General features: G+C 57.7%; 3 protein-coding genes, 2 long non-coding RNA genes and 1 other non-coding gene across 15 annotated transcripts; 5 read left to right on the top strand and 1 right to left on the bottom strand.

Annotated features, from left to right (window-relative positions):
• Positions 1-10,628: 10,628 nt before the first annotated feature.
• On the top strand, positions 10,629-68,603 carry PCSK6 (proprotein convertase subtilisin/kexin type 6). Of its 3 annotated transcripts, XM_054713168.1 has the most exons (22): positions 10,629-11,227; positions 24,819-24,923; positions 30,226-30,336; positions 31,880-32,023; positions 33,623-33,699; positions 35,955-36,043; positions 38,849-39,021; positions 43,665-43,877; positions 47,195-47,295; positions 48,418-48,521; positions 50,812-50,929; positions 53,255-53,443; positions 55,299-55,435; positions 59,368-59,547; positions 60,232-60,270; positions 62,739-62,841; positions 64,337-64,533; positions 65,329-65,416; positions 65,888-65,991; positions 66,746-66,875; positions 67,356-67,468; positions 67,551-68,603. In XM_054713168.1, exons 1-22 carry the CDS (start codon positions 10,949-10,951, stop codon positions 67,646-67,648), a joined length of 2,892 nt encoding a protein of 963 aa, XP_054569143.1. In that variant the 5' UTR covers positions 10,629-10,948; the 3' UTR covers positions 67,649-68,603. The 3 variants fall into 3 exon arrangements, with proteins under 3 accessions (XP_054569143.1, XP_054569145.1, XP_054569144.1); XM_054713170.1 differs by lacking the exon at positions 43,665-43,877 and having other exon boundaries at positions 10,630-11,227; XM_054713169.1 differs by lacking the exon at positions 60,232-60,270 and having other exon boundaries at positions 10,630-11,227.
• A 1,681-nt stretch (positions 68,604-70,284) lies between these two features.
• Positions 70,285-74,647, top strand: LOC129148321 (uncharacterized). Of its 7 annotated transcripts, none has more exons than XR_008555381.1 (5): positions 70,285-70,299; positions 70,368-70,655; positions 72,393-72,539; positions 73,808-73,965; positions 74,471-74,647. It is a non-coding gene; the product is annotated as an uncharacterized LOC129148321 (long non-coding RNA). The 7 variants fall into 7 exon arrangements; XR_008555384.1 differs by lacking the exons at positions 70,285-70,299; positions 70,368-70,655 and adding exons at positions 73,101-73,180; positions 73,449-73,588 and having other exon boundaries at positions 72,290-72,539; XR_008555382.1 differs by lacking the exons at positions 70,285-70,299; positions 70,368-70,655 and adding an exon at positions 70,861-70,938.
• On the top strand, positions 74,078-74,202 carry LOC114229988 (small nucleolar RNA SNORA54). The gene has a single exon (XR_003615829.2). It is a non-coding gene; the product is annotated as a small nucleolar RNA SNORA54 (small nucleolar RNA).
• A 1,710-nt stretch (positions 74,648-76,357) lies between the features above and the next one.
• Positions 76,358-79,391, top strand: LOC129148322 (uncharacterized). Its single transcript, XR_008555386.1, has 3 exons — positions 76,358-76,466; positions 77,632-77,761; positions 78,652-79,391. It is a non-coding gene; the product is annotated as an uncharacterized LOC129148322 (long non-coding RNA).
• Positions 79,392-81,041: 1,650 nt separating this feature from the next.
• SELENOS (selenoprotein S) lies at positions 81,042-87,811 on the top strand. Its single transcript, XM_054713320.1, has 6 exons — positions 81,042-81,165; positions 81,575-81,712; positions 84,003-84,109; positions 86,722-86,808; positions 86,926-87,001; positions 87,291-87,811. The coding sequence occupies exons 1-6, from the start codon at positions 81,090-81,092 to the stop codon at positions 87,368-87,370; spliced, it is 564 nt and encodes a 187-aa protein (XP_054569295.1). The 5' UTR covers positions 81,042-81,089; the 3' UTR covers positions 87,371-87,811.
• A 17,250-nt stretch (positions 87,812-105,061) lies between these two features.
• On the bottom strand, positions 105,062-114,384 carry SNRPA1 (small nuclear ribonucleoprotein polypeptide A'). 2 transcript variants are annotated; one of them, XM_054713253.1, is made up of 10 exons: positions 114,130-114,181; positions 112,559-112,731; positions 112,293-112,440; positions 111,545-111,623; positions 110,556-110,602; positions 109,881-109,983; positions 108,845-108,924; positions 108,368-108,443; positions 106,891-106,984; positions 105,062-105,434 (listed from the first exon to the last, which is right to left on the bottom strand). In XM_054713253.1, the coding sequence occupies exons 2-10, from the start codon at positions 112,695-112,697 to the stop codon at positions 105,376-105,378; spliced, it is 825 nt and encodes a 274-aa protein (XP_054569228.1). In that variant the 5' UTR covers positions 112,698-112,731; positions 114,130-114,181; the 3' UTR covers positions 105,062-105,375. The 2 variants fall into 2 exon arrangements, with proteins under 2 accessions (XP_054569228.1, XP_054569229.1); XM_054713254.1 differs by lacking the exon at positions 112,559-112,731 and having other exon boundaries at positions 114,130-114,384.
• Positions 114,385-125,379: the final 10,995 nt, after the last annotated feature.

Raw genomic sequence — 125,379 nt, 5'->3', positions numbered from 1 at the left:
TGTGTGTGTGTGTGTGTGTGTGTGTGTGTGTGTGTGTTTACAGAGAGCGGAAGGGAGAGGGAGAGACAGAGAGAGAGAAACATGGATGCGAGAGAGACACATCGATTGGTTGCCTCCCTCACGTGGCCCGACCAGGGCCAGGGATGGAGCCTGCAACCGAGGTGCATGCTTTTTTTCCCCCCAATTTTTAAAATAATATATATTTTTATTGATTTCAGAGAGGAAGGGAGAGGGAGAGAGAGAGAGAGAGAGAAATATCAACGATGAGAGAGAGAATCATGGATCGGCTGCCTCCTGCACACCTCCTGCTAGGGATCGAGCCCAGAACCCGGGCATGTGCCCTTGACCGGAATCGAACCCGGGACCCTTTAGTCTGCAGGCCAACGCTCTATCCACTGAGCCACACCAGCCAGGGCGAGGTACGTGCTCCTGATCGGAATCGAACCCAGGACCCTTCGGTCCACAGGCCAATGCTCTACCCACTGAACCAAACCGGCCTGGGCATCTTTTTAAAAATATTTTTAAAACTTTTTTAAAAAAAGACGCCTGTCCCACAGTCCCTGCCAACAGTCCCGCCTGCCGCCTGGGGGATGGCCTGTCCGGGCCCCAGGGTGACCCGGACGACCTTCACACCAGCGCGTGACTCTCCCAACTGGCAGAGCGGAGCCGCGCTGCCCTCCAGCACCTGCCCGGGCCGCCGCCTGGGATCCCGCCGGGGGCCCAGCAGCTGTGGCTCCGCGGCGGAGCGTCGACCTACGAACCACGAGGTCACCGCGCAGGAGACCAGAGCCCAGCCCCGCCGGGGGCCGCAGGACGCAGCTGCCCTGGTGACGCCGGCCCTGCCGGCTCGCCAGGAGCCACCTCCCAGGCCCAGCTGCAGGGCTGGGTTTCCTGCAAACCACGATGCTGGAGCGGGGCCGCCCACCCCGTGACCGACCCTGTTTACCCTTCTCACCGACCCCAGGGACGGCCGTGGGCCTCCCGCCCCTGCCCCTGCGGCCCCGAGGTCTGAGCTGCTGCGGTTCCCCTGACGATCCTCCCCCCTCCCCCCCGCCCGTCCCCCCAAGCCTTGAGCCATCTGCAGGGTTTGCTAACCTCTCCCGTAAACAGTTGTTTTCCCAGCGTTAAATATTAACAGAGAGCGGCCGGCACAGCGGCGCCCGGCCGCGCTTTAAATATTGAAGTCATCGCTAGGGATCGAGCCTGCAACCCAGGCATGTATCCTGACCGGAGGGTGGGGGGCCGGGGGGGAGAATATTGAAGTCATCGCCGTTCTGTCCCGACGCGACCCACCGGCAGCCCTGCTCCCGGATGCTCCGGCCTCCCTGGAGAACGCGCCGCGGGAAGCCGCAAACCTTCCACCCCTCCGCTGCCTCTGTGCCTCACCTTCTCCCCCCACCCCTCTCGCTCCCGCTCTCTTTCTCTCTCTGGCACGAATTTCCTGGTCCCAGACAGAGGACCCACTCTTCACCGTGGGTCTTAGCATCCTCAGCATGAGATTGTTTTTTTGATAATATGTTTGTTTGTTTAGAGGGAGAGGGACAGAGAGATGGAAACATCCATGATGAGAGAGGATCACTGATCGGCTGCCTCCTGCACGCCCCACACTGAGGATCGAGCCTGCAACCCGGGCATGTGCCCTGACCGGGAATGGAACCGGGACCCTTCAGTCCGCAGGCCGATGCTCTATCCACTGAGTCAAACCGGCTAGGGCTGATAGTATGTTTTTTTTATTGATTTTAGAGAGAGAAGGAAGGGAGAGGGACAGAGAGAGAGAGAGAGAAAAACGTCCATGATAAGAATCATGGATCGGCTGCCTCCTGCAGCCCCCTACGGAGGATCGAGCCCGCAACCCAGGCCTGTGCCCTTGGCCGGAATCGAACGTGACCTCCTGGTTCATAGGTCGACGCTCAACCACTGAGCCACACCGGCTGGCCTTGTTTCTAACCCTGCCTCGCAGGGGTGTACCGCGTCTCCTCAGACCCTGTCAGCAAAGCCTGTGGCTGGGCCCCAACACCCCGACAGCGTGCGATAGAGCCAGGGCCTGGCGTCAGGGGAGAGCGGGGAGGCATCCGGTATCGGGTGCGCGCAGGGTCTGCGGTGGGAGGGGCGGCCGTCCGGCCAGGCCAGCTGGGCACCGGGTCACTCATTCGCGGTCGGACGATCTGAGAAAACTGCTCACGCGCTGAAAAGCCAATGGATGGGTCCGCAGGGAGGAGAGAGGCCGAGCCCGCGGCTCAGAGCGTTGTCAGAGGCTGGCGTCCTGGGTCGGGGGGGCCATCCCAGGGGCACGGGCTGCGAGCTGGCCGGCTGGGAGGGGTCAGGGGAGCGTGACCCTGGCAGGACCGATGGGAAAGCTGCTTAGGACCCATCGGCCTCCCCGGCCCGGAGAAGGCACAGAGCAATGACAGCCTCCGGCCCCAAATGAACTTTCTTTTTTTTTTTAAATATATTTTATTGATTTCTTTTACAGAGAGGAAGGGAGAGGGATAGAGAGTCAGAAACATCGATGAGAGAGAAACATCCATCAGCCGCCGCCTGCACACCCCCCACTGGGGATGTGCCCGCAACCAAGGCACATGCCCTTGACCGGAATCGAACCCGGGACCCTTCAGTCCGCAGGCCGACGCTCTATCCACTGAGCCACACCGGTTAGGTCCCGAACGAACTTTCTTAGAAAATCGGAACCGATTTCTCAAGGAAAACATGGCTTCCAACGTGGGCTGGTTTGCTCACAAGCTGCCCTTGTCAGAACGTGTTTCTGGCCCTGGCCAGTGTGGCTCAGTGGGTAGAGTGTCGGCCTGCGGACTGAAGGGTCCCAGGTTCGTATTCCCGGTCAGGGCACATGCCCGGGTTGCGGGCTCGATCCCCAGTAGGGGGCGTGCAGGAGGCAGCCGATCCGTGATCTTCTCTCCTCATGGATGTTTCCCTCTCCCTCTCCCTTCCTCTCTGAAATCAATCAAAATATATTACCAAAAAGAGAGAGAGAATTCAAGCCAAAGTCACTGCCACCGACGTCCTGTCAGGACGGGGCAGCCTGGGTGCACCCCACCCAGGAAGAATAACCTTCGTACGAATGATAATAACACGCCGCGCTTGGTCTCGTCCAAATATTTTGAATGCAGCCGAGGCTGAGGACAGGAACGCCTGCCTGGCGCTGTTTACCGGGAAACGCTGCGGCTTGTTTGTTATGTTAGGCCTTTGTATACAGAGACCGCTTTCCTCCCTCGCCACCCGGGGGCCCGTATTCCTGGCCGGTGGCTACAGCCAAGGTTTCACAGGAAGCAGCCGTTCTGATGGAAACGGTATGTTTTGGGGTTGGTTTATTTTTTTTTTTTAAACCCTTCGAACCAGCGGAAGGCGGAGGGCAGGCAGCTGCAGGTGTGGAGCGGGGTACGCGCCCCCCCCCCCCTCTCGCTCCCCGCGCTCCTGGCAGATAGTTCCGTGCTGGAAATTGCATCCCGCAGCTGGGAAACAGGAAATTGAAAAGGACCGAGTCCAGGGACGGTGGCATCTCCGAGCTTGCCCATCCCTGCATCCGAGGGGCCTCAGCAATACCCAGGGAACCAGAGTGTCTTTGTCACTGGAGGGTAGATCTGAAGAATTCTTTTTAAAAAAATATATATTTTATTGATTTTTTACAGAGAGGAAGGGAGAGGGATAGAGAGTTAGAAACATCGATGAGAGAGAAACATCAATCAGCCGCCTCCTGCACCACCCCCCCCACTGGGGATGTGCCCGCAACCGAGGTACATGCCCTTGACCGGAATCGAACCCGGGACCCTTGAGTCCGCAGGCTGACGCTCTATCCACTGAGCCAAACGGGCTAGGCAAGAATTTGGTTTTTGTTTTGTTTTCTATTTCTGGCTAATCCTCACCTGAGGGTATAGATAAATATATTAATGTATTTTTATTGATTTCAGAGAGGAAGGGAGAGAGAGAGAGAGAGAGAGAGAGAGAGAGAGAGAGAGAGAGAGAGAGAAACACTAATGATGAGAGACTCATGGACCAGCTGCCTCCTGCACGCCCCCTACTGGGAATGGAGCCTGCAACCCGGGCCTGTGCCCCGACCGGGAATCGAACCGTGACCTCCTGGTTCCTAGGTCGACGCTCCACCACGGAGCCACGCCGGCCGGGCGGTGCAGCAGTTTTGTTAGCAAACCTTTGGTTCCACATCCTGTTTAACGCCCTCCCTCCCGCTCTGTGTTCATTGGGAAGGTGGGCCCTGCTGTGACCCATCGCTGATGCCCTCTGAGACCCGGCCTGGCGCTGTGCCCTCTGTTCCCTGTGCCCCCTGCTCTGCACCCCTCCGATTCCTCTTGGTGTCTTGGTTGCCTGGAACCCCTTTCCTACCCTCCCCCCCCGGCCCGCCCCGTCCTGTGTGGGAGCCATTGTTTTGTTTTTCCGTTGGGTCCCTCTTTATTGGGACGTGGGAGGCAAAAGGAAGACCCATTTGCAAAATCCACCGCCTGAAACGGCCAGCCCGCCTGCCCCAGCCCGCCTGCCCCTCGTGGGATGAGCCCTTAAGCTTGGGCAGGATAAACGAGTAATTGGTTTTGCCTTCGCTCGGAGAGACGTCTGAGGGGGAGCCGTGGAACCTTTCAAGTTCTGAGCCGGTCGGTGCCGTGTGTCTGAGCCACACGAACTTCCCGTCCACTGCTCGCCGGGGTGGCGGGGGACATGGTCACTGGGGAGGGATCTGAGTGAGGCCAAATTTGCCGCAGCAATGTTCGTGACTCCAAACAGAATCCCGGCCCCACGGGGTGGCTTGGTGGTCGAGCATCAACCTAGGATCCAGGAGGTCAAGGTTCGATTCCCCGTCAGGGCACATGCCCGGTTGCAGGCTCCATCCCCAGGAGGGGGGCGTGCAGGAGGCACCCGGTCCATGATTCTCTCTCATCATTGGTGTTTCTCTCTCTCTCTCCCTCTCTCTTCCTCTCTGAAATCAATTTTTTAAAAATCTTATAAAATAAAAGCCTAATATGCAAATTGTCCCCTCAGGCCGTGGTTCAGCTGGGAGTTCGACCGCTCGCTATGACATGCATGACCACCAGGGGGCGGTGCGGAACATCGCGGTGTTGGCAACTAGCGCCTGCAGCCCCAATGGGCTCCAATGAGAGTGGGACCGCGGCGGGATGGTGGAGCCAGTGAGCTGGCAGCGCCAGGCCAAGGCAGGTGGAGCTGGGCCTGATCACATGCCCACCCCCATACTCCCATCACCCTGCAGACTGTGACCAGCAGTGGTGGGGGGGCGGGGGGCGGGGCTGCGGCCTGGCTCCCAGGCACTGAGGGAGAAAGGGCAAATAGCAATATTAAAATATTTCTTCTAATTATTTCCCTTTCAATGTGCACGAATTCGTGCACTGGGCCACTAGTGTGTGTGTGTGTGTGTGTGTGTGTGTGTGTGTGTATACACTGAGTGGCCAGATTATGATTATCTCTGAACACATAATAATCTGGCCACTCAGTGTATTGTCCTATAGAATAAAAGGCTAATATGCAAATTGTCCCCTCGACCAGGAGTTTGACCAGCAGGCAGGCCGGCCAACCGCCCATGTCCCCTCCCCCTGGCCAGGCTGGCCGGACCCCACCCATGCACGAATTCATGCACCGGGCCTCTAATATATATATTAGAGTGGCCAGGTTACTATGCGTTCAGAGATCATCATAATCTGTCCGCTCAGTGTGCATAAAATCAGGATGCTAACGACCAGAAAAGTCAAATGCAGAAAGCGTCCGAGGGGGTGACCCGGGCCTCCCCGTGGGAAAAGGGAATGGCCCGGGTGACTTTTGCTTTTCCTCACACGCCTTCTCCTGCCGCACACGCGCAGGAAAACATTCTGAAACGCTTTCCGTGGGTAAACGAAACGGCAGCTATGGGGACGCCTCCCTGCGCTGAGACCCGGCTCTGAAAACATGTGGATGGGGACGCTACGCGGACCCTCAAGGCACGAGGCTACCGAGCACCCGTCCTCCCTCTGTCACCGGGCCGCGGGAGTAACCCCAACGTTCAGGATGAGAATCAGGTCTGCCCTCCCCACACTGGGGATGGAGCCGGCAACCCGGGCCTGTGCCCTTGACCGGGTGGGAATCGAACCGTGACCTCCTGGTTCCTAGGTCGATGCTCTACCATGAAGCCACGCCGGCCGGGCACTGCTCTGACCTTTAAATCAAGTTTGCCATTTCGGGGTGAGGGCGGAACCCCACAGATCCCTTACCTGTTTCCCATGGAAAAGATTCTCACCCCAGCCGGAAATTCAGGTCATCTCGCTCACGCCCCGGGCTGTTTTCAGTGTCGTCAGCATCTCCACCGACATTCCGACATTCCGCATGCCACCAGGCTTGCATTGTTCTCCACTTTAATGACCATTTGGGTGCCTGTCCCCCTGGGGCTGTGGGTCGTGCCCCTCGCCCAGCCTCTGTGGGAAAAGCTCTCAGGGAATCAGGCTGGCCTGGAGGTCAGAGGGCACGGCCACATCGTCCACAGTGAGAAGCAGGCCCTGGCCAGTGTGGCTCAGTGGATAGTGCGTCGGCCTGTGGACCAGAGGGTTCCGGGGTTTGATTCCCGGTCAAGGGCATGTACCTCGGTGGAAGCTGGATCCCCAGTAGAAGGCCTGAGGGAGGCAGCCAATCCGTGGTCCTCTCTCATCATGGATGTTTCTCTCTCTCTCTCTCTCTCTCTCTCTCTCCCTCTTTCATCCTCTCTGAAATCAATTTTTTTTAAAAAGTGCCCTAACTGGTTTGGCTCAGTGGATAGAGCGTCGGCCTGTGGACTGAAGGGTCCTGGGTTCAATTCCGGACAAGGGCATATACCTGGGTTGCAGGCACATCCCCAGTGGGGAGTGTACAGGAGGCAGCTGATTGGTGTTTCTCTCTCATCGATGTTTCTAACTCTCTGTCCCTCTCCCTTCCTCTCTGTAAAAAATCAATAAAATATATTTTAAAATAAAAAAAGTGAAGCCGCATCACCGTCACACACATCACGCCCGGAGGGTGAGCTCAGATCGTGGCTGTGTGAGAATCACGGGGCCCAGATGGGCTATTCGTGCTCCATCGAACAGGCGTGCCGCCCGGCACCTGCTGATGTGACGCATCCCCACCGCTCCTCAGACACCGGGGGTGACCCCCCTGGCACAGTGTGGGCCACGCCCCGGGGGTTGGCAGGAGGCCCCTTGCCCGGTGGAGCTGGGAGGGCAGAATGTCACGCCAGACACACTGGGCTGGAAAAGTCTATATGATGGGCTGCCCGGCCAGGGTGGCTCAGGGGTTGAGCATCGACCTAGGAACCAGGAGGTCACGGTTCTATTCCCCGTCAGGGCACATGCCCAGGTTTCGGGCTCCATCCCCAGTGTGGGGCGTGCAGGAGGCAGCCGATCCATGATTCTCTCTCATCATGGATGTTTCTATCTCTCTCACCCTCTCCATTTCTCTCCAAAATCAATGAAAATATATTTTTAAAAAATGATGAGTTGGTAACAAAAGTTGTGCCATTTCAATAGCTCTTTGCCTTTTATTTGTTTATTTTATTATTATTTTTAAAATATATTTTATTGATTTTTAAAAAATATATTTTGTTGATTTTTCACAGAGAGGAAGGGAAAGGGATAGAGAGTTAGAAACATCGATGAGAGAGAAACATCCATCAGCTGCCTCTTGCACACCCCCCACCGGGGATGTGCCCGCAACCAAGGTACATGCCCCTTGACCGGAATCGAACCTGGGACCCTTCAGTCCACAGGCCGACGCTCTATCTACTGAGCCAAATCAGTTAGGGCAGCTCTTTGCCTTTTAAAAAAATATGTTTTTATTTATTTTTAGAGAGAAAGGAAGGGAAAGGGAGAGTGAGATAGAAACGTCAATGAGAGAGAAACATCACATCGATCGGCTGCCTCCTGCACGCCCCCCACTGGGGATCAAGCCCGCATCCCAGGCATGTGCCCTGACCGGGAATCGAACCGTGACCTCCTGGTTCCTAGGTCGACACTCAACCACTGAGCCACCCCGGCCGGGCCCGACCTCAGTCTTGGTTCCCGAGAACTCTCGTGCACCCACTTATACTATCTCGAGTTTTTGCCGCCAGCAGGGTGGAGAGCAGGCTGGAGGCTCAGCCCTCTTGGCCCCTAGCAAGATGGGGCTGTCTTTCTTGCTCGTCCTGCCCCTGCCCCCCCAACCCCCCCCCGCCCCCCCCCTATGGAGCCACACGCTGCTCCCAGACAGACCGGCCATTCCGGCCGGGCAGCTTAGCTTTCCCATGCCCTCCTCCCCGCATGCCTTTCTCCACTCTCCTCCTGCCTATCACCAAATTTCTGTTTGTGTTTCTTTGAGATGGGTACTCTAGGTATCCCGACTGCCGCGGCAAGGAGGAAATCAACGACTGTGCTTCTCTAGCACATGGGGCCGTGAGCCTCCCGGAAGCCAAGGCGAAAAGGGAAAGCAGCTGAGTGGCAAAGCTCTCACGCTTCGTTGGGAAGGGCAACTCAGGGTGTTGGAGTTTCAGCTTTTTTTTCGCTCCAACATTCCTTGTTTGACACTCTAGTTCCACGTGGGAGTTTGTGGAGGGAACACGGTGACACATAATTGCTAGATCCGCGATCCTTGTTTTACAGGAGCAGCGTTTCTCACAGGCTCTTTCTTAAGACTGTGATGATCTTCTAGATAGAAAGGGAGAGTCTCATCAGAGAGGCAAAGAGCGGGGGGGGGGAGGGGTGTGTGGCCTGGACGGGCTTGGAGCTGCTCCGTGCCCTCCCCGCCCCAGATGATCAAACATTCCCCAGATCCCTGGCTGGTTCAGCTCAGTGGATAGAGCGTTGGCCTGCAGACTGAAGGGTCCCGGGTTCAATTCCAGTTAAGGGCACGTGCCCGGGATGTGGGCTCCATCTCCAGTGGGAGGGTGTGCAGGAGGCAGCCAATCCATGATTATCTCTCATCATGGATGTTTCTCTTTCTCTCCCTTCTTCCTCTCTCAAATCAATAAAAAAAATATATATTTTTTTTAAAAGGGGGGGCGGGGAGAACGTGAGGGAAATCCACACGCAGGTTCCACGAGAGGCTCCGGTGAACAGCGACTTGGCTTGTCCCGGTAGGGCCTCCCACCACGCCTCCTCCTCTCCCACCTCCGTCGGGGTGACTCATGCCTGCAGAATGAGTCACGGGGTTACGAAACCAAAGGGCTCCTGACTGGGAGGCGGGCGAGGACCTGGGGGAGCCCCCTGCACGGGCCCCACCCTCTCCCAGGCCTCTCCCATCCCTCAGCGCCCACCCTCCCTCCCTGCCTAGCCCCAGACGCCAGCGAGTCCTATACAGCACCCCACGCAACAGGGGACACCCCTGGAAGTGGAGCCCGGACCGGCCAGCCCTCTCCTCCCACCTCCGGGCCTTCGGGGCCCAGTTTCTGTAGGAATTGGGAAAAATAAAGGCCGGCTTTCCACACGGGGCCAGGAGGGACCCGGATCTCGGGAGGCAGGCAGAGGAGACCCTGAAGCCATTTGCTTGTTTGCGTGTGTGACCATGTGCCCGGCCAGCGCGGCTCGGTGGATGAACGTCCACTGATGGACCAGGAGGTCCCGGGTTCGATTCCTAGTCAGGGCTCATGCCAAGGTTGCAGGGTTGATCCCCAGTGTGGGGCGTGCAGGAGGCAGCTGATCCATACTTCTCCCTCATCATGGATGTTTCTCTCTCTCCCTCTCCCTCTCCCTTCCTCTCTGAGATCAATAAGAATATATTTCAAACAAAACAAGAAAAAACCATTTCTGTAGTTCTCCAGGATGCACCGGACCCGTATCCCTTGGGTTCCAGGCTGCCCCGGCAGCAGCCACGGAACGATTCGCCCCACTTTCTGGCTTCTACGAGCCCCCACTCCACTAGGGAACCCCTAATGTGCCGCAGGCCCCGGGCTCGCTCCCAAAAACCAACATTCATTAACAGCTTATCACACGCATGGGCTCATGGCATTCTCTCAACAGCTCTCCGGGGGGGATCCCACCCATACCCAGGGGACAGCTTGGGGAGCCGGCCGCCCCCCTTCCAGAGGGGGCCCCAAGCTTCCCCAAACCACCAGGTGTCTCCCCGACGCCCCAGGAGCCCCGCTGATGGTCGGATGTCTTTGCCCCATTCAACCGCCCCTACAATCAGGTCTCCTTTTGGGGGGACAGTGCCATGACCCCGCCCTTCCTTGTGACTACTTTTTTATATCAATATCTCTTTATTGATTGATTTCAGACAGGAAGGGAGAGAGGGAGAGGGAGAGAGAAACATCCATGATGAGAGAGAATCATGGATCGGCTGCCTCCTGCGCGGACCCCTACTGGGGATCGCGCCCGCCACCTGGGCGTGTGCCCTTGACCGGAATCGAACCGGGACCTCCTGGTTCCTAGGTCGACGCTCGACCACGGAGCCAGAACCGAGACCCGGTGAAGTCCACGGCCGCCCGCAGGAAGGAGCCAGGCCACCTGTGCAGGAGTCCCAGGGCCCGGGCCAATGGGGACGCGGCAGCCGCCCACCAGGTGGGAGGGCGCGGCCCGCCCCCCGCGCTCCGGGAGCTGGCCTCACCGGGGATGCGCCCTGGGCCCGCCCTCCCGCCTCCCGCCTCCCAGGAGGTCACGCGAGGTCACGGCCTGCCCGGCGTCGGTGCCTGCGTCCCGGGAACCCGCAAAAAGTCGGCGAGAAGTTCCCGGCGAGGGGCGTTCCGGGTCCCTGGGGCTTGCAGCGGGCCCGGGCGCGGGCGGGCGCAGGGGCGCCACCGGGGCGCGCGGGCGGGAACGCGCCGCGGCCGCCTCCCCCTCCCCTGCCCTCGCTCCCGCCCGCTGCGGCGGTGGCGGCGGCGGCGGCGACGGCGGCGGCGGCGGCGGCGCTTCCCCAGCGCGCGGAGCGGCTTTAAAAGGCGGCACCCCACCCCCCGGGCGCACACTCGCCGCTCGGGCGCCCGCCGCGGAGCCCGCCTGCCGCTGCCATGCCTCCGCGCGCGCCGCCTGCGCCCGGGCCCCGCGCCGCCGCCACCGCCGCCGCCGCCGAGGACGCGGGGGACGCGGGGGACGCCGACCGGCCCGCGCCCCGGCCGCTGGCGCTGCGCCCCTGGAAGTGGCTGCTGCTGTTGGCGCTGCCCGCCGCCTGCTCCGCGCCGCCGCCGCCGCGCCCCGTCTACACCAACCACTGGGCAGTGCAAGTGCTGGGCGGCCCGGCCCAGGCGGACCGCGTGGCCCAGGCGCACGGCTACCTCAACTTGGGCCAGGTGAGTGCCAGGGGCCCCGCGCGCCCCAAACTTTCCTGGACACCTGCCCGGCGCGCCCCGAGTCGGGGCCGTGGAGGGCGCTCCGTGCCCACCGGGCTCTCCTGGGCCTGAGACCCCCACCCCCCCACCCCCGCCATCGACGGAGAGCCGGACCCTGAGTGCGCGCCAGGGCGGCGGGGCGATGGTTGGGTGAAGGGCGCACGGCGCGTGGCCGGGCCTCCCTGGGCCCCCTGCGCCCTCCGTGGGCCCGGCTCCTGGAGGGGGACCGCCCGGTGCCCGGGCCTGAGAGTCGCGGTGAGGGCGGCTTTCGGACGGCTCAGCACCCAGCAGCCCTGGGGGTGGCCGGAGGCGCGCAGGAGGAGGTGTTGGAGGGGGGATGTAGGGCGTGGGGTGGGGTCTTTGCTTGGTTTCCAGGCTTGTGCCAGGGCCCCGCGCACCGGCAGTGTGACCCCAGACCAGTCATTTCCCGGACTTCTGTAGGGACCGGGACCGGGACCGGGACCGGGACCGGGACCGGGGCCCGGTGCCAACAGTCAACAAGTTGTTGGACTGATCGCGGGGTGACTGGTAGCCAAGCGCCAAGCCGGGGATGAGCTGACCCCGGGAGCCAGCAGCCCTCCCGCCGCCGCCTGGGCTGGCACTCAGCTGGCACTTAGCCGCAGAGGCTGGCCGGTGTGGCTCAGTGGATAGAGCGCCGGCCTGCAGACTGGAGGGAGGGTCCCGGGTTCGAGTCCCGTCAAGGTGGCACCTACCTCGGTTGCATGCAGGAGGCAACCAATCATTGATGTTTCTCTCTCTCTCTCTCTCTCTCCCTCCCCCTCTTCCTTCCTCTCTATCTAAAAAAATAAAAAAATCAGTGAACCATATTCAAAAAAAAATGTGGGCCCTGGCTGTTTGGCTCAGTGGATAGAGCGCCGGCCTGCGGACTGAAGGGTCCCGGGTTCGATTTATTTATTTATTTATTTTAAAAATATATTTGTATTGATGTCAGAGAGGAAGAGGGAGAGAGAGGGGGAGAAATAGAAACATCGATGAGGAGAGGAATCACTGATCGGCTGCCTCCCGCACGCCCCACACTGGGGATCGAGCCCGCAACCCGGGCATGTGCCCCAACCGGGAATCGAACTGTGACCTCCTGGTTCCTAGGTCGGTGCTCCACCCCTGAGCCTCCCGGGCGGGTGGGTGGGCTGGGCCTGTTACTCTTTATTCAAAACCAGCCTTTGTCCCCCTCCCCCAGCAGCAGGTACACGGTGGAAAAGGCCCCGGGCGCCTGCAGCCTCCCCTCCCTCCTCAGTGAGAACTCTTCAAAAAGCCTCCTGTGCCTTCCCAGCCCTGGAGGTTTTGTGACTCATAAACTCGATGGAGATGGAGATATTCTTAGCTTTGATTTACGGGTCGCCCTCGCCCTCGGAGGGAGCAGAGGCCAGGGATGGAAGCGGTTTCTCGTCCGCACTGTGAGTGTGTGTTACCCCCCGACCGACCAGGACGACCCGGCTCTTTGTCTGCGGCCGGGGCCGCCCTCTCTGTCTGGTGTGAGGTCCCCTCCCTACAGCCTGGCTGGGCCATGAGCGCTCCCGGTACCTGCCCCGACCCGACGCTCAGCTCGGCCTCGGTCGTGGATCTGGGCTCGATCCTGAGTCCTGGCCTGGTTCCTTTTACGTTTCCTTCGTTCGGCTGGTACCCCGATCCTGTTGGGTGTCACGTGGGGTAGAGGTCATGGAGACAGATGGTTAGTCACCTTCCTCCAATCCTGGATGCCTTTGGGAGTCTGATAAAAGCTCTGGGTCTTCTCCGGTGACAGTGAGGCATCCTGCCCTGGCCGTTGTGGCTCATTGGTTAGACAGACATGGAAGGGTCCCGGGTTTGATTCCCCGTCAGGGCACAGGCCCAGGTTGAGGGCTTGATCCCCAGGAGGGGGCGTGCAGGAGTCAGCTGATCTGTGATTCTCTCTCATCATGGATGTTTCTCTCTCTCTCTCTCTCTCTCTCTCTCTCTGTCTCTCTCCCTCCCTCCCTCCCTCCCTCCCTCCCTCTCTCACCCTCTCACCCTCTCCCACCCTCTCTCTCTTCCACTCTGAAATCAAAGAAAAAAAAATAGGCATCAATAAACATATATTAAAAAATAGAAATCAGTGTATATAAAATTGGGACGTTGGCTCACATATTGAAGAGTCACAGGTTCAATTCCCGGTCAAGGGCACACCCGGTTGCAGGTTCGATCCCCACCTCCGTCAGGATACGTGTGTGAGGCCACCAGTTGATGTGTTTTTATCACATCGATGTCTCTCTCTCTCTCTCTCTCTCTCTCTCTCGCTCTCGCTCTCGCTCTCGCTCTCGCTCTCCCCTCTCCTCCCTCCCTCTCTCCTTTTCACTCTCTAAAAAGCAATGGGGGAAAATATCCTCAGGGATGATTAATTAAAAACATATATTCGGCGTCAGGGACGAGACCCGTTAGCCTCTTTTTGCTCCTCTATTCGCCATCCTACTCGAGGTCCCCCCTAACACCGGGCCTTAAAGAAGAGGAACAAGACTTGGGGAGAGTCAAATGTCACTGTGGACTGAGGACAAAACTAACTACATGGATCATGCGAAGAGAGGGGACCCGTCGCTTGGTTAACAATACCTTTACAGCCCTGACCGGTGTGGCTCAGTGGATAGAGCGTCGGCCTGCGGACTGAAAGGTCCCAGGTTCGATTCCGGTCAAGGGCATGTACCTTGGTTGCGGGCACATCCCCAGTGGGAGGCGTGCAGGAGGCAGCTGATCGATGTTTCTCTCTCATCGATGTTTCTAACTCTATCCCTCTCCCTTCCTCTCTGTAAAAAATCAACAAAATATATTTAAAAAAACAAACAAAAAAAAAACAATACCTTTACAACAGCCACACCTGAGAAGATAAGAAATTCAGGTCGTGGGCCTGTGCGGGAGGCAAGCAGTTGATGTGTCTCTCTCACATCGATGTTTCTCTCTCTCCTCCCCCCACCCCCTCCTTCCTCCCTTCCACTCTCTCTGAAAAAGCAGTGGAAAAATATCCTCAGGTGAGCATTAACCAAAAAATAAAATCAAAAGTACGCACGAGAGAGGACGGCCCGCTCCCTGGGAGTCCTTGGGCTTGGTGTGGCTTAAGGCAGGAATGCGGTTTCACACTCTGCGATTGGGAAAACGTCAGCATCCAGTGTTGGCCAGGGCGCAGAGTGGGTGCCACGGCTGGGAGTGCTTGGTGGCATCAGGACTTTTTTATTGTTTTTCATATATTTTTTTATTGATGTCAGAGAGGAAGGGAGAGGGAGAGAGAGAAACATCCATGATGAGAGAGGATCGTGGACCGGCTGCCTCCTGCACGCCCCACACTGGGGATGGAGCCCGCCATGCAAGCCGGGCATGAGCGGGAATGGAACCCGGGACCCTTCAGTCCTCGGGCCAACGCGCTGTCCACGGAGCCACACCGGCCAGGGCGGCATCCCGACGTGGGAGAGAGGAAGCTGGCCGGCCACCGGAGGCCGAGGCGGGCCAGCGAGATCACCTCCGGGAGAGACCTCCTCGCATCAGCGCCCGAGGAGACGGGTTTAGGAATGCCCAGGGGCGCTGTGCAGGTGGCGGGAGACCCGGTCTGACCCCCGTCAGGGGGAGGGGAGAGGGAATCGGCCCGCGGAGTGGCTCCCGGCGATGGGAAAGGAATGAAGCCGATATGGATCTGCCCAGCTATCTCGGACTCGGCGCTGAGCGAAAGGCAGGGGCAGGTGGAGGGCGTGTGCATGTGGGTTTTCATTTTATTTTTACTTATTTATTGAAAATATTTATTTATTTATTTATTTATTTTAAAATAAATATATATTTTATTGATTTTTTTACAGAGAGGGAGAGGGATAGAGAGTTAGAAACATCGATGAGAGAAAAACATCGATCAGCTGCCTCCTGCACGCCCCCTACTGGGTATGTGCCCGCAACCAAGGTACATGCCCTTGACCGGAATCGAACCTGGGACCCTTCAGTCCGCAGGCCGACGCTCTATCCACTGATCCATACCGTTTAGGGCTATTTAAAATATTTTTATTGATTTAGAGAGGAAGGGAGAGGGAGAGAGAGAGAGAAACATCCATGATGAGAGAGAATCGTGGATCAGCTGCCTCCTGCACGCCTTCTACTGGGGATGGAGCTGGCAACCCGGGCATGTGCCCTTGACTGGGAATCGAACCCCGACCTCCTGGTTCCTAGGTCGACGCTCAGCCCCTGAGCCACGCCGGCCGGGTTTGCTGTTGTTTGTATTTGAGTTGCTTTCGAAGACCCTGGAAGTTAGATGCCTCCTCGTCAAGTTATTCGTCGGTCTAATTCCGCTCTGAATTGCTCATGTATGTTCTTGGCCCATTTCTCAGCCGGGTTATCTCTTATCTCGGTAACTCGTGGGTGTTGCCTCTGTATGATGCATATTCCTCCCCGGGTGTCAGAGTATCGCAGATGTTTCTCCCGCCGGTCATGCTTCTCCGCTGTTGTTCATCCTCCCCCGAGGATATTTTTGCGTAGGTTTTTAGAGAGAGCGGAAGGGAGGGGAGAGACAGAGAGAGAGAGAAACATCATGTGAGAGAGACACATCGATGAGTTGCTTGCCGCACGTGCCCCGACCAGGCCCAGGGATGAAGTCTGTAACTGAGGTACGTGCCCTAGACCGGAATCGAACCCGGGACCCTTCAGCCCGTAGGCTGACGCCTTATCCACTGAGCCACAGCGGCCAGGGCTGTCGCTTTTCTCTGAACACAGGACCCGGGCACGGGGTGATCTGAGGTTCGTCCACGTGTCCGTTTGTTTGCGAGGCGTCGGGCTGGCCCCTCGGGGTGATACCGAGACGAACGAGGCAGGGAACCCACGACCGACGAGAACCCGAGTCCCTGTTGCAAACGGGATGGAGATGGGTCCCAGTCGCGTGAGGCTGAGGGGGGAGGTCGGGGCTGGCGTCACCTGGGAAGGTCCCGGAATGCGTGGCGACCAACGGCATGTGAGCCGGGCCTCAGGCTCTTCCACAGACGGAGGAATCAGAGGTGGGGAGATACTTGTTTCTTTCTCTTTTTTAAAAATGTATTTTTAGCCCTAACCGGTGTGGCTCAGTGGATAGAGCGTCGGCCTGCGGACTGAAGGGTCCCGGGTTCGATTCCGGTCAAGGGCATGTACCTTGGTTGCGGGCACATCCCCAGTAGGGAGTGTGCAGGAGGCAGCTGATCGATGTTTCTCTCTCATCGATGTTTCTAACTCTATATCCCTCTCCCTTCCTCTCTATAAAAAAAATCAATAAAATATATAAAAAATATACATTTAAATATATATGTGTGTGTGTCTATATATATATATATTTTTTTTTACTAGAGGCCCGGTGCATGAAATTTGTGCAAGGGGCTCGGCCCTCACAGCTGGGCTTCGTCTGGTAGGTTGTCCGGAAGGTCATTCGGCTGTCCGTTCAAATTAGCATATTATGCTTTTATTAGTATAGATTGATGTCAGAGAGGAAGGGAGAGAGAGAGAGAGAAACATCAATGATGAGAATCATGGATCGGCTGCCTCCTGCACGCCCCACACTGGGGATCGTGCCTGCCACCTGGGCCTGTGCCCTGACCGGGAATCGAACCCTGACTGCCTGGTTCCTAGGTCGACGCTCCACCACGGAGCCCCGCCGGCCGGGCTGCACTTCCCATCCTGATTCGCGCTGACCGAGAGCCCTGGCCGAGTTTCTGTTTTCCTGAGTCAGAAGTTCAGTGCCTCTGAGAACTGCCGAAACCCCTGTCTTCCAGCCAGCGTTTTTCTTTTCTGTTTTTTGTCTTGCTCCAAGCTGCTTTTACTTTCCAGCAATTGCTTCCTGTCCGGAGTCAGGCACTTGCGGAGCTTTGTTCTTGGTCGGTGCGGGTGGACGGCCCGCCAGCCCCAGCGCGTCCCCCTGGCGGGCAGCTGCCCGGCCTCCCCGGGGACGCCTTTCCGGGGAGATCTCTCCCCCCACAACCTCCCCCCCCACCTGAGGCCGAGGGACTTTGTGGATTGGAGCCACTGTTTTCCCCCGTGGTGTGTGTGTGGTCAGGACGCTTATGGGTACATTACACGGCAGGTCTCAGAGCAGGGCTGTGTTTCATTTGTTTATTTTAAAAAATATATATTTTACTGTTTGCAGAGAGGAAGGGAGAGGGAGAGAGAGAGAAACGTCCATGATGAGAGAGAACCATGGATCGGCTGCCTCCTGCACGCCCCACACTGGGGATCGAGCCTGCAACCCGGGCCTGTGCCCTTGACCGGGAATCGAACCCGGGACCCTTCAGTCCGCAGGCCGATGCTCTATCCACTGAGCCACACCAGCCAGGCCAAGTTCTTTGGCGTTTTCATAGGAGTTCGTTCCGGCCCAAACTGACCGTTGCTAGGAAGCAATCGCAGACGCCGCCGGGTTGTGTTTCCGCACGTACCGCGGGCACGGGGGTGATGCTCAGAGATCCGTAGGGCCCGGCTGGTGTGGCTCAATGGATTGGGCCAGGAGGTCTCGGGTTGGGTGCCCGGTCAGGGCACATGCCCGGGTTGCGGGCTCGATCCCCAGTAGCGGGGGTGCAGGGACCGGTGCTGTGCCTTCCCCGAGGGCGAGGCGGCCGTGGTGCTTTGATGCGAGAGTCCAACCAACAAGTGTTTCATAATCCAGTGTTGGGAGAGCCCTGGCCGGTGGCGCTCAGTGGTTAGAGCGGCGTCCCTGTCATCGAAGTGTTGTGGGTTTGATCCCTGGCCCTGGTGCAGGGCATGTTCAGGAGGCAGCCAGTAGATGTGTCTCTCTCACATCGATGTTTCTCTCTTCTTCTCTCTCTCTCTTCTCCCTTTCTCCCTCCCTCCCTTCCCTTCTCTCTAAAAATCAATGGGAAAATATCCTTGGGTGAGGATTCACAGCAGCCACCACAGATGTGGGGAGAAGGAGCGTCTGAGGGCTGCTGTGGGGCCAGGAGTGACGTGGGAGAAGCCTCCTCCTCTCCTCAGAGACATTGTCCCTTTATGCCCAGAGATGCGGGTCCGAGGCCCAGGGACATATTTAACGGGGCCGGTGATGTCACCCCAGAAATCCCCGTGGAATCTGGCCTCGGGGGCCCCGGCGTTTACAAGGTTGTTCTGGGCTCGGTCTGGCCTCGCGGAGGATTAGCGAGGCTCCGGGACCCCGTCGCGTGCTGGTGCTCCGAGGGCAGAGGGCTGAGCCCGGGGAGAAACACCCCATAAAGCTGGCGAGCGAGGGGCGGCCGGCCGAGGACGGGGGCGCCCCCAGCCGGCACGCGGCCTGGCCAGGGTGCTGGGGGGTGGGGGGACCTCGCCGGCTCCCTCTCTTCCCGGCTCTCACGCTGCACTGTATTTCTCGTTCCGGGTTCGAGTGATTGGCTCTTGAGAGAATTTTTCAGCTTCTCGGGAGTTGTTGAAGCGATGAGTGGGACCAGCAGCCGTTCTGTGCAGAGTCCTAGAATGAACTGATACATGAAAGAGGATTCCTTTTTTTTTTTTTTAAATATATTTTATTGATTTTTTACAGAGAGGAAGGGAGAGTCAGAAACATCTATGAGAGAGAAACATGGATCAGCTGCCTCCTGCACACCCCCCCACTGGGGATGTGCCCACAACCAAGGTACATGCCCTTGACCGGAATCGAACCTGGGACCCTTGAGTCCGCAGGCCGACGCTCTATCCACTGAGCCACACCGGTTAGGGCAGGATTCCTTTTTTTAAAAAATATATTTTATCGATTTTTTACAGAGAGGAAGGGAGAGTGATAGAGAGTTAGAAACATCGATGAGAGAGAAACATCGATCAGCTGCCTCCTGCACACCCCCTACTGGGGATGTACCCGCAACCATGGTACATGCCCTTGACCGGAATCGAACCCGGGACCCTTCAGTCCACAGGCCGACGCTCTATCCACTGAGCCACACAGGCTAGGGCCTGAATAGTGTCTTCTGAGAGTAAGGCGTCCCTCCCAGGAGCACCTTGCCTCCTGGTGAATTCGGGGCACGTAGGAGACGTGGGGGCAGGGGCAGGGGGGAAGAATGAGTGCATTATTCTACGAAGCTGCTCTTATTTATAGATTCGGGGAGTTCTATTAACATGAGCGCCCCGGGGGACATAAAGCTTGGAACACTTCACGCGTAATAGGAGTGAAGGGACATTAAGCTATAACGGGGAGCCGGTCCAGTGAGCCGGGAGCTTTGGGATCGGGAGGAAGATGGGGCATTTTCCTGAAAGCTGCCTCGAAGGGCATGCTCTCGTGGGAGAGTCCGAGGAAATAAGGACAGAAACATAAAACACTTCGCAACGAAAAGGAGGACGTGTACCAGGAGGTCGGGGTTCGATTCCCAGTCAGGGCACCTGCCCGGGTTGCGGGCTCGATCCCCAGTGTGGGGCGTGCAGGAGGCAGCCGATCCGTGGTTCTCTCTCATCACGGATGTTTCTCTCCCTCTCTCCCTCGCCCTTCCTCTCTGACATCAATCAAAAAAAATATATATATATTTTTAAAAAAAGGAGAGAGTGTTAGGATGACTCCCGGGGCAAGCAGAGCCAGCGATGATGGTAATTGCATTCGAGAGGCAGAGAAATGTCCCGGTTGTACAAGGAAGTCAAACCAATTAAATGCTTAATGGGCTGTAAGAGGAGCTGGCGAAATAAAAACGTGTTAGATACGATAAAATATGTAAATAGGCATACTCTGCCAGCTCTGTCCTGGCGGCCAGGACTCCCTGCCTAGAAGACCAGGGGTTCCTTAGGTAACACGTCGATCGGACGAGACACCCAAGTTAACAGCCCCTCCAAGGAGCAAAGCTGGATTCTTACGAACGGATTGATGAACGAGAGAGGATTTCCTCAAGGAAGGAATTTAAAAGCACGCTCAGAAGGGAACGCCGCAGCCCGGCCAGCCGGCGTGGCTCAGGGGTTGAGCGTCGACCTAGGAACCAGGAGGTCACGGTTCGATTCCCGGTCAGGGCACAGGCCCGGGTCGCGGGCTCGATCCCCACTAGGGGGCGTGCAGGAGGCAGCCGGTCCATGATTCTCTCTCATCATGGATGTTTCTCTCTCCCTTCCTCTCTGACATCAATAAACATCCTATTTAATGAAAGGCTAATATGCAGATTGTCCCCTCGGGGGTTCAACCGGGAGAGTGGGAGTTCGCTCGCTCGCTCGCTATGACGTGCGCTGACCAGCAGGGGGTGGCGCGGAACAGGGTGGGCCACCGGCAGGGGTGGTGGGGTGCTGAGGGAGGGAGCGAGGGAAGGAGGAGGCGGGGAGGCCGGGAGCCTGATCGGCCCTGACCGCAGGCCCGGCCTCGGACCCTGTCCGTGCACGGATTTCGTGCACCGGGCCTCTAGTTTAACAGGGAGAGGAAGGTCTCCCGGGGGAAGGTTGTGGAGTTCGCACACGTGGGCCCTTTGTGGACGTGAAAGGGAGCGGGTGAGGCCGGGTGTCTGAGTCCATTCCCTGCTCCAAAGCCAGCCCCCCCTTGGCTTCGGGGAAGAGAAAATGAACTTGACTATGTGGAAATGAAGGCCTTTTCAGGAACCCGCAGGAAGTCCAGCAGCTTAATTGCATGCTGGGGCGGGGGAGCGGGGGGATACGTGTTGCAGAAGGCAAATTTGGGAGGCCGGGAAATTGGGCAGGCATCTTACCGTGGGCCGGCATCATCATTATCGCCATCACAGCATGTTGCTCTGTGTCTGTGTGACCGAAGTGGAAAGCAGTTTTTCAATTTTTTTCATTAAATAAAAAAATTAAAGAAAATAACAACAAACTGCCCGTTCTCTCTCTCCCCTGCGCTCTCTGGACTTCCTTCGTTATAAATACCAGGTAGCCCCGCGCCGGCTAAATATAGGCTCCGTGGCCATCCGCCGTGTGTTTATAACCTTCCTGGGGCGGAAGTCAGCCGGGCGGGACGGAATTCATTTGGTGCGTAGGATTTTACGGGCCAATTAGTCGTGTTTCTCTTAAGCAGCCCCACGGGGACCCGTCACGTTATATAACTGAGCTCCGTCGCCAGCGACTTTTAAACAGGCGCTTCCCCCAAAAAGCTGCAGAAGCTCCGAGCAGACAGGGCTCAGCACAGCTGTGTCAGGCCCTGTTGGGGCAGGGGGGGCCCCCACTGGGTTACAGCATCACCCCGATAGGCCACGGATGCCAGTTCGATCCCCAGTCAGGTCACTTACAAGAATCAGCTGATGGATGCATGAATGAGTGGAACAACACCTCAGTGTTTCTCTCTCTTTCCCTTCCTCTCTCTCTCTGTAAAATCTTACCTTATAATAGACAAATATGCAAATTGACCGCACCTTCGCTACGCCCAAGCCACGCCCACCAACCAAGCCACGCCCATCAACCACGCCCACCAGGAAACTGTTGCAGGGATGCTGGGGTGTGGCGGAGCCCAAGGCCCAGAAAGCCGCCCAGGGCTTTCCGGGCCTTGGGCGCCAGCGGGGTGCCTGCGATCGGGTCACAGGGACGCTGGGTGCAGCCGAGCCCAAGGCCACCACCCAGGGCCAAGCTGGGACCCTGAAAGAAGGTAGAAGGCGGTGGCCACAGCCAAGGCCTGGGTCCCCGGTGCCGGCAGAAAACTGGTGCAGGCAGCCAGGTGAATGAAGGTCTATTGCACGAATCTTCGTGCAAACAGGCTACTAGTTATTAGATAAAATAAAAAAATTTTTAAAGAAAAAGGAGCCCGGCCAGTGTGGCTCAGTGGTTGAGCGCTGACCTAGGAATCAGGAGGTCACGGTTCAATTCCCAGTCAGGGCACAGGCCCGGGTTGCAGGCTCGATCCCCACTGGGGGGCGTGCAGGAGGCAGCCGATCAGTGATTCTCTGTCATCATGGATGTTGCTCTCTCTCCCTCTCCCTCTCCCTTCCTCTCTGAAATCAATAAAAATATATAGAAAGAATCTATCTAATAAAAGAGTAATATGCAAATTGACCATCACTCCAACACACAAGATGGCTGCCCCCATGTGGTCAAAGATGGCCGCGACAAGATGGCCAGCAGGGAAGGGCAGTTTGGGGTGACCAGGCCTGCAGGGGAGGGCAGTTAGGGGTGACCAGGCTGGCAGGGGAGGGCAGTTAGTGGCAAACAGGCTGGCAGGGGAGCAGTTTTAGGCATCAATCAGGCTGTCAGGGGAGTGGTTAGGGGGTGATCAGGCTGGCAAGCAGAAGCGGTTAGGGGCAATCAGGCTGGCAGGCGAGCAGTTGGGAGCCAGCAGTCCTGGATTCTGAGAGGGATGTCCGACTGACCGTTTAGGCCTGATCCCAGTGGGATCGGGCCTAAAGGGCAGTCGGACATCCCCCAAGGGGTCCCAGATTGGAGAGGGTGCAGGCTGGGCTGAGGGACACAACCCCCTCCCCCCTCCCCATGCACGAATTTCGTGCACTGGGCCTCTAGTAAAAATAAATAAAAGAATGAACCAATGAGTGCATGAATGAGTGGAACACCCCATCAGTGTTTCTCTCTCTCTCTCTCTCTCTCTCTCTCTCTCTCCCTTCCTCTCTCTCTCTAAAATTAATAAATAGGAAAAAAAAAAGTTTGTAAGAAGCAGAAAAAGAACAGCAGCCATCAGAAAGAACATCTGTTAGGGCCAAGGGCAGGCCGGGAGCCATGCAGCGAATATTCATTGCTGAGACCTTGACTTGGGACGGTTCCCAGCTGCTTATCGGCGGCTCCCGGGAGGCGGGCGGGCGGCTCTAACCCCGCTGGCCCGGGAGGGAGGTCGGGGTGGGACTCCTGTGGCCTGACCAAAGTATGTGCTTGGCCCCACGCCCCCTGCCCCCCTTACCCCCCCGCCCCCCAAGCTTGCTGACTCCAGAGCTTACAGAATTGCACCTGCGTCTGAGGTCACGTCCATGGGAGGCCTGAGCGGGCGGGGGACCTTTGGAACGATCGGATGTCATTGGGGTGGAATCTGCCGCTCCTCAGCGCCTTTGCTGCGAATCAAATGGGATCGGACCTTAGGGCTCTCCTCCTTCTCCACGCCTTGGGACCCGGAAAAATGCCCCGTCGTCTTTTTTTCTTCCTCAGGAAGGTGGGGCGGAGGGAGGGGGGAATGGGGGGGGGCACATCCATTGGTTGTTTCTATCTCTCCCTCTCACTTCCTCTCTGAAATCAATCAAAACACATCCACTGGCCCTGACCAGTTTGGCTCAGTGGATAGAGCGTCGGCCTGCCGACTGAAGGGTCCCGGGTTCGATTCTGGTCAAGGGCATGTACCTTGGTTGCGGGCACATCCCCAGTAGGAGGTGTGCAGGAGGCAGCTGATCGTTGTTTCTCTCTCATCCATGTTTCTAACTCTCTCTCCCTCTCCCTTCCTCTCTGTAAAAAATCGATAAAATATATTAAACAACAAAAAACATGCCCTAACCGGTTTGGCTCAGTGGATAGAGCATCGGCCTGCGGACTGAAAGGTCCCAGGTTCGATTCCGGTCAAGGGCATGTACCTTGGTTGCAGGTACATCCCCAGTGGGAGGTGTGCAGGAGGCAGCTGGTCGTTGTTTCTCTCTCATCGATGTTTCTGACTCTCTCTCCCTCTCCCTTCCTCTCTGTAAAAAATCAATAAAATATTAAAAAAACAAAAACAACAACAAAAAACACATCAACTGGTTGCTCACGCACATACCTACCCTGACCAGGGCCGGGGATCGAACCTGCAACCCAGGTACGTGCCCTTGCCCGGGAATCGAACCCACGACCCTTCCGTGCCAGGGCCGGCGCTCTAACCACTGGGCCACCGGCCAGGGGACACACGGACAGCTGTACAGGCCCTGCTGCCCCGCTCTGGATGGACCGTACAAAAGGGTGTGGAGTCCCCAAGGAGTCATCGCTCCCTCCCTCCCCCCTCTCCCAGCCACCCTGCCGGCCGGGCCCCTCCCCGATCGATGCCTTCGGCCTCAGACCTCACGCCTGACCCGCATGGGCAGGGAGGTCAGAGGACGCCGGCTGTCCTCGTGTTTGCAGGAAAAAAAAGAAAAAGAAGAAAACTGGCCAGAGAGACGCTCTTCCCGGGAACACCCCAGCCCGGGCCGCTCCCCCACCCGCCTTGGCACCTGCCCGTCCCTGGTGTGGTTCCACCGTTGTTTTTTTTTTTTTTAATATATTTTATTGATTTTTTACAGAGAGGAAAGGAGAGGGACAGAGAGCTAGAAACATCGATGAGAGAGAAACATCGACCAGCTGCCTCCTGCACACCCCCTACCGGAGATGTGCCTGCAACCAAGGTACATGCCCTGGACCGGAATCGAACCCGGGACCCTTGAGTCTGCAGGCCGACGCTCTATCCACTGAGCCAAACCGGTTTTGGCTCCACCGTTGTTTTGTTGGTTAGCGTGTTTGAGTATCTTTTTTATTGATGTCAGAGAGGAAGGGAGAGGGAGGGAGGGAGAGAGAAACATCCGTGATGAGAGGGAATCAGGGAGCGGCTGCCTCCTGCACGCCCCCTACTGCGGATCGAACCCTGACCTCCTGGTTCATGGGTTGATGCTCAAGCACTGAGCCACGCCGGCCGGCCTGCCGGGCGGGATGCGGGGTTTCTGAAACCGGTGGGAGGGCTGCGTTCACGAATGACGCCCTGTGGCTTGCCTTGCAGATCGGGAACCTGGAGAACTACTACCACTTCCACCACAGCAGGACCTTCAGGAGGGCCGCCGTGCGGAGCAGAGGCCGCCACACCTTCCTGCGCATGGACCCCCAGGTACAGCCGCGCCCTGGGCCGGGGGCTCCGCGGGTGTTGCTGGCTGTTTTTGTTTTTTTAATTTCTTTATTGATTAAGGTGTTACATATTTGTCCTCATCCCCCCATTCCCATCCCACACCCCTCCCCACGCATGCCCCAACCCCCTGTTGAACTTAACCGTTGGATAGGCTCATATGCATGCACACAAGTCCTTTGGTTGATCTCTCCCCCCTCCCCCCAACCTCCCCCTACCCTCCCCTATCCTCCCTCTGAGGCCCGATAGTCCGATCGATGCCTCCTTGTTTCTGGGTCTGTTCTTGTTCCTCAGTCTATGTTGTTCATCATTTCCCCTAGATGAGCGAGATCATGTGTCCCTAGAGATATACTTATAAGAACTGAATGTGAGACGAGCAATAATAGTTATGCTGACAGGCAGATGAATCAGTCTGTAGTGAGTTTCTTTCTGGACCAACAGTTCTTTTGAGACCCATTTTCAGTATCCACCAGTTCCTTATGTGTACATGTCAGCACTGACCCCTCAGCTCTGGATGGTGGACAAATGGTGGTAATGCAGGTCCGACTCCCTCTGGTTTGGTCTCGGCCGGACCCAGGGGCACGGCTTCACCCGGACTCAGGGGCACGTGGCCTAACCCAGACCCAGGGGCGCGTGGCCTCACCCGGACCCGGGATCCAGCTTCACCCAGACCCAGGGGCGCGAGGCCTCACCCGGATTCGGGATCCAGCTTCACCCAGACCCAGGGGCGTGTGGCCTCACCCGGACCCAGGGGCGCGCGGCCTCACCTGGACCCGGGTCCCAGCCTCACTCGGATCCAGGGGCACACGGCCTCACCCAGACCCGGGATCCAGCTTCACCCGGACCCAGGGGCTCAAGGCCTCACCCGGACCCAGGGACGCGTGGCCTCACCCGGATCCAGGGGCGCACGGCCTCACCCAGGCCCGGGACCCAGCCTCACCCGGATCCAGGGGCTCATTGCCTCACCCGGACCCGGGATCCAGCTTCACCCGGACCCAGGGGCGCGTGGCCTCACCGGGACCCAGGGGCGCGTGGCCTCTCCCAGACCCAGGGGTGCGTGGCCTCACCCGGACCTAGGGGCGCGTGGCCTCACCCGGACCCGGGACCCAGCCTCACCCGGATCCAGGGGCACACGGCCTCACCCGGACCCGGGATCCAGCTTCACCCGGACCCAGGGGCGCGTGGCCTCACCCGGGCCCGGGACCCAGCCTCACCCGGATCCAGGGGCACACGGCCTCACCCGGACCCGGGATCCAGCTTCACCCGGACCCAGGGGCGCGTGGCCTCACCCGGGCCCGGGACCCTGGCTGTTTTGTTTTTGTTTTTAAATATATTTTTATTGATTTCAGAGAGGAAGGGAGAGGGAGAGAGAGACAGGAACATCTGTGATGAGAGAGAATCACGCCCGGGTTACCGGCTCGATCCCCAGTGTGGGGCGTGCAGGAAGCAGCCGATCAAGGATTCTCTCTCATCGTGGATGTTTCTCTCTCTGTCCCTCTCCCTTCCTCTCTGAAATCAATTTAATAAAATATATTAAAAAATAAAGTAAAATACTGTATTCAGTTTGCGTGTGTGGGCAAAATAGAGCCAGCTGTGTCCCGGAAGGAAGGAGGTGAGAGTAAGGAAAGATTTCGTAGGCAAAGGCCGTGCCACTTAGGTTTTCTCCAATAGACATCCCTTTTCTACAGGACGAATTCTTCTTCTTCTTCCTCTTCTTCCTCTTCCTCTTCCGATTTCAGAGAGAGAGAGAGAGAAACATCGACGTGAGAGAGACACACTGATGGGTTGCCTCCGGTAGGTGCCCCGACTGGGGCCGGGGGACCGAGCCTGCAACCAAGGTACCTGCCCTTGACCGGAATCGAACCCAGGACCCTTCCGTCTGCGGGCCGGCGCTCTATCCACGGAGCCACACCGGCCAGGGCCGCCGAGCCTCTTCTGCACCCGCGTCTCATTTGGAGCGCTGAGTGGTTCACAGGGGTATGGAAGGGAAAAGGCCACGGAATATGATGGAGGGGCTTGGGGACGCCACGTGGCCCGCGTGCGGGAATGACCGAACTGGAAATGAATGCGATGGCGCCGAGGGTAACGGTCGGTCGGACGCAGGCAGCATTTCATCTTAATGAGCTGCCGGCCCCATTGTGTGCACCAAGTGCCTGGAAAAGGGATGGAATTTTCAGTGCCCCCCCCGCCCCCCCCCCTCCACCTCCCAGAAGTACTGATCGTACGTCCTTTCGCTAACGTAAGAGGAGGAGGAAGAGTTCAGACAGCCTTCGTCACCGGTCCTCCTTACACCCTTAATTACTTTCCCTTGTTTTTGCCAAAATGGTAAGACATAAAATCAGAGTTAAAAGGCCTTGCGCTAGCCGGTGTGGCTCAGTGGATAGAGCGTCGGCCTGCAGACGGATGGGTCCCAGGTTTGATTCCCGGTCAAGGGCACATGCCCGGGTTGCTGGCTCCCTCCCTACCAGGTGGAAGCCGATCAGTGATTCTCTTTCATCGTTGATGTTTCTATCTCTCCCTCTCCCTTCTTCTCTGAAATCAATAAAAATGTATTTAAAAATAAATAAATAAATAATGTAAAAGGCCAGTTTGCTACACGTACTTCCTTTTCTTAAATTCATGTTTAGAGAGAGGAAAGGAGAGGGAGAAAAAGAGAGAAACATCAGTGATGAGAGAGAATCATGGATCGGCAGCCTCCTGCACACCCCACACTATGGATGGAGCCCACAACCCGAGCATGTGCCGTGACCGGGAATCGAACCGTGACCTCCTGGTTCATAGGTTGAGGCTCAACCACTGAGCCACACCCACTGGGCTTGAAGTTCTTTCTTTGTGTGTGTGTTTTTTTTTAAATCCTGACCGGAGGATATTATTTTCATTGATTTTTAGAGAGAGTGGAAGAGAGGCAGAGAGAGAGAGAGAGAGAGTGAGAGAAACATTGATGTGCGAGAGACACATTGATGGGTTGCCTCATGCACGCACCCTGACCTGGGCCGGGAATCAGACCTGCAACCCAGGTACGTGCCCTTGAGGCAGGAATGGAACCCGGGACCCTTCCGTGCGTGGGCCAGGGCGCTAACCACTGCGCACACCGGCCCCTTCCTCGGGAGGACAGCTGGCCGCGCTGAGGGCCCAGGACCGGCCGCTGGGCTTGCTCCAGAGCCTGTCATTGAGGCAGACTGGAAGCATTTGTTTTCAGCTTGTCCCTGGGCCAAACGTCTGGAGAAGGGCGGACGTTACCCAGGCGCCGGCCAATGACGGTGAGGCCTCCCGCATTTTTCTGAAATTACTCGTTCTGATTCCCTTCCAAGCTGGCCTTCGGTCGGTCCGAGGCTGCTCTGCCTGTGTCCCCCAGCCCTCACATTTCAGGGTGATGATTCCGGCTCAGCCTGGGCCCGCCCTTGCAGCTCCCGGCCAGATGGATGACAGAAATAGAAAGATAAAGATGTTATTCGGCGGCTCCTCCGGGGCCGTGGGAGCCTCCAGCCCGAGGCTTCGTGTTAAATGTATTTTTATTGATGTCAGAGAAGAAGGGAGAGGCAGAGGGAGGGATAGAAACATCAGTGATGAGAGAGAATCGTGGATCAGCTGCCTCCTGCACACCCCCTATTGGGGATGGAGCCCGCAACCCAGGCATGTGCCCCTGTCCAGGAATGGAACCGGGACCTCCTGGTTCCTAGGTCGACACTCTAACCACTGAGCCATGCCGGCCGGGCTCAAGCCTTCATTTCAGCGATTTCCACTGAGCCTTTGTGTGTGTGTGTGTGTGTGTGTGTGTGTGTGTGTGTGAATCCTCACTCAAGGATATTTTCCCGTTGGTTTTTATTTTATTTTTATTTATTTTATTATTTTTTAAAAATATATTTTATTGATTTTTCACAGAGAGGAAGGAAGAGGGAGAGAGAGTTAGAAACATTGATGAGAGAGAAACATCGATGAGCTGCCTCCTGCACAACCCCTACTGGGGATGTGCCCGCAGTCAAGGTACATGCCCTTGACCGGAATTGAACCCGGGATCCTTCAGTCCGCAAACTGACGCTCTATCCACTGAGCCACACCGGTCAGGGCTCCATTGGTTTTTAGAGAGAGTGGAAGGGAGATGGGGAGAGACAGAGAGACACATTGATGTGAGAGAGACACATCTATTGGTTGCCTCCCACACATAGGCCCCGACCCGGACCAGGGCTTGAGCCTGCAACCCAGGTACATGCCCTTGACTGGAATCGAACCCGGGATCCTTCTGTCCATGGGCTGACGCTCTATCCACTGAGCCACACCGGCGAGGGCTCTTTTCGCGCTTTCCTTCTCCGGGGTTGCAACATGTTGGCTTCCAGGACTGGAGCGGCCGTGCTGTTCCGTAACAGGGGACTTTGCCCGCGGCGTTTCATTGGAGCTCGGGTTCCTCCTCGTAATAAGGCAACAGGCGAGCAGGTCTCCCCACGCACCGCCGCTGGGATGTTGCCGGGTGGTTCCGTGCGCTCGCCCCGTGGGACATGCCAAGGAACAAGGAGTTCTTGGCAAGTCCAGGCCGGGGGACAGAGAGTGACCGGGCCAATCGTGGGGTCGGCGCACCGGGTCCTGGGCTGGGGGCAGAGGGAGGATCTCAGAGCCTCCACGTACACAGACAAGTTGTCATTGTTCCAACCGTGGTGCCTTTGACGTGAAAATGTCTCCTTGGGCCCTGACCGCTGTGGCTCAGTGGACAGAGTGTCGGCCTGCGGACTGAGAGGTCCCGGGTTCGATTCCGGTCAAGGGCATGGACCTTGGTTGTGGGCACATCCCCAGTCGGGGGTGTGCAGGAGGCAGCTGATGGATGTTTCTCTCTCATCGATGTTTCTAACTCTATTCCTCTCCCTTCCTCTCTGTAAAAAACCAATAAAATATATATTTTTTAAAAACGTCTCCTTGGAACTTACCAGGGAAGACATCGAAGAGGACACAGATACTCATGAGAAGCACACCCTCCCGTAGCACCCATGCAGAAGCTGCACAACATCGGGAGATCACGTAAAATAAATCCTAAAGCTGCGCCCGGCCTGAGTGGCTCCGTGGTTGAGCATTGACCTAGGAACCAGGAGGTCACAGTTCGATTCCCGGTCAGGGCACAGGCCCGGGTTGTGGGCTTGATCCCCCCAGTAGGGGGCGTGCAGGAGGCCGCCGATCCATGGTTCTCTCTCCTCATGGATGTTTCTCTCTCTCCCCCCTTCTCCCTTCCTCTCTGCAATCCGTACACATATATCAAATAAATAAATAAGTATATATTGTCCCTGTGTTTTCCCCCCAACAGGTGAAATGGCTCCAACAGCAGGAGGTCAAACGCAGGGTGAAGAGGCAGGTGCGCAGCGACCCCCAGGCCCTTCACTTCAACGACCCCATTTGGTCCAGCATGTGGTACCTGGTGAGTGGGGGTTCGCGGGGGGCCCTGCTTCTGGGATGGGTTTTGTTTCCCCCAACGCTGAGTCCGCACGGTGACGCCAGACAGACGCCCTTCCTCTCGGGCGGAAAGCACTTCTTTCCACGCTGGGCTGGGCTGGGCGGCCCACGCTTTCCTGTGAATTATTTTCGTACTAGAACAGCGGTCAGCAACTGTTGGTCTGCGGACCCCTGGTGGTCCGTGAGGTCCGAAAGGTTGGCGACCGCCGTATTAGAGGCCCGGTGCATGGCGTTTGTGCACTCGGGGGTGGGGGAGGGGGGTCCCTCAGCCTGGCCTGCACCTTTTCTTTGCTTTCTTTTTAAAAAAAAATATAGCCGAAACCGGTTTGGCTCAGTGGGTAGAGCGTCGGCCTGCGGACTCAAGGGTCCCAGGTTCGATTCCGGTCAAGGGCATGTTCGATTTGGTTGCGGGCACATCCCCAGCGGCGGGTGTGCAAGAGGCAGCTGATCGATGTTTCTCTCTCATCGATGTTTCTAACTCTCTATCCTCTCTCTTCCTCTCTGTAAAAAATCAATAAAATATATTTAAAAAAAAATATAATATATATATATATTTTATTGATTTTTTTACAGAGAGGAAGGGAGAGGGAGAGAGAGTTAGAAACATCGATGACAGAGAATCATCCATCAGCTGCCTCCTGCACACCTCCTACTGGGGATGTGCCCGCAACCAAGGTACATGCCCTTGACCGGAATCGAACCTGGGACCCTTCAGTCCACAGGCCAACGCTCTATCCACTGAGCCAAACCGGTTAGGGCATGGCCTGCACCTTTTCACAGTCTGGGAGCCCTCGGGGATGTCCCACTGACGGCTTAGGCCCACTGCCCGCAGGGAACGGGCCTAAGCCGTCAGTCGGACATCCTTAGCGCTGCCACGGAGGCGGGAGAGGCTCCCACCACCGCCGCTGCGCTTGCCAGCCGTGAGCCTGGCTTCTGGCTGAGCGGCGCTCCCCCTGTGGGAGCCCACTGACCACCAGGGGCAGCTCCTGCGTTGAGCGTCTGCTCCCTGGTGGTCAGTGCGCATCATAGCGACCGGTTGTTCCGCTGTTCAGTCGATTTGCATATTACACTTTTATTATATAGGATATTAATTTTATTTTTATTTCAGAGAGGAAAGGAGAGGGAGAGAGAGAAACATCCATGGTGAGAGAGAATCATGGATCGGCTGCCTTCTGCACGCCCCCTACTTCGGATCGAGCCCACAACCCGGGCATGTGCCCTTGACTAGACTCGAACCCAGGACCCTTTGGTCCACAGTCAGACGCTCTGTCCACTGACCCAAACCAGCTAGGTGTGAATTCTCTCTTTTTTTAAAGAATATCCATAATCTTTTTTTTGTTTGTTTGTTTAATGTACTTTATTGATTTTTTACAGAGAGGAAGGGAGAGGGAAAGAGAGTTAGAAACATCGATGAGAGAGCGTTTCCTCTGATCTGCACGGGGTGCCCGTGCTGGGTCTGGCTCTGTGTCCGTCCTGGGTCAGGACTGTCCGTGTGTCTTTCCGCACAGCACTGCGGGGACAAGCACAGCCGCTGCCGCTCGGAAATGAACGTGCAGGCGGCGTGGAAGCGAGGCTACACGGGGAAGAACGTGGTGGTCACCATCTTGGATGACGGCATCGAGAGGAACCACCCGGACCTGGCCCCCAATTACGTGAGTCGAGCCGTGGCGTTGACGTGCGCGTCATCAAATCAGCACGGGGGACCCCTGCGTGGGAACTGCCCAGGTCCCCTTGTCCACGGATTCTCCCCCCAATAAATACTGTCATGGTATGAGTTTCTTTTTTTGTTGTTGTTCTTTTTTTTTTTTTTTTTTTTTCGTTTTTAAAGTCTATTGCTGACAAAGTATTTTTTATTTCTATTTTTTTAAATGTATTTATTGATTTCAGAGAGGAAGAGAGGAAGAGAGAGAGAGAGAGACATCAATGATGAGAGAGAATCATGGATCGGCTGCCTACTGTGTGCCCTTTACTAGGGTTGAGCCTGCAACCCGGGCCTATGCCCTGACTGGGAATCGAACTTTGACCCCCTGGTTCATAGGTTGATGCTCAACCACTGAGCCGTGTCGACCAGGACTGATAGCTCAATTTTGAAAGTGAAATGTACTTTCGTAAACACCGCCTTTATTATTACTCAAAGTATGTGTATACATTTTTTTTGTGGAAACCCTAAATAAAAATGATGCATTATAGATTTGTACATCTGAAACCTATGTAATTTTATTGACCAACTAGAGGCCCGGTGCACAAAATTCGTGCACTGCCGGGGGGGGGGGGCCGTCCCTCAGCCCGGCCTGCTCCCTCTCACAGTCCAGGACCCCTCGGGGGATGTCTGCCTGCCGGCTTAGGCCCAATCCCCCTAGGCCTAAGCCAGCAGTCAGACATCTCTCTCACAGTCTGGGACCCCTCACTCCTTACTGCCCGCCTGCAGCAGAGGCGAGAGAGGCTCCCGCCACCGCCGCTGCACTCGCCAGCCGTGAGCCCGGCTTCTGGCTGAGCGGCGCTCCCCCTGTGGGAGCACACTGACCACCAGGGGGCAGCTCCTGCATTGAGTATCTGCCCTCTGGTGGTCAGTGCACATCATAGCGACCGGTTGTTCTGGTTGTTCTGCTGTAACGGTCGCTTAGGCTTTTATTATATAGACTAGAGGCCTGGTGCATGAAATTTGTGCATGGGTGGGTGTGTGTGTGTCCCTCAGCCCAGCCTGCACCCTCTCCAATCTGGGACCCCTCGAGGGATGTCTGACTGCCGGTTTAGGCCCTAAACGGGCAGTCGGACATCCCTCTCACAATCCAGGACCGCTGGCTCCTAATCGCTCACCTGCCTGCCTGCCTGATTGCCCCTAACCACTTTTGCCTGCCGGCCTGATTGCCCCTTACTACTCCCCCCCCCCCCCCCGCTGGCCTGGTCGCCCCTCACTAACCCCCCTGCCGGCCTGGTTGCCCCACACAGCCTGCTTGTTCAGTTGTTGGGTCGCCCCTCACTAACCCCCTGCCGGCCTGGTCATAGGCAGCCGTCTTGTAAGGGCATGAGGGTTAATTTGCATATTAGCTCTTTATTATATAGGATGTCACCCCGATAAATTCAGTTAAAAAAAAATAGAAAGAAAGGAAACATAGATAAGGTGACAGTTAGAGGGACGGAGTACCAAGTACGTCGTTTCCTCTGTTTTCCAATGGAGGTGCAGTAATAACGTGGGCAGGGTTGCTACATCTGTGCCACACCTCTCCGCTCACTAAGGTTTAATCCCGTAGGATTCCTACGCAAGTTACGACGTCAACGGAAACGATTATGACCCGTCGCCACGCTATGACGCCAGCAACGAAAACAAGTACGTCTCTCGGACCCTCGTTCCTGCCGTCCCTGTCCCTTGAAATGGCCCATAGCAGGGCTCAGCCGGCCGGCGTGGCTCCGTGCTTGAGTGTCAACCTACAAGCCAGGAGGTCACGGTTCGATTCCCGGTCAGGGCACATGTCTGAGTTCCAGGCTCGATCCCCAGTAGGGGGCGTGCAGGAGGCAGCTATCCATGAGTCTCTCTCATCATTGGTGTTTCTCACTCTCTCTCTCTCCCTCTCCCTTCCTCTCTGAAATCAATAAGAAATATATTTAGCCCTAACCGGTGTGGCTCAGTGGCTAGAGCGTCGGCCTGCGGACTGAAGGGTCCCGGGTTCGATTCCGGTCAAGGGCACGTACCTTGGTTGCGGGCACATCCCCAGTGGGGGGCGTGCAGGAGGCAGCTGATGGATGTTTCTCTCCCATCGATGTTTCTAACTCTCTCTCCCTCTCCCTTCCTCTCTGTAAGAAATCAATAACATATATTTTTTAGAAAGAGAAATAGATTAAAAGAAAACACACAACATGGTTGTCGCCATCTCTGCTGACGAAGGGGGAGGCGTCAGGTGACTTGGGCGCCGTCCATGGCAGCCCCGGGGTCGGAGTCCAGCTGCTCCGACCTGCTCTGTGCGACGTCCTGCTTGTCCTCTCCCTGTCAGGGCGCCCCACGCCTGAGCCTCGTTTGCGTTCTTCCAAAAATGTTCACAGGGAAGGACAGAAGCCCTTTCTCTCTTCCCCGCTGCTGACCCGGCGGACGTGGGCCAGCGTGCGTCCTGCCCACGCTCCCATTTCCCTTTGCGGTGGATTCGATTCCGCGGGGCAGAGGCCGGTGCCCACCTGGCACCGAGCAGGGAGGTGTGGCAGCTCCGGGAACCCGCGGCGGCCCGGCCCGGGGACTGCCGTCCCTGCCTCACATCCCAAGGTGCCCTTTCCCGCGCCGCAGGGAGCCCGCCTGGGGTGCAGGGCGCCTCGATTCCCAGCCTCACACCCGTCCACAGGGCAGAGAGGCATGACCCAGACACCACCACGTAGTGAGTGACCTTGGCCGGGCGGGGTTCATCCGGGGCGCGACAGACCCTGAGCGGCGTGACCCCGTGCGCAGCCGGGCGTGGGGCGGAGGAGGGAGGACTTGGGTCCAGGGCGCGCAGGCCCCGGCTATTTTTAAAGGCGGCTTTACACGGGCATCCCTGCGTCTGGTCCCCTGGGGAACACTTCTCAAAGAGGCGCTGTTCTCGGAGGAGGAACGGAGCGGCCAGCACCGTGGCGGGTGGGGTCACGGCGGGGGGAGGGAGGGGGTAAGCAGTTTGTTTTTCCGGCGGTTTCTCCCTAGTTCCTCCGCGGGGGTGGGGCGCTCCACGGGGAGCGTTTTCCTTCAGCTCCTGCTTCAGTGGCGTGGGAATGGCAGGAGGGCCGTGTGGGGTGAGCGTGGGGGTGGCAGGTACAGCAGGCACGAGACATAAGTCCTCATTTGTGGTTAATTCTCACCCAAGGATATCTTTTCATTGATTTTTAGAGAGAGTGGAAAAGAGGGAGGAAGGAGAGAGGGAGAGAGAGAGAGAGAGAGAGAGACACCGATTGGTTGTCTCCTGCCCGGACCAGGGTCGGGGATCAAGCCTGCGGTCCTTCAGGCTGATGCTCTATCTACTGAGCCAAACCGGCTGGGTCCAGAAGTATTCTTTTTTTTTTTTCTTCTTAAATATATTTTTACTAGAGGCCCAGTGCATGAAATTTGTGCACTGGAGGGGGTTGTCCCTCAGCCCAGCCTGCACCCTCTCCAATCCGGGACCCCTCGGGGGATGTCCGACGGCCGGTTTGTTTAGGCCCGATGCCGGGGATCGGGCGTAAACGGGCCGTCGGACATCCCTCTCACAATCCTGGACCGCTGGCTCCTAATCGCTCACCTGCCTGCCTGCCTGCCTGGTTGCCCCTAACTGCCCACCCCTGCTGGCCTGGTCACTCCTAACTGCCCCTCTCCGATGTGGGATAAAGGAAGATTCGACGCCTGAGCCATTTCCCAGGTCACGGGCAGGCCTCCTCGCCGGCAGCTGTGGAAGGACAGGGCGCCCGGGGCTGTGCCAAGGCTGGTGTGACCTCCCTCCCGGGTTCATGGGGTCGGGAGAGGCGGGAAACGAGCTTCCATGTCCTTCCCAGACTGGGGGATGGTGACCGCTCCCTGCAGGAGGCCTGAGCAATGCCCCAAACTCCCCCAAATTGCCGGGCCGCGTCCTCACTGCGTCTCGCCTTTTGTTTCAGGCACGGCACGCGCTGCGCAGGCGAAGTGGCTGCCTCTGCCAACAACTCCTACTGCATCGTGGGCATCGCGTACAACGCGAAAATCGGAGGTAAGGCCCGGGGCGTGGGGCTGGGAGCTTCTGGGCCGGGCAGGGGGCCAGGGCGTCCCATTCTGGGGGGTCTCGGCAGCTGCACCTCTGTTGGCCTCGGCTGGCTGTGTCAGACCCCAGGGCCTGAAGCCTTGGGCAGGCTGACCACAGCCAGGCAGCCCCACACAGCCATGGGGGCCGGAGGGAGGGTTTTGCCTGGAACGTTATCATGGCTTTCATCAGAAAGGCACCTTTTTTAAATTTTATTTTTTTATACATATTTTTTTATTGATTTCAGAGAGGAAGGGAGAGGGGGAGAGAGATGGAAACATCCATGATGAGAGAGAATCATGGATGGGCTGCCTCCTGCACGCCCCCTACTGGGGATCGAGCCGCAGTGCAACCTGACCCGGAATCAAAGCACAACCTCCTGGTTCACAGGTCGAAGCTTCACTACCGAGCCCCTGCTGCCAGGCGAGGAGTGAACTGTTTTACTGTTGTTACTAGGGGCCGAGTGCACGGATTCGTGCACCTTGAAAGGAACTGTGGGCCGCGGGATTGCCGTGGGCACAGGAACGGGTCTCGGCCCATCCATTGTGCCCCACCCGGCCCCTCCTGCCACAGGCCCCGGTCCCCTGGCTGTCAGCGGCTGCGAGCAGTGGCTGCTGCCCCGATCGCCCCTCAGGAGCAGGGGGAGGTGGAGAAGCCCTCAGGGGCGATCGGGGCACCCGCTGACAGCCTCAAGCAAGCCAGGCTGGTGCCGGGTGCCGGCAGCGGGTGCGAGTGGGGCCGGCGCTGGCAGCGGGTGCGAGCACTGGGCGGGACCACGGCGCGCGGGAGCAAAGAATGTTCAGTAACCACCAGAGGCTCGCCCTGATGACAGCGACGGCGCCCCGCCTTGGTCTGGCGCCCCCGCTCACCCGCTCCACCATCCCGCTGCGGCCGACGCCCGCCATGTTCCGCACACGCCCCCTGGTGGTCTGCGCACGTCATAGCGACTGGTTGTTCGGTTGTTCTGCCATTCGGTCTATTTGCGTATTAGGGTTTTATGTATATAGATCGTTATTAATGTATTTATTTGTTTGTTAATCCTCACCCGAGGATAGTTTTCCATTGATCTTTAGAGAGTGGAAAGGAGAGGGAGAGACAGAGAGAGAGAAACATCAACGTGAGAGAGAGAGAGAGAGAGAGAGAGAGAGAGAGAGAGAGACATGGATTGGTGGCCTCCCACATGGGTCCAGACCAGGGCTGGGGATTGAACCTTCAACCGAGGTTTGTGCCCCAGACCGGAATCGAACCCGGGACCCTTCAGTCCTTAGGCCGATGCTCTACCCACTGAGCTAAACAGGCTAGGGCAGGAGTGGCCTGTTTTAAATAGAGTTTTCTTTTTTCATTCATTTAGGAACGGTAAGACCAGCAGGTCAGGAAACAAGGGCGTTGCACAGTTTGTTGCCCGGAGTTCTCCAGGCGGGGCCACACCACACACACACGCACACACACATGCATACACACACACACAGACACACACACACACACACACACACACAGGGAAACATAGGGACACAACTCATGGGCCTGACGTCTCACTGTGGTTTCTGCAGGAAGGAACAGGCCAGGCAGGTTCTGCAGGTTTAGGATGGGCCGGTTGGCCTCATGGTCTCGTGCCTGGCCGCGGGGTGACTAAGGGACTAGGACAGAGGGAGAGTGCCCTGGGTGTGAGTGTAGGAGCCCATAGAGCAGGTGGTTGGGCGTGGCCCCTAAAGGAACCCACGTGGGCAGGGGAGGTCTCTAGGAATTGGCCGATAGGAGGGGGGCGAGAAGGAAGGAGGTGCGGGGCAGGGGGGCGTGCCAGTCCCTCCAGACTCAGCCAGGCCCTAAGACGTCAAGGCATCCGAATACAGACGGGAAAAGACGCGGTTGCCCGAGTCCTTTGCCCAGATTATTCTTGTACCTGGTCCTTCAGGGTCAATGGGCCTTTCTCTCCCGTGTGCCTCCCATTCGAGTGTCCAGGGAGCGGTCGGCGTTTCCTGCTAATCTGGGAACAGCGGTTTCCGAGGGAAATATTTACCTTTTCTTCGCGGGTGACCTGGCAGCGTCGCTAAGCCCTAAATACCTCAGGCTTGCTTTCTCGTCCATCACTCACCCTTTCCCCAATCACCCCGCCCGCTCCGCCCCCCCCCCATGAAGGCATTGGGAGGGGTGTCGGGAAATGGGTCAGGTCCGGTGCTTTTACGTGCTCTGGACTGTCTTCTGGCATCTCGTTCTCCCTGTTCAAAAATAGGCAATCCCGTCCTGGCCGGTGTGGCTCAGTGGTTAGAGCGTCGGCCTGCGGACCCAAGGGTCCCAGGTTGGATTCTGGCCGGGGGCACGTGCCCGGGTTGCGGGCTCGATCCCCTTCAGTGCAGGGGGCAGCCAATCACGGGTTCTCATCATTGATGTTTCTATCTCTCTATCCCTCTCCCTTCCTCTCTGAAATCAACAAAAATATATTTTAAAAAATAATAATAGGCATTCCTGCCCAGCCGGCGTGGCTCGTTGGTTGAGCGTGGACCTAAGAACCAGGAGGCCACGGTTCCATTCCCGGTCAGGGCGCACGCCTGGGTTGTGGCCTCGATCCCCAGTAGGGGGGGTGCAGGAGGCAGCCGATCCATGATTCTCTCTCATCCTTGATGTTTCTGTCGGCCTCCCTCTCCTGCTCTGAAAGCAATAAGAATATATTAAAAAAAAAAAAAATGCACAAAACCAGAATGATGGCGGGCAAGCCCTCCAGCTGTTGGGGGCTCCCCCAGCGGGGACGCGCGCGCACCGAGCCCTCTGTGCTTCCAGGCATCCGCATGCTGGACGGGGACGTGACGGACGTGGTGGAGGCCAAGTCGCTGGGCGTCCGGCCCAACTACATCGACATTTACAGCGCGAGCTGGGGGCCGGACGACGACGGGAAGACGGTTGATGGGCCGGGCCGGCTGGCCAAGCAGGCCTTCGAGTACGGCATTAAAAAGGTGTGAGTAACCCAGGGCTGCCGGGCCGCGCTTGGGGGGCATGGGGGTCGCCCAAAAAGGGATTCAGCCCTGTGGCCGGTGTGGTTCAGTGGATAGAGCATCGGCCTACAGACTGAAGGGTCCCCGGATTGATTCCTGGTCAAGGGCACATGCCCGGGTTGTGGGCTCGATCCCCAGTAGGGGGCGTACAGGAGGCAGCCGATCAGTGCTTCTCTCTTATCATTGATGTTTCTCTCTCTCTCTCTCCTCTCTGAAATCAATCAATAAATATATACACTGAGTGGCCAGATTATGATGATCTCTGAACGCATAATAATCTGGCCACTCAGTGTCTATCCTATATAATAAAAGGCTAATATACAAATTGTCCCCTCGACCAGGAGTTTGACCAGCAGGCAGGCCGGCCAACTGCCCATGTCCCCTCCCCCTGGCCAGGCTGGCCGGACCCCCACCCATGCACGAATTCATGCACCGGGCCTCTAATACACACACACACACACACACACACACACACATACATACACACACACTGAGTGGCCAGATTATTATAGATCATAGTAATCTGGCCACTCAGTGTATACACTAGAGGCCTGGTGCACGAAATTCATGCACTCAGGGGGAGGGGTCCCTCAGCCCGGCCTGCACCCTCAGGTGGTCTGCAAGCCCTCGGGGGATGTCTGACTGATGGCTTAGGCCCACTGCCTACAGGTTATTTTGTTCAAAGAAACACCAATGATGAGAGAGAGAATCATGGATGGGCTGCCTCCTGCACGCCCCCTACCGGGGATGGAGCCCGCAACCCGGGCATGTGCCCTGACCGGGAATCAAACCCTGACCTCCTGGCTCCGAGATGGACGCTCCATCACTGAGCCACGCCAGCCGGGCAGGAAGTCCTGGTCTTGCTTTCTCCCCCTCCCTGCCAGCAGGCAGCGCGAGACGTGTAGAACTTGGGGGGTGGCACCTCTCCAGGGCCTAAACGGAGCAAACCTCTGGGTGCTGGGCCTGCAGGCTCGGGGGACGCAGAGGACGCTGCAGGCTCCTCCCGGGAGGTCCATCCCCGTCGCTCTGCGTCCCTGTGAGTCAGAAAGGCGGGGTGGGAGGGGGCGGGAAGGGAGGACTGGCGCTCGCCCAGCTATAACAAGCAGGGTGGCGAGGCGGGTTGCAGGGCGAGGACAGCTTCTTGGAGCCGACGTGGGGCTGTGGTCAGCGTCCAGTGGCCCTGGGTGGCCCAACAAGCCCCAGTGCCCGGTGACGCTGGCAGGGGTTCAGGCAGGAAACCAGGCATCCCAGGCAGCGTAATGCCTCCGACTTGTCCTGTTGGAGAGAAGAGAGAGGGGGTGGGGGGCAGGGTGGGGGACAGGGGGCAGGCCCTTTTATTCATTTACTTATTCATTCATTCATTCATTTTAAAATATATTTTATTGATTTCAGAGAGAGGAAGGGAGAGGGAGAGAGAAACACCCATGATGAGAGAGAATCAAGGGCACTTGCCCGGGTTGCAGGCTCGATCCCCAGTAGGGGGCGTGCAGGAGGCAGCCGATCCGTGATTCTCTCATCATTGATGTTTCTCTCTCTCTCTCTCCCTTCCTCTCTGAAATCAATCAGTAGATATATATACACTAGAGACCCGGCGCACGAAATTCATGCACTCAGGGGGGGGTCCCCTCAGCCCGGCCTGCACCCTCACGCGGTCCGCAAGCCCTCGGGGGATGTCTGACTGACGGCTTAGGCCCACTCCCTACAGGTTATTTTGTTCAAAGAAACACCAACGATGAGGGAGAGAGAGAATCATGGCTTGGCTGCCTCTGGCACACCCCCTACCGGGGATGGAGCCCGCAACCCGGGCATGTGCCCTGACCGGGAATCGAACCGTGACCTCTTGGTTCGTGGGTCAACGACACCCAACCACTGAGCCACGCCGGCCGGGGTGCTATTCATTTCCTTGCGTGTTGAGGGTGGAGTACTTATCTCTTAGAATGTCCCCAACCCAGGGCCCCTCCTTCCTGATCTCAGGCCTCCTCCCCCCGCCCCCGACTCCTTCACCGCCCGACCTGGTGCGGGTTGAGCCCTCGATGCTGGAACACCCCGGCATGACTGCACCAGCGGCTGCCCTCAAGGGCCATAAACACGTCTCATCGCCCCGGGACTCCGCGCCCGCCACCCTCTCCATCACCCGGGCGCCGGCTCGTGGTGACAGGCGGCACCTCCCCCAAACCGAGCTAACCCTAATCCGTAAATTGGAGCTGGCGCGGCCCCCGGGGGAGCCAGTGCTCGGGGTGGTGTTGATGCCGCCCCCCCCCCGTCCTCTCCGTGAGACGATGCCTGGCGATCTGAGATCTCAGGCCCTGGCCGTGGTGGCCCAGTGGTTAGCGCGCCGGCCCGCGCACCGAAAGGGTCCCGGGTTCGAGGCCCTGGCCTTGGGCATGTTACCTCGGCGGCGGGTTAGATCCCGCCGGCCCTGGACACACGCAAGGGATTTTCTTGTTTGGAGCTAAATAGAAAACGAACCCGGTCTCGTGCCGGATGGTCCCGTTACGCTTGGCCCGCGGACCCGTGGAACCTCCGATGGGCACCTTCCTCCTCGTGTTAGCTCGTCCTCGGAATTTCACGGGTGGCAAGCCCCGCGAATTTTACGGGAAACGGTGCCCACTTAGAGAATGTACTTATTTATTTTAATTATAAAATAATTTTTTAAAATATGTTTTTATTGATTCCGGAGAGGAAGGGGGAGAGAGAGAGAGAGAGAGAAACATCCACGATGAGAGAGGAAAATCATCATTCGTCCGCCTCCTGCACGCCCCCTCCTGGGGCTGGAGCCTGCAGCCCTGGCGCGTGCCCCGATGGGGACTCGAACCCTGACCTCCTGGTCCGTAGGCGGACGCTCAGCCCCTGAGCCTCGCGGGCCGGGCGGGTGGCAGGATCGCGCTGACAGTTTTCTCTCCAAGTTGGCCCGTCCCGGGGCCCGCCAGTAAGTACCCGTTTCCTGCCTCGTGTTTGGAAAGCAGGGTCTTTGGCAAGGACGCCGGAGCTACCAGCCCCGCGGGTCGGGTTTCCTGCGGAGACGGGGCTGGCTGCCCCTGCCCCCGCTCCCCCCCCCCGCAGGCCCCCCCCTTGCACCGACTGGGTCTCGGGGGAGCTGCTCTTTAGCCGCTGCCCGTGGCTGGCATGAGCCCTCGATTTTTTGGTGCCGAATCACCGGTCCTGTGGGCGTGGGTGAGACCAGGAGCCCGCCTGGACCTGCCGCCATCTCTCAGAGACTCGCTTTCATGGGCTTGTCCTTAACAACGGGCTCCAGCCCTGACCGGTGTGGCTCCGTGGATAGAGCGTCGGCCTGCGGACTGAAGAGTCCCAGGTTCGATTCCGGTCAAGGGCATGTGCCTTCGTTGTGGGCACATCCCCAGTGGGGCGTGTGCAGGAGGCAGCTGATGGATGTTTCTAACTCTCTCTCCCTCTCGGTAAAAAATCAATAAAATATATATTTTTTAAAATAAAATAAATAAATAAATAAATAGAAACGGGCTCTATGCAGGTGGGAAGCCACTGGCCTTGGCTGGCATCCGCACCCTGACCACGTCGGCGCTGATGGAAGTGCCGCCACGGGCACTCGGCACCCTCTGGACCCAGGGGTCCTGGTGACATCTCCCTTGTCAGGTGTAGCTCGCGCTCCAACAGTGTTCTTCTGGCCCGGCTGGCGTGGCTCCGTGGTTGAGCGTTGACCTATGAACCAGGAGGTCACGGTTCGATTCCCGGTCAGGGCACAGGCCCAGGGTTGTGGGCTCCATCCCCAGTGCGGGGTGTACAGGAGGCAGCCGATCCATGATTCTCTCTCATCATGGATATTTCTCTCTCTCTCTCTCTCCTCCCTCTCTCTCTCTCTCTCTCTCTCTCTCTTTCTCTCTTTCTAAAATCAATAAAAACATTCTTTTTTTAAAAAAAAGGAAGAACAGAGCAGTCCTTCTGAGTCTTGTCCTCAGTGCAACCCTGTGAATCCAGACAGAGCCCTCTGTGAAAACCAAACCACGTCCGCCCGGCCGGGTGGTTCAGTCGGTTGAGCTTCGTCCTGGGCACCGAAAGGTTGCCGGTTCAACCCCGGACAGGGCACATGCCTGGGTTGTGGGCTCGATCCCCAGCAGGGCATGTACAGAAGGCAACTGATCAATGTTTCTCTCTCACATTGTTGTCTCTCTCCTTCTTTCTCTCTCTCTTCCTCTCTCTAAGCATGTCCTCGGGGGAGAATTTTTAAAATATATATATTTTTTTATTGATTTCAGAGAGGAGGGGAGAGGGAGAGAGAGAGAAACATCAATGATGAGAGAGAATCAGGGATCGGCTGCCTCCTGCACGCCCCCTACTGGGGATGGAGCCCACAACCTGGGTGTGTGCCCTGATGGGGAATCGAACCCTGACCTTGTGGGTCATAGGTCCACACTCAACCACGGAGCCACGCCAGCCGGGTGTCGGGTGAGAATTAAAAAAAAAAAAAAAAAGTCAAGCCATGTCTCCCGTGGCTTCCAGAGGGTCCGAACACATCATCCCCGCCCCATTGCAGGGCCTGGGGAACGGGGCCCAGGCCTCCGTGCGAGGCCCGCCCTGCCCGGCTCCGGCGGCCGGCGGGCTGACGGGCGGCTGTGCCTCCCCTCCAGGGCCGGCAGGGCTTGGGCTCCATCTTCGTCTGGGCCTCGGGCAACGGCGGGCGAGAGGGGGACCACTGCTCCTGCGACGGCTACACCAACAGCATCTACACCATCTCCGTGAGCAGCACCACGGAGAACGGCTACAAGCCCTGGTACCTGGAGGAGTGCCCGTCCACGCTGGCCACCACCTACAGCAGCGGCGCCTTCTACGAGCGGAAGATCGTGAGCGCCCGGGGCGGGAGCTGGGGGCGGGGGGAGGGGAGGGAGGGGAGGGAGCCCCGGCCTTCCGGGGACCAGTTCCTTTTCCTCGGAACAAAAAGATGCGCCCTGGCCGGTGCGGCTCAGTGGATAGAGCGTCGGCCTGCAGACTGGAGGGTCTCAGGTTCGATTCTGGTCAAGGGCACCTGCCTGGGTTGCAGGTTCGATCCCTGGCCCAGGTCTGGGCACATGCAGGAGGCAACCAATCAGTGTGTCTCTCTCACATCCATGTTTCTCTCTCTCCCTTTCTTCTTCTTCTTCTTCTTCCTCTTCTTCCTCTTCTTCCTCTTCTCTCTCTCTCTTCCTCCTCCTCCTCTTTTTTTCCTCCCCTTCCTCCCTCCCTTCCACTCTCTCTAAATAATCAAAGGAGCCCTAGCTGGTTTGGCTCAGTGGATAAAGCGTCGGCCTGTGGACTGAAGGGTCCCTGGTTTGATTCCTAGTCAAGGGCACATGCCTGGGTTGCAGGCTCCATCCCCAGTGTGGGGCGTGCAGGAGGCAGCTGATCCATGATTCTCTCTCATCATTGATGTTTCTCTCTCTCCCTCTCCCTTCCTCTCTGAAATCAATACAAATATATATAGACTAGTAGCCCTGCGTACAAATCTGTGCGCCAGTAGCTCGCTGCCGCCCTCCTATAGCTCCCCCTCCCCCCGCTCCCCCCATAGCTTGCTGCCCTGCCCCCTCCTGTAGCTCTCCGCTGCCCGCTTGTAGCTCACTGCCCCACCCTCCTGCTGATCCGTGATCCAGTTGTTACGTGGTCAGTCGTTACGCTTCACGGCATAATGACCATTTGCATATTACGTCTTCATTATATAGGATTTTTTAAAAAGCTCTGTCCTTTAAAACAAAACTAAATATGAATCCATGGGAAAAGATCCTCGGGTGAGGATTCACAACAGCGACCAGAATAGCTGAGCCAGGCTCAGGCCGCTGTGTGCCAGGTCCCAGGGTGCCCCCCGCCCACCCGCGAACTCCCCGTGCGCCCTCAGACCCTTGGCAGCCTTCCCCAGATCCGGCCTGGCTCATTTTTGCACAAAATGCCCATGAAAACCCTCTCTGGCTTTCGAGGTCTAAAAATACCCTGTAAGAATGAGGTGCTTTCTCACCACGGCGTCTCCGTGTGGCTTTCTCCAATTCTGTGGTCACATGGCTTGGGAGCCAGCCGACCGAGCGGCACGGCCTCGGCGTGCAGCGCTGAGGAAGAGAGAGGGTCTTGGTTCTCTCCTGAAGGACGGTAGGCATCCAGCGGGTCCCCGGGGCATTCCCTTCCGAAGAACAGGACTTTTTCTGGACGCGGAGCTGGAGCGGCGGTGTGCGCCCGCCTCGCTCACGTCGGCGAGCATGAGTGTGATTTGTCTTTGACCGAGTCCGTGTTCGTCGGGTAGAGGGACGGAATTTGCGTTTCCTCCTTTCCCTCGTGTGTTACGACTTTAAAAAGAATGAGGAGCCCTGGCTTCTTGGCTCAGTGGATAGAGCATCTGCCCACGGACGGAAGGGTCCTGGGTTCGATTCCAGTCAAGGGCACATGCCCGGGTTGCAGGCTCGATCTCCGGCCCTGGTCGAAGCGTGCGCGGGAGGCAACGCATCGATGTGTCTCTCTCACATCCATGTTTCTCTCTCTGTGTCTCTCCCTCTCCCTTCCACTCTCTTAAAAGTCAATGGGAAAAACATCTTCGGGTGAGGATTAAAAGTCATGATAATTAGATAAATAAGGAGGGATGGGTGTTCAGTTGAAGCTAATGCAAAATTGCAGTGCACAGCCATCAGGTTGGGTTTTAGACATTTGAAAACACAAGATCATGTAGCCGGCCAGACGTGGCTTAATTTAAAAAAAAAAAAAAATCTTTTTATTGATTTCAAAGAGGAAGGGAGAAGGAGAGAGAGACATCAATGAGAGAGAACCACTGATCGGCTGCCTCCTGCACGCCCCCTACTGGGGATCACGCCCACAACCCGGGCCTGTGCCCTGACCGGGAGTCGGACTGTGACCTCCTGGATCATGGGCCGATGCTCAGCCACTGAGCCACGCCGCCCGGGCAATGCCTTTATTTTTTTTAAATCTTCCCATTCCTCCTGCCGCTCAGCCACGTCTTTACAAATGGCCCGCGAATTTATTTTTACATTTTTCGGGGGGGGGGGGGGGCCCACAGGCTCCCTCTCTTCCCCCTTTGCCTGCACGGACGGAAAGGCCGGTCCCCATGGCGGCCGCCAGCTTGGCAGCGGCCGGGCCGGCTCACGAAGGTATTAATTTAAGTTATTTTTCTTTCCCACTGGAGCACGCGCCCCTGGGACGGGCCGCCGGGTCCTGAATGGTTTCCTGTTCACGTAGGAGCCGAGCCCGTCGGCACCGGGACTGGCTGAGGTCTCGTTACACAGACGCCCGTCCCGGAACCTGATGTGGGGGCCGCGGGGGCTGCCTGGGGGAGGGGGAAGCGCGGCGGGGACTGTGTCCTTGGACACGTGGTGCCTGACCTCCTGGTTCCTAGGTGGACGCTCCACCCCTGAGCCACGCCGGCCGGGCCGGGGGGTTGGGGGGGGCTGCTCTTCGTGTCTCAGCACACGCGTGTCTTCCCTCTGCCCCGCCCCCGTCCTCACCCCGCGATGGGCTTATTTGTTCCTGTAGCGGGTCCATTTGTTACCTGTGAGAGCGAAGCCCTTCAGCACCGAGTTCCAGGCACGACGGACAGCTTGGTCGCCCAGAACGTGTCCAGCCCCCCGGCGTGGCTCCGTGGTTGAGCATCGACCTAGGAACCAGGAGGTCATGGGTTTGATTCCCGGTCAGGGCACAGGCCCAGGTTGCAGGCCCCATCCCCAGTAGGGGGTGTGCAGGAGGCAGCCGACCCATGATTCTCTCCCATCATTGATGTCTCTCTCTCTCTCTCTTCCTCTCCCTCTCCCTTTCTCTTTGAAATCAGTAAAAGATATATTTTAAAGAATGTGTCCAGATCGTGCCTCCTCCATCCCTGGGCCCCGGGACCACAGGTACTTAGGGCCAGCATCTTTTTTTTAAAATATATTTTTCTTGATTTCAGAGAGGAAGGGAGAGAGAGGGAGAGAGAAACATCAACGATGAGAGAGAATCATGGATCGGCTGCCTCCTGCACGCCCCCTACTGGGGATCGAGCCGCAGTGCAACCCGGGTATGTCCCCTGACCGGGAATTGAACCATGACCTCCTGGCTCATAGGTTGACGCTCAACCACGGAGCCACACTGGCTGGGCAGGACCAGCATCTTGAGTTCTCCTGAGAGCTGATCTCACCTCCTGCCTCCCTCCCGCCAGGTCACCACGGATCTGCGTCAGCGCTGCACCGACGGGCACACGGGTACCTCGGTCTCAGCCCCCATGGTGGCGGGGATCATCGCTCTGGCTTTAGAAGCAAAGTAAGTTCCCACTCACTTCCCCTTCTTTTTTTTTCTTTTTTAAGTTTTTATTGTCTACATTAATAAAAGAGCAAGATGCAAATTGACCGTACCTTCACGACACCCACCAGCCAATCAGGAGTGAGTATGCAAATTAACACAACAAAGATGGTGGGTTAATTTGCACATGCAGGCGTTCCACACCGCCCCAGCCACTCTGGGCCTCTGGGCAGCGTGGGAAGGCAGAAAGGCGGCTCTGGGCCTGAGCGAAGGCGGTGCCGGCAGCCAGGGGAAGGAAGGCCCGTTCTTGCACGAATCTCCGTGCATCATCGGGCCTCTAGTAGTATAATAACACACAACAGAAAATGTACCACGTGAGCCATTTTTAAGTATACAGTTCGTGCATTACATAGTCACCCACACCGCCATCCATCTCCAGGCTTTTTTAAAAAAATGAGTAACCAAAGAAGGTAAGGTTTTTTTTAAAATATATTTTTTATTGATTTCAGAGATGAAGAAGGGAGAGGGAGAGGGAGAGAAACATCAATGAGAGAATCATCGATCGGCTGCCTCCTGCACGCCCTCTTCTGGAGATCGAGCCACAATGCAACCCGGGCATGTGCCCTGACCGGGAATCGAACCGTGACGTCCTGGTTCATATTGTCTACGCTCAACCACTGAGTCATGCAGGCCGGGCAGTTCACACCCTCTTTGTAAAGAATGGTTTCTAGGGAGTAAGCCCTGAGATCAAATAGGGGGTATTTGATGCCCAGTCTGTGTGGCTCAGTGTTTGAGCATCGACCTATGAACCAGGAGGTCACGGTTCGATTCCTGGTCAAGGCACATGCCCAGGTTGCATTGTGGCTCAATCTCCAGAAGGGGGCGTGCAGGAGGCAGCCGATCGATGATTCTCTCTCCTCATGGATGTTTCTGTCTCTCTCTCCCTCTCCCTTCCTCTCTGAAATCAATAAAAATGCATTTTTTTTTAGAAAAAGAGGGTGTGAACGAACCCTCTGCCCGGGCACGGAGCCTCTGCAGCTTCCTGGCGTGCAGGCTGGGGGCTGGCCCCCTCCCCCGTGCCGCCGTCCGTCCGTCCGTCCGTCCGTCCGTGTGGCTGCAGCGTGTGTCCCTCTGTCCTTGCAGCGGCCAGCTCACCTGGCGGGACGTGCAGCACCTGCTGGTGAAGACTTCCCGGCCGGCCCACCTGAAGGCGAGCGACTGGAAGGTCAACGGCGCCGGCCACAAAGGTGCGGGCCCGGGGGGCGGGGTGGGGCCAGGCACCCCGTGCTGGTGGGCCCTGGGGGCGGGGGCCCTGGAGTCACAAGGGTGAAAAGTGTCCTGGAACCTCAATGTGGAAATCCCTACGGTCACTAGAGGTCAGGCTGCCCCAAACTTAGTGATTTTTAAAAAATATATATTTTATTGATTTCTTACAGAAAGGAAGGGAGAGGGATAGAGAGTTAGGAACATCGATGTGAGAGAAAAAAAAAAGAGTCCTAGCCAGTTTGGCCGAGTGGATAGAGCATGGGCCCTTGGACTGAAGGGTCCTGGGTTCCATCCCAATCAAGGGCACGTACCTCGGCTGCAGGTTCGATTCGCAGCCCTGGTTGGGGCGCTTGGGGGGGAGGCAACCGATGGATGTGTGTCTCTCTCTCCTCCCTTCCACTCTCTCTAAAAATCAATGGGAGGCTCTATCCACTGTGGCTCAGTGGATAGAGCATCGGCCTGCAGACTGAAGGGTCCTGGGTTCGATTCCGGTCAAGGTCATGTACCTTGGTTGTGGGCACATCCCCAGTAGGAGGTATGCAGGAGGCAGCTGATCGATGTTCCTCTCTCATCGATGTTTCTAACTCTCTATCCCTCTCCCTCTCCCTTCCTCTCTGTAAAAAATCAATAAAATATATTTTAAGAAGATTTACACCCAGCCGTTAGAGAAGACGGGTGCCCCCCCCCCCCGCCCCCTTTTCTGTAGCTCAGGTCCCACTATGTCAACACCGCGCCTGATACCACGACCTGGGAAACACAGGTCACGCCCTGTGACCCACGACCCAGGGGACATTCCTCTTCCTGTAAGGAGGCCATTGATCAGGCCCGGCGCGTCTCCGTCTTGCAGGAATGGGGGTGGCGGGCTGCGCCGTAACAAGAGCTGACCCACATTTCGATGTTGGCCTCGTGAACGAGGGAGAGAGATGGTATCTGCTGCCTCCGCCGGGCTTCGTAAATTAAACTTTGAAACCGTCTTGCACTGGCCAAGTTCAACGTCGGGCCGGGCCAGTTCACGTGTGCCCGCTGGCCTGTGCTGCCGCCGGCCCCCAACGGCCTGGCGTTCGGCCGGGGAGCTGAAGGGCAAAAGGGGAGAAGCCAGGGGTCAAGCCTGGGGCCTCCAGTGGTTTTTTTCCTCGGGTTTTATTTTATTTAAATACTAGAGGCCCGGTGCACGAAATTCGTGCAAGGGGAGGAGGGTTGGTTTCTCAGCCTGGCCTGTACCCTCTCCAATCCGGGAACCCCTCGGGGGATGTCCGGCAGTCAGACATCCCTCTCACAATCTGGGACCACTGGCTCCTAACCGCTCACCTGCCTGCCGGCCTGATCGCCCCTAACTGCTCCCCTGCTGGCCCGATTGCCCCCAACCGCCCTCCCCTGCCGGCCTGATCGCCCCTAACTGCTCCCCTGCTGGCCCAATCGCCCCTAACTGCCTCTGCTCCATGCCCCGCCACTGTGGCTTTGTCTGGAAGGAGGACCGGACGACTGGAAGATGTCCGGTCGACACGGTCTAATGAGCATATTACCCTTTTATTAGTGTAGATATTTTATTGATGTCAGAGAGGAAGGGAGAGGGAGAGAGAGATGGAAACATCCGTGATGAGAGAGAATCATGGACCGGCTGTCTCCTGCACACCCCACACTGGGGATCGAGCCTGCAACCCGGGCATGTGCCCTGACTGGGAACCGAACCAACCGTGACCTCCTGGGTCCTAGGTCGACGCTCAACCACTGAGCCATGCCAGCCGGGCGAGGAGTAGAATTTTTATTATTTTTACTTATTTTTGTTGTTAAAACTCACGTGAGGGTATATTCCCATTGATTTTCAGAGAAAGTGGAAGGGAGAGAGACACATCGATCAGTTGCCTCCCGCACACGCCAGGACCAGGGCTGGGTGGGGATCCAGCCTGCAACCGAGGGCCATGCCCTTGACCAGGAATCGAACCTGGGACCCTCCCGTCCGAAGGCCGGCGCTCTGTCCGCTGAGCCACACCGGCCGGGGCGGGAGTAGAGTTTTGAGACTGAGGAGCGCAGAGGGCCTTGGGAGTAATCCTCAGTAGGGTTTGTCCTGCCCTGTGGGGCTCCGGGAGACGGTCGGACGGTCGGTCGGACAGCAGGTCGGATGGTCGCATGCTTCCAGCCCTGAGCAGCCCAGGTGGTCTGTCCCGGGGCCATGGAGGTCAGGGGCCAGGGAGGTCAGGGGTCGGTGCCCTCCGTCGGCGGGAGTCGGGCCGGCGGGGATGGGCCCCCGGTCTGAAGGGCCTGTCTCTCCAGTCAGCCATCTGTACGGCTTCGGCCTGGTGGACGCGGAAGCCCTGGTCCTGGAGGCGAGGAAGTGGACGGCGGTGCCCGCGCAGCACACCTGCGTCGCCTTCGCGGACAAGAGGCCCAGGTGAGGCGCGGCCCCGGGGGTCCCCGGGCTCCTGGCCCCGACCCTGACGGTGCTGCCGGGCGCGCCAGGGAAGTGCACGCTCACACGTCGGCGGGCACGCGCTCGCTCTCTTTCCTGGACTGAGAAGCCGAGGAAGGAATGGTTTCTTTTGTTTTATTTTGGCTAATCCTCCCCCGAGGGTATTTTTCCCATTGATTTTTATTTTTTAATCTATCTTTTTAAATACATGTTATTGATTTTTTTACAGAGAGGAAGGGAGAGGGATAGAGAGCCAGAAACATCGATGAGAGAGAAACATCCATCAGCTGCCTCCTGCACACCTCCTACTGGGGATGTGCCCGCAACCAAGGTACATGCCTTTGACCGGAATCGAACCTGGGACCCTTCAGTCTGCAGGCCGACGCTCTATCCACTGAGCCACACCGTTTAGGGCCTCCCATTGATTTTTAGAGAGAGTGGAAGGGAGGAGAGAGAGACACACATCCATTGGTTGCCGTCCCCCCAAGCGCCCCAACCAGGGCTGCGAATCGAACCTGCAGCCGAGGTACGTGCCCTTGATTGGGATGGAACCCAGGACCCTTCAGTCCAAGGGCCCATGCTCTATCCACTCGGCCAAACTGGCTAGGTCTCTTTTTTTTTTTTTTTTTAAATGTATATTTGTATTGATTTCAGAGAGGAAGGGAGAGGGGAGAGATAGAAACATCCGTCATGAGAATGAATCATGGATCGGCTGCCTCCTGCACACCCCCTACTGGGGACCAAGCCCGCACCCGGGGCATGTGCCCTGACCGGGAATCGAACCGTGACCTCCTGGTTCCTAGGTCGACGTCAACCACTGAGCCACCCTGGCCTTGATCTTGATCTTGCTCTTGGACCCAGAGGTGTGCTAGGAGTTTGACAGCGTAGGGCTACTCCTGAGATGACGCCCACCTGTGAGACTGCACAGAGTCCCCTCCCCACAACTCACCCTCGGTGCCTTCTTAGTACAGGGTGGTGTGGGGAGGGCTTTACGGGGGGACCTACCTCCGTGGCCCCCAGGGCTGGATGGAACCTTCCAGGACCCTGCGGAGCTTTCCCTCGTGCCCTGCGCCCGCCACAGGGGGTGGGGGGGGGGGGAGGGCTGCGGACCGGTCGGGCGGACGGGAAACTTTGGGAGCCGGCCATGCAAGCAGTCAGCCTCCCCAGCCCACGCGTGCTGCACACACATCATGTGTTCATGTGTTCGCGTGTTTACGGCCTCGGGGGGGAATGACGTCGTTGTTTGTGACCGTGTCTGAGGGTTTCTTATGACTCAGGCCCCGCGGAGCCGAGTGATGTCATTCCTGGGGGACACTCAGCCTCGGCTTCTCACCTCCCTCCCGAGAGGAAGGTCCGGCATCGCGGGAACAGCGTTCCCCAAAACGGGCCCGGTGCCGGCCGAGCCTCGGGGACGTATCCATGGGCTGCTGGGCAGCCATAGGACCTTTCTGTCTTCATCTATTTTTAAGGATGTTTTTACTGATGTCAGAGAGGAAGGGAGAGGGAAATAGAGAAACATCCATGAGGAGAGAGAATCACGGATCGGCTGCCTCCTGCACGCCCCTCACTGGGGATGGAGCCTGCACCCCGGGCCTGTGCCCTGACCGGGAATCAAACTGTGATCTCCTGGTTCCTAGGTCGATGCTCAACCACTGAGCCACACTGGCCAGGCTCCATTCTTTTTTGTAAATTTTCGCCCTGACCGGTTTGGCTCAGTGGGTAGAACGTCGGCCTGCGGACTGAAAGGTCCCGGGTTCGATTCCGGTCAGGGGCATGTACCTTGGTTGCGGGCACATCCCCGGTGGGGGGTGTGCAGGAGGCAGCTGATCGATGTTTCTCTCACATCGATGTCTCTAACTCTTTATCCCTTTCCCTTCCTCTCTGTAAAAAATCAATAAAATATTAAAATAAAAAATTTTCGCCTAAGTTTCCATTCATCTTAGAGAAGAAGGGAGAGGGAGAGGGGGAGAGGGAGAGAAACATGGACCGGTTGCCTCCCAACTGGGGATCGAGCCTGCCACCGGGCGTGTGCCCTGACCGGGAATCAAACCCGTGGCCCTTCGGTGCACGGGACGATGCTCCAGCTGACTGAGCCACCCGGCCAGGGCGAGGCGCCGTCCTCTCAGCCTCTCTGAGCGGATCCTCTGGGCCGGCGGTCTCACTCCAGCAGGAACGTCTGGGAGTGTCTGTAAGGGAGGGCCGAAGCTGCTCTCCCCGGGGGGGCGGGAGGAGCCGGGTGGGGGACCCCGGAGGCCACACCTGGCGCTCACTGCCCCGTGGGTGACCTGGACCTCCCCCTGCCCCCAGGAGCATCCCCGTGGTGCAGACGCTGCGCACCACGGCCCTGACCACCGCCTGCGCCGACCACTCGGACCAGCGGGTGGGCTACCTGGAGCACGTGGTGGCCCGCATCTCCATCTCCCACCCGCGCCGCGGCGACCTGCAGATCCACCTCATTTCCCCCTCGGGGACCAAGTCCCAGCTGTTGGCCAAGAGGTAAGGCCAGCCTGGCCTCGTGTGGCCAGGCCGGGGGCAGAGGGCAGGGGGCAGAGGGCAGGGGGCAGGTGTCCGTGGCCGGCAGGGAACCACATGGGCATCATCGCAGCCTGGACTCCCACGCTGACTCCCCGGCTGCTTCCCCGGCAACCAGGCAGCCGAGCCACGACTCTCTCTCATCATTGTTCCTCTCCCACTCTCTCCCCTCTTCTTCTCTCTCTATTCCTCAGCTCGGGAAATGTGTTTGGTTTTTTTTTAAAGGAAATTACCTCTTAAAAAATTTTAAATATATTTGTATTGATTTCAGAGATGAAGGAAGAGGAGAGAGAGAGAGAGAGGAACATCCATGAGGAGAGGGAATCATGGATCGGCTGCCTCCCACACGCCCCCTACTGGGGATGGAGCCCACAACCCGGGCGTGTGCCCTGACCGGGAATCGGACCCGTGACCTCCTGGTTCATGGAACGATGCTCCATCCACCGAGCTGCCCCAGCTGGGCGAGCAGGCTCACGTTGAAGTGGGTGATTGTGGGTGGCCCGCGGGTGATGATGGTATAACTACCCCGATGGCCCTTGGCAGAAAGAAGGTCCCCCCGCCCCTGATGGATGAAAATGCCGGGCGCGATTCCCGGCACCGGCTCCCGGCTGCCCTTCCGTCCGCCCCACGCCGCCTGCCTGGCCTTCGAGGACCTTCCAGGGCTCCAGCGTGGGAGCCCCCGGATTCTTAGAGAGCGGGTCCCGGGGTCCCCGGATACCCCCCCCCCCCACCTTGTGCGAGGCTCTGCTGTCAACCCGCCCGAGGCCGCGTGGCAGCCATGGAGCCCTGGGCGGGGCCCCCCCCCCCCCCGCCCCCGGCCCCGAGGCAGATGGTGTGATTGTAGCTCTGACCTTGGCCTGGGCTCCGCGTCTTGCTTCGGTCGGCAGCTTTCTCTGTGTGCCAGGTTTTTTCTTTCCCAGGGAGTGAGTTTACACACCTCAGTGCCACAGCCCTTCAAAGACCGTTTGTTCTGTGCCCCGGGCCTTGGATTCCGCGTGGCGTCACGTGGGGAACCCGGCCCGCCCTTTGCCGTTTCTCAGAAGACAGCAGGGGTGCCCTCTGCCCTCGCTATTTGCTGGGCCAGGAAAGCTCCCCTGATAAGTGTTTTCCTACAGGAGATGGTTGGAGAAATCCCTGCCCGCCCGCACCACCCGAGAATCGAATCTCACGTCGTAGGAAACATTTTAAAAACTATGTATTTCTTTATTGATGTCAGAGAGGAAGGGAAAGGGAGAGAGATAGAAACATCAATGATGAGAGAGAATCATGGATCGGCTGCCTCCTGCACGCCCCACTGGGGATGGAGCCCACAACCTGGGCATGTGCCCTTGGCCGGAATCAGACCTGGGACCCTTCAGTCTGCAGGATGAAACTCTATCCACTGAGCCACACTGGCCAGGGCCATTTAAAAAAATATATGTATTTTTAGTCCTGGCTGGTTTGGCTCAGTGGATAGAGTGTCAGCCTGTGGACTGAAGGGTCCCAGGTTTGATTCCGGCCAAGGGCACATGCCCAGGGTTGTGGGCTCCATCCCCAGTAGAGGGCTTGCAGGAGGCAGCCGATCCGTGATTCTCTCTCCTCATTGATGTTCCTCTCTCTCTCCCTCTTCCTTCCTCTCTGAAATCAATAAAAATATTTTTAAAATAAAAAAAATAAAAAACAAGGGTGGGACAGCAGTCAGGGTCTTACCTGCCCCTTCGCCTCCGACAAAGACGAGGGCTGTCCTCACACCTGCTGCCCTGGTCCCCCATCCCCCACCCCTGCCCTTTTCCGGCCCCTCCCCTCCCCCCCGTGTCCTGACCGCGGTCTCCCCTCGCAGGCTGCTGGACCACTCCAACGAAGGCTTTTCCAACTGGGAGTTCATGACGGTGCACTGCTGGGGAGAGAAGGCCGAGGGGGAGTGGACGCTGGAGATCCAGGACATGCCGTCGCAGGTCCGCAACCCGGAGAAGCAAGGTCAGAGGCGCCACGCTCCTCTTTCGGCCCTTCTGTCGGCTCGAGCACTTTGCTTTCACTACGATGTCTCTAGCCCTTTTTATTTTTTTTAAACTAGAGGCCCGGTGCACGAAGATTCGTGCGAGAACGGGCCTTCCTTCCCCTGGCTGCCGGAGCCACCTTTTCGCTCTGGCCCGGAGCCGCCTTTCCGCCTTCCCGCGCTGCCCAGAGGCCCGGAGCAGCTGGGGCGGTGCTCCTGCCCGGCCACTCTGCGCCTGCGTATGCAAATCAACCTGCCATCTTTGTTGGGTTAATTTGCATACTCACTCCTGATTGGCTGGTGGGTGTCGCGAAGGTATGGTCAATTTGCATCTTACTCTTTTATTAGTGTAGATGAAGGTAAAAGGCACATGATACACACTTCACAAATTTTCATCATTTTTAAAAAATATGTTTTTATTGCCTTGGCTAGTTTGGCTCAATGGATAACGTGTCGGCCTGCCGACTGAAGGGTCCCGGGTTTGATTCCGATCCAGGGCATGTACCTCGGTTGCAGGCTCCTCCCTGGCCTGGGCCCTGGTCACGGTGCGAGCAGGAGGCAACCCATCGATGTGTCTGTCTCAGATGGATGTTTCTCTGTCTTTCCCTCTCGCTCCCACTCTCTCTAAGAATCCATGAGAAAATATCCTCGGGTGAGGATTAAAAGAATAAATAAACTCATTTAAAAACTTAAATAAATTAAAAATATGTTTTCACTGATTTCAGAGAGGAACGGAGAGGGAGAGGGAGAGAGAGAGAGAGAGAAGCATCAATGAGGAGAGAGAATCATGGATCAGCTGCCTCCTGCACGCCCCCCACTGGGGATGGAGCCCGCAACCCGGGTATGTGCCCTGACCGGGAATCGAACCATGACCTCCTGGGTCATAGGTTGACGCTCAGTCCCTGAGCCACACCGGCTGGGCTCCCCTCAAATCTCTACAACTTAATTGTTTTGTTTCGTTTTTAAGCCAACTCCGTTCCGCTGGCTGCAGGCCACCCCTCGGAGTGTTCTGTTCTCTGTTTAACTTACTCAATCTCTGACTGTTCGATTTCCAACAACAGCAAAGAAAAGCCAGCTCCATGCCAGTGGCAGCCGAGTAAAATGTTTCCAAATCTCAGATAAGACCTGGGGTTTATGAAGCAATCAAGGCGGCTGAGTGATAAGCGAGCTCCAGTAATACCACCTCTGGCACATTGGACTCGATCGGTTTATGGCCCTCGTTTTAAACCTTTTTTCAAAAAAACCGAGTAGTCTGGCCTGGCCGGTCTGGCTCAGTGGATAGAGCGTCCGCCTGCGGACTGAAGGGCCCCGGGTTCGATTCCAGTCCAGGGCACATACCTCAGTTGCAGGCTCCTCCCCAGACCAGGCCTTGGTCAGGGCTCATGCAGGAGGCAACCCATCGACGTGTTCCTCTCACATCGATGTTTCTCTCTGTCTTTCCCTCTCTCTTCCACTCTGAAAATCAAGAGAAAAATATCCTCGGGTGAGGATTAAAAAAAAAAAAGGCAGGAGAAATTAGCCTCTTCTGCGTGACTTGTTTTTCCCCCCTTTTTCCTTTTTTAAAAATATATTTTTATTAATTTCAGAGAGGGAGAGAGAGAGAAATATCAATGAGGAGAGAGAATCATTGATTGGCTGCCTCCTGCACGCCCCCCACTAGGGATGGAGCCCACAACCTTGGGCATGTGCCCTGAACAGGAATCGAACCCGGGACCCTTCAGTCCGCAGGCCTACACGCTATCCACTCAGCCAAACTGGGTTGGGCACGTACAGCTTTTAATTGATTTTAGAGAGGAGGGGACGGGGTGGGGGGGGGGGGGGAGGCGGGAGCATTGATTAGTTGTTCCACTTATTTATGCACTCAGTGTACGTGCCCTGACCCGGGATCGAGCCTGCAACCTTGGCGTTTAGGGACGATGCTCTGACCATCTGAGCTGCCCAGCCAGGGCTCTTGGCCTTCCTTCTACTTTTTGTGTATTTTTAATATGTTTTTATTGATTTCAGAGAGGAAGGGAGAGGGAGAGATAGAAACATCGATGAGAGAGAAACACCGATCGGCTGCCTCCTGCACGCCAGCTACTGGGGATCAAGCCTGCAACCCAGGCATGTGCCCTTGGCCGGAATCGAACCTGGGACCCTTCAGTCCACAGGCAGACGCTCTATCCACCGAGCCAAACCGACCAGGGCTCCATTGATTTTTAGAGGGAGGGAAGAGAGAGAGAGAGAAACATCGATGTGGAAGAAACACATGGGTGGGTTGCCTTGGAATGCACCCTGGTAGCTGCATTGACCCGAATCGAACCCGGGACCCCTCCATCCAAGGGCCCACGCTCTACCCACGGAGCCACACCGGCCAGGGCCGCATGGGGGGGTTTTAATTACGTGTTAAATTTATTGGGCAGAGGTTGGCATTTCTGTGTGTGTGTGTGTGTGTGTTTACACAGTCTGTCATAGCATGGCTTTATGGAAATGCAGTGCCCGGACCATAAAATCCACTCTTTCAAAGTGTGCTTGTGTATTTTTATGTTTTCATAAGTAGACGGAGCCATTTTTACCCCTTCCGCCCGCACCTCTGCGGTAAACTCGGCAGCTCAGGGTCACGGCACTGTGGCAAGGAAGAGCGTCCGCCGGGGCGTTCGCCTGAAACAGATCCCTGGATTCTTCTGGGCCTTTCTCTCTCTCCTTTTTTTTAAAGACGGCATTTAAAAAACACTTTTGTCAGCCCTGACCCAGCGATGTATTCCCATGGATGAGAGAGGAAGGGAGAGGGAGAGAAACATCGATTGGTCGTTTCACTTCGGGGTGCGTTCGTTGGTTGATTCCTGTGTGTGCCCTGACCGGGGATCAAACCCTAAATCTTGGTGTATCAGGACCATGCTTGAACCCCCTGACCTTTCCAGCCAGGTCCCATAGCTTTTTTAAATTAAACTGACATTTTCTAGAAAGATTTATGGATATGAAAAGTATATGCTGTGGGGTTTTTTCATGTATATACACTGAGTGGCCAGATTATTATGATCTCTGAACGCATAATAATCTGGCCACTCAGTGTGTATATACATACATATTAGAGGCCCGGTGCATGAATTCGTGCATGGGTGGGGTCCGGCCAGCCTGGCCAGGGGGAGGGGACATAGGCGGTTGGCCGGCCTGCCTGCTGGTCAAACTCCTGGTCGAGGGGACAATTTGCATATTAGCCTTTTATTATATAGGATATACACTGAGTGGCCAGATTATTATGTGTTCAGAGATGATAATAATGTGGCCACTCAGTGTGTGTGTGTGTGTGTGTGTGTGTGTGTGTCTAACCGAGACGATGGCTGTAACTACAGGTACGGTGGAAAGCACTGTGCAATATGCCTGAGTCATGTCATTACGCTGAACGCCTTAAGCGTGCTCAGTGCCATACGTCCATTAGGTCGCAATGAAACGGCGGAGAGTGAATTCCAGAAGCCAGCAGGAGGGGCTGGAGGGCAGGCAGGGGTTCAGGAGTGGAAAAGAGACTTCCTTTTTATTAAAAAAAAACAACAACACAACACAGCATAGCCTGGCCGGTGTGGCTCAATGGTTGAGCATTGACCTAGGAACAGAAGGTCACGGTTCGAGTCCCGGTCAGGGCACAGGCCTGGGTTGCAGGCTCGGTGCCCAGTAGGGGGCGTGCAGGAGGCAGCCGATGAGTGATTCTCTCTCCTCATGGATGTTTCTCTCTGTCCCTCTCTCTCCCTCTCCCATCGTCTCTGAAACCAACAATAAAAATACCTTTAGAATCACCCGTTGGGAGGCTGTATCCTAAGGAGTATTAGCTCAGGAGTGGTTTTTCTCAAAACTCAAAAGGCCTACACCCGCCCCGGCTGGCCCAGCGGGAGAGGGCGCCGTGGGCGGGTTCCTGACTCGGGGGCTTGGGGCCTTGCAGGGAAGCTGAAGGAGTGGAGCCTCGTCTTGTACGGCACGGCGGAGCACCCCTACCACACCTTCAGCGCCCACCAGTCCCGCTCCCGGATGCTGGAGCTGTCCACCCCCGGGCTGGAGCCGCCCAAGGCCGCCCGGCCGCCCGCCCCGGCCGAGGGCCCGGAGGACGAGGAGGACTATACAGGTAACGCGCCTGAATCCGGGGGGCACGCCCGCCTCTGGCAAGGACTGGTTTTCCACTGTTTTTTCCTTGTTTTGTTTTGTTTTGTTTTGTGCATCCTCCCCCGAGGATCTTTTCCCACTGATGTTTAGGGAGAGTGGGAGAGAGAGGGAGAGGCGGAGAGAAACATCGCTGGGAGAGAGACACATGGATGGCCTCCTGCACACGCCCCGACCAGGGCCCGGGCTGCCGAGGAGCCTGCAACTAAGGTACGTGCCCTTGACCGGAATCGAACCCGGGACCCTCTGGTCCACAGGCCAACGCTCTATCCACTGAGCCACACCAGTTAGGACTGGTTTTCCACTCTGAATTCGTGGGGCTTGCCTGGCTGGTGTGGCTCCATGATTGAGCGTCGACCTAGGAACCAGGAGGTCAAGGTTAGATTCCCGGTCAAGGGCACATGCCCGGGTTGCGGGCTCAGTCCCCAGTAGGGGGCGTGCAGGAGGCAGCCGATCCGTGGTTCTCTCTCCTCATGGATGTTTCTCTCTCTGTTTCCCTCTCCCTTCCTCTCTGACATCAGTTTTAAAAATATATTTAAAAACAAACACAAAAAAATCGTGGGGTTCTTCCTGGCTGACACGGGGGTTAGGACGGGGGCTGTTCCGCGTCCGGGAGCCGAGGTAACTCTGCTGATTTGCACCCACACAGCTCGGTCCTCCCCGGGCCCTCCTAGCGTGTCCCAGACCAGTAAGTATGCGCCCGGCTCGTAAGTATGTCCCCGCGCCCCAGCCGGGAAATCGAGGGTCCTCTCTGTGCCCAACCAGAACCGAACCCGCCCCGTGCATGGTGCCGGGGCCTCCTCCCGGGCCCCCACCTCTCGGCCTGACCCTCGCAAACCCACCCACTCTCCGTCCCCGTGGCCAGAGCGTGGCGAGGACCGGGGTCCTCAGGGGCCCAGGCGGGTCGGGTCGCGTGGCCACAGTGAGGAGGAGATGTTGGCCGGCCTCGAGGGCTGCGATAAAGACCCACGATGGGGTTTCAAGGCCCACGTAGCGGCGGCAGCGTCGCCCGGAAAGTAAAGGTGCCTCATTGTGGATACTTTTTTATTTCCCCAAGTATTTTCTAATTGATTTTTTAAAATATTTTATTGATTTTTTTTTTACTGAGAGGAAGAGAGAGTTAGAAACATCCATGAGAGAGAAACATCGATCAGCTGCCTCCTGCACACTCCCCACTGGGGATGTGCCCACAACCAAGGTACATGCCCTTGACTGGAATCGAACCTGGGACCTTTCAGTCCGCAGGCCGAAGCTCTATCCACTGAGCCAAACCGGTTTTGGCCTAATTGATTTTTTTAGAGCGAGAAGGAGGGAGAGAGAGAAGAGAAACATCAAGGTGAGAGCGAAACGTCCCTCGGCTGCCTCCTGCACGCCCCCTGCTGGGGATGGAGCCCGCAGGGCGAGGGCCTCAGACCCTGCCCATAGGATTAGCTGTTCCTTCCCCCAGAACCATCCCACGGCGATTGGCGAGAAACTCGGCGTTTCTGGTTGGGCATATTTCCCTGCGCTCGGCACTCCCAGCTGCTTGACGCGTGGAGGGTGCTCTCCGACACCCTTGATGCTTTGAGTTACGTAATCGCTGCAGAGATCGGGGGCGGGAGGTGACACAATGGAGCCTCCCCCTCCTCCCCCCGCATCCCGCATTGCATCTCGAGCATAAATGATGGGCGATTCCATTTAAATTCCCTTTAACATGGGCCGTGGAATTATGAATGGGCTAATCGGCTCAGTTTCCCCCCGGTGATTTACAAATCAGATTCAGTAATTATTCATAAATGAACGCGCTTTTTTTTTCCCCCATAAAATCTGCTACCACGCTACCCTTGTGCCCCCCGGGAATCTCACTGTAAGGGGAGTCTGCAGCCCGAGTCAGATCGGATGGGCATGGGCTTCACGTCGCAAATAGACTGGCGTTAGGGGAGGGTCAGAGGGTGAGGGGTGAGGGTCGGGGTGAGGGAGATGGGTGAGGGGGGGCTGCTGTGTCCTGTGCTGTGAGCTCTGGACGAGGAGGCTCAGCGCCCAGGTGACCCCGGACCACGTGGTGCAGTCAGCGCGTCCCCGGGGACAGACACCCCTTGGACAGGGGTTCGCCCCCTAGAAAGGGGGCCCCCAATGCCAACGTTGGAAACGTCCACAACATCAAACCCTCGGGGAGGGAAGCAGCATGGACCTGCCCCGCCGGGAGGGTCCGAGGCCCCTCGGGGAGGAGAGAGGCGGGCTTTGTGCGCCCGCAAAGCCCCATTGTGCACGGAGAATGGGCCCCTTGTCCTCCCTCCATCCCTCTGCTGCTGGCCGGGCTCCCGCCGCCTCCCGTAACGCAGACCTGACAGCAGGCGTGTTTTCTTTCTCTTCCTAAAGACGCCAACGCCCTCAGCACGGCCCCCGGGCCCTCCCCGGGCAGACAGGGCTTCCCCGGGCGCTTCTAGAGCCGGAGGCACAGCTCCGTGTGGACATGCCCCCCACCAGCCCCAGCGAGGGTGAGGCTCTGGACGAGGTGCAATAACCGGACAATCCAGGGGCCCGGGCTGCCGGCCACTCCCCGAGCCCGTTCGGCAGAGACAGGGTGGACTCCTACATGAGCGCTGATTCCAATCCTGGGAGCAGCAGGGCACCCACAGACATCTGCTCTGCCCCCACCAGAGGCCAGCTGCTGGTAGTGGGAGGAAGGACAAAGATTACAGGGGAAGTCGGCCAAAGGGTTATGCCACATGGGCAGTTTACAGGTCAGGGGGCTGGAGGTTTGCAGAGGCCTGTGGGTATGCAAAGGCTGGGGTCTTCAAAGGGCTGGTGATAGGCAAAGGGCTGGGGGTCTTCAAAGCAAAGCTGTTCATCTCCCCGTGATCACAGGGGCTCCCAGTGGGGAGGACGGGCTGCATTTCCAGGTGAGCTCCCAGGTCCCACGCGCAGCTCCCAGCCAGGTGAGAAGGTGCCTTTCTAATCGGAACAACGCGGTCAGGGTTCACAGAGCGTGACTCCTATTCCTTAGTTACAGCCGGTTCCTCAGCTCTCTCTCTCTGCCCCTCACAGCCCCAGCCCCGCAGGCCCTCCGCGCTCCTGGGGGAGCGTCTCCTGGGCCCGACCCAGGGCTCCCCCCGGGGGACGGCGCGGGCGGAGCCGGTGTGTCCGTGGGTGAAAGGCAGTGCTGGTCTCTTTCAGGCATGTGCCACCCGGAGTGTGGGGACAAGGGCTGTGACGGCCCCGGCGCTGACCAGTGCCTCAACTGCGTCCACTTCAGCCTGGGCAGCGCCAAGACTGGCAGGTGAGGCCGGGGCGCCCGTCTGCGGCGTGGGGAACCCTCGCACCACCCCGGGAACTGGTTCTGTTTTGTGTTGCTCCTTTCCTGAGGGTAATTTTCCATTGATTTTTAGAGAGAGTGGGAGGGAGAGAGAGGGAGACATTGATGTGAGAGAGACCGGGGCCAGGAATTGAACCTGAGGCCCTTCAGGGCTTGGACCGGCGCTCTAACCACTGAGCAACACTGGTCAGGGCAAAGGGGGTCTGTTTTGAGCTATGTTCTCGGCCCCCCTCACACACACAAAGCTGGCACCCTACTTAAAAATTCGAGTGAAAAAAATATGTAAGAAAAAAAATATGTGTGAGAAAAAAACACAAAAGTTGAATCTGAGAAAAGGGTAATATGCAAATTAACTGTCACTCTGACACAAAGATGGCGGCGCCCCTGGTGTCCCGCGCCCCGGCCGCAGAGGGAGGGAGGGCTGCAGACACCACGCAGGGCTGCTGGGCTGGGGGCCTGCTCTGAGCCGCCAGCGCGCGGCTCGGGGCACGCGCCCGGCCCAGCAGAAACAATATTGGGCACCAGTCTGTGAGAGGGGGCAGGCTGGGCTGAGGGACCCCCCGCCTCCCCAGTGCACAAATTTTGTGCACTGGGCCTCTAGTCCTACATAATAAAGAGGTAATATGCAAATTGACCCTCACAAGATGGCTGCCTACGACCAGGCCGGCAGGGGGTTAGTGAGGGGCGACCAGGTCAGTGGGTTGGGGGGAGTTGGGGGCGATGAGGCCAGCAGTGGGAGCAGTTGGGGGCAACCAGGCCAGCGGGGGGATTGCAGTTGGGGGAGACCAGGCTGGCAGGGCAGGCAGTGAGAGGTGACTAGGCTTGTGGGGGGGGCAGTTGTGGGTGACCAGGCCGGCGGGGGGAGGCGGGGGCAGTAAGGGCTGACCAGGCAGGCAGGCAGGTGAGCAATTAGGAGCCAGCGGTCCAGGATTGTGAGAGGGATGTCCCAATCCCGGGCCTAAACCAGCAGTCAGACATCCCCTAAGGGGTCCCAGATTGGAGAGGGTGCAGGCTGGGCTGAGGGACCCTCCCCCCTCCCCCCGTGCATGAATTTCATGCGCTCGGCCTCCAGTTTAAAAATAGAAAAGAATCCTGGTGATGCCTGGACAGTGTGACTCAGTGGTTGAGCATCGACCTATGAACCAGGAGGTCCCGGTTGGATTCCTGGTCAGGGCACATGCTCGGGTTGCAGGCTCCATCCACATCCAGTGGGGGGCGTGCAGGAGGCAGCCGATCCATGATTCTCGCTCATCATGGATGTTTCTCTCTCTTCTCTCTCTCTCTCTCTCTCCCTTCCTCTCTGAGATCAATACAAAATATATTATTTTAAAAAATAAAAAGGACAATGAGCGTTAACAGTTTAACCTTCTCCCCTGGGGCCTTTGCTTCCTGGGGGGCTGGGGTGGTGAGCGCGGGGCGTGGCTGAGGGAGACGGTGCCCTCTGCTCTGGCTCCGGCAGGAAGTGCGTGAGCGTGTGCCCCGTGGGCTACTTCGGGGACTCAGCAGCCAGGCGCTGCCGCCGGTGCCACAGGGGCTGTGAGACCTGCTCGGGCCGGAGCCCCACCCAGTGCCTGTCCTGCCGCCGCGGCTTCTTCCACCACCAGGAGACGAGCACCTGCGTGAACCCCTGTCCCGCCGGGTTCTACGCGGCGGAAAGTAAGTGCAGCCCTGGCCGGTGTGGCTCAGTGGTTAGGGTGCCGGCCTCTGAACCAGGAGGTCCCAGTTCGCTTCCCAGTCAGGGCACGTGCCCAGGTTGCAGGCTCCATCCCCATCCAGTAGGGGGCGTGCAGGAAGCAGCCGATCCATGATTCTCCCTTGTCATTAATGTTTCTCTCTCCCTTCGTCTCTGAAATCAATCTACATTAACCTTTTGCACTCGGATGTCGAGTGTGACTCGACACGGTTAGCATTAGAATAAAGGAATCGAGAAAAAAGCAAGCGAGTGCAAAGAGTTCATAAAAGAGTAAGATGCAAATTGACCATACCTTCCACGATGCCCACCGGCCAATCAGGAGTGGGTATGCAAATTAACCCAACAAAGATGGCGGGTTTATTTGCATACACAGGCGCCGAGCGGCTGGGGGCGGGGCGCAGGCATTCCACACCGCCCCACCCGCTCTGGGCCTCTGAGCAGCATGGGAAGGCGGAAAGGCAGCTCTGGCCAGAGCGAAGGCGGTGCCGGCAGCCAGGGGAAGGAAGGCCCATTCTGGCACGAATCTTCGTGCATCGGGCCTCTAGTAGAAATATATTTAAAAATAAAAGAATATTATTAAGTTAAAAAAAAAAGGGGGGGACATGTCGCTGGGCATAGAAATGACAAGTCGGCCGCCTCACCGGGCTGGGCGGGGGTCCCCTTTCTGGGGTGAATTTCCCACGCGGGCCAGGCCCACTGGCCGGGATTGGATCGCACTCATTCTCCTCCTCACGTCCCCCTCGTCTCCTTTTCTCCAGGCCAGAAAAAATGTCTGAAGTGCCACCCCAGCTGTAAGAAGTGCGTCGACGACCCCGAGAAGTGCACTGTCTGCAAGGAAGGGTTCAGGTGGGACCCTTTCTTCCCCCTCCACACGGGCCATGTGGTCTGCTTTTTTTGTTTGTTTTTTCCTTCTCGTTTTTGTAGTTGAATTGCCATGTTGTTGCCAATGTTGACTGAAAGCTAAATCCTCGGGGTAAAGGTTCAGCGTCTGTCCACATCAGACTCTGGTTTTCTCTCTTCTCTCAAGCTCCACACATGTCTGCTCTAAAAATATTTTACTGGGGCCCGGCCGGCGTGGCTCCGGGGTTCAGCATCGACCTAGGAACCAGGAGGTCACGGTTCGATTCCCGGTCAGGGCATGTGCCCGGGTTGCGGGCTCCATCCCCAGTGTGGGGGACATCAAGGAGGCAGCCCATCAATGATTCTCTCTCATCATGGATGTTTCTCTCTCTCCCTCTCCCTTTCTCTCAGTTCTCTCAGAAATTAATAAAAACATTTTTTTTAACTGCCTTTTTTTTTTTTTTTTCCCACCGACAGCCTTGCGCGGGGCAGCTGCATTCCCGACTGTGAGCCGGGCACCTACTTTGACTCGGAGCTGATCCGATGCGGGCAGTGCCACCCCACCTGCAGGACCTGCGTGGGTGAGTGCATCGCCCCACGGGCGTCGGGGTCGTGGAGCCGACAGTCCTGGAACCCGGGTTACCCAGGGGGTGGGTGGCTCCCCTCTCTTGGACCTAAGGAAGCCTTAGGACCTCCTGGGTGGCCGTGAGGTTGTGAGGTTTGTGTCATCAAATACCAAGATTGGGGGGAGGGGGTGTTTATAGGCATGAAGGGTGAATTGGGGAAGACGCAAAGGTTCTGGGGCCCGGCTGGTGTTGGTCAGTGGTTAGAGCATCGCCCTATGAACCAGGCGGTCCGGGTTCCTTTAGGGTCCAGCCCCACTTCAGGGGGCAAAGCCACATGGGGAGGCTCTCGCAAGAGCAGGGCCTGCTGGGAAAGGAAGCATTTGGAATCAGGGCCCATGAACATTTTTGTTTTTTATTTCCTTCTTTTAAATATATATAATTCTGTTTTCTTTTTTCTTTGTTTTTTTTTTTTTCCACATTGTTTTTCCTCTCTTTGGGGGCGGGAGGGGAGAATGACTGACCTTGCCCAGGGTGTGGGGAGAGCTTGGCTCAGGCCTCCATGTGTCCATCTGTGAAACGGGTGTGTGCTGCCCCCTAGTGGGTGAGGATGGGAAGGGCCCAGCAGGTGCACACGGTGGGCACCTGGGAACCTGGCTGGGTCTTGGCCTCCGGACGCTGGGCCAGGACCTCAGCTCTCAGGCTGCAGCGGGCCTGGGCGGGAGGTGGGGGCTGTCCCTGATGTGGCTCCTCCCCCCCACCCCTCCCACAGGCCCCAGCAGGGAGGAATGCATCCACTGCGCCAGCAACCTGCACTTCCGGGACTGGACATGTGTGCCCGCCTGTGGCGAGGGCTACTACCCCGAGGCGATGCCCGGCCTGCCCCACAGAGTCTGCCGGAGGTACGCGCCCGTCTGCCTGTCTTTTTAAAAATTTTTTTAATGTATTTTATTGATTTTTTACAGAGAGGAAGGGAGAGGGATAGAGAAACATCGATGCGAGAGAAACATCGATCAGCTGCCTCCTGCACACCCCCCCACTGGGGATGTGCCCGCAACCAGGGTACATGCCCTTGACCAGAACCGAACCTGGGACCCTTCAGTCCGCAGGCCGACACTCTATCCACTGAGCCAAACCGGTCAGGGCTGTCCGTCTTTTTTATTTATTTTTATTGATTTTTTTATTTCAGAGAGGGAGGGAGAGAGAAACATCAATGATGAGAGAGAATCATGATGGGCTGCCTCCTGCACGGCCCCCACTGGGGATGGAGCCCACACCCTGGGCATGTGCCCTGACCGGACTGGTTCTGGGACCTCCTGGAGCGGGGGGCCTGGACCCCCTCCAGCCGCGGGAACCCCTGTCCCCTTTGTGTCCCCCGACAGGTGCGACGAGAACTGCCTGAGCTGCGAGGGCTCCAGCCGGAACTGCAGCCGCTGCAAGGCGGGCCTCACGCAGCTGGGGACCTCGTGCATCGCCAACCACACCTGCAGCAACGGTGAGCGGGGCGGGGCCGGGCCTGCAGGGATGGGACCCCCAGGACCCCCCGAGTCTGACCGGCCCCCCTCCCCTCTCCCCAGCGGACGAGACCTTCTGCGAGATGGTGAAGTCCAACCGGCTGTGTGAGCGCAAGCTCTTCATCCAGTTCTGCTGCCGCACGTGCCTCCGGGCCGGGTAGGGGCGGAGGCCAGGCCGCTCCCGTCCGTCCGTCCGTCCGCCCGCCCCCCTCTGACAGCGTTACCTCCTGCGGGGCCAGGGCCTGTGGCGGCAGCCGCTGTGGGCGCCCGGCCCGGGGGGTGGCGGCCCCAGGGGGTCCCTACGGCGACGCCCCCTCCGGCGCACCCCAATGGGCACCCGGGCCCTGCCTGGGCACCCCCACGTTTACCGAATCTTCAGACCAAAGAGAACGGCGAGCCCGTGGCCTCCCCGTCACTGCTCGCCGGGCTTCGAGCTCCTCCAAGGTCAACCTCAGCCGCCACGGAGCCGCCGGGCCGGTTCGGGGACGGGGACTGTGTGACCGGGGGCGGGTGGGGGGTCTGTGTCTGCATCGCCCCGTCAGAGGCCGCAGACGCCCGAGGTCAGAGCCCGCGGCCCCGAGGGAAGGGGCTGTCATCCCGGAGCCCCCGCTCCGAGGGGAGCACGGCCGCCCGGCACCGTGTCCCGGGGTCTCCCCGCCGCCATGCCCGCCGCCGAGCAGCGTCCCGGCCGTCCCGCCGCGGGGAGCCCAGCCCGTGGACGGTGCGTCCACCGCGTGGAGTGGCCTCGGGGCCCGTGTCCCCCGGACTGTGCGCCAGGCGGCCCGCGGGACCCCTTGCTGCCAACCGGTGTGGGCGTGTCCGTCAGCCGCTCCGGCTCTCCCCGAGGGGGGTCCTGTGGACAGAGCCCCGATATTTCCCCGGAAATGCACCGGTCGGCTCTGGGACCCGGAGCAGCCTTTGCCTTAAATTCCTCTCGAGCTTGTACGGCTCCGTCGTGTCCGGCTCCCCCCATCGGACCTTCACGCATCTGACGGGTCCCGGGGCGCTGGGGGGCCCCCCCCGCAGGGGTGGATGGAACCCAGGACACCGAGGGAGACGCCCTCAGAGCAAATGCAGCGTTCACCCTAAGTTAATAAAATAAAAGAGTTAACAGCCCACAGCCACGGAGTCTGTTTCTTTCCTGGGCCCAGTGATTGCACGTGGGAGCGCCCGGCCGGTGTGGCTCAGTGGTTGAGCTTCGACCTATGAACCAGGAGGTCACAGTCCGATTCCTGGTCAGGGCACATGCCCGGGTTGGGGGACTTGCAGGAGGCATCCAATCCATGATTCTCTCCCATCATGGATGTTTCTTTTCTATCCCTCTCGCTCCCTGAAAATTTTTTAAAATATAGTTTTTAGAAACACAGTGGCGGCTGTGCCAGTTTGCAGGGCTGCGGGTGGGGCCGGCCTGTCAGGTGAGGGGCAGGGGCAGGAGGCCTGGGAGGAGGCACTTCAGGAGGCAGAGGAACTAGGGTCTCGGGAGGACCCTGTCCCGGGGCCGCCTGACCGTGGCTGCCGGTTCACAGGCTGAGGGCGAGGGTTCGAGTCCCTCCCGCAGGCCCCGGAGCCTCCAGTGGCTGGTAAGTTCGCCTCTGATTTTCAAGGGAACGTTCCTTTTATCTCTGTTCTTTGGAGCTTTGGCTGCAGCGGAGACCATTAAAACCACCCATGCCCTCCGGCCGGTGTGGCTTAGTGGTCGAGCTTCGACCTACGAATCAGGAGGTCATGTGGTTCCATTCCCGGTCGCGGCACATGCCGGGTTGTGGGCTCCATCCCAAGAGTGGGGCGTGCAGGGGGCAGCCGATTGATGTTTCATCATTGGTATTTCTCTCTTCCCCTCTGAGATCAATAACAGATTAAAAAACACACCTTTTTTAAAGCCCATCAAGCGAAATGGCAAGTAAAACGCGTTTTGTGATCTGAGCACGCCACCTTGTGGACATCTCTGGAATTGCGTGAGGTTTGTTTAAATTTCTTTTTAGGCGAACACAAAAAGCAAAACAAAAGTTACAAGTACAGAGACCTCTCTTCATGAGCAATCTGAAATCACCCTTGTGATACCCTGTGACGCCTCCAAATATTTTAAATTTTGTTCTCCCACATACTTCTGGGGCAATTTCCTATAAACCGGGGCGTCCTCCTGCACAACCACCAGAATCGGGAAGTTCACGCTGATGCGTCTGTGCCGCCCAGTCCTCTGGCGGGATTCAAATGTTGCCCTTTGTCCCAGGAATGCCCTTCGCAGGTGGCCAGAGACCCCCCCCCCCCCTCACCGGCTTACACCCCCTTCCCGTGAGAGGCGCACTCTGCATTGGGTCTTCGTCTCTCGCCAGTCCTCGTCCTCGAACCTTTTACAGACTCGAGTGCTTAACACTCTGCTGAACCAGCGGGTACAAATGTCCGCAATCAGGGACCCCCTAGGCTCCAGAGACGCCCCCCGGAAAGTAACCAGAACCGGGGACGTAGCCAAGGCCCCCAGGACCTCCGAACCGCAAGAGATCGGGAGCCTAGCTATTTCATTTTTTCGTGAGGGACGCCGAGTGACAAGCGCAAGTGTCGGCTGATCAATTAATGCCGTCCTGTCGGCGGGAGCAAGGCACGCTGGGAAGTGTACCTGGCAATGGTAGCGGTGCACACCAGGAAGGGTGTCGACGTGGGGGTGGTGCACGCTGGGAAGCGCGTCTAGCGACGATGCGGGCATGCCGGGAAGCGAGTCCTGCGTCAGTCGTGGGGCACGCCGGGAAATGCGTCAGCGTAGACTCTGGGCATGCCGGGAGGTGCGTCTCGCGTCGGTCGCATTGCATGCCGGGAGGTGCGTCTTGCGTCAGTAGTGGGGCACGCCGGGAAGTGTGTCAGCGTCGCCTCGTTGCATGCCGGGAGGTGCGTCTTGCATCTGTCGCGTGCCATGCTGGGAAGTGCGGCTTGCGTAGGTAGTGAGGTACGCCGGGAAGTGCGTCGGTTTGCGTAGCGGGACTTGACGGGAGGTGCGTCTTGGTGCCGCCGCGGGGCCCGCCGGGAAGTGTGTCTATGGCCCGCCCAGTGGTCTGTGTGGCGGGCGCCGCGGGCCGGGAGGAGGGAGGCGGCGGGATGGGGAAGCTGACGGCGGAGCCGATGGAGCCGGCGGCGCAGCACACAACGCCGTGCGGGACCGCGAGCTGGGCCGGCGGGGTGAGTGCGGGGAGGGCGGCCCGCCCCGGGGGCCCCGCAGGGGGCGGGCTCTGCCAGGCCGTCCCGCCCCGAGTGTGGCCGGCGGGGCGAGGGACCATCCCGCAGGCTCCCTGCCCGGCCGGCTCGGGGACGGGACTCGGACCGCTTCCCGCCCCGGACCCGTGGGCCCGTGTTAGGTTCGGCCTCGCGGGACCGTTTCTCGGTCTGATCCACTCGAGCGCCGAACCTGGACTCGGGGGCGGTCACCCCAGCGCCGAGCGAGCGGCTGGTTCTCAGGAAACAGGTTCGGGTGACGGCGTCAGAGTGCGGACGGGGCGCGTGCCGGTCCTTCTCTTCTCTTTAGAGAGAGGGAGGGAGGGAGGGAGGAAAGAGGGGGGCGGAGAGAAATATCAATGAGAGAGAGACATCCGTTAGTTGTGACCACAGCACAGGATCGAACCCCTGACCCTTCCTTGCCTGGGTCGGCGCTCTAACCACTGAGCACACTAGCCAAGGCCCGAGTACCTTTATTTTTATAAAATCAAGTTGTTTTTCCCCTTTTTTTCCTCTGGTTAATCCTCACCCGAGGATATATTTCCATTGATTCTCAGGGAGAGTGGGAGAGAGAGGGAGAGACAGGCGGAGAGAAACCTGGACGTGCCTGAGAGACACGGGGACTGGTTGCCTCCCACAGGGGGACTGAGCCTGCACCTGAGGTCCGTGCCTTTCACCGAATTGAACCCAGAACCATCCAGTCTGCAGGCCGAGGCTCTAGCCGCTGAGCCAAACCGGGGCTGAATTTAAGAATCTTAGAGAAAGATTCCGTTCAAGGCTAAGGTCCATTCTCCCGGTCCCGGCCCAGGGAGATCGCCGCCGTCTCTGAGTCTGTAGCGTGGACTTGGGCTGCACTTGAACCTTGGCTGGGCTCCCGTCTTACCTTCCAGCGTCCACGCCATCACCGCCCCCGAGTTAGGTCAGGGAGAACCTGGAGGAATTGTTCGCGGAGAGACTCACCATTGTGGGTTAACCTTTGGCCTCCTGTGTACCCAGTGACCTTGTGTCTGAACCCTTGACCTTCACTTCTCTATCGCAGCCGGGGAAGTGGGCTCAGGGGAGACCCAGGACATTATGGTCGCGTCCTGACGAGTCCCAGGAAGGCAAAGGGAGCTCCTGTCCCGGCCCCACAGGCTGGAAACAAATTCCCCGTAGGATCCCGTCCTGCCGCGTCTCTAGCTCAGGGCCCTGCTGAGAGCGGTCGGGGCACCTTCAAACAGCCTGACGAATGCCCTCGTCCCCATGGCCCTGGCCTCGTCGCTGTCACCATGTTCATCACCGTGTTCATGGCCACTGCTGACCTATAGCGTCATGGCAGCTGGGGCTTGGGCCTCTGTGCCAGTACCTGGCAGTGTTTGGCCTGGGTGCTCGGTAAGGAGTTTGTTTTTTTTTAATTGATTTTTAGAGAGAGAGAGAGAGAGAGAGAAATCAAAGATGAGAGAGAATCATGGATCAGCTTCCTCCTGCACCCCCCCCTACTGGGGATGGAGCCCACAACCTGGGCATGTGCCCTGACTGGGAATGGAACTGTGACCTCCTGGTTGAGAGGTCGATGCTCAACCACTGAGCCACACCGGCCGGGCCTAGGTAAACACTTCCTGAATGAATGCCAGCCTTAAGTCAAATGACCGGGAAGTTCTGCTGATGGGCCTCAGTGCCTCTCAGTCCTGTCAGTCCTCCGGTGGGCTTTCCTCTATGTCACAGGATATAAGATCCCTGTCATCGAGGATCCGGGTGCGACCTTAGACCAGTTCGATGCCATTGATTTTTCTGACAATGAAATCCGGAAACTGGACGGCTTCCCTCGCTGAGGAGACTGAAGACCCTCCTGGTGAACAACAACAGGATATGGTGAGTGTCTGCCGGGCAGCGATCTGTTTCCCGGTGTAAACGCTGTGCCCGCTGCCGGTTCCACCTGCACGTGTCCTCTTTAAAGAAGACATTGTTCTGGTTTTCAGTGATTTCAAAGAGGCAGGGAGAGAGAGAGAGATACAAGCATCAACGATGGAGAGAATCATTGATCGGCTGCACACCCCACACTGGGGATCGAGCCCACAACCCTGGCATATGTGGTTTCCGGGAATTAAACTGACCTCCTGGTTCATGGGTCAACACTCAACTATTGAGCCACACCCGCCAGGCAACTGTTGTCATTTTTTCTTTTTTTTTCCTAAACACATTTTTGTATTAATTTTTTTTTTTACAGAGAGGAAGGAAGAGGGATAGAGAGTTAGAAACATCCATGAGAGAGAAACATCCATCAGCTGCCTCCTGCACACCCCCTACTGGTTATGTGCCTGCAACCAAGGTACATGCCCTTGACTGGAATCCAACCCGGGACCCTTCAGTCCGCAGGCCGACGCGCTATCCACTGAGCCACACCGGTTAGGGCTGTTGTCATTTTTTCATGAGACAACCCGAGGGAAAGAGGAATGCCCGACTGAACAGCCGGCCATCGCATGTTTTCACAGCGCCTGCCGCACCCGGGTGAGGTAGCTGGTCTCGATTTATTTGCATCTCCTCCGAGTCCAGCGTGTGTGTGCACTCACCGTCAGCTTCTGATTTAAATGGGAAACATGCTGCTCTGTACGCAGCCGGAAAAGGGCGGGCTTCTCTCGCCTTCTCCAGTCCCTGGGGGAACAGTTGTCCGTCTGCACCCGCCCCGGACCTGCGGAGTCACCTGTATTTCTGTGCCGCCTGCGCAGAAGCCACGGTGGGAGGCACGTGGTTTGTCCTACACGGAGTCTCCCCTTTTCTTAGTTCCTTAGACAAAGGGTTGGGGTGCAGGAAGAGCCCCCGAGAGCCTCCAGGAAGCGTGGGTCCTAACACCAGGCCGCTCTGGCCCGCCACTGTGGCTCAGTGGTTGCGCATCAACCACTCCCTTCCCCTCTCCGAAATCAGTAAGAGAATATTTAAACAATAAAATAAAATGGTGCCACTCTGTGGCTCGGGGTGTCGGGAGAGCAACCTCCAAGTTGCAGAAGCTCAAGGGCATTCGTCCGCTTGTTCGCTAGAAGCCGACCAGGTGCCGGAGCGAGAGGACAGGACCAGGGGGTCCTCGCTCCGAGGCAGCCGGGGTGCGAAGCGTCTCAGCGGGGGGGTCTGCTCTCCTCTCACAGGGTGACCTGGACCCGCTGGCGTCGCTCAAGTCGCTGACCTACCTGAGGTAGGAGATGACCCGGTGACAGTGAGTCCCTTACAACAACTCCCTGCCCGGCCTCGATCTAAACAGCCAGTGAGGACAAAGGAATGCTGAATGGAACTTCAACTGGAAAAGGTTTAAAAAATTTTAAATATCTATATTACTTTTTCTTAAAAACTCACAAATCGTCTAATTTAGCTTCAGCCGCTGTAGAGAGGGAAGGGCACCTTTCACACACAGTCCTGCCCAGCACTGTTCGTGACCTGTGGCCCTGCTGTGGCTGACCGGTTCCATTCCAGTGCGACAGCAGCCCCACGGCCACCACACTGACTGACCGAGGGTGGCTGTCAGTTTCAGGTCTTGGAGACAAGCATGGGGGAGGAGAGGGGAGGGCAGATTTAAAAAAAATGTTGCAGCCCTGGCCGGTGTGGTTGAGTGGTTAGAGCGTCGGCCTATGAACCAAGAGGTCCCACTACCTTTCCTGGTCAGGGCTCATGTCCGGGTTGCAGGCTCCATCCCCATCTAGTAGGGGGCGTGCAGGAGGCAGCTGATGCAAGATTCTCATAATTCATGTTTCTCTTCCGCTTCAAAATCAATAAATACATAATGGTTTTTTAACTGCCATTTTTATTCCCCACAGACAGCCTAGCGCGGGGCAGCTGCATTCCCGATAGTGACCCGGGCACCTACGTCGACTCTCGGGGCTGATCCGAAGCGGGCAGTGCCACCCCACCTTCAGGACCCCCATCCCCGGTGTGCAGGTACAAGATACAGCCGATTCTCACCGTCGATGTCTATCCCTCTCCCGGAAATCAATAAAAATGTGTTATCTTCTTTTAGAGAGAAAAAAAAGTGGCGGCTGTGCCAGTTTGCAGGGCTGCGGGTGGGGCCTGCCTGTCAGGTGAGGGGCAGGGGCCGGAGGCCTGGGAGGTGCACTTCAGGAGGCAGAGGAACTAGGGTCTCGGGAGGACCCTGTCCCGGGGCCGCCTGACCGTGGCTGCCGGTTCACAGGCTGATGGCGAGGGTTCGAGTCCCTCCCGCAGGCCCCGGAGCCTCTGATTTTCAAGCAAACGTTCCTTTTGTCTCTGTTCTTTGGAGCTTTGGCTGCAGAGGAGACCATTAAAACCACCCACGCCCTCCGGCCGGTGCGGCTCAGTGGTCGAGCTTCGACCTAGGAACCGGGGGGTCGTGCGGTTCCATTCCCGGTCGCGGCACATGCCGGGTTGTGGGCTCCATGCCCAGAGTGGGGCGTGCAGGGGGCACCCGATGGACGTTTCTCTCATCATTGGTATTTCTCTCTCTTCCCCTCTCAGATCAATAACAGATTTAAACGAAAAAAAAACCCAAAAAACAAAATAAAAACACACAACCATTTTGAAAGCCCAGCAAGCGAAATGGCAAGTACTCATATGTTGACATATCTGCGATTTGATATGTATACTATTTTGTTGTATTGCCGACAAGCTCCAAAACTTCATGTCACGTTTTCTGAAGGCGTTAACATTGTAGATATTTTTACGCCTAAAAATGTCGAGTTTAGTGCCCAAAACAAGGGCACTTGCGGGAAGTTTGACTTCATTAATAGTAAGTCCATCGAGGGGGAAAAATGGGTATTATTAACAGTGATGCCTGGTAAAAAACCAGTTTTGGGCGATTATGTCGCCGTCTTGTGGACACATCTGGAATTGCATTGTCTTTTGAAACTTTTTTTTTTTTTAAGCCATCCCAAAGAAAAGCGACGAGTATAGCACAGAGATCGCTATTCATGGGCAATCTGAAATCACCCGTGTGATACCCTGTGACGCCTGCAAATATTTTAAATTTTGTTCTCCCACATACTTCAGGGGCAATTTCCTATAAACCAGGGCGTCCTCCTGCACAACCCTCAGAATCGGGAAGTTCACGCTGATGCGTCTGTGCCGCCCAGTCCTCTGGCGGGATTCAAATGTCGCCCTTTGTCCCAGGAATGCCCTTCGCAGGTGGCCAGAGACACCCCCCCCCTCTCACCGGCTTACACCCCCTTCCCGTGAGAGGCGCACTCTGCATTGGGTCTTCATCTCTCGCCAGTCCTCCTCCTCGAACCTTTTACAGACTCGAGTGCTTAACACTCTGCTGAACCAGCGGGTACAAATGTCCGGAATCAGGGACCCCCTAGGCTCCAGAGACGCCCCCCGGAAAGTAACCAGAACCGGGACGTAGCCAAGGCCCCCAGGACCTCAGAACCCCAAGAGAACGGGAGTCTTGCTCTTCCATTGTTGGGTCTGGAAGCCAAGGGGTCTCTGCGTAAGTGTGCTTGCTCTATTGACGATGCCGCCTGGGAGCACAAGGCATGCTGGGAAGTGTACCTGGCAATGGATGTCGCTGTGGGCGCTCTGCACGCCGGGAAATGTGTCGAAGTGGGCGCTTTGAGTAAGGGTAGGGTTTCTAGTGGCGGTTTCTGGAATGCCGGGAAGTGCGTCTCGCCCTCCTCGCGGGGCACGTCGGGAAGTGTGTCTATGGCCCGCCCAGTGGTCTGTTCGGCCGGCAAAACGGGAACGGAGGAGGGAGGCGGCGGGTTGGGGAAGCTGATGGCGGAGCCGATGGAGCCGGCGGCGCAGCACACAACGCCGTGCGGGACGGCGAGCTGGGCCTGCGGGGTGAGTGCGGAGAGGGCGGCCCGCCCCGGGGGCCCCGCAGTGGGCGGGCTGCGCCAGGCCGTCCCGGCCCGAGTCTGGCCGGCGGGGCGAGGGACCATCCCGCAGGCTCCCTGCCCGGCCGGCTCGGGGACGGGACTGGGACCGCTTCCCGACCCGGACCCGTGGGCCCGTGTTCGGTTCGGCCTCGCGGGACCGTTTCTCGGTCTGATCCGCTCGAGCGCCGAGCCTGGACCCGGGGGCGGTCACCCCAGCGCCGAGCGAGCGGCTGGTTCTCAGGAAACGCGTTCAGGTGACGGCGTCAGAGTGTGGACGGGCCGCGTGCGGGTCCTTCTCTTCTCTTCTCTTCTCTTCTCTTCTCTTCTCTTCTCTTCTCTTCTCTTCTCTTCTCTTCTCTTCTCTTTAGAGAGACGGCGGGGGGAGGGAGGGAGAGACATGGATGTGAGAGAGACACCTGGACTGGTTGCCTCCCGCACACGCCCCGACCGGGTCCGGGATCGAACCTGCAGCCCAGGGACGTGTCTTTGACGGGAATCGAACCCGAGACCCTCGGGCGCTCCGGCCACAGCGGCCGCGGCCGAGTTGCTCATTTCTGATCAGCCGGGGGGTAAAGGAGGGGGGAGGCGAAGTCCGTGAGGGAAGCGCTGGTTTCCCTGCGCGTCCTCGGCAGCTTCAGGGGCCCCGGTCCCCCGTCACCCAGACGCCCCATCAGAGGCCGGTCTTTGCTGGAAACAGCGCCGCGTGGCAGTGAGGACTCTGAACTGTCCGGTTCCGGGGCTGTTTCTTCCTCAGCTAAAGGCTGACGTGCACCTCCAAGCCGAGGCTGCACCCTAATAAGCATCCTCCACCCCCGCCCATGTCAGAGCCGAGAGAGGGCGGGCTCCCTGGGCCAGGGTGCTCAGTGGTCAGTCAGCCTTGAAATGCCTCCTCCGGAACTGAACTTCATAAAAAGGAAAGTGCTCTGGCCCTGGCCGGGTTCGCTCAGTGGTTAGCGCGTCGGCCCATGCACTGAAGGGTCACGGGTTTATTCGAGGTCAAGGGCAGGAATCTGGGTTGCAGGCTCAATCCGGACCCGGTTGGGGCGTGTGAAGGAGGCGACCAGTCCAAGAGTTTCTCACATAGACGTCTCTCTCTCTCCTCTCCCCCTCCCTTCCACTCTCTCTAAAAGTCAATGGAGAAGTGTCCTGGGTGAGGATCAGCAACAACAAAGAAGTCGGAGGGACGGGCAGCTGTCTGTTCAGCCGATCAGAAGGTGACTTAGGAAGAACGGGAAGAGCCGCTGCCTTGGGGATGAGAAGGTACAGTCTGTGCCGGGATTCGCTCCCACGGGGTCCACAGGGTCTGCTGCTGGCTCTGCTTTGGGCTTAGACTCCTTGCTGACAAAGCCCCAGGTCCTTCTCTCCTTTATCTCTTTGCTAATCCTTCCTCAGGGATCTTTTTCCCATGGGATTTCAGATAGGGTGGGGCTCAGGGAGAGAGAGAAACATTCATGATGTCGGGCGCTGTCTGCTGGGCCTGCCTGGTCCCGATTACTGCCTGGACCCCGCGGACAGCGTCAGGTGCTGCCTGCCGAGTCTGCCCGGTCACTATCATGGCCTGGACCTTGTGGGTGACATCAGGTGCTGCCCACCAGGCCTACCGGGTCCATGGCAGCCTGGACCATTCGGGCTAAGTCAGGCAGCACCGGCTTGCCTCCCTTCTCCGCTGCCCTGCCTGCTTGATTCTTCTCAGCTTTGCTTTTTTCTATGCTGTTTTGATATGCAAATTAACCGTCATATTTGTTGAGTTAATTTGCATACCACCCTGACTGGTTGGTGGGCGTGGCTTAGGCATAGCAAAGGTGCGGTCCATTTGCATGTTACTCTATTATTAGGTAGAGTATTTTTTCTTTGTTTCTTTTTTTACATTTTTTTTTTTCTCTCTAGGGGTTGGGGGGAGGCCGTGACCTTGCCAGGGTGTGGGAAGAGCTTGGCTCAGGCCTCCATGTGTCCATCTGTGAAACGGGTGTGTGCCGCCCTCTAGTGGGTGAGGATGGGGAGGGCACTCGGTGGGCACCTGGGAACCTGGCTGGGTCTTGGCCTTGGGACGCTGGGCCAGGACCCCGGCTCTCAGGCTGCAGCGGGCCTGGGCGGGAGGTGGGGGCTGTCCCTGATGTCGGTTCCTCCCCTCCATCCCCATGCCCCAGCAGGGAGGAAGGCATCCACTTCGCCAGCAACCTGCACTCCTGGGACTGGACGTGCGTGCCCGCCTGTGGCGAGGGCTACTACCCCGAGGCGATGCCCGGCCGGCCCCAGAGTCTGCCAGAGGTACGTGCCGCCCGACCGTCCCTCGAACTACACCCGCCGGCCTCATCCCTCCGGCGCACCCCAATGGGAACCCCGGGCCCTGCCTGGGAACCCCCATGTTTACCGACTCTTCAGACCAAATCGGAGCATCAAGCATGTGGCCTCCCCGTCACTTTTCGCTGGGCTTCAAGCACCTCCAAGGTCAACCTCAGCCGCACTGGGGCCTGCTGGCGGGAAGGGCCGTCCACATGCGTGAGGACGGGCCCAGCCGCCCGTGTCCGTCCACCCGGACTGTGCGCCAGCCGGCCCGCAGGACTTCCTGCTGCCAAACCAGTGTTGGGCGTGTGGATCAGCTGCCTGCTCCAGTTCTCACCAAGGGGGTCCTGTGTACAGAGCCCTGATATTTCCCTGGAAATGCACCGATCGGCTCTCGGGACTTAGAGTAACCTTTGCTTTAAACTTCCTCTTGAGCTTGTACGTGTCCGTTGTTTCCGGCTCCCCCCTCGGACCATCATGCATCTGACATGTCTCGGGGAGCAGGGGGAGCCCCCCACAGGAGTGAATGGAATTCATGAAACATAGGGAAACGCCCTCAGAGCAAATGCAGTGTTAACCCTAAGTTAATAAAAGAGTTAACAGCCCACAGCCAAGGACTCTTTCCTGGGCACAGCAATGACACCTGGGTGCTGCCCGGCCAGTGAGGCTCAGCGGTTGAGCTTTGACCGGGAGGTCACAGGTCCGATTCCTGGTTCGCAGCTCCATCCCTGGTGTGGGGGTGCAGGAGGCAGCCGATCAGTGATTCTCATCATGGATGTTTTTCTATCTGTCTCCTTTCCTCTCTGTAAAAAAACAATAAAGAATATATATTTATTTATTTAAAAAGATGTCATTGTCTTTATTGGGGGAGTCAAGAATCGGGCAGCATCGAATGCAGCAACTGGAAGGGCACTCAGAAGGGTTGTAGAAAATGGAATTTTTTTTTTCTTTTTTTAATATATTTTATTGATTTTTTACAGAGAGGAAGAGAGAGGGATAGAGTTAGAAACATCAATCAGCTGCCTCTTGCACACCCCCTGCTGGGGATGTGCCCGCAACCAAGGTACATGCCCTTGACCGGAATCGAACCTGGGACCCTTGAGTCCGCAGGCCGACGCTCTATCCACTGAGCCAAACCGGTTTAGAGGAAGAAAGGTGGGGGCAAAGGAGCTGTTTAAAAAGTGAAAGGATCCCAGGCCGGTGTTGCTCAGTCCGTAGGGCGTTGGCCCCTGGACTGAAGGGTCCTGGGTTCGATTCGGTGTAAGGCAAGTACCTGGGTTGCAGGCTAGGCCCAGCCCCCTTTTGGCAGGTGTGGGAGGCAACCAATCCCTTCCTCTGTCTCTAAAAATCAATGGGAAAATATACTTGGTGCGGATTACCAAGGAAAAAGAAAAGAACAAGGACAGGGGGGCATGTGAAATCTTGCTCCCCCGTATATGTTAGTTTGCCTCAAATAAACACATAAAATGGGGGAAGGGGGAAATAAGGGTGTTTTTTTTTTGTTTTTTTTTTTTTTTTTTTGTTTGTTTTAGACGAGAGCCTCTTTGGAGGAAGGGAATGGAGAGGGTTTTATCACATTGCATCTTCTCCCTGAGCGGGGATGCCGAGGGACTGTGACCATGACCTTCCTGGCGCCCGGTCAGAACTTCCCAGCCTGGCTGACCGTGTTTCTGGGAGAGGTTCCATGGGCAGTTTAGGTCAGGCCCTAGGACTAGGCTGGGCATCACCGGGCCTATGGGCTCTCTCTCTAAAAACCACCTTACTGATCGCCAGCTAGCCGTTGGGACAGCTGGGTGTGTTCCCTTCCAAACCTTCTGGGAAAAACACACACACCCCAAGTCCCATGTCAAATAGGGTCGGAGAGGGGAGTCTCGGGCAGTGGGTGCAGGACACGGCGGGCAGGGGGCGGGCGGTCATGCCGGGGACCGTCTGTGACGGTGACCCCGGGCGTGTCGGGGCCATCGCTGGGATCGTCCCGCCCCCAGAGGCCTGGACGGCGGCCGGGAGGAGAGGCACGGCGATCGGCGGGCCTTTCTTAGCCCAGAAGGGGACGCGGGCGGCGGGAGCGGGCCGGGCGGCTTCCCCACCGACCTCAACACCCGGTGTGAGCGGACGGGACCCCTGTCACGCGTCCCAACCCGGCTGTGCCCGCCGCTCCCTGGCTGTGCTGCGGCGCCATTGGCCGGGGAGGCCGAGGCCACGCCCCCGAGCGCACGTAATGTACAAAGGGGCGGGCCGAAAGCCGGAAGCCGGAAGCAGGAAGCCGAAAGTCAACAGAAGTAGCTGACGCGGCGCAGCGGCCGCCATGGAGCAGGACGGGGAGCAGCTGTCGGCTCGTCCGGCTCTGGAGTCGGAGGGGCTGCGCTTCCTGCACGTCACCGGTGAGTCGCCGCGAACCCCGGGACCCAGGGGAGCCGGGGGGCGCCCCCGTGGGCGGGGCGTGGGGCGGGGGGGGCGGGTCCTGGGAGGCCTTTCCCTCCCGGAGCCGCTCTTCCCCGGGCGGCGGCGGCGTCCGGCCGCTTCATTTTCAATTTATTTATTTTCCTATTGGAAAGCAAGCCCTGTCCTTGCGGCCCCTGGGACCCCTGGGCCCTAGCGTGCGCCTCCAGGCCTCGCTGCGCCCCTTCCCCGCCCGCCCTCGCTCCCAGCTCCCGGGTCCCCCTCCGTCCCCCTCTCCCCGAGCTCCGGGGCGTGGGAGGCCTCTGACTCGGCTCCTCTCCATCCCCCAGTCAGCAGTGCTTGTCTTTTCCGTTTCTCACAAACTTTTTTTTTGGTGTTTTTTGCTCGCAGTGGGCTCCCTGCTGGCCGCCTACGGCTGGTACCTGGTCTTGGGCTGCATCCTCCTGGTGGCCGCCTTTCAGAAGCTCTCCGCCCGCCTGAGGGCCTCCGGGCAGAGGCAGCCGGCCCGGCGGCAGCTGCTGTGGGTTCGTACCTGGTCCCGATAGATAGCGAGTGGAGGCTGTGGGTGAGAGGAAGGAGCACCGGCTGGCAATCGGGGTGTGTGGGAGGGAGCCGGGGGGGACCGGGATCCACTTTACGCTTCCAAAACGGAACGGGGCAAACGAAGGTGCGATGGGTTGTCCCAGGGCGGAGCTGTTTGCTGGAGGTGGATTCGGTTGGAGAGGTCACTCACGGGTCTGCCTGTTAACCCCGAGTGACCCGAGGCCTGGAGTGAGGCGGAGAAACGGGTGTGGGTTTTTAGGGCTTCCCAGTCGCTCTATTCTCATTGGTCCCCAGGCGCTCCTTTGTCTTGACAATCCTTGCCTCTGAAAGGGTGGCCTTCTCACGGGTCAGACCGGAAGCTACCGTTTCCATAGCAGCAGCATCAAACACACGTGGTCATGCATCGGAGTCACCATGGTTACCGAGGTTGGAGGGGAGAGCAGATGTCCCAAAACTCCTCAAGCCTGCCTCTCCTTCCCCGTGGGCCGTGGGCCTGCACGGCCAGTCAGTCTGTTGGCTTGTTGGCTCTCTGGGCAACAAGAAACGACAAAGTCCAAGTGTAAATCTTTTAAGCGGGTTGAGAGCGGTGTCGGGAATCAGCCCCAGGCACCCGCCACAGCCACCTCCACCAGTAACCCTGCAGGGAAAGGCATGTGCTGTTGCCGTTCCATTTGGGGCAGAAAAATGTAGGTTAAAAAAACGACACTTGGTTGATTTTACTGTCAGCTGACTCAACAGTCAGCAACGTTCCTTTAATCATACCTCCCTCTCCAAAGTGGAAGTAGACTTTGGTTTCCTTTTTATTTTAAAAATATTTATATTGATTTCATAGACAGGGAGAGATGGAAACAGCAATGATGAGAATCTTGGGTCAGCTGCCTCCTGCACGCCCCCCACTGGGGATGGAGCCCGCAACCCAGGCATGTGCCCTTGACCAGACTGGAACCTGGGACCCCTCAGTCCACAGGCCGATGCTCTATCCATTGAGCCAAACCAGCTAGAGCAGGCGTCCTCAAACTACGGCCCACAGGCCACATGCGGGTGTTTTTGCCCTTTTGTTTTTTTTACTTCAAAATAAGATGTGTGCAGTGTGCATAGGAATTTGTTCATAGTTTTTTTTAAACTATAGTCCGGCCCTCCAACGGTCTGAGGGACAGTGAACTGGCCCCCTGTTTAAAAAGTTTGAGGACCCCTGGGTTAGAGCTTGTTTCCTTTTTAAAGTTTCACTCATCCCTGCCACCACCACCCCCACACACACACCCCTACACCCCACCTGATGATACTTGACCCTCGTTTTATGTGGATTCCTTCAGCTAAGGGGCCTTGTTCCTGTGCTGTCTGCAGGTAATGGTGATCACCTCCCTGTCCTCTGAGTGGTCATGGTGGGAATAGAGACCTTCTCATGCTGGTGGGAGGGATTTTTCTTTTCTGTGGAAACCATGATAAAAATACCTGAGGATTGCTCTGGTTTGGCTCAATGGATAAAGCGTCGGCCTGCAGACCGAAGGGTCCCAGGTTCGATTCCGGCCAAGGGCACATGCCTGGGTTGCGGGCTCAATACCCCAGCGGGGGGTGTGCAGGAGGCAGCTGATCAGTGATTCTCATCATTGATTTTTTAAAAATATTTATTTTTTTTACACAGAGGAATTGAGAGGGATAGAGAGTTAGAAACATCGATCAGCTGCCTCCTGCACACCCCCTACCGGGGATGTGCCCGAAACCAAGGTACATGCCCTTGACCGGAATCTATCCTGGGACCTTTCAGTCCACAGGCCAATGCTCTATCCACTGAGCCAAACCAGTCAGGGCTCTCATCATTGATGTTTCTATCTCTCCCTCTCCCTTCCTCTCTAAAATCAATAAACTGTACTTAAAAAAAAAAAAAAAAATACCTGAGGATCTCGATCGGGCGTGGACTCATTTCAGTGACGGCCAGTGGTCAGAAGGCGTGATCTATCCCGGCTGTCTTCTGGAATTCCGGTCAACCTGGGCACTGGGTGCCGGGCGGTGTCCCGGCTGTGGACTGACAGCCGAGTGTGCCCGTCAGAGCACTTGCGTTTCAGGGCTGCGCCTCTCCAGGTCTCTCTGAATTTGGAGTTGGGGGGGGCGTGGCAGAAGTCTGCATCTCTGGGAGGTTTCCGGTGCCCTGGGGCAGCCTCCTCCCCCGGAATCAGCCAAAACAGAGGCAGAGGGGTCCCACGTCTTTGTAACCGTGTGGACTCTGGAGTTTCCGTGGCACACAGGGTTTTTACCTCCCCCCATTCTTTCCTCGCAGCCCCCGAGGACGTTGTGAGACGGCAGGAGGCTCTCGCAGCCGCGCGCCTGAAGATGCAGGAAGAATTCAATGCCCAGGCAGAAAGGCACAAGGAGAAGCTACGACAGGTAGGGTTGCTCCACCCTCAGCCACGGGGTCCGAGGCTTAGCGGGTAAACACTGTGTGCACGGGCGCGAGGGCAGTGTCTTTTCAGCTGCGGGCAACGCTCTCCTTGTGCGATTTGTTCTGGGGAGGGGGGCGTGGGAGAGGGGCTTCAAGAAATGCCTTGGACTTAGGTTTTTGCTGCTTAGTGGCTCTCACAGGCCCCGGCCTGCTGGGACGTCTCCTGAGGGGACGGCAGGAGAGCAGGGACGGTCGGATGGGTTCCGCCCAGGGCTGAGATGGCTTTGGAAAGATTGGTCGGGGGCCCTAGGGCAGGGGAAAGGAAGCACCAAGGATGGAGGACCAGCTCTGACCCGGTCTGTCCCGACGAAAGGAAGTGCAGACCGGCCCGCTTCTTCGTTCCAGCGCAGAGGCCCCGGGCCCCCTCTTCCCTCCGAGGAAGCCTGGAGGGTCAGTCCTCCAGAGGGTGGCTTTTGTTTGTGCGCCTCATCCAGCTCGGCTGGAACCCGGGACGAGACTGCCCAGGTTCCGGTGACCCAAAAGTTAGCACTAGCCCCTTTCTGGGACTAATTGAAGCATATAGGTTCACAAAAAAGTCATGGTGGGTGAAGGGGGGGTGGTCCCCAAGAGTTACTGTGGGATCCCAGGCAGGCATTAGGGAAGTAGGGAAAAGCAAAAGGAGAACCAAAAGACATTCCTCGAAGAGGATCCTCCCCCCCCAATAGGAAATCGCACAAGGAGAGCATGAGAGGGTCTCATTCCCCCAGGGCCCCCCTCCCCTGGGGGAGAGGGCTTTCCGCCCCTTGGCTGCGAACTTGATAAGCCCAGTACACGCAACACGCACACACTCAAAAACACACACACCGCTGTAGTCAAAGGCTAGGAACAGGGCGGGCGTTGCCTGCACTGGGGTGGTGGAGCAGGGGGTGCTCAGGTAGGGGTGCTGGTCGCTGTCATGGGGTCCCGCGCACCGTGGTTCCACCTGCCGCTCACACCCGCTGCCAGTGCCGGCTGTTGGCCCCGATGCTCCACCTCCTCCTGCCCCTGAGGGGCAATTGGGGCAGCAGCTGCCACTCGCCCCGGTTGCTGATGGCCCCAATCGCTCCTTGCCGTGCCGGTGGGAGTGGGGCTGCCAGCAGACGGGCCTGGGGGCCGCAGAGGATGGGCCGCGACCCGCCCCTGTGGTGGTGACCTTGCAGCCCACAGTTCCTTTCAAGGTGCATGAGGCCGTGCACTGGGCCCCTAGTTTAAAAAAAAAAAATGGAGAAAACGCAGTGCAAATCCAGCACAAGTGGCTCCTCTGGACTTTGGCCGTTCTTGAGCCAAAACATGAGTCCTTTTAGTCCCTAGAGCCTCAGGCTTCCTGGGGACGTCCCTGCTCTGGGAAGGTTTGGGTCTGTCCATTTTGGTGGGCTGCTTTTGTGGGGACTGACCGGCATCCCTGTAAACGCCCCCCCCCCCCCCACTCGATGTTACTTTGGAGCACATCCTTGGACAGCTAGGGGCTCGGTGCACGAATGGGGAGGGGTCCCTCAGCCCAGCCTGCCCCCTCTCACATCCTGGGAGCCCTCAGGGGCTGTCCTTCGGATGGCTTCAGCCCGCTCCCCATTGAGAGCGGACCTAAGCCTCAGTCTGGCCTCCCTTTGCTGGAGGCGAACGGGCTGATCGGGGCCAGGCGCCAGCCCCATCACCCCATTGCTTAGGTCACTGCCAGTCACCATGAAAAAGGACAACTTGCTTGAAGCATTTTCAAGATACGTGTTTTTCAGAGGATCTGACCTTACTTTTTCTTGTTCTCTCCTGAGGATCTGTTTCCATCGATCTTTTCCCCTTCCCTCGGATGCCAAGCTCAGCCCCTTCCCAAGACTCAAGCCTCCACCCTAGGCTTGAGGCTTGGGAAGGGGTCCTTCACTCCTGCCCGGAGCCTCTGATGGCAGTCTCAACCCCTTCCCAAGCCTCAAGCCTAGGCCCCAAGCCTAAAGACTAGGCTTGGGAAGGGGTCGAGACTGCGATCGGAGGCTCCGGGCAGGAGTGAAGGACCCCTTCCCAAGCCTCAAGCCTAGGGTGGAGGCTTTAGTCTTGGGAAGGGGCTGAGCTTGGCATCCGAGGGAAGGGGAAAAGATCGATGGAAACAGATCCTCAGGAGAGAACAAGAAAAAGTAAGGTCAGATCCTCTGAAAAACACGCCTTGAAAAAGCTTCAGGATCCTCGGATCAGTCTTGACCCCTTCCCGAGCCTAAAACCTCTGCTTGAAGGGCGGCTGGGAGTGAGCTGGGTACCTGATCTTGGCCGGGTTAATTTGCACACTCATTCTGATTGGCTGATTAATTTGCATACTCATTCTGATTGGCTGAGAGCGCAGGGAAGGTACAGTGCAGCTTTCTGATTGGCTAAGATATTGGGAGGGCGGGACCACTCACCACCCCTGCCTGGATGCCTGAGCAAAAATTTTGCTGGGCCTTCTGGTCGACCCGTTTGGACTGGAAATTTTGCTGGGCCTTCTGGTCGACCCGTTTGGACTGGAAATTTTGCTGGGCCTTCTGGTCGACCCCAGCAAGGGACACCCCCTCTTTTCCCAAAGGACAAACCTACTCCACCTCCACTCTTCTCCCCTCAGATTGAGGAAGAGAAACGTCGAAGGAAGATTGAAATGTGGGACAGCATGCAAGAGGGCAAAAGCTACCGAGGCCAGGCCAAGCCACAGGTGAGCCCGAAAGGCCGGAGACAGCAGTCTCCAACCAACCCCCCCTCGACAACTTTGTCAAGGTGAGTAGAACGGAAGTATAAAACCACTGAGCCGGCCTTGTCTGCCCTCCAACAGGGAGAGAGCCCGGGCCCTTCTCCGTCCAGCCTCAACAAACGGCCAGCAGACAGGAAGAAGCCTCTCCGTGGGGGTGGTAAGCACCAGCCTTTGCCCTTTGACAAGCACACGATTGTCTCCTTCCTCTCAAGGCAGATGGAGGGGAAAGAGGCTGACAGGGTTGGCCATCCTTTTCCAAAACAGCCACGGTCCAAACAAAAGAGGAACCCAAAACCAACAAATGAGTTGCAATCTTTTGGGGGTCGTGTCGTTCTTTGCTTGAGACACCCCTCATACTGAAAGGAGACATCAATGCTCATGGTCCAAGTTCACGAGAGCGGGGTGGAGGTGGAATACAAGCCCGTTTTTCTTTCCTCTCACCCCAGGTTACAACGCTTTGTCCGGGGAAGGAGGGGGAGCCTGCGCCTGGAGACCTGGACGCCGAGGCCCATCAGCTGGCGGATGAGGCTAAGGCCTTGCTTGCCCCGTGTCACTCGACACCAAGCAAGACCAGGCCTCCTCCACCCCCCACAAACCCCTTCAATTGTCTTACGCACACTTTCTCACAGTGACCCGCCCCCGCCCAGGGGGGGACATGAGCCTCGTTTCTGTTCTCCACTGCCCGCATCTCCACAGCCCCAGGGGGGCAACAGCGGGCCCACCACTCTTTCAAAGGAGCCCACGGAGCTCCCAGGTCCATAAACAGGGGGACCTAGAGGGAACGGACGCCCCCCTCACAGCTAGGACAGTCTCTGTGACAAGGTTGCATCGAATGACGTCCTCCTTGTAAATGGTGAAGCCACCACCAAGGATTACCGAGGTTCCAGTTGACGGGGTTTTTCCGTAAGGCCTGCTTTCCAGGCACAGACCACCTTATTAGAAGGCAATAAAGGTTTCAACGAGCATATTTGACTTCTCCACATCCCTTTGAAAAGGCTGCCTTCCTAGGGGCACAAGGCGCCTCTCCACAGCCGGCTCCTTCCCACTGAGCGCCTTCCACCCAAGTGCTTCCAATTCTTGGGAGGTGCGGTTGCTGCGCCAGACTCGCCTTGCTCGCACAAGAGGGGCAAGTAGGGGGGAAGGGCCACCAGACAAGCGAACCGTGTCAAACGTGGGAGCACACATTGCCCAAGGCTGCCAAATTGGGACCGCGCCAAGGTCCACTCCCCACCACAGCCGCTAAAGCTTTCAAGCCCACACTGCAGGCCTAGAAGCATGCTAAGCGAGGGGGGTAGGACCAAGTTTATTCAGGAGCCATAGAGCCAAGGTTGGACTAACAGCCACCATGTTGGGGCACACTTCATGGCAGAAGCCCCTCCACACAACAGGAGCAGACACAGCAGGGAGGGAGCAGAGCACATGCCCACGGAGATGGTCGAGGCACCAAAGCCAGAGAGCACCGTTACAGCCCTGGGGCAACAAGATCGCCTCGGCCATCAGAGGCTGGTCTGCTGGGCCATCCCCTGGGGTCCAAAGACCAGGCTGCCTCGCACACTGAGGCCTGTTGAACTTCAGGGCTCACGGCAGTTGGAGACGAAAGCAGGGCCTGAGGGTGCTGGGGACACCCGCAAGGGGCAGGGGCACAACGTCAGACTAGCCCGACCGGAACCAGAGCCCCAAAGCCCTGGCACAAAAGCAGAGGACCGCCTTGAGCGTCCACAGCAGGGCCTTGTTGCCCCCTTTCAGAGCACGTTTAGTTTTCAGTAAGAACGCCAGCGGAAACGCATTCACTTAAGAGCATAAAATACAGAGAAGCAGTTGGGGCAAAGCCATAGGCAGCTGGGTGGGCCCCCAGACCCCATCAGAGGAGCCTAACTGCACACAACTCCTGGCTCCATACACAGCAGAAGCTGTAGCAATAGCTCCGAGGGCCAAGAACAGGAAACCTCGACAACGCAGAGAAGCTTCCGACATTTGAAGTAGGGCCCAGCAGGCCCAGCTCCACCGTACCAGTTGCCAACACAGGGGGCAGGGGGAGCAAGCACCACACCCGTCACAGCAGGGCCAAGACACCACACCCATGCCGCCCACGGAGCAATAGGGCAAAGAGCACACCCCTGAGCAGCAAGAGCAGCCATCACATTAGGCCCAGCACCAGCGCCACAAGAACCAGTCTGGAGCTCAGGGAACCAAGCATTGGGCCACAGGCCCCTCAGGTTCCGTGTCAACAAGCCAAGGGAGAGAGGCTTGGAAGGGGAGGCCCCGCAAGGACCGCAGTTTTCAGGGCCCCAATAACCCATGTCGGAACCACACACCCTCCCATGCCTTTGCACACACAGGAGCTGAGCCACCACTGGCTTCTCAAAGGTCCGTGGGCTTTGTGGGCAGGTGGTTCGGCCACCACTTCCCCCAGGCGCCCACCGCACCTTGCTCACCACAGGGCTGGCTCACCAGGAACCACAGCGGTAGCGTTTAAGGTGGGTTTCACAAACGCAGAAGAGGGACGAGTAAACTCCACACACAGGCATCATCGCAGGCCCAGTAGGGCCCAAGCTCCCACACCACAGGGAGACAACACAGCTAAGGAGCAAGTGTCTTAAGGGTTCGGGTTCTGAAAGTAAACACCGCCACGAGGATGAATAGGGAGAGGTCCACAGGGTCCACACCAGGGCCCTCCACACACCACTCCCAGGCAGGAGGATCAAGCCGCAAAGGGCACAGCACACCCCCTTCCCAGCAAGGACATACACCACACGGGAAGACCAGGATGAACAGAGAAACGCGGTAGTCAAGCCCGGGGGGCTGTGAAACGTGGTCACCAACGACCCACCACCAATGAGCGCTGAAGGGGGGCGGCCTGCGAAGTGTTGTCAAACAGGCACATTTGCCGATGCGTAGATCATACACGGGTGAGGACCGCACTCACCAACTTTAGGTACTGGGGCCCGCGACAGCCCAAGGAGGAGTCTAGGACGTGGATCACACGAGTGAGATCCGCAAGCAGCGCCTTTGGGTAGCGAGACCCACACACGGCCCCATGGAAGGCACACGAACGCCAAGAACCCTTGCTTCAAGGTTCTCCACGGAGCCCCTGTGTGCTCCCGAGGGTGCTGCTCTGCACTTGGGGTCGGCACACATGGCCAAGGGCAAGAATGAGGTAGGTGGCCCCTTCAGATGGCTCCTGAGAAACGATTCCATATAGCTTTCCTTGAAAGGGCCTACGGTGGCTCCCATGAGGGGTGGTGCTTCCCGCCGCACACATGGGCGAGTGGAACTCCTGCAGCTCCCAGAGCCCTTGCAGCCGTGCAAGGCAGACAAACACTACGTTCGGCCGCTCCTTCAGAGGACGGAATGCCTGCATCTTCCATAGTCAGGCCCACAGTGGCTCCTAGGAACAGGCAATATGCCTGTGTGCTTCACGTAGAAGCGTCTCGCGGTTGCACACACAATGGCCATCAGCTCCACATACAGCGCCTCGTACAAACAGGACCAGGGCAAATTGACCCTACAGGCGATTCCTGCGGAAGGGCCCACGGGCCCAACGGCGAGGGGGCAGACTTACAGATACGAGTACCAAGCAGCCGTTTGGGTCCCATGTGGTTCCAACACCCTTGAGGAGGGCCCACGGCGGGCAGAGCCTACGGGCAGACTCCTACAGGATAGGAACGCCTGTAGCTTCCCTAAGGACCGAGGTCAGCGACTACAACGGCCACCGCGGACTGGGCCCACTCTCGCTCCCCTCAAGCATGCATACCCTCCAGGTCGAGCGAGCAGGGCAAGCAAGGCAGAACAATGAGGTCGGCGGCCACCGCGTCCCCCAGGTCCCTTGTCGACGTGCTCCCCTCGTGCGAGCAGAGAGAACAAGGCAGAACACCACGAGGTTGGCGGCCTCCACAGCCGTCACGCCACGACACAGGCGACCTTCTGCGTCTCATGCCGATGGAAGCTCCGAGGAGCGTACAGAGCAGACGCACGAGGTCGGCGGCCCCCACAGACGCCACGGACCAGTGGACCCTCAGCGGCTCCTGCCGAAGGGCGCTTATTCGTTCAAGCAGAGCGAACAAGGCAGAAACACGAGGTCGGTGGCACCCACAACCACCACGGTCCATATAACCTCTGCGGCACCTGATGACGGGCGCTCCACAGAGCGAGCAGAGAGCAAGGCAGAAACAAGGTCAAAGCCTTCCGCGGTCCCGGCGGCAGGGTTTTGAAACCCTTAGGGCACCTGCGGACGCTGCCAAGAGCGAGACTTACGAGTCGCCGGCCACGCTGGCCAACGCGGCCGAGAGTGAACCCTCTGTGGCTCTCGTGTACGTATCCCCGGCGATGCAGGTACACGGTTCCAAGGAAGTTCCCAGCTCACCCAGAAGTTGCCCCAAGGCACGGCCCTCCTATATGCCTGCAGGCACAATCTCCGGAGAACGGACCAAGTGCGGACACTCAGAGTAACCGGGGGCAATCTGATATCGCCTGCGGCTTTCCTGGAACTCTGCCTCGGGCAGCGAGAGCAAATCTCAGCCCTTCCCAATTGCCCCGTAGCTATGGAGGAAGGCGGCGATAGGAAATTGATCTCGTAAAACACGCAGCCGGACGCACGGCGGCCCACACACGCGGTGGACCTACAGGCGGCTCATGTGGAAGTCAGCGTACGAGCGGACACTGTTTAGAGGGGCTACGCGGCCTATTAGACCCCCAAGTGTCTTGTGGACCGGGCCACGGGCTCTACCATGAGCAAGCAGAGCGAGCAAAGCAAAACCAACAAGGTCGGCGGCACCCACAGCCGCCACGGAACAGTGGACCTTCGGCAGCTACTGCCAACGGGAGCTCCCACGAGCGAGCAGAACGAGCAAGGCAGACACCATGAGGTCAACGTACACGGCGACCACGGCGGCCGGTAGAAACACTACGGCTCCTGCAAGCGCTACCGCGAGCGAGCAAAGCAAGAACTACGGTACGCTTGCCACCCTGGCCCACGCGGCCGAGATTGGACCCTTTGTGGCTCTCGCGTATGGAACCCCGGCGGTCCCGGTTACCCAGCTCCGAGGAAGGTCCCAGAGCTCGGCAAGAAGTTGCCCAAAGGCACAATCTCCGGAAAACGGATGGAGTGCGGACACTCAGAGTAAACGGGGGCAATCTGATATCGCCTCCGGCTTCCTGGAACTCTGCCTTTTGCCGCGAGATCAAATCACAGCCCTTCCACTTGCCCCGTAGATACGGAGGAAAGAGGCAATAGAAAATTCATTTCGTGCAACACGCAGCAGTGCCCACAGCGGCCACGACGGAAGGTGAACCTTCGGTCGACTCCTGCGGAAGTCTTAGTGGGCAAGCGGGCAGACACATGGGTCAGAAGCAGCACCGGCTTATTAGAACCACCAATGGTCCTCTGTACGCGGCCACGGGCGCTCCCACGAGCGCGCAGAGCGAACAAGGCAGACACATTGTCGTGTTCGCGAGCAAGCAGACCCCCTTGTCGAGGTCGGCGGCCCCCGCGGCCCCATGGCCCGGTGGACCATCTGTGGCTTCTGCCGACGGGAGCTCCCACGAGCGAACAGAGGGAGCAAGGCAGAACCACGAGGTCGGCGGCCCCCGCCTCCAGGTGCAAAACTACGTCTCCTGCAGACGCTCCCGCGAGCTAGCAAAGCAAGACCTACGGGTCGCCGGACCACTGGATCACGCGCCCGAGAGTGGACCCTCTGCGGGTCCCACGGCGGTGCCGGTACTCGGCTTCAAGGAAGCTCCAGCCAGAAGTTGCCCCAAAGGCACAGCTCTCCTATATGCCTGCAGGCACCATCTCCGGAGAACGGACCAATTGCAGACACACAGAGTAACCGGGGGCAATCTGATATCGCCTGCGGCTTTCCTGGAACTCTGCCTCGGGCAGCGAGATCAAATCTCAGCCCTTCCCAATTGCCCCGGAGCCACGGAGGAAGGCGGCAACAGGAAACATCGCTTCAGCACGCAGCAGGGCCCTCGGCCGCGGACACCTTGCGGCTTCTTTGTAAGTCGGTCAAACATGGTCAGAGGAACGGCCCGGCGGACACCCTGCGGCTCCTGGGTAAGAGTCGGCCAAACACGGACAGAGGCACACCTGGCCAAGTAGACTCCCAAGGCTCCTGTGGACAGGGCCACGGGAGCTCCCACGAGCGAGCAAGGCAGAACCAAGAGGTCAATGGCCCCCCGTGGCCACCATGTCCCGGTGTGCCCTCTGCGGCTCCTGCCGTCGGGGGCTCCCACGAGCGAGCGAGCAGAGCGAGCAAGGCAGAACCACGAGGTCAAAGGCCCCCACAGCCGGCACGGCACGGCGGGCCCTCTGCGGCTCCTCCCGACGGGAGCTCCCACGAGCGAGCGAGCAGAGCGAGCAAGGCAGAACCAAGAAGTCGGCGGCCCCCGCGGCCAGGTGAAACCCAAAGGCTCATGGAGACGCTCCAGCGAGCTAGCAAAGCAAGACCTACGGGTCGCCGGACCCCTGGCTCACGCGGCCGAGAGTGGACCCTCTGCGGCTCCGCGACGGTGCGGGTACTCGGCTCCAAGGAAGCTCCAGCCAGAAGTAGCCCCAAGGCACAAGCTCTCCTATATGCCTGCAGGCACAATCTCCGGAGAACGGACCAAATGCAGACACTCAGAGTAACCGGGGGCAATCTGATACCGCCTGCGGCCTCCTGGAACTCTGCCTCGGGCAGCGAGATCAAATCTCAGCCCTTTCCCAATTGCCCCGCAGCAACGGAAGAAGGCGTCAACAGGAAACATCGCGTACACCACGCAGCCGGGCGCACGGCTGAGGACACCCGTCCGCGGCTCCTGTGTAAGAGTCGTGCGAACACGGGTCAGAGGCACCGCTGGCCAAGTAGACCCCCAAGGCTCCCTTGGACAGAGGCACGGGAGCTCCCACGAGAGCGAGCAAGGCAGACCCACGAGGTCAATGGCCCCCGCGGCCCCCATGGCCGGTGGACCCTCTGCGGCTCCTGCCGACGAGACCTCTCACGAAAGAGCAGAGCGAGCAAGGCAGACCCACGAGGTCGGCGGCCACCGCGGCCAGGTGAAACCCTACGGCTCCTGCAGTCGCTCTCGCGAGCTAGCAAATCAAGACCTACGGGTCGCCGGACCCCTGGCTCACGCGGCCGAGAGTGGACCCTCTGCGGCTACGGTGTACGGACCCCCGGCGGTGCCGGTACTCGGCTCCAAGGAAGCTCCAGCCAGCAGTTGCCCCAAGGCACAGCTCTCCTATATGCCTGCAGGCACAATCTCCGGAGAACGGACCAAGTGCAGGCACTCAGAGTAACCGGGGGCAATCTGATATCGCCTGCGGCTTCCTGGAACTCTGCCTCGGGCAGCGAGATCAAATCTTAGCCCTTTCCCAATTGCCCCGCAGCTACGGAGGAAGGCGGCAACAGGAAACCGCGTACACCACGCTGCCGGGCCCACGGCTCCTGCGTAAGAGTCGTGCAAACACGGGTCAGAGGCACCCCTGGCCAAGTAGACCGCCAAGGCTCCCGTGGACAGAGCCACGGGAGCTCCCATGAGCGAGCAGAGCGAGCAAGGCAGAACCACGAGGTCAATGGCCCCCGCGGCCCCCACGGCCCGGCTGACCCTCTGCGGCTCCTGCCGACGGGAGCTCCCAAGAAAGAGCAGAGCGAGCAAGGCAGACACACGAGATCGACGGGCCCACAGCCGGCACGGCCCGGCGGGCCCTCTGCGGCTCCTGCTAAAGTGCTCCCGCGAGCGAGCAGAGCGAGCAAGGCAGACCCACGAGGTCAACGGCCCCCACAGCCGGCACGGCCCGGCGGGCCCTCTGCGGCTCCTGCTGACGGGAGCTCCCAAGCGCGAGCGAGCAGACCGAGCAAGGCAGACACACGAGGTCGGCGCCCCCCACAGCCGCCGGCCCTCTGCGGCTCCTGCCGACGGGTGCTCCCGCAAGCCAGCAGAGCGAGCAACGCAGACCCACGAGGTCAATGGCCACCGTGGCCAGGTGAAAGCCTACGGCTCCCTACGGCTACCTGCAGACGCTCCCGCGAGCTAGCAAAGCAAGACCTACGGGACGCCGGACCCCTGGCTCACGCGGCCGAGAGTGGACCCTCTGCCGCTGCGGCTCCCTCGGCAGTGCCGGTACTCGGCTCCAAGGAAGCTCCAGCCAGAAGTTGCCCCAAGGCACAAGCTCTCCTATATGCCTGCAGGCACAATCTCCGGAGAACGGACCAAGTGCAGGCACTCAGAGTAACCGGGGGCAATCTGATATCGCCTGCGGCTTCCTGGAACTCTGCCTCGGGCAGCGAGATCAAATCTCAGCCCTTTTCCAATTGCCCCGCAGCAACGGAAGAAGGCGGCAACAGGAAACATCGCGTACATCACGCAGCTGGGCCCACGGCTGCGGACACCTGTCCGCGGCTCCTGCGTAAGAGTCGGGCAAACATGGGTCAGAGGCACCCCTGGCCAAGTAGACCCCCAAGGCTCCTGTGGACAGAGCCACGGGAGCTCCCACGAGAGCGAGCAAGGCAGACCCACGAGGTCGGCGGCCCCCGCGGCCACGCACCGCCACGGCCCGGCCGACCCTCTGCGGCTCCCGCCGACGGGAGCTCCCACGAGCGAGCAAGGCAGACCCACGAGGTCGGCGGCCACCATGGCCCGGCGGACCCTCTGCGGCTCCTGCCGACGGGAGCTCCCACGAGCGAGCAGACCCACGAGGTCATCGGGCCCCGCGGCACCGGCGGCCGGGTGAAACCCTACGGGCTCCTGCGGACGCTCCCGCGAGTGAGCAAAGCAAGACCTATGGGTCGCCGGACCCCTGGCTCACGCGGCCGAGAGTGGGCCCTCTGCGGCTCCCGCGGCGGTGCCGGTCCGCGGCTCCAAGGAAGCTCCCAGCTCAGCCAGAAGTTGCCCCAAGGCACGGCTCTCCTATATGCCTGCAGGCACAATCTCCGGAGAACGGACCAAGTGCAGGCACTCAGAGTAACGGGGGGCAACCTGACATCGCCTGCGGCTTCCTGGAACTCTGCCTCGGGCAGCGAGATCAAATCTCAGCCCTTTCCCAATTGCCCCGTAGCTACGGAGGAAGGCGGCAACAGGAAACATCGCGTACACCACACGCAGCAGGGCCCACGACTGCGGACACCCGTCCGCGGCTCCTGCGTAAGAAGTCGGGCAAACACGGGTCAGAGGCACCCCTGGCCAAGTAGACCCCAAGGCTCCAAGGCTCCTGTGGACAGGGCCACGGGAGCGCCCACGAGCGAGCACAGCGAGCAAGGCAGATCCACGAGGTCGGCGGCCACGCCATGGCCCGGCAGACCCTCTGCGGCTCCTGCCGACGGGAGCCCCGCGAGCGAGGAAAGATCGTGCAAGGCAGAACCACGAGGTCGGCGGCCCCCGCGGCCACGCCACGGTGGACCCTCTGCGGCTCCTGCCGACAGGAGCTCCCCACGAGCGAGCAGAGCGAACACAGACCCACCAGGTCGGCGGCCCCCGAGGCCCCCATGGCCCGTTGGACCCTCTGCGGCTTCTGCCGACGGGAGCTCCCGCGAGCGAGCGAGCAGACCGAGCAAGGCAGACACACGAGGTCGGCGGCCCCCACAGCCGCCGGCCCTCTGCGGCTCCTGCCGACGGGTGCTCCCGCGAGCCAGCAGAGCGAGCAACGCAGACCCACGAGGTCAATGGCCCCCCGTGGCCAGGTGAAAGCCTACGGCTCCCTGCAGACGCTCCCGCGAGCTAGCAAAGCAAGACCTACGGGACGCCGGACCCCTGGCTCACGCGGCCGAGAGTGGACCCTCTGCCGCTGCGGCTCCCGCGGCAGTGCCGGTACTCGGCTCCAAGGAAGCTCCAGCCAGAAGTTGCCCCAAGGCACAGCTCTCCTATATGCCTGCAGGCACAATCTCCGGAGAACGGACCAAATGCAGACACTCAGAGTAACCGGGGGCAATCTGATATCGCCTGCGGCTTTCCTGGAACTCTGCCTCGGGCAGCGAGATCAAATCTCAGCCCTTTCCCAATTGCCCCGTAGCTACGGAGGAAGGCGGCAACAGGAAACATCGTACACCACGCAGCCGGGCCCACGGCTGCGGACACCCGTCCGCGGCTCCTGCGTAAGAGTCGTGCAAACACGGGTCAGAGGCACCCCTGGCCAAGTAGACCCCCAAGGCTCCTGTGGACAGAGCCACGGGAGCTCCCACGAGCGAGCAAGGCAGACCCACGAGGTCGGCGGCCCCCGCGGCCACGCACCGCCACGGCCCGGCCGACCCTCTGCGGCTCCCGCCGACGGGAGCTCCCACGAGCGAGCAGAGCGAGCACAGACCCACGAGGTCGGCGGCCCCCGCGGCCGCCATGGCCCGGCGGACCCTCTGCGGCTCCTGCCGACGGGAGCTCCCACGAGCGAGCAGACCCACGAGGTCATCGGGCCCCGCGGCACCGGCGGCCGGGTGAAACCCTACGGGCTCCTGCGGACGCTCCCGCGAGCGAGCAAAGCAAGACCTATGGGTCGCCGGACCCCTGGCTCACGCGGCCGAGAGTGGGCCCTCTGCGGCTCCCGCGGCGGTGCCGGTCCGCGGCTCCAAGGAAGCTCCCAGCTCAGCCAGAAGTTGCCCCAAGGCACAGCTCTCCTATATGCCTGCAGGCACAATCTCCGGAGAACGGACCAAGTGCAGGCACTCAGAGTAACCGGGAGCAATCTGATATCGCCTGCGGCTTCCTGGAACTCTGCCTCGTGCAGCGAGATCAAATCTCAGCCCTTTCCCAATTGCCCCGCAGCTACGGAGGAAGGCGGCAACAGGAAACCGCGTACACCACGCAGTCGGGCCCACGGATGCGGACACCCTGCGGCTCCTGCATAAGAATCGGGCACACACGGTTCAGGCACCACTGGCCAAGTAGACCCCCCCAAAGGCTCCTTTGGACAGGGCCACGGGAGCTCCCACGAGCGAGCAGAGCGAGCAAGGCAGATCCACGAGGTCGCCGGCCCCCACAGCCGCCACGGCATGCCGGCCCTCTGCGGCTCCTCCCAACCGGAGCTCCCACGAGCGAGCGAGCAGAGCGAGCAAGCCAGACCCACGAGGTCGGCGGTCCCCGCGTCCACGCTACGGCCCGGCGGGCCTTCTGCGGTTGTTCCCGACGGGAGCTCACACGAGCGAGCCAGCAGAGCGAGCAAGGCAGACCCACGAGGTCGGCGGCCCCCGCGGCCACGCGCCGCCACGGCCCGGCGGACCCTCTGCGGCTCCTGCTCACCGGTGCTCCTACGAGCGAGCAGAGCGAGCACAGACTCACGAGGACGGCGGCCCCCATGGCCCGGCGGACCCTCTGCGGCTCCTCCCGACGGGAGCTCCCGCGTGCGAGCGAGCAGAGCGAGCAAGGCAGACCCACGAGGTCGGCTGCCCCCGCGGGACCGGCGGCCGGGTGAAACCCTACGGCTCCTGCGGACGGGAGCTCCCACGAGCGAACAGAGCGAGCAAGGCAGACCCCATATCGAGGTCGGCGGCCCCCGCGGCCCCCACGGCCCGGCGGACCCTCTGCGGCTCCTGCCGACGGGAGCTCCCACGAGCGAGCGAGCAGAGCGAGCAAGGCAGACCCACGAGGTCGGCGGCCCCCGCGGCCCCCGCGGCCGGGTGAATCCCTACGGCTCCTGCGGACGCTCCGGCCAGCGAGCAAGCAAGACCTACGGATCACCGGCCCCCCTGGCCCACGCGGCCGAGAGTGGACCCTCTGCGGCTCCCGCGTACGGACCCCCGGTGGTGCCGGTACGCGGCTCCAAGGAAGCTCCCAGCTCAGCCAGAAGTTGCCCCAAGGCACAGCTCTCCTATATGCCTGCAGGCACAATCTCCGGAGAACGGACCAAGTGCAGGCACTCAGAGTAACCGGGGGCAATCTGATATCGCCTGCGGCTTCCTGGAACTCTGCCTCGGGCAGCGAGATCAAATCTCAGCCCTTTCCCAATTGCCCCGTAGCTACGGAGGAAGGCGGCAACAGGAAACATCGCGTACACCACGCAGCCGGGCCCACGGATGCGGACACCCTGCGGCTCCTGCATAAGAATCGGGCACACACGGTTCAGGCACCACTGGCCAAGTAGACCCCCAAAGGCTCCTTTGGACAGGGCCACGGGAGCTCCCACGAGCGAGCAGAGCGAGCAAGGCAGAACCACGAGGTCGGCGGCCCCCACAGCCGCCACGGCACGCCGGCCCTCTGCGGCTCCTCCCAACGGGAGCTCCCACGAGCGAGCGAGCAGAGCGAGCACAGACCCACGAGGTCGGCGGTCCCCGCGTCCACGCTACGGCCCGGCGGGCCTTCTGCGGTTGTTCCCGACGGGAGCTCACACGAGCGAGCCAGCAGAGCGAGCAAGGCAGACCCACGAGGTCGGCGGCCCCCGCGGCCACGCGCCGCCACGGCCCGGCGGACCCTCTGCGGCTCCTGCTCACCGGTGCTCCTACGAGCGAGCAGAGCGAGCACAGACTCACGAGGACGGCGGCCCCCATGGCCCGGCGGACCCTCTGCGGCTCCTCCCGACGGGAGCTCCCGCGTGCGAGCGAGCAGAGCGAGCAAGGCAGACCCACGAGGTCGGCGGCCACCGCGGCCCCCGCGGCCGGGTGAATCCCTACGGCTCCTGCGGACGCTCCGGCCAGAGAGCAAGCAAGACCTACGGATCACCGGCCCCCCTGGCCCACGCGGCCGAGAGTGGACCCTCTGCGGCTCCCGCGTACGGACCCCCGGTGGTGCCGGTACGCGGCTCCAAGGAAGCTCCCAGCTCAGCCAGCAGTTGCCCCAAGGCACAGCTCTCCTATATGCCTGCAGGCACAATCTCCGGAGAACGGACCAAGTGCGGACACTCAGAGTAACCGGGGGCAATCTGATATCGCCTCCGGCTTCCTGGAACTCTGCCTCGGGCAGCGAGATCAAATCTCAGCCCTTCCCAATTGCCCCGGAGCTACGGACGAAGGCGGCGATAGAAAAGTGGCCACAACGTGGTGACTGACAATTGGGTAAAAGTCAAAGAAAGATGCATCTCAAGTGTGGGGGTGTGGGCGACAGAGCACCGCGGCCCCCCAACATCCCCAAATTCATCTCGTTCACCTCGGAGCTTCTCTTGTCCACCTCCGAGCGGGTAGAAAGCGGCCAGCACGGCCCCAAGGCGTCCAGCGGGGACCTCCGGGCCGGCTCGGCCAGACCCTGGCCGCAAAAGGGGCATTTGGAATTCTTCCTTTCCAGGAAGCTGCGCGGAGGGGGACACGCTCCCCACGCGACTTCCCGGCGCCCCATGGGGACGCGGAAACGCCCCGGACACGCAAGCACGAGCTCTGGGAGGACTTCTCTGCCCCCGGGCGTGCACTGACCGCCAAGCCGAAGTCTTGCAAGTCCTGAAGGGATTGCAATGGCCCGGCCGGGTTGTAGTCTAGAACCGAAACCGGGTCCTAACACAGAAAACACTCTAATCGTCTTTATTTTTTTCCCGCGTGTTTTAGTTCTTGTGCTTTGCCTTTAAGGATCTAACAGCCGGGTTCCTTGCCCGCAGACCAGCAGACCGAGCCGGAACACACTTGTCCCAGAGCCACGCGGGAGCAGAAGCCACTAACCCGACATGAGGCCCCGTGTGCCCAGACCCCGTCCTTGGGGACAGTGTTCACAGGCGAGGGGTGCCTGGTCATTCGTGCTGGGCGGGGACCTAGATGTCACCCAATCAGACCTGCCAACCTTATGCTTTCTCTCTCCTTTCCCTTTCCTACCTTACCTGGCTGAGTTAAAAATCCTCTCTGGTCCATACACCTGGCGAGGGGCCTGTCCCCTGGCTGGACCCTGGGGACACAGGTGGCTCAAAGAGGGGATCACAGTTCTCCTTGGAGTCCCTGAGGCTCTGTCACTTTCGCTCTCAGGACATTTGACAAAGGAAGGAAGCAGAGGTGGTTTGGGCCCGACCTCTCCTCCAGGCAAGTGTCTGAGCCCAACACACAGAGCTCCTCACCTGCTCCCCATGCTCACCCCCTCCTACCTGCAGCGCTTGCTTTCATGTCACTAAACATCTAGAAACGAAATGCACGTGGCCATGGCACGTATCATGCAAAGAGCCCAGAGCACCGGCTGGGAAACACGCGGGTTTACAGCAGGACTTACCTTTGCACCCAAGTTTTCCTCTGTGTCCCACGCGGCCTGCAGATGGGACGCACCAGGGGCTGCCTGCCGGTGCCACTGTTTTGCCGCAGCCCCGACTTCCCCACTGCAAGGTTCTATAGGAGACGGAAGACAAGCCCAGCAGGGCCCACAGGGGGAGGAGCTGTGTCCTGGGGCAAGCGGCAACCATGCGGGCTCACGCCTACAAGCAGCTGCTCTGTGGCCTTTCTTAGTCCAAGGAGCTGGCCAGGCCTCACAATCTGCTTACACATTACTCGTGGCCTCATTATACTCCACGGGGTTGAGGGGGAGGGGGGGAGAACGGGAAGGAGCCCACGTTCCCATTTCCCATGCAGCATACGTGCCCATTTCTCACTGAAGCAAGTGCAAGTCCCTGGAAACTGCCTCGAACCCCAGGGCCCGGGGAGAAGAAAACAGATGCTGCTGCTTGGGGATCATCTGCTCCTGTTGCCCCGTTGTCTCGGGCAGCAGCTGGCTCCCAGGCCCAGCTGGGACTTGTGGACTCCAGTGGCCATAAAAGCATGTTCCCTTTGGGACTTCCCTTCCCTTTGCCCTGAGTCAGGTGTGGGGGCACTGGAGTATTTCTTGTGGGCACACAAGCAAGGCAAATCATGTGTGCAGACAAACTTGCCACCCACAGTTCATATGAGCACACACAGATGAAAGGGAGCGTTTGGAGAGCAGCAGAGAAAACGTGGGCCACCCCCGCCAAAAAAAAATTCTGCCCCGAGGGCCTCACCACCCCTGCAGTGTGAGCTCTGCCGCTGTGACCCGGGCAGGTTTGCAAGGGGACACGTTCCCCACCGGCACCCAGGACCCTTACAACCCCGTTCCACTGGCTGGTGCTGTTCCCCTTGAAACAGGAACGTCAGGGGTAACATAGGACAGGCTTAGGGAATTTTAGGAATTAAGGGGACCAGGAGGGAAGCACAGGGCTGCAGAGCCGCAGAAGGCATATTTCCATAGAATGGGGGAGCCGAACAGCTGCAACAGCTGCATTTCCATAGAATGAGGCAGCTGGGAGCAGCAAAAGGCCTATGTTTCCTAAATACAGGGAAGGAGACCCTCCTCCAGAAGGAGTAGGAGGAAGCCCAGGGGAAATAGGAAAACAATAAGGAAGGAGGGGGAGAACCTCACGTGTCCCATGTGAGGTTCCACCTTTGAGCTCAGGAGTTACCATAGTAACCAGTCTAAGGGAATAGTGGCCAATCAGAGGGGACATCAAGGCCCATGGATCTGCAGCCTTTACAAGGTGTGCCCGTTAATGCTGCGGGTTTTGCATTCTTCACCGGTATGTGCAAAACCCGCAGCATTAGCCGGGACAGCTATGTGTGAGCCGCAGGGAAAGGAGCTCAGTGGGACCCTTCCCCCTCCCCACATGGGAGTCTGTACTTGTTCTTCAGCAAACCGCCACCTTGGCTAGTCCACCTTCTGTCTGCGGCTTCCTGCTTCCACTGCGGCGGACAAAGAATCCGGGTTCCAGTCCAAAATTTCCCTATCTGTCTGCTGGGGAAATGGACCCATTTCCCACCTGAGAGCCGAGAGCCATGCTCACAAACCGATTTGGGCACCGGGATCATCTGGGCTGCTTGAGCCCCGCCTCGCCGCTTGCTCAGTCCCTTTCCAGATCCCAGCTGAGTGTTTGTAGTTCCAATCCTCGCCTCTAACAGGGTCACCGAAAATCGGGGACCACGGTGTCACCCTGGGAAATGCTGGTAACGGTGGTCATTAGAAATCCGCTGTGATGGACCAGGAAGTAACACATCTGGTCTTGTCCTAACCGGTTTGGCTCCGTGGATAGAGCATCAGCCTGCGGACTTAAGGGTCCCAGGTTCGATTCCGGTCAAGGGCATGTACCTTGGTTGCGGGCACATCCCCAGTGGGGAGTGTGCAGGCGGCAGCTGATACATGTTTCTCTCTCATCGATGTTTCTAACTCTCTATCCCTCTCCCTTCCTCTCTGTAAAAAATCAATAAAATATATTTTTTTAAAAAATCAAAAAAGATCTGGTCTTGACTCTCTGGGCCCAAGAGAGACCTCCTGGTAACAGTAACAGCTACGAGCCACAAGAGGGAGACATTGTCACAGGGCCACAGCCACACACACACACACACACACACACACACACACACCCGCCCCCAGCCTCTGCTTCATACAATAGGCCAAGAACTTGGGGGAAAAGAAGTCTCTCTTTTGAGTATCCCAGGGTTTTCAGGAAAACCACACCTGGCACGAGGCCCTAGGGGTACGGGAGGAGCAAGAATAAGACGAACGGAGAGATGTATTCGGAAGGAAGTGTGAGCGTTTCCATGGTCTGAGGAGGCTCTCACTGGTCCCACGCGGGGGGGACCCCTTGGGCCCGTTTCCACGCCCGGTAAACAGGAGCAGTTGCACCACAGAAGCCCTCACGTCGGATCTATGGTCTCGGGGACCAATCAATATTCTGCTCATCATTTTAGGGCTTCAACTTGGGGGAAATTGGTGCTTATGGAGGAGGGTCAGATAGATAATATGTTCACAAAATGAAAAAAAATCAGATGGAAAGTTTAACTCATCCGTTGGGAAACCTCGCTAACGTCTTTTCCAAATAACCCGCTAAGGGTTTCCCTTTTATTTCCTGTGCATCCCTGTCGTGTTTGGCTATAAAAACACCAGCAAACATCTCTGCTTCCTGTTCCGCACCATGCGGTACCCTCTCCCTCCCACCAGAGGGCGCGCTTCTTGCTCACTGGTCTATGCCTGCAGGGTTTCATTCTTTGAAGGATGCTCCCTCAGTTTTCTCTCTTCCTCTATAAACGGACACGTGGACCTAACCTTTTACTGTCACAAACAACGTAGCAAAGGATAAGTAACCTTGTCCACGTGTCATTTTGTGCTGGGAAGACTTAGAGGGAAATTTCCAGAATTGGGGTGGCTGGGTCCAAGGTAAATTCGCTTGTTGACGGTCCTGTAACCCCTCAGGGCACATGCCCGGGTTGCCGGCTCCATCCCCAATAGTGGGCCTGCAGGAGGCAGCTGACCCATGATTCTCATCACTGATGTTTCTCTTCCTACCTCTCTGAAATCAATGCAAGGATATGTTTTAAAAAATAAACGCATTTTAAACGCATGCAAGAACGAAGTGCCTTGAAATGCTATGTTGTGAGCTACAGTGCCTGTATGTGTCTGTGCAGTGGGACAGATGGCTTAACTGCTCCTCAGTAGAGTCCACGTTACCAGCGTGTATGGGTGGTGGGCTCTCCTTTCAGTTCCCAGCATGTTGCCGTTCTGTGGTTCCCTTTCGAGCCTGGCTGGTCCCTTTAACCAGCGTGCCACGTCACCTCGCTCACCTAGAACCTTAGTTATTTCAGACAACTGCTCAATACCGCTGCTCCGGAGCTGTTTGCAAAAACAAAGGTAGCATCCAGAACTCTGTCACTGCCCATGGGAGACTGATTGGCCCAGGTTCGACCCTCTCTTTTTGTTTAATCCTCACCCGAGGACATTTTTCCATTGGTTTTTATTTATTCTTAATTTTTTGATTTCAGAGAGGAAGAGAGGGAGACAAACAGAAACATCAATGAGAATCATTGATCGGCTGCCTCCTGCACGCCCCCTACTGGGAGTTGAGCCCGAAACCTGGGCATGTGCCCTTGGCTGGAATCTAACCTGGGACCCTTTAGTCCGCAGGTCAACCCTCTATCCACTGAGCCAAACTGGCTAGGGATCTATTGATTTTTAAAGAGGCAGGGAGGGGGAAAAACATAGAAAAACATCGATTGGTTGCCTCCTGCACTCCCCCAATCCAGGGCTGGGGATTGAGTCTACAACTGAGGTATGTGCCCTTGACCAGAATCGAACCCGGGCCCCTTCAGTCCAAGGGCTGACGCTCTACCCACTGAGCAACACCAGCCAGGGCCCCAGTTTGTCCTTCTTTACGGCCCTACCCTCGCTGTGGCCTCAAGGTGGGGCGAGTGCATCTCCCAGCCTCTGATCTGGGGCGGCCCTGGTGGCTTGCTCTGGTCAATGGCAAGAGGCATTGTGTCAACGGTGCGCACAGACCCGAGACCCGAGTCATTCCCTCTGTGCCTTGTCAACCAGCTTGTGCAGGAGAAAGGAAGAGCTGAGAGCAAACAGCGGCTGCCGTGAACAGCAGTTTTATTAACATTTAAACATCCAAACGTTTTACAGACGGAGGCCTGGTCAGAAACAAGGCCTCCTGCGGGTCCCGCTTAAAGGCGTACACACCCACTGCGCGCACAGCCCAGCAGCAGGCAGTGGGTGTCTATTCCACTCTGTGCGAATCAGGCGGTGAGATCTCAGAATGTGAATGAGAAACCACTGCAGCCGTCGGAGCCCCCCAGCGAAGCTTCACGCTATCATTCCACGTTCAAGGCAGGACCATGTCTCCGGCGGCTGGGCCCCACGCCCCGAGGACACCGGCCCCGCGGACACTCAGGAGCCGTTGGCGATGGTGTCTTCCTCCATCTCCTCCTCCCCGTCGTTGCTGGGGCCTGAGGAGACACAAAGCCAGGGCCACAGGGTTTCAGGGACGGAGCTGCTCGGGATGAGCGCCCGGCTGGGGCCCGGCGTGCCGGCCCAGGACAGGGCACCCCGCCCAGCAGCCCCTCTGAGGAGCTTCCGGTCAGAGACCAGCTGTCACTGGCAGGGACTGAAAGGGACGATCAAAGAAGAAGATGGCAAAGGCGTGTTTCACGACGGACACCCTGAAGCGAGACGTGAGCAGATAACGCCAGGGTTCAGACCTCCAACCCCCAGGGCCCAGGACACCCCGTGAGAACCACCGTCTGAACGGCTCACTCGCCTTCAGCTCCAGCTCCAACAGCCCTTCCAGCTGCCGGCCTAGCGAGGGGCCTGGTCACAGTCTAGCCAACCTGGCAGCGCGCACCCTGTGAGTTTCCACTTGGCACCCTGAGCCCAACCCGCCCCACAGGCTGGCACTCAGGCACCAGAGGACCCGGTGCTTACCCTGAACTCGCTGACAGAGACCCGGAGCCCAGCGCTGCCTATAAGCACCTTGCTCAGTCCTCCCACAGGCTCAGTGGCTCAGTGGCTAGAGCATCGGCCTGCGGAGTGGAGGCTCCTGGGTTCAATTCCGGTCAAGGGCATGACCTTAGTTGCAGGCTCCATCCCCAGCCCGGGCCCTGCTCAGGGCTCCTGTGGAAGGCAACCAACTGACGGGTCTCTTTCACATCAATGTTTCTCTCTCTCTCTTCCCCCTTCCACTCCCCCTAAAAATCAATGAAAAAACATCCTCGGGTGAGATTAACAACAAAACAAAACCACACCAACACCCTTTGAGGTTGGCACCGTTACCACCTCAGGTTTGAGGAGGAGAAGGATTCAAGGGTAAGTGGGAACTCAGAAATTCACTGAGGGCAGAGCTGGGAGACTAAGACCTGGGCCTCGCACCCGTGTTCCAACTACTAAGCCATCCTGTACACACAGCGGTCAAGTCCACCGTGTCCTCTCGTGTTCGGTTTCAATCCATGGCTATAAATACTGTTTGTATCAATGTTTCCATAGAAAATTCCCAGGGGCCTGGCCAGCGGGGCTCAGTGGTTGAGCATCAACCTAGGAACCAGGAGGTCAGGGGTGGATTCCCGAGCAGGACACATGCCCGGGTTGCGGGCTTGATCTCCAGTGTGGGATGTGCAGGAGGCAGCCAATCTATGATTCTCTCTCATCATGAATGTTTCTCTCTCCCTCTCCCTTCCTCTCTGAAATCAATAAACATATGTATTAAAAAAACACACAGAGAGAAAAACCCCAGGGCCCTGGGACACAACATTCTACATCAGGTCCCTTCTCCTCCAAGACAATCTAAAGGGATCGTGAAGGTCAGGCCAGGCGGCCACAGGCACTGCTCTGGGGTCTCGGCACTGAGCTGCGTGGGGTCACTGTGGGTGACGTGGCCTAGGACGTGGACAGACAGACGTGCGTTCTGACCTGCTCGGCGCTCCCTGCCGGGGATCTGGCCCGACTGCAGCAGGCCCTTCAGCCGCTCCACCTCCGCCAGCGTCGACGCGTTCGCTATGGCGTTCTGGGGACACAGGGACGGACTGTTAATGTCACCAGCCCACCTATCACCCAGACAACACCCACACAATTCCCCGCAACCTTTCTGAATGGCAACAGTAAGCGGTTCCAATGCAAACAACGCCGGGGAAAGGGTTTTATCGGCACACAGAAATCGGCCCCAAATCCAAACCATGAATTTCCAAAACTGGTAAAGAAACGCAGACCCGCCTACTGGAGGGAAAATAATCATGGCATGCCCTGAAATATTACAAACGGAATTCCGATTGGCATCATGGTACTGGATAATGTTATAAAGGAGGCAATATTATAAAGTCAGCATTTCTCACTGATGCAAGCAGGATGTTTCAGAGTAAATATTTGATAGTAAAAACTAAGGGAGAAAGAAAAAAAAGAAGAAAAAATAAAATGTAAGGCAGACACTGACTCCGTATGCAAAGGTACCAGCTGTTGCCCTGATCGGTTTGGCTCAGTGGATAGAGCATCGGCCTGTGGACTGAAGGGTCCCAGGTTCGATTCCGGTCAAGGGCATGTACCTTGGTTGCGGGCACATCCCCAGTAGGGGTGTGCAAGATGCAGCTGATCGATGTTTCTCTCACATCGATGTTTCTAGCTCTCTATCCCTCTCGTTCCTCTGTAAAAAATCAATAAAACATATTAAAAAAGAAAAAGAAAAAAAGGTACCAGCTGTTGAAACTCACACATCCTGGGAAAATATAAAAGGCCAGAGCTGCCCCCACTTCAACTGGCTCCTGCACTTAATTCAAGCCCAAGTCTGCTCAAATAATAACTCCAAGCTAGTTTCTCCGTTAATAAACATATAGCTGTGCCCGGCTGGTGTGGCTCAGTAGTTGAGCATCGACCAGGGAGGTCAGGGTTCGATTCCAGGTCAGGGTACATGCCTGGGTTGCAGGCTCCATCCCCAGTGTGGTGTGTGCAGGAAGCAGCCAATCCATGATCTTCTCCCCTCATTGATGTTTCTCTCTCCCTCTCCCTTCCTCTCTCTGAAATCAATGAAAACATATTTTATTTTTTTAAAAATATATATTTTATTGACTTTTTACAGAGAGGAAGGGAGAGGGATAGAGAGTTAGAAACATCGATCAGCTGCCTCCTGCACACCCCCCACTGGGGATGTGCCCACAACCAAGGTACATGCCCTTGACCGGAATCGAACCTGGGACCCTTCAGTCCGCAGGCCGAGCTCTATCCACTGAGCCAAACCGGTTTCAGCTGAAAACATATTTTAAAAAAGAACCAAAAAAACGACAAAAATCTAGCCGGGTCCGAACAACTGTGGGGGATCTGCAGTGCTCAAAACCGGATCCATCCCTGACTCTGTGAGACCCGCAGCCCGCCAGCCCCGCAGCCTGAGGCCCAGCATCACCTTGATGGCCTCCACGTCCCCGGGCAGTGGCCCGCCCTTCTTCTTGTCAGTGGGCAAACCCGCACCTGGGTTGAACCTGGGAGGAAGAACACAACGGTCAAGGGCAGCCCAGTGGGAACTGCTTCTCTTACTTTCAAAGCCTTTGAAAGTAACGCGACCAGTGTAGTATCTTATCTTTGTTAACAAACTGATACGAGGAACTGTCTCCTTCAGAAACACCACTCGGATCATGGCAGAGAGCGCAGAGTGCGGGACACGTGACATCTGACAGCGAGACCCGATTTGAAATGTTGGCTCTGCCCACCGACGGGGCAGGAAGGTCAAGTGACGCCCGGACCGCTGATGGTCCCGGGCTCGCGTGGCGCCAATTCAGCGCTGGGCCAGGCCCAGGCGTTTGGTTTGCGTTTGCAGGAGGCCACGTGGCGGCCGAGTGTTTCTGAAGGGGAAGTGGAGAGAAGGCGGCCGTCCGCAGCTTACGTTTTGCTTCTCCTGGCAATGTCCTTTGCAAGCTGCGCACCCCGCTTGCCCTTGAACATTTTCTCTGCTTCCTGACGCTCCTACAGCGACACCACACACAGAGTTAATGGAAACGGAAGAGCACACGCGTGTACATGCATTCCTCAGAACACACGGGAGAAAACACTTCTGACATAGACTGGGCTGGTAAACAGAGCAAAGAGCCAAGGTCAAGTTCAAAGGAGACACTGGGCTCCTGCCTTCTCGGGTGAAGCTTCTGAAGAAAGAGCCCTCTCCTCGTCTCGAGGCGGGGCTCCCAGCGAACTAAGGCTCAGCCTGACCCGTGTGGCTCAGTGGTTGAGCATCGACCTAGGAACCAGGTCACGGCTCGATGCCTGGTCAGGGCACATGCCCAGGTTGTGGGCTCCATCCCCAGTAGAGGGCGTGCAGGAGGCAGCCGATTGATGGGTCTCCCTCATGGATGTTTCTCTCTCTCTCTCTCTCTCTCTCTCCCCGCCCCCCCCTTCTTCTCTGAAATCAATAGAAACATATTAAAAGACACACCATAAAAACAACTAAGGTTTAAAACAGGGGTGGGAACATCCGGCCCAAGAAATCCTTTGGCCTGGCCCTGCCGAGGCATTGGGGGAGTGACTACATGTTGGGCCACACAGAGGGGCTGATGTTCAAGTCCGTACTTTGCATGGCCCGTGAATGACGTCAATATCCAGAGGGCCCTTGGCAGAGAAAGGTTCCCAGCCCTGGTTTAAGGCAAGAACCAAACCTCCCCGGTAAAGGGAGCCCACCCCCGTGACAAGGCTGCCGCACTGGACACGGCCAGCCCCCCCGCGGAGGGCCGTCTCCTGGGGCCGTGCGACCCGCTTCACCAAAGGCCCGCCAGGACCGGGCCGCGGGAAAAATCCGATTTAACGATTTCTTTCCCACGTTAGCATTACAAACCAACAGCAAAACCCATTAGACACTTAAAAAACCCGGTAACAATGTCAAATATGAAACCCACAAGGGGATGCTGACCCCCCATCACAGTCACACTTACTTTGAGCTTCACCTTCTGGAAGTCCAGCACACGCACTTGGGGGACCTTGTAAATGACGTACAGGCGGTAGTGCTTCTTGTTGGTCACGGGGTTCCTGAGAATACTGCAAGGAGGGGCGGCGTCACGCAGGCCCGTCCACGCGGGGCCTTCCAGGGCGTTCCCACAATTCCCCCTGCCCCCGAGTGCACAGATCAGGGGACAGGCCACTGCGCTTCACATGCAAGGTCACAGCAACTCAGGGGGCATCAGGGAAAGGAGAACAGGGCACTGGGCCCGAAGGGGATATTTGCAATATTTTGTTTGTGGGGTTTTTGTTGATTTTGAAACATCTATCGGCTGCCTCCTGCAAGCCCACACTAGGGATCAACCCTGCAACTCGGGCCTGTGCCCTGACCAGATATCGAATCATGGCCTTTTGGTGCTAACCACTGCCCGACACCAGCCAGGGCTGCATGTTGTTTTTAAAGGGTGCTCTTTTCTTCCCTTTTTATAGAGGTTAAAACAAAATTAGAAGATTTATGAGTTTTAAACTCAATATAAATATTTTTAAAACTTTAAACTATTTTCAATTCCAGTTTGCATTCAGCATTCCTTTGTCCTCACTGGCTGGTAAGGTCGAGGCCGGGCAGGGAGTTGTTGTAAGGGACTCACTGTCACCGGGTCATCTCCTCCTACCTCAGGTAGGTCAGCGACTTGAGCGACGCCAGCGGGTCCAGGTCACCCTGTGAGAGGAGAGCAGACCCCCCGCTGAGACGCTTCGCACCCCGGCTGCCTCGGAGCGAGGACCCCCTGGTCCTGTCCTCCCCGCTCCGGCACCTGATCGGCTTCTAGCGAACAAGCGGACGAATGCCCTTGAGCTTCTGCACCTTCCCACCTTGGCCATCACAGCTTCTCTACCCCCAGTGGCGCTGCCTTTAAAAAGCGCAGTAAACACACAGCGAGCTGGTGTGTGGGGCTGCAATGGCTCAGGCCTGTAGTGTCTAGGCGGGCAGAGGGGACACTGGTCACCTTTAAACATGGACAAATGTGGACAGACCGCTGTGGTGGCGGCCAGAGGGAGGGGCGGCCGGTGCAGGTGGGAGAGGCGGGAGCTGGGGCGTCTGTACCAGTGCCAACAGCAGCAGTGACAACGTGGACAATGCCTGTGAATCCCTGCCTAGAACGCTAAGGACAGAGCCCACCTGCTTAACCATGAACTTCGAAGCTGTTCCAGGAAAACGATGAACAAAAAGGGAGCCGGAGCGCACAGGAGTGAGAGGGAGCAGTGAGGAGGGAAAACACACAGGCGAGGAGACACGTCAGTTCCAGGGAAAATGAGACAAACTCAGATCCACCGGGAACCACACCAAACGGAGAGACGGGCCATCCATCTCCTTGGAGACAGATGCCAGGCGGATGGGACCCATCACGGGCTGCTTCCCAGAGTCAGACAAAGGCTGAGGAGCCGGAGACCAAGGGGTGGGAGGGGGAGGAGAGGGAAGGAAAGGAGCGGGATGGAGGAAGAGGAAGGGAGAGGAGAAGGAGGGGGGAAGAGGGAGGGGGAGGATAGGGAGGGGGGAAGAGGGAGGGGGAGGATAGGAAGGCGGAGGCACTGCCCGGACCTCCCCAGCCTCTGCAGGAGGGTGGAGCCTCCCGCCTCCTGGGCACCCGCCCCGGGGACTCACCAGCTCCACGAGGCTGTTGTTGGTGAGGACGAGCTCCGTGAGGCAGGGCAGGGCCTGGTCCAGCGCCTCACCGATGCGGCTGCAACACAACAGACACCCGGAGTCAGCGACAGGGAAGCCGCGGACAATGTGACCCCGTCCTGCTCGGAGGAGTTCAGACTCCAAGTGCCCAGAACCTGGGAGGTTGCTGTCCGGAAACCCGAGCGGCAGAGGCACAAAGACAGACCCTGGTCCGTGGCACCGGGGCGAGAGAGAACGCAAGGTGCTGGGACCCACGCTTCCCGACGGCTGTCAGGGGCTCTTCCTGCTCCCACGCTGTCTAAGGACACGAAGAAACAGAGGAACCCCAGCCCGGCCAGTGCGGCTCAGTGGTTGAGCATCGACCTAGGAACCAGGAGCTCATGGTTCCATTCCCGGTCAGGGCTCCCAGTGTGGGGCGGGCAGGAGGCAGCCAATCGGTGATTCTCTCTCATCATTGATGTTTCTCTCTCTCTCCCTCCTCCCTGAAGTCAATAAGAGTCTATTTTGGGGTCAGATTCTGTGTGCTGCAGAACTTGAGCGAGGCGGTGTGCGCCATGAGATGAGAGGAAAAAGGGTGGAAACCGCTGGGCCGCCCAGTGCCAAGCTCAGCTCTCACCTGCGTGAGAAGTTCCCTCATTTCTCATCCTGAGAGGAGACGTGCAGGTGGAACCGGCAGCGGGCACAGCGTTTACACCGGGAAACGGATCGCTGCCCGGCAGACACTCACCATATCCGGTTGTTGTTCACGAGGAGGGTCTTCAGTCTCCTCAGCAGAGGGAAGCCGTCCAGTTTCCGGATTTCATTGTCAGAAAAATCAATCGCATCGAACTGGTCTAAGGTCGCACCCAGATTCTCGATGACAGGGATTTTATATCCTGTGACATAGAGGAAAAGCCCACAGGAGAACTGACAGGACTGAAAGGCACTGAGGCCCATCAGCAGAACTTCCCCATCATTTGATTCCAGGCTGGCAATCACTCACAAAGTGTTTACCTAGACCCGGCCGGTGCGGCTCAGTGGTTGAGCATCGACCTGTCAACCAGGAGGTCACGGCTCGATTCCCGGTCATAGCACATGCCCGGGTTGTGGGCTCCATCCACAGTGTGGGGCGGACAGGAGGCAGCTGATCCATGATTCTCTCTCATCGTTGATTTCTCTCTCTCTCTCTAAAAATCAATTAAAGAAAAAAGTGTTTACCCAGCACCCAAGCCAAACACTGCCATGCTGCCATGACGCTATGGGTCAGCAGTGGCCATGAACACGGTGATGAACATGGTGACAGCGACAAGGCCAGGGCCATGGGGACGAGGGCATTTGTCAGGCTGTTTGCAAGGTGCCCCGACCGCTCTCAGCAGGGCCCTGAGCTAGAGATGCGGCAGGACGGGAACCTACAGGGGGATTTGTTCCCAGCCTGTGGGGCCGGAACAGGAGCTCCCTTTGCCTTCCTGGGACTCGTCAGGACGCGACCATAATGTCCTGGGTCTCCCCTGGGCCCACTTCCCCGGCTGCGATACAGAAGTGAAGGTCAAGGGTTCAGACACAAGGTCACTGGGTACACAGGAGGCCAAAGGTTAACCCACAATGGTGAGTCTCTCCGCGAACAATTCCTCCAGGTTCTCCCTGACTAACTCGGGGGCGGTGATGGCGTGGACGCTGGGAGGTAAGAGGGGAGCCCAGCCAAGGTTCAAGTGCAGCCCAAGTCCACGCTACAGACTCAGAGACGGCGGCGATCGCCCTGGGCCGGGACGGGGAGAATGGACCTTAGCCTTGAACGGAATCTTTCTCTAAGATTCTTAAATTCAGGCCCAGCCGCTTTGGCTCAGCGGCTAGAGCCTCGGCCTGCAGACTGGATGGTTCTGGGTTCGATTCCGGTCAAAGGCACGGACCTCAGGTGCAGGCTCAGTCCCCCTGTGGGAGGCAACCAGTCCACGTGTCTCTCAGGCACGTCCAGGTTTCTCTCCGTCTGTCTCTCCCTCTCTCTCCCACTCTCCCTGAGAAACAATGGGAAAATATCCTCGGGTGAGGATTAACCAAAGAAAAAAAAGGGGGAAAAACAACTTGATTTTATAAAAATAAAAGTACTAGGGCCTTGGCTAGTGTGCTCAGTGGTTAGAGGACCCACCCACGCAAAGAAGTGTCAGGGGTTCGATCCTGTGCTGTGGTGACAACTAACGGATGTCTCTCTCTCATTGATATTTCTCTCCGCCCCCCTCTTTCCTCCCTCCCTCCCTCCCTCCCTCTCTCTAAAGAGAAGAGAAGGTCCGGCGCGCGCCCCGTCCACACTCTGACGCCGTCACCTGAACGCGTTTCCTGAGAACCAGCCGCTCGCTCGGCGCTGGGGTGACCGCCCCCGAGTCCAGGCTCGGCGCTCGAGCGGATCGGACCGAGAAACGGTCCCGCGAGGCCGAACCGAACACGGGCCCACGGGTCCGGGGCGGGAAGCGGTCCCAGTCCCGTCCCCGAGCCGGCCACACTCGGGCCGAGACGGCCTGGCGCAGCCCGCCCACTGCGGGGCCCCCGGGGCGGGCCGCCCTCCACGCACTCACCGCCCTCCCCGCACTCACCCCGCAGGTCCAGCTCGCGGTCCCGCACGGCGTTGGTGTACTGCGCCGCCTGCTCGATCAGCTCCGCCGTCAGCTTCACCATCGTGCCGCCTCCCTTCTCCCGGCCCGCGAAACGCTGAGCCTCCCGCCTGAAGGACCGCGCGGCGGATCTCAGACACACTTCCCGGCGGACCCCGCGCCGGCAAACGAAAACCTTTACGGCCTTTGGAACCCGCTTCTGCCACACTTCCCGACAAGCCCGGCGCTCAACTCCAGACGCCTCTAAAGGTAAGCCCTGGGCCTCGGCTGACACACTTCCCAGCGAGCTTGACAACTGAAGGAAGACGCACTTCCCAGCATGCAAAGCGACTGACGCAAGACGTGCCTCCCAGCAAGCCCAGGGCCCAACACACCTCCCCCAAGCGACACGCTAGCGCGGACGCACTTCCGGGAATGCGTGGCGGCGTCGGCTACGCGTGCTTCCCAGCTTGCACTGCGCTCATCCCAGGTACACGTTCCTGAGAGCAAAGCGCCCGCCCACTGGCACCATAAATTGAGCTGGCGGATGTATGCGCACGCTGATCGGCATCAGGACAAAACAATGAAAAGCCATACATATCAAATCGCATGTATGACAACATATGAGTGCTCGCCATGTCGCTTGCTGGGCTTTCAAACAGGTTTTTTGTTTTTGTCTTTTTTTTTTTTAAATCTGCCAAAACTGGTTTGGCTCAGTGGATACAGCGTTGGCCTGCAGACTCAAGTGTCCCGGGTTCGATTCCGGTCGGGGGCATGTACCTTGGTTGCGGGCACATCCCCGGTGGGGGGGGTGCAGGAGGCCGCTGATTGATGTTTCTCTCTCATCGATGTTTCTGATTCTCTATCCCTCTCCCTTCCTCTCTGTAAAAAATCAATAAAATATATATATTTTTTTAAAAATAATAAAAAAAAATTTAAAAAATCTGTTATTGTTCTCAGAGGGGAAGGGAGAGGGGAAGAGAGAGAAATACCAATGATGAGAGAAAGATCAATCGGCTGTCCCCTGCACGCCCCACTCTGGGCATGGAGCCCACAACCCGGCATGTGCCGCGACCGGGAATGGAACCGCACGACCCCCCGGTTCCTAGGTCGAAGCTCGACCACTGACCCACACCGGCCGGAGGGCGTGGGTGGTTATAATGGTCTCCTCTGCAGCCAAAGCCCCAAAGGACAGAGACAAAAGGAACGTTTGCTTGAAAATCAGAGGCTCCGGGGCCTGCGGGAGGGACTCGGACCCTCGCCCTCAGCCTGTGAACCGGCAGCCACGGTCAGGCGGCCCCGGGACAGGGTCCTCCCGACACCCTAGTTCCTCTGCCTCCTGAAGTGCACCTCCCAGGCCTCCGGCCCCTGCCCCTCACCTGACAGGCCGGCCCCACCCGCAGCCCTGCAAACTGGCACAGCCGCCACTGTTTTTTCTCTCTAAAAGAAGATAACACATTTTTATTGATTTCAGGGAGGTGGATACACACCCACGGTGAGAATCGGCTGCCTCCTGCACCTCCACACCGGGAATGGAGCCCCCAGCCCGGGCATCGAACCAGGAATCAGACCGGAGACCTCCTGATTCATAGGTCAAAGCTCAACCACTGGGCCTCACTGGCCTGGCGCACCCACGTGTAATCGCTGCGCCCGGGGAAGAAAGACTCCTTGGCTGTGGGCTGTTAACTCTGTTAACTTAGGGTTCACAGCGCATTAACTCAGGGTTAACACCGCATTTGCTCTGAGGGTGTCCTGGGTTTGATCCACCCCTGCTGAGGGGTCACCCGAGCTCCCGAACACTTGCGGTTCGGAGGTCCTGGGGGCCTTGGCTACGTCCCGGTTCTGGTTACTTTCCGGGGGGCGTCTCTGGAGCCTAGGGGGTCGCTGATTGCGGACATTTGTACCCGCTGGTTCAGCAGAGTGTTAAGCACTCGAGTCTGTACAAGGTTCGAGGACGAGGACTGGCGAGAGATGAAGACCCAATGCAGAGTGCGCCTCTCACGGGAAGGGGGTGTAAGCCGGTGAGGGGGGGGGGGTCTCTGGCCACCTGCGAAGGGCATTCCTGGGACAAAGGGCGACATTTGAATCCCGCCAGAGGACTGGGCGGCACAGACGCATCAGCGTGAACTTCCCGATTCTGACGGTTGTGCAGGAGGACGCCCTGGTTTATAGGAAATTGCCCCTGAAGTATGTGGGAGAACAACATTTAAAATATTTGCAGGCGTCACAGGGTATCACACGGGTGATTTCAGATTGCCCATGAATAGCGATCTCTGTGCTATACTCGTCGCTTTTCTGGAGCTTTGCTTTGGGATGGCTTAAAAAAAAAAAGTTTCAAAAGACAATGCAATTCCATATGTGTCCACAAGACGGCGACATAATCGCCCAAAACTGGTTTTTTACCAGGTATCGAGGTTAATAATACCCATTTTTTCCCCCTTGATGGACTTACTATTAATGAAGTCAAACTTCCCGCAAGTGCCCTTTTTTTGGGCACTAAACTCGACATTTTTAGGCGTAAAAATATCTACAATGTTAACGCCTTCAGAAAATGTGACATGAAGTTTTGGAGCTTGTCGGCAATACAACAAAATAGTATCCATATCAAATAGCAGATATGTCAACATATGAGTACTTGCCATTTCGCATGCTGGGCTTTCAAAATGGTTGTGTGTTTTTATTTTGTTTTTTGGGTTTTTTTTTTTGTTTAAATCTGTTATTGATCTCAGAGGGGAAGAGAGAGAAATACCAATGATGAGAGAAACGTCCATCGGGTGCCCCCTGCACGCCCCACTCTGGGCATGGAGCCCACAACCCGGCATGTGCCGCGACCGGGAATGGAACCGCACGACCCCCCGGTTCCTAGGTCGAAGCTCGACCACTGACCCACACCGGCCGGAGGGCGTGGGTGGTTTTAATGGTCTCCTCTGCAGCCAAAGGCCCAAAGAACGGAGACAAAAGGAACGTTTGCTTGAAAATCAGAGGCTCCGGGGCCTGCGGGAGGGACTCGGACCCTCGCCCTCAGCCTGCGAACCGGCAGCCACGGTCAGGCGGCCCCGGGACAGGGTCCTCCCGACACCCTAGTTCCTCTGCCTCCTCAAGTGAACCTCCCAGGCCTCCGGCCCCTGCCCCTCACCTGACAGGCAGGCCCCACCCGCAGCCCTGCAAACTGGCACAGCCGCCACTGTTTTTTCTCTCTAAAAGAAGATAACACATTTTTATTGATTTCAGGGAGGGGGATACACACCCACGGTGAGAATCGGCGGCCTCCTGCACCTCCACACCGGGAATGGAGCCCCCAGCCCGGGCATCGAACCAGGAATCAGACCGGAGACCTCCTGATTCATAGGTCGAAGCTCAACCACTTGTGGGCTGTTAACTCTGTTAACTTAGGGTTAACAGCGCATTAACTCAGTGTTAACACCACGTGTAATCGCTGTGCCCGGGAAGAAAGACTCCTTGGCTGTGGGCTGTTAACTCTGTTAACTTAGGGTTAACAGCGCATTAAGTCAGGGTTAACACCGCATTTGCTCTGAGGGTGTCCTGGGTTTGATCTACCCCTGCGGAGGGGTCACCCCAGCTCCCGAACACTTGCGGTTCGGAGGTCCTGGGGGCCTTGGCTACGTCCCGGTTCTGGTTACTTTCCGGGGGGCGTCTCTGGAGCCTAGGGGGTCCCTGATTGCGGACATTTGTACCCGCTGGTTCAGCAGAGTGTTAAGCACTCGAGTCTGTAAAAGGTTCGAGGACGAGGACTGGCGAGAGATGAAGACCCAATGCAGAGTTCGCCTCTCACGGGAAGGGGGTGTAAGCCGGTGAGGGGGGGGGGTCTCTGGCCACCTGCGAAGGGCATTCCTGGGACAAAGGGCGACATTTGAATCCCGCCAGAGGACTGGGCGGCACAGAAGCATCAGCGTGAACTTCCCGATTCTGACGGTTGTGCAGGAGGACGCCCTGGTTTATAGGAAATTGCCCCTGAAGTATGTGGGAGAACAAAATTTAAAATATTTGCAGGCGTCACAGGGTATCACACGGGTGATTTCAGATTGCTCATGAATAGAGATCTCAGTCGCTTTTATGTAGCTTTGCTTTGGGATGGCTTAAAAAAAAAAGATTCAAAAGACAATGCAAAAAAAAAAAAAGACAATGCAATTCCATATGTGTCCACAAGACGGCGACATAATCGCTCAAAACTGGTTTTTTACCAGGTATCCTGGTTAATAATACCCATTTTTTCCCCCTTGATGGACTTACTATTAATGAAGTCAAACTTCCCGCAAGTGCCCTTTTTTTGGGCACTAAAATCGACATTTTTAGGCGTAAAAATATCTACAATGTTAACGCCTTCAGAAAATGTGACATGAAGTTTTGGAGCTTGTCGGCAATACAACAAAATAGTATCCATATCAAATCGCAGATATGTCAACATATGAGTACTTGCCATTTCGCTTGCTGGGCTTTCAAAATGGTTGTGTGTTTTTATTTTGTTTTTTGGGTTTTTTTTTTTTGTTTAAATCTGTTATTGATCTCAGAGGGGAAGAGAGAGAAATACCAATGATGAGAGAAACGTCCATCGGGTGCCCCCTGCACGCCCCACTCTGGGCATGGAGCCCACAACCCGGCATGTGCCGCGACCGGGAATGGAACCGCACGACCCCCCGGTTCCTAGGTCGAAGCTCGACCACTGACCCACACCGGCCGGAGGGCGTGGGTGGTTTTAATGGTCTCCTCTGCAGCCAAAGGCCCAAAGAACGGAGACAAAAGGAACGTTTGCTTGAAAATCAGAGGCTCCGGGGCCTGCGGGAGGGACTCGGACCCTCGCCATCAGCCTGCGAACCAGCAGCCACGGTCAGGCGGCCCCGGGACAGGGTCCTCCCGACACCCTAGTTCCTCTGCCTCCTCAAGTGCACCTCCCAGGCCTCCGGCCCCTGCCCCTCACCTGACAGGCAGGCCCCACCCGCAGCCCTGCAAACTGGCACAGCCGCCACTGTTTTTTCTCTCTAAAAGAAGATAACACATTTTTATTGATTTCAGGGAGGGGGATACACACCCACGGTGAGAATCGGCGGCCTCCTGCACCTCCACACCGGGAATGGAGCCCCCAGCCCGGGCATCGAACCTGGAATCAGACCGGAGACCTCCTGATTCATAGGTCGAAGCTCAACCACTTGTGGGCTGTTAACTCTGTTAACTTAGGGTTAACAGCGCATTAACTCAGTGTTAACACCACGTGTAATCGCTGTGCAGGGAAGAAAGACTCCTTGGCTGTGGGCTGTTAACTCTGTTAACTTAGGGTTAACAGCTCATTAACTCAGGGTTAACACCGCATTTGCTCTGAGGGTGTCCTGGGTTTGATCTACCCCTGCGGAGGGGTCACCCCAGCTCCCGAACACTTGCGGTTCGGAGGTCCTGGGGGCCTTGGCTAAGTCCCGGTTCTGGTTACTTTCCGGGGGGCGTCTCTGGAGCCTAGGGGGTCCCTGATTGCGGACATTTGTACCCGCTGGTTCAGCAGAGTGTTAAGCACTCGAGTCTGTAAAAGGTTCGAGGACGAGGACTGGCGAGAGATGAAGACCCAATGCAGAGTGCGCCTCTCACGGGAAGGGGGTGTAAGCCGGTGAGGGGGGGGGGTCTCTGGCCACCTGCGAAGGGCATTCCTGGGACAAAGGGCGACATTTGAATCCCGCCAGAGGACTGGGCGGCACAGAAGCATCAGCGTGAACTTCCCGATTCTGACGGTTGTGCAGGAGGACGCCCTGGTTTATAGGAAATTGCCCCTGAAGTATGTGGGAGAACAACATTTAAAATATTTGCAGGCGTCACAGGGTATCACACGGGTGATTTCAGATTGCTCATGAATAGAGATCTCAGTCGCTTTTCTGGAGCTTTGCTTTGGGATGGCTTAAAAAAAAAAAAGTTTCAAAAGACAATGCAATTCCATATGTGTCCACAAGACGGCGACATAATCGCTCAAAACTGGTTTTTTACCAGGTATCGTGGTTAATAATACCCATTTTTTCCCCCTTGATGGACTTACTATTAATGAAGTCAAACTTCCCGCAAGTGCCCTTTTTTTGGGCACTAAACTCGACATTTTTAGGCGTAAAAATATCTACAATGTTAACGCCTTCAGAAAATGTGACATGAAGTTTTGGAGCTTGTCGGCAATACAACAAAATAGTATCCATATCAAATCGCAGATATGTCAACATATGAGTACTTGCCATTTCGCATGCTGGGCTTTCAAAATGGTTGTGTGTTTTTATTTTGTTTTTTGGGTGTTTTTTTTTTTGTTTAAATCTGTTATTGATCTCAGAGGGGAAGAGAGAGAAATACCAATGATGAGAGAAACGTCCATCGGGTGCCCCCTGCACGCCCCACTCTGGGCATGGAGCCCACAACCCGGCATGTGCCGCGACCGGGAATGGAACCGCACGACCCCCCGGTTCCTAGGTCGAAGCTCGACCACTGACCCACACCGGCCGGAGGGCGTGGGTGGTTTTAATGGTCTCCTCTGCAGCCAAAGGCCCAAAGAACGGAGACAAAAGGAACGTTTGCTTGAAAATCAGAGGCTCCGGGGCCTGCGGGAGGGACTCGGACCCTCGCCCTCAGCCTGCGAACCGGCAGCCACGGTCAGGCGGCCCCGGGACAGGGTCCTCCCGACACCCTAGTTCCTCTGCCTCCTTAAGTGCACCTCCCAGGCCTCCGGCCCCTGCCCCTCACCTGACAGGCAGGCCCCACCCGCAGCCCTGCAAACTGGCACAGCCGCCACTGTTTTTTCTCTCTAAAAGAAGATAACACATTTTTATTGATTTCAGGGAGGGGGATACACACCCACGGTGAGAATCGGCGGCCTCCTGCACCTCCACACCGGGAATGGAGCCCCCAGCCCGGGCATCGAACCAGGAATCAGACCGGAGACCTCCTGATTCATAGGTCGAAGCTCAACCACTTGTGGGCTGTTAACTCTGTTAACTTAGGGTTAACAGCGCATTAACTCAGTGTTAACACCACGTGTAATCGCTGTGCCCGGAAGAAAGACTCCTTGGCTGTGGGCTGTTAACTCTGTTAACTTAGGGTTAACAGCGCATTAACTCAGGGTTAACACCGCATTTGCTCTGAGGGTGTCCTGGGTTTGATCTACCCCTGCGGAGGGGTCAGCCCAGCTCCCGAACACTTGCGGTTCGGAGGTCCTGGGGGCCTTGGCTAAGTCCCGGTTCTGGTTACTTTCCGGGGGGCGTCTCTGGAGCCTAGGGGGTCCCTGATTGCGGACATTTGTACCCGCTGGTTCAGCAGAGTGTTAAGCACTCGAGTCTGTAAAAGGTTCGAGGACGAGGACTGGCGAGAGATGAAGACCCAATGCAGAGTGCGCCTCTCACGGGAAGGGGGTGTAAGCCGGTGGGGGGGGGTCTCTGGCCACCTGCGAAGGGCATTCCTGGGACAAAGGGCGACATTTGAATCCCGCCAGAGGACTGGGCGGCACAGACGCATCAGCGTGAACTTCCCGATTCTGACGGTTGTGCAGGAGGACGCCCTGGTTTATAGGAAATTGCCCCTGAAGTATGTGGGAGAACAACATTTAAAATATTTGCAGGCGTCACAGGGTATCACACGGGTGATTTCAGATTGCTCATGAATAGAGATCTCAGTCGCTTTTCTGTAGCTTTGCTTTGGGATGGCTTAAAAAAAAAAAAAGTTTCAAAAGACAATGCAATTCCATATGTGTCCACAAGACGGCGACATAATCGCCCAAAACTGGTTTTTTACCAGGTATCGTGGTTAATAATACCCATTTTTTCCCCCTTGATGGACTTACTATTAATGAAGTCAAACTTCCCGCAAGTGCCCTTTTTTTGGGCACTAAACTCGACATTTTTAGGCGTAAAAATATCTACAATGTTAACGCCTTCAGAAAATGTGACATGAAGTTTTGGAGCTTGTCGGCAATACCACAAAATAGTATCCATATCAAATCGCAGATATGTCAACATATGAGTACTTGCCATTTCGCTTGCTGGGCTTTCAAAATGGTTGTGTGTTTTTATTTTGTTTTTTGGGTGTTTTTTTTTTTGTTTAAATCTGTTATTGATCTCAGAGGGGAAGAGAGAGAAATACCAATGATGAGAGAAACGTCCATCGGGTGCCCCCTGCACGCCCCACTCTGGGCATGGAGCCCACAACCCGGCATGTGCCGCGACCGGGAATGGAACCGCACGACCCCCCGGTTCCTAGGTCGAAGCTCGACCACTGACCCACACCGGCCGGAGGGCGTGGGTGGTTTTAATGGTCTCCTCTGCAGCCAAAGCCCCAAAGAACAGAGACAAAAGGAACGTTTGCTTGAAAATCAGAGGCTCCGGGGCCTGCGGGAGGGACTCGGACCCTCGCCCTCAGCCTGAGAACCGGCAGCCACGGTCAGGCGGCCCCGGGACAGGGTCCTCCCGACACCCTAGTTCCTCTGCCTCCTGAAGTGCACCTCCCAGGCCTCCGGCCCCTGCCCCTCACCTGACAGGCAGGCCCCACCCGCAGCCCTGCAAACTGGCACAGCCGCCACTGTTTTTTCTCTCTAAAAGAAGATAACACATTTTTATTGATTTCAGGGAGGGGGATACACACCCACGGTGAGAATCGGCGGCCTCCTGCACCTCCACCCCGGGAATGGAGCCCCCAGCCCGGGCATCGAACCAGGAATCAGACCGGAGACCTCCTGATTCATAGGTCGAAGCTCAACCACTTGTGGGCTGTTAACTCTGTTAACTTAGGGTTAACAGCGCATTAACTCAGTGTTAACACCACGTGTAATCGCTGTGCTGGGGAAGAAAGACTCCTTGGCTGTGGGCTGTTAACTCTGTTAACTTAGGGTTAACAGCGCATTAACTCAGGGTTAACACCGCATTTGCTCTGAGGGTGTCCTGGGTTTGATCTACCCCTGCGGAGGGGTCACCCCAGCTCCCGAACACTTGCGGTTCGGAGGTCCTGGGGGCCTTGGCTACGTCCCGGTTCTGGTTACTTTCCGGGGGGCGTCTCTGGAGCCTAGGGGGTCCCTGATTGCGGACATTTGTACCCGCTGGTTCAGCAGAGTGTTAAGCACTCGAGTCTGTAAAAGGTTCGAGGACGAGGACTGGCGAGAGATGAAGACCCAATGCAGAGTTCGCCTCTCACGGGAAGGGGGTGTAAGCCGGTGAGGGGGGGGGTCTCTGGCCACCTGCGAAGGGCATTCCTGGGACAAAGGGCGACATTTGAATCCCGCCAGAGGACTGGGCGGCACAGACGCATCAGCGTGAACTTCCCGATTCTGACGGTTGTGCAGGAGGACGCCCTGGTTTATAGGAAATTGCCCCTGAAGTATGTGGGAGAACAACATTTAAAATATTTGCAGGCGTCACAGGGTATCACACGGGTGATTTCAGATTGCTCATGAATAGAGATCTCAGTCGCTTTTCTGTAGCTTTGCTTTGGGATGGCTTAAAAAAAAAAAGTTTCAAAAGACAATGCAAAAAAAAAAAAAAGACAATGCAATTCCATATGTGTCCACAAGACGGCGACATAATCGCTCAAAACTGGTTTTTTACCAGGTATCGTGGTTAATAATACCCATTTTTTCCCCCTTGATGGACTTACTATTAATGAAGTCAAACTTCCCGCAAGTGCCCTTTTTTTGGGCACTAAACTCGACATTTTTAGGCGTAAAAATATCTACAATGCTAACGCCTTCAGAAAATGTGACATGAAGTTTTGGAGCTTGTCGGCAATACAACAAAATAGTATCCATATAAAATAGCAGATATGTCAACATATGAGTACTTGCCATTTCGCTTGCTGGGCTTTCAAAATGGTTGTGTGTTTTTATTTTGTTTTTGGGTTTTTTTTTTTGTTTAAATCTGTTATTGATCTCAGAGGGGAAGAGAGAGAAATACCAATGATGAGAGAAACGTCCATCGGGTGCCCCCTGCACGCCCCACTCTGGGCATGGAGCCCACAACCCGGCATGTGCCGCGACCGGGAATGGAACCGCACGACCCCCCGGTTCCTAGGTCGAAGCTCGACCACTGACCCACACCGGCCGGAGGGCGTGGGTGGTTTTAATGGTCTCCTCTGCAGCCAAAGGCCCAAAGAACGGAGACAAAAGGAACGTTTGCTTGAAAATCAGAGGCTCCGGGGCCTGCGGGAGGGACTCGGACCCTCGCCCTCAGCCTGCGAACCAGCAGCCACGGTCAGGCGGCCCCGGGACAGGGTCCTCCCGACACCCTAGTTCCTCTGCCTCCTCAAGTGCACCTCCCAGGCCTCCGGCCCCTGCCCCTCACCTGACAGGCAGGCCCCACCCGCAGCCCTGCAAACTGGCACAGCCGCCACTGTTTTTTCTCTCTAAAAGAAGATAACACATTTTTATTGATTTCAGGGAGGGGGATACACACCCACGGTGAGAATCGGCGGCCTCCTGCACCTCCACACCGGGAATGGAGCCCCCAGCCCGGGCATCGAACCAGGAATCAGACCGGAGACCTCCTGATTCATAGGTCGAAGCTCAACCACTTGTGGGCTGTTAACTCTGTTAACTTAGGGTTAACAGCGCATTAACTCAGTGTTAACACCACGAGTAATCGCTGCTCCGGGGAAGAAAGACTCCTTGGCTGTGGGCTGTTAACTCTGTTAACTTAGGGTTAACAGCGCATTAACTCAGGGTTAACACCGCATTTGCTCTGAGGGTGTCCTGGGTTTGATCTACCCCTGCGGAGGGGTCACCCCAGCTCCCGAACACTTGCGGTTCGGAGGTCCTGGGGGCCTTGGCTACGTCCCGGTTCTGGTTACTTTCCGGGGGGCGTCTCTGGAGCCTAGGGGGTCCCTGATTGCGGACATTTGTACCCGCTGGTTCAGCAGAGTGTTAAGCACTCGAGTCTGTAAAAGGTTCGAGGACGAGGACTGGCGAGAGATGAAGACCCAATGCAGAGTGCGCCTCTCACGGGAAGGGGGTGTAAGCCGGTGAGGGGGGGGGGTCTCTGGCCACCTGCGAAGGGCATTCCTGGGACAAAGGGCGACATTTGAATCCCGCCAGAGGACTGGGCGGCACAGAAGCATCAGCGTGAACTTCCCGATTCTGACGGTTGTGCAGGAGGACGCCCTGGTTTATAGGAAATTGCCCCTGAAGTATGTGGGAGAACAACATTTAAAATATTTGCAGGCGTCACAGGGTATCACACGGGTGATTTCAGATTGCTCATGAATAGAGATCTCAGTCGCTTTTCTGTAGCTTTGCTTTGGGAT

Source organism: Eptesicus fuscus, chromosome 25, assembly GCF_027574615.1.
Source record: "Eptesicus fuscus isolate TK198812 chromosome 25, DD_ASM_mEF_20220401, whole genome shotgun sequence".
In the NCBI taxonomy this organism is placed as follows: Eukaryota; Metazoa; Chordata; class Mammalia; order Chiroptera; family Vespertilionidae; genus Eptesicus; species Eptesicus fuscus.
Note: the sequence above shows the minus strand (reverse complement) of the source record. Positions and strands in the feature narration are given on the sequence as shown.

Bases quoted from the DNA above. Each gene is read 5' to 3' on its own strand.
- SELENOS (XM_054713320.1), top strand. From the start codon at position 81,090: ATGGAGCAGGACGGGGAGCAGCTGTCGGCTCGTCCGGCTCTGGAGTCG. The intron at 81,166-81,574 runs GTGAGTCGCCGC...TTTTGCTCGCAG, and splicing joins GCGCTTCCTGCACGTCACCG to TGGGCTCCCTGCTGGCCGCC. The intron at 81,713-84,002 runs GTACCTGGTCCC...CTTTCCTCGCAG, and splicing joins GCGGCAGCTGCTGTGGGTTC to CCCCCGAGGACGTTGTGAGA.
- SNRPA1 (XM_054713253.1), bottom strand. From the start codon at position 112,697: ATGGATCAGCTGCCTCCTGTCCGCCCCACACTGTGGATGGAGCCCACA. The intron at 112,441-112,558 runs GTAAACACTTTG...TCTATGTCACAG, and splicing joins GCCGCACCGGCCGGGTCTAG to GATATAAAATCCCTGTCATC. The intron at 108,444-108,844 runs GTAAGCTGCGGA...TCTTCCTCCCAG, and splicing joins ATTGCCAGGAGAAGCAAAAC to GTTCAACCCAGGTGCGGGTT.
- PCSK6 (XM_054713168.1), top strand. From the start codon at position 10,949: ATGCCTCCGCGCGCGCCGCCTGCGCCCGGGCCCCGCGCCGCCGCCACC. The intron at 59,548-60,231 runs GTAACGCGCCTG...GCACCCACACAG, and splicing joins GGACGAGGAGGACTATACAG to CTCGGTCCTCCCCGGGCCCT. The intron at 67,469-67,550 runs GTGAGCGGGGCG...CCCTCTCCCCAG, and splicing joins CAACCACACCTGCAGCAACG to CGGACGAGACCTTCTGCGAG.